Below are 110258 nucleotides of genomic sequence, written 5' to 3' on the forward strand. Positions count from 1 at the left end.
TGCCAAACTGCTCAGTATATCAGTCAGTTGAACCTCATGTTCTGTTGAATCAAAGAACTGCTGTTTGTTATTTATGTGTGGTTAGTATGTAAACCACAGATTCTGCATAGGATATTGCTTAACTGTACAAAGTAGAAAACATATTCAGCAAGCAATTATTGTAATATTGGAAAAAAAACTGTGCTTTATGCTGTGATCAGAAGTAGGTTGATGACTTGTGATGCTGAAAAGTCCCGTTGAATGCAACATTTTTAGCATTATACATTGCACTATTAGCAGCAAATGTGAGCTAAGGGATGGGAGCATTACATTGGTAATTGATTTTGTTTTATTCTCTTTATCCATCAGATTTAAACAAAATCACAAACCAGCAAAAATTAACAATAGTTGCATTGGCTTTATAGAATTTGACTGAAGGATTACAGATGTGATTTGTCAGTTCTTCAGAGAAATAATTGGGATGCTTTCCATTGTGCTATATTGAGCTGATCAACCTGTCAGAGGACCACTCACAAATCAATGGCTCATAAGTGGTTCACTCCAGCAAAATCTCAGTTACCCAACTCTGGTTGTACAGCATCTAGTTCAACTGTGTGAATTGGTGTATATATTTTAAAAACAAACTTGATTGAGTAAGCAGGCACAGTGAGGCAGCTCACTCTTTCACTTCTCTGGCATAGTTTTGTGTCAAATCCAGACTGATGGGAGGAAAGTCTTTTTTCTTGAGCTAGCTGCATCTATGTGAAATGGGTTTAGGGTATTCTTAACACTGTTCCTTTTGGGCATGAGTCAACAAAATAAAATTGCCCATAATGGGCAGTCCACTCAGAAGACTATAGCACAGATATATTTAAAAAAATCACACTGATTCTGAGGTTGTGATTACAGTGCCCAGCAATGTACTTTAGAGATAACTTTACTCCATATCTGGCAGTGCTATACCAGTTCTGGAAGTGCTTGATGCTGACTTGATGACAAGTGTTCCATTCTCCAGCAGTGATATCCCTCACCTTAATAAGCGCAAAAAAATTCCTTCCTTAGCCCTCCCTGCGTCCCCACACACCCACTCACCACACAATAAAGCAGTAGGAAGAATCTCTCATCCTGCTCCTCTAGGTAAAATGAGCTTGGTTAATTTCAATCCATTACTTAATGGTTGCAAAATCACAGTGCAAAACAGCTTGTTACTCATCTTTACTTTGTAATGTCACTCAGAGAAAAGCCACATAAATGGCTGCTGTGGGAAATGCAAACCAGAATGATGCAAATAGGATGTGTATTTCTGAGGTTGGGTTTAAGGTGCATGGTTGGGAGATAGTAGAGAGAGCTGTACAATATCTTCCCTGAGAGCGTTTCACTAATGTTACTGTGAGCTTGCTGCTAGGGAATATGAGTGTAGGTCCTCTCTCCCTACTTACTTTTTGACTTCTCTAAAAGTCTAGCTGCAATTGGGAAACTTGGCAGCGTGATGGAATCAGATCTGCATCAAACCTCTCTGAGCCATGCGTTCTTGACACTGCAGTGCGCTGCAAACCATCATGTGCCCAGCAGGCTTACTTTTAAATTGTTGTATACCAAATGGCACTGACAGGCTGAATGCTGTATAAATCAGTTTTGGTGCTGAGTCTTGTCCTGAGTACTGGTGATAATTTAATTACGAGAGCTCTCTGGCGTAAGTCACTCTTTTGTGGTACAGAATAGCCTACTTGAGATATTTTGAAGAATGGACCTTTGTATGTACCTGAGTCACTGGTGATACTGCCTTGCTTTGTTACTGAAGGGTCTGAAAACTGTCTGCTTTTTCTACAAAAACTGCCTTTATGGTGTAGCATCAGGGGAAAAGGAATGCTGCATGACCCAGCATCAATTGTGTAGAGATACAGGAGAGATTGTAGAAAGAAAGGAAGTTAAAGAGAGAGAGCAACACCAACCCCATTCCATTTTGGTTTCACACAATATTTGTAAGTGTGGATAATGCAAAGGTGTATTAAAAGTAGTACCTACAGTTCGAATTTCATTTTTTTTATACTAACCTGATCCAAACAATGCTGGAAGGAATAACCCCAGCCACTTTGTTGTTCACAAAATATAGACGTATTTTCCAAGTTGATCGCCAATGGCCTTATATCCAAGCAAGACTATCTTTCTGAGAAATCTTCAATTCATGGATATTAGCTTCTAATAGACTCTGCATCGGTCCATATTATCCTTGTCCACTAACTGGCATTCTAATTCTGAAGCTCTTACTCAAAACTTAGTTGAACAACCAAGCAATAATCAAAGTGTATATTTATGAAGAATGTTTGCATTGACACATCATTTTTCACACAAATTTCTGCTCAATTACAGCACTGTTGTATTATGAGGTGCCTGTGCTAGTGTGAATATGTATATTTCTCAAGTTTAATTTACTATATTCCACAATTTTGACAAGTAAAATTGACCAGGGTATTCTAGCTAATATAAACTAGGTAAGGGTTTACCACAAACCAATCAATGATATGAATTCAGTGACGCAACACACTGTGCAATATTAAGCCAATGCCAGCCCTTGGTAACTAGAAACAGGCATTAGGCTGGCAATGCAGAATTACTCCCAATTTAACTTTAAACACTGTTGGACAAATGCCTTCTGAATATTGCATGGATTGAAAAAAGTGCTTGCTTTTTTTTTTCAAACATTGAGACAGGGATAATGGGATTACCAAATGTTGCCTGTATTTTTTTTCTCCTTCACTCTCTCTCTTTGGCTAGAAGCTATTACAATAGCAAAAGCACAGTTATGCCCCATAGATGGAAAAGTAATGAGACAGTATATACTACAGAGCTTCTCTAGTAAATAGCAGTGAAGTGAGTTTTCCAACTTCTAAACATGCTAGCTAAGCACTTCACTTTCTTGTGTTGATTTTTGTGTTTACACATTTGTGTTGTAATTTGTAATATTGTCTTTGTTTTGCAGTTATATGGTTTTTCTCCTGATTTTGTATGAATACTATTGGCTCTATTTATTTTTATTTGGTTATGTATGTTCATTTGTATTTTTACATTTATAATGTGTTTCAAATAAAGTTTTTTTTCCCAGACCTTTGCCACAGTGAATGTTTGTTACAAAACTAAGGTGCCATCACTGATATTTGATGGATTTGCACACTGTGATATCAGTGTGTGACTTATTGGTGTGATCAAATGCAGGTCTACTTTCCCCCACTCCACTTAGTAGTGTGTCCTTCGTTCTTGAGGATGATGGTGCTAGCAATGAAGGGAGCATAAGATCATGGTAGATGGGTGCATTGATGACTCTGCAGGCTGATATGTGACAGACATTGAATACCAGGCCTCACGTAACATTGCTTCTGGGGGGGGTTCACTTGATCCATCCATCCATCTCTCGCACTTTGCCTCCACACTGCCATGGTACCTTGCCCAGTTCCGAGTCGTAGCCTCAGTTTTGTAGAAAGTCATCAAGCGGATGGTGGGCATTTATTCATGTGGAGGAAAAATTGGAAGGTGTGTTGTCAATGGGCAGCTCAAAAGCAGAATAGGTCAAAGCCTGAATGCAGGTTATCTGCTTGCCCTCTCTGGGCAATGTTTATAGACCACAGATGGGAATTAGCAGGACAACATAATTTATTTTTTAAAGTGTAAAACTAACAATTACAAATTTCTGATCTGCACTAGATAATCTCCGTTTTAGCATTATTGATCTTTCCCTTAAGTGGACCCCTGTCCCTTTACAATCGGAAATGCTCAATTAGGTCATACGATCTCATGACCCAGGGGCTTTAACAATGAAAACCTCTTGCTATGTGAATTGGATACTGTAATCTCATCTTCTGGAAAACTGACTGATACCAGGCCAATTTTCAACCAACGAACTGATTTATTTTACAAATAATATATGAATGAACAAAGTAATATTAACAGTGAATTTTAATTTATTTCATAATGTTCTTTGTAAAGTGGCAAATAACAAACCACGCAATGCTAACTGGGTTAATGGGCTGAAAAACATTTTTCTGAGCCATAATTTCTCAAACTGGAAGGCCCTAAGGTTAAGCAGGGAGTCCTCACTCTCTGACTCACCTCAGTACCAGATCTTGTAAGATTGTCTGTTTTCGACTTCCATTTTTAGCTGGACAGGAAGCAATAGGCTTGACCTGTGACTGTCCCCTAGCTCTGCATGTCAGGTATTGGCCAGGTGAGTGGCCAATCAATACTGCTACCTTGGATCAGAAATCTACCCTTCCCTGGAACCTACAAGGCCTGTTCAGACAGGTAGGCCCCTGTTGTGCTGATTGTAAAGAGACCATTCTAGCATATGTGTAAATGTATATTGGAATGACTTTAACAAACCTCCATTGTCTCAAGCTGATATGGTATGCAGGAAACACCATTTGTGCAACTGGTTTGTCTCGGTCAATCCTTTCTGTGCAAATTGTAATCCGCATTCCACAGCAGGATTTAACCTCTGCTGTGCTGAATTTAACTCGCTAGTGGTATCTTGATATAAATCACCCAAAGTTCATCCTAGATTAAATAATCAAAAATCCTGAAATATGACACTAACTTACAAAATAATTTGGAGTGTGCCTTATCCCATCATCTGAATAACGTAATTAGAAATTCAGTTGTATCAATATACAGGATTTTAGTAGGAGTGAATTCAACTGAACGCGTTTGGTTTGTGACTACCATTTTTTGAAAAACATTGGAAAAAGTAAATAAAACTGGACAATTTCTTTTTTTAAAAAAACTACATTGTAAGGATTTTTTTTTCTGTTTTTGCAGTTGAGTGCATCACTCACTTGTTCAAGAATCTCCATGTTTAACTTAGTTCTGAGTTCTATAGTAGGCAGCATCTAAAGTGATATTGTACACTTTATAGAGAGAAAAAAATCCCAATGTCATCACTCTAGAGCTAACATAATAAATGGATGATGGTCATAAATGGTCAATATCGTGGTTCTTTTTTTTAAAAAAATCAAATATATAATCTAAAGGATCAATGCTTCCTCATTCAACCAACTTAAAGTAAGGACAGTGTCCAAAAGGTTTGTTTTCTAGTGGAAGAACAAGAATGAAATAATGCTGCCACCAACTTGAGAAAAAGAACAGATTGTGCCACGATTGGAGCATATTTGAGATGGGGAAGATCCTGCAGTTCATGGGACTTAAGAGAGCTTAAAACTCCTGGAAGATATCATCAATTACTTTACCTGTTTGGTGACGGGCCAGTCGTAAGGTAAATGAACAGTAATACTACATCAAAGGTATGAAAGTAGGCAATTCTTTTATTTACCAGTGGAAATCTCCCAGTGTCCTAGCCAACATACCTTCTTCAAACAACACAGAAGAAAGATTAACTGGTAGTTCATTTGCTGTTTGTGGGATGGCTGTGCACAAATTGGTTGTTGCGTTTTCTTACAAAGATGACTCCATTTTGAACGAATCCATTGGCTGTAAAATGATTTGGAACATATTAAGGCTATATAAATACAAGTTCTTGTTTCAATTCATTGTGACATGAACCTTTTTAAATCCTCTTTTTGTACCAAACTGAGAGAAATATATAAATTTAACTAGAATCCCTGCATCTCTGTTCCCTTCCCACTATACCACAATACAGACAGGAGGCTACAAGCACTGTGTGAAGTTCATCCATCATGATTTTCATCACATTTCATGGTTTGAAGTTTTTGAAGAAAACTGAAACAGTCTTTGGAGCTTTTATTGTTTCAGAACTGTTTATTTTGTTACTATCCCTATTCTGCTGATTGATCCACCTTGCTTCTGTTATTTCGGAGTTTCAGCCTGAATCATGTGGTCTATGACATGTTAATTTTTTTTGCCAATTTAGAGCAATGGTGTACTTATCAGCAGTAAAAAGATTCCATGGTTTGCTCGGTGGCACACTATCCCCGTTACTTCATGCGTAAAGTCACATTTCGAGGAGGGAAGTAGACTTTTTGCATTAGGCACAAGTAAAAAAAAAAAGGTTTTGGAGAGTGCCTAAATTGCAACAGGCTCCATTCTGGAATTTGTGACAGTGAATTAAAATGGCCACTTCCTGCCTTCACAGTTCTGTCCTGGCTGCAGTTCAAATTGTACCATTTGCAACTGCACTTTCAAACTCCCAACTGCCTAGACTTGTCCAAATAAAGATTCAATGAGCTGCATTTTTATTTCCAGACCCACTAGAATATTCTATCAAAGAATAACAAAGTAATACAAAAGAAGATATTGGAGTGTAATTGCTACAATGTGCTTACTCTCATCAGATTACCATGTAGTGTTCAGTTAACGATATGGAAGTACCATACATATCAGGCACAATACTTACTCATATCCACCTTTTATGCCCTTGTTCTCAGCAAAAATCTTTACTGTCTCCCATCCTTTTCGTTCCCCATGGTATGACCCCCATCTTCGCTTCCTCAAGTGTTTGGGGTGCAGACTTGAGCGTACCTGGCACACAACTGGTTTAGAAATTCATCACCAGATCTGGCTGGGCCACATCGAGTGTTATTAGGCGTAACTCTCCTCTGCCAAAACTGCCCACTACTCCAGAATTACCCTAGAGAGCAAAGATAACCTCCTGGTTTCTTTTCTCCACTACCAACTATCTCATTAAACCCCTCTCCCCTCCTCCTTCATCCTTAACACCAAGAACACGTGCAAGGAGCTCACAGACTTCTTTCTCATTAACGTCATCATCATCCATTCAGCTGCCTCTACTACTTATCCCTTTTCCCTCGCCCATCAAGCTAAACCTCCCACCAGGCCTAGCCTAGTTTCTCACCCATGTCCCCTCACAGACTTTCTGAGCTCTCTTGCCCAGGAAACCCATTTCCTGCTCCCTTGACCCCATTCCCAGTAAACTACTGACCACCCAACTTCTCTTCCTGGACCCATGCTAGCTGACGTTGTAAATAGTTCCCTCTCCTTAGGCACTGTCCCCCTCCTTTTTAAAACCATCCTCATCACCCCTCTGTCTTTGCAAACTACTGGCGCATCTCCAATTTCCCTTTCCTCTTCAATGTCCTTGAGCAGGTTGTTGCCTCCCAAATCTATGCCCATCTTTCTAGCAAATCCATGTTTGAATTCCTCCAGTATTGTTACCACCCCGATACAGTCCTAATCAAAGTCACAAACGACATCCTATGTGACTGTGACCATGGTCCAGCAGAGTGGTTCTGCCCTTGCTTAGTTCCATTCTTATCAATCCAGTTGTAGCCAAAGCATCTCCAGTAAAGATTTCTCTTCCTGCCCCCATGCCATTCCCTCTGGCGTCCCCTATGGAACTATTCTTGGATCCACTCCTCTTCCTCATCTACGTGCTGCCCCTTGGCGACATCATCTGAAGACATGAGGTCGTGATTCAGAGGTAAAGTGGTGAAAAATGTTTTAGTCTTCAAAGTGGAAAATGCTGTTTATAATCGAGGGTTTTTAAAACTAAACATTTCTGACCATGAGAACAAAACTGGGAGTTCAGTAAAACATATGTCAAATTTTGAAATTAAAACAATGCTGTACCTTCATGGCTCTTTTTGATAGAATGAATTTTGGTGTAAAATCAAATTGGGCCAGAGACTTCAGTGGTAAATCAAGTATTGCCAATTACTGAATGCTGCCACACTGGCTATCAAATGTGACCATTGTCACAGACAAGTGTTGGGAGAAATAATAAATTTCTTGATATAAGTTTACCACAGTTTTGACGATTAAAGTAAGTTTTTAAGTGTTAGCTTTTCTTAATTTAACCCTCTGAACATTTCAAAATATGCGCACGCTTGACATAATATTACATAGAAATACATAGAATGTACAGCACAGAAACAGGCCATTTGGCCCAACTCGTCCATGCCGGTGTTTATGCTACACACAAGCCTCCTCCCACCCTACTTAATCTAACCCCATCAGCATATCCTTATATTCCTAGCGCTGGCGGCTGTGAAGGCCACCCCCTGCGTTGGCGTTGTAAAGGCCGATCTCTGCACTGGCAAATACGGAAAAAAAAAAATCTGTAATTCCTTGTTACAAAAGTTGTGATGGACTATTTATTGGATTCTGCCAGGCACAAGGTTAAAACTAAGATTCACTTAAGGAAAAATAGCACAGGCTTTTTGATAGTCAGATGATGGTCTGCCTGAATTCCATATCAGACATAGATTAGTAAATTGGAATTTCTGTACCAGATTGACTGGTCCATTGAGTTCAATGTGGATACTGATGGGTGTTAATTGGATTCTTGCTGAGCATTCAGGTAGGACAGGATACTTTGTTCACAGAAAGGGGTCAAGCCATTGAATTCAAATGAATTAATTAACATCCTAGCGATCTTTTAAAGAAACAGGTTTGAGTGCTAGCTATATTCAAGTGAAGACATGAATGATCTGGGAGCGTCAGGGCCATGATTCTTTGTCATCCCTTTGACGGGCAGCATCCAATTGTGGGTTTATATTTGGCCACTGGCACTTTGCTCAGTCGGGGTACAAGCCTAGTAAAAGGGCTCCACGACAGTGAGTAACCACATGAGAAACAGTGTTTCGAAGGTCAGTTTTAGGTTGGGGCTTAGCGCAGAACATGTGTCTTGTGTTCTGACATTTTGAGCAGATTAGCAAAAGTTTAAAATTCCTGTAAATGTACTGTTCATATTGAAAACTGTTCTTTTATAAATTTTACATTCAATGAATTAGCCTAGTGGTTTGTAGCCTGAGCCATAGTCTGGTAGTGTTTGTTCTTCCACCATCCGAAGTCAAGGAAATCACCTGGTGGCACATGATATATATTCCAGTATACCGCAGGACAGTTTTACATAGAATTATAGCATTCAAATAGGCCATTCAGCCTAACCACTGGTGTTTATACTTCACATGAGCTTTCTCCCACTCTAATTACTTCTTCCTACCTTGCCCCCCGTATCCCCCTATTCCCTTCTCCTTCATGTATGCATCAAGCCTCCCCCTTAAATGCATCAACGGTGTGTGCTTCGACCACTCCACGTGGCAGCGAGTTCCACATTCTCACCACCCAGTGTAAAGAAATGACTTATAAGTTCCTCATTTCATCTGTTAGTGGCCGTCCTATATTCATGCCACCTCACCAACAAGTAGAAACAGTTTCTCCACATCCCAACCTATTGAGCCCCTTCATAATTTTAAAGACCTTTATCAGGTCTCCTCTTAGTGTTCTCTTTTCCAGAGAAAAGAGCTCTAGCCTGTTCAATATCCCATTTCTGATATCATCCTTGTAATCTTTTCTGCACTTTCTCTAGTGCTTCAATATCCTTTTTGTACTATAGGGACCAGAACTGTGCACAGAATATTAAAATATGGTCAAACTAAGGTTCTATATAAATTTATCATTACCTCCCTGCTTTTGTATCCTATTCCTCTAAAAATGAACCCCATTACTTTGTACTCTTTATGGACTTGTGTTGCTACTTTTAATGATTTTATGTATCTATATTCCCAGATCTTTTTGCTCCTCTACTACATTTAGTTTCTTACTTTCCAAGGAATAAATGGCCTCCTTAATGCTCCTATCAAAATGAACCATCTCACATTTCACTACGTTGAGCTTCCTTTGCTATTTATCTGCCCACTCTGCAAGTCTGTTTATATCTTCCTGTATTTTGGCACAGTCCTCAACATTATTACTTATACCCCTAATTTGATATCATCTGCAGATTTCAATACCATACCTCCAATTTATGAGCCAAATCATTTATGTATATGCTGAACAGTGGTCCCAGCACAGATCCCTGCAGGACACCATTTCCCACTTTCTGCCAGTCCATGAAACTTCCTTTAACTCTTGCTCTCTGTTTTCTATTTTGTATGATGTGGAGATGCCGGTGATGGACTGGGGTGGACAAATGTAAGGAGTTGCACAACACCAGGTTATAGTCCAACAGCTTTATTTGAAATCACAAGCTTTCGGAGCTTTGCTCCTTCGTCAGGTGAAGTCCACTTCAAAGCTCCGAAAGCTTGTGATTTCAAATAAAGCCGTTGGACTATAACCTGGTGTTGTGCGACTCCTTCTGTTTTGTAGTTATCTTTCAATCCTTACTGCTACCTGTGCCCTGACTCCACATGCCCTGACCTTTGTCCTGAGTCTCTTATGTGGCACCTTATTGAAGAACTTCTGAAAGTCTGTGTACACCAATAAGGTTGCTTAAACATGGCCCTCCTTTTAGAAATCTATGCTGACTATTTTTGATGATATTCTCTGTCTATAGATGTTTTGTTATCTCATCTTTTAGCAAAGATTGTTTCCTACCATTGACATTAAGCTAACCAGTCTTTAGCTCCCTGGATTAGTTCTGTCTTTCTTTTGAAGATAGGAATTACATTTGCTGCCCCCCAGTCCTCTGGCACTATTCCTTTTTCTGTTGAATTCTATTGAATCCTTATGTATTTTGCATATACCTTTCTCTTTAGATTCAATTTTATCCTCTCCTCTTTACTTATCCATGGCACCCCATTGTTGGCTAGCTTGTTCTTATTTTTTAGTGGAATACATTTCTTCTGAACTCTATTGAGGCCTCCTTTAAATATTGCCCACTCTTGTTCTACTTCTTTGTCAATACTTTTCTCCTGTTTACCTTCCTTAACCGCATTCTCATTCCCTCGTAGTTGGCTTTTTCCCCCAATCTATTACTTTGGTCTTTGTACTATCTATTCTCTGTTTGACACCTGGGGGCTAATTTTAACCCCAAGGAGGGGTGGGTTGGGAACGGGTGGGAAGGTAAAAATGTAAAACCCAACCCCAACCCACCCACTTCCAGTTTTAGTGGAGGTGGATCGAGGGCCGGGCGACCAATCAGTTCTCAGGAGGGCGGGTCGGTCACTACAATCTTTTAAGAGGCTGCATGCCTCCATTTTAATACCTTTTTTATTTTTAACCCCTAGGGGCCGGGATTCCCGGGCTTTCTGATTCTTGCCACGTAAGAGGAGGTGAGAATCATAGAAAGAATCATAGAAGTTTACAACATGGAAACAGGCCCTTCGGCCCAACATGTCCATGTCGCCCAGTTTATACCACTAAGCTAGTCCCAGTTGCCTGCACTTGGCCCATATCCCTCTATACCCATCTTACCCATGTAACTGTCCAAATGCTTTTTAAAAGACAAAATTGTACCCGCCTCTACTACTGCCTCTGGCAGCTCGTTCCAGACACTCACCACCCTTTGAGTGAAAAAATTGCCCCTCTGGACCCTTTTGTATCTCTCCCCTATCACCTTAAATCTATGCCCCCTCGTTATAGACTCCCCTACCTTTGGGAAAAGATTTTGACTATCTACCTTATCTATGCCTCTCATTATTTTATAGATTTCTATAAGATCACCCCTAAACCTCCTACTCTCCAGGGAAAAAAGTCTCAGTCTATCCAATCTCTCCCTATAAGTCAAACCATCAAGTCCCGGTAGCATCCTAGTAAATCTTTTCTGCACTCTTTCTCGTTTAATAATATCCTTTCTATAATAGGGTGACCAGAACTGTACACAGTATTCCAAGTGTGGCCTTACTAATGTCTTGTACAACTTCAACAAGACATCCGAACTCCTGTATTCAATGTTCTGACCAATGAAACCAAGCATGCTGAATGCCTTCTTCACCACCCTATCCATCTGTGACTCCACTTTCAAGGAGCTATGAACCTGTACTCCTAGATCTCTTTGTTCTATAACTCTCCCCATTAACGGAGTAGGTCCTGGCCCGATTCGATCGACCAAAATGCATCACCTCACATTTATCTAAATTAAACTCCATCTGCCATTCATCGGCCCACTGGCCCAATTTATCAAGATCCCGTTGCAATCCTAGATAACCTTCTTCACTGTCCACAATGCCACCAATCTTGGTGTCATCTGCAAACTTACTAACCATGCCTCCTAAATTCTCATCCAAATCATTAATATAAATAACAAATAACAGCGGACCCAGCACCGATCCCTGAGGCACACCGCTGGTCACAGGCCTCCAGTTTGAAAAACAACCCTCTACAACCACCCTCTGTCTTCTGTCGTCAATCCAATTTTGTATCCAATTGGCTACCTCACCTTGGATCCCGTGAGATTTAACCTTATGTAACAACCTACCATGCGGTACCTTGTCAAAGGCTTTGCTAAAGTCCATGTAGACCACGTCTACTGCACAGCCCTCATCTATCTTCTTGGTTACCCCTTCAAAAAACTCAATCAAATTCGTGAGACATGATTTTCCACTCACAAAACCATGCTGACTGTTCCTAATCAGTCCCTGCCTCTCCAAATGCCTGTAGATCCTGTCTCTCAGAATACCCTCTAACAACTTACCCACTACAGATGTCAGGCTCACCGGTCTGTAGTTCCCAGGCTTTTCCCTGCCGCCCTTCTTAAACAAAGGCACAACATTTGCTACCCTCCAATCTTCAGGCACCTCACCTGTAGCTGTCGATGATTCAAATATCTCTGCTAGGGGACCCGCAATTTCCTCCCTAACTTCCCATAACGTCCTGGGATACATTTCATCAGGTCCTGGAGATTTATCTACCTTGATGCGCGTTAAGACTTCCAACACCTCCCTCTCTGTAATATGTACACTCCTCAAGACATCACTGTTTATTTTCCCAAGTTCCCTAACATCCATGCCTTTCTCAACCGTAAATACCGATGAGAAATATTCATTTAGGATCTCACCCATCTCTTGTGGTTCTGCACATAGATGACCTTGTTGATCCTTAAGAGGCCCTACTCTCTCCCTAGTTACTCTTTTGCCCTTTATGTATTTGTAGAAGCTCTTTGGATTCTCCTTTGCCTTATCTGCCAAAGCAATCTCATGTCCCCTTTTTGCCCTCCTGATTTCTCTCTTAACTCTACTCCGGCAATCTCTATACTCTTCAAGGGATCCACTTGATCCCAGCTGCCTATGCATGTCATATGCCTCCTTTTTTTTGACTAGGGCCACAATCTCCCGAGTCATCCAAGGTTCCCTACTTCTACCAGCCTTGCCCTTCACTTTATAAGGAATGTGCTTACCCTGAACCCTGGTTAACACACTTTTGAAAGCCTCCCACTTACCAGACGTCCCTTTGCCTGCCAACAGACTCTCCCAATCAACTTCTGAAAGTTCCTGTCTAATACCATCAAAATTGGCCTTTCCCCAATTTAGAATTTTAACTTTTGGGCCAGACCTATCATTCTCCATAGCTATCTTAAAACTAATGGAATTATGATCACTGGTCCCAAAGTGATCCCTCACTAACACTTCTGTCACCTGCCCTTCCTTATTTCCCAAGAGGAGGTCAAGTTTTGCCCCCTCTCTAGTCGGGCCATCCACATACTGAATGAGAAATTCCTCCTGAATACACTCAACAAATTTCTCTCCATCCAAGCCCCTAATGCTATGGCTGTCCCAGTCAATGTTGGGAAAGTTAAAGTCCCCTACTATTACCACCCTATTTTTCTTGCAGCTGTCTGTAATCTCCTTACGTATTTGCTCCTCAATTTCCCGTTGACTATTTGGGGGTCTGTAATACAACCCTATCAAAGTGATCTCTCCCTTTTTATTTTTCAGTTCTACCCATATAGACTCAGTGGGCAAACCCTCGGATATATCCCCTCTCACTACTGCCATGATGTTCTCCCTAATCAAGAACGCAACTCCCCCTCCTCTCTTACCTCCTGCTCTATCTTTCCTTTGGCATCTGTACCCTGGAACATTGAGCTGCCAGTCCTGCCCCTCCCTTAGCCATATTTCAGTAATAGCTATAACATCCCAGTCCCATGTACCCACCCATCCGTGCTGACCACCCCCACCCCCCTCCGATGTCCGACAGCCCCAATGTCCGACCCCTGATGTCCAACCCCCCCGCCTCTCCGATGTATGACTAACCTTCCCCCCGATGTCCGACCCCCGCCCCCGCAATTGGCCGACCCCCATTGTCTCCGCCTCCCCGATGTATGACCCTCCTAATGACCGACCTCCCCCCCACTGTCTCTGCCCCTGCCCAATATATGACCCCCCTGATAACTGACCACCCCTGATATATGACCCCCACCCCACCAATGACCGCTAACCCCCAATGTCTCCAACCCCCCTCCTCGATGACCGGCCCCTTCCACCGTGTCAGACTTACCTGCTGGCATCCACTCCCCAGCTGCTTTCCCGTCCGAAAGATAGCTAGCCTGTCAATCTGGTTGGTTGTTGCCGTACTTCCAGGTTTCCTGTCTGGAAATGCTCACCCCCGCTCTTTCCACGACTCGGAGTGAAAATCCAGACCCTGGTCTCACTAAATTTATCTAGATACTTGGCAGGTAATGGCACAATCTGGATCATGGGAGATGTGAGGCTTGCTTATGGGAATGGCCAGAGCTGCTGAACTATTGTTAGAATTAGGGGTATATACTAATCCTCTGACCATTCAAAACTCATGCTTTTCTTTAGCTCGTAATTGTTTACATTTTTAATTAATTTGATTTAAAAATGCAATTTCAGACTTCCAAAAGTAAGTGTTGTTGCTACTCCATCAACTCTATTCATTTGACCTCAGTAGAGGTCTTTGCCAAGTTAAGGTGGTACATTCTGCTCTTCGGGGTGCGGAGAAGTCAGTTTAACTAAAAGCTGACACTTGAGTCAGTCCCTTTTTTTTTAAGAAAGAAAGCTGCAATAGCTGGGGGCAGTCAGGCAGTGGGGGGCTGCAAAAAGGATGGAATTCAGGAGGGGGAAGTTAGAAACCTTGCTGTAAGTCAAGCAAGACAACTCACTGAATTGGGGTAGCCTAGCATATTCATTAGTTTTATATCATTACACAAAGATATGCATTGATTGAAATAAGTCAATCTGGTCATAACTGCAGTTCTGTATGATTGCCAGATGGGAAGGAAACCAGCTTAATGATACATACCAAGACACTTCTCCCCTAGTGTTCGCTTGAAAGAGATTGGAGAAATACACATGCGAAAGACACGATGTCGAGATCAGATCATATGGGGATGCCATTGTTGCATTCCCTGGGCTATGCTATTATACAGTAGATATAGGGTGGTATCAGTCGAAAAGTTAAAAGTTATCAAACATTTTAAATCTCATCATAGTCACCCATTATCATACGCAGTCATTGAGAATCTGATGTGCAAAAGAGAGTGAAAACTTCTCTTTAAAATAAACTTTAAAGTGGAAGAGTTTATGATATTTCCCTGAACATCACCGAACACGAACTACAGCTCCTTTTCTCCAAGGAATAGGTCAGAATATTTTGATTTTGACATTTCCACATTACAATGCAAAGATTTGGAAAAATCCTTGCATAAAAGTGTATCATTGTTGGAGGTGTGGTCTTTCAGATGAGATGTTAAACTGAAGCTCTTTCTGTCTGTTCAGGTGGACTTAAGCCGCCCGCTCCATTTGAAGAAAATTAGGGAGTTCTCATGGTGTCCTCGCTAACATTCTCCCTCTATCAAAAGAAAACGATCTGGTCATTCATTTAATTTGTTGTTAGTACACGAATTGAGTACTGTGTTTGGCTACATAACAGTGACTATGCTTCAAAAGTAATTAATTGGGTATGAAGCACTTTGGGACGTCTGAGGGTGTGATAAGGTACAAATAAATGTATGTTCAGTTTTTTATATTCGGATCCTTTTTGAAGATACAGTTCTTGAAATATGTCAGACCAAAGATTGGATAGAATAGATACTTGATTTGTGGTATCATCCAAATGGGAAAAATAACACTTTGGAAGCATTCCCAGTGAAGCTTATGCTGTTCAACTTTTCACTGGTTGGCTTGTTGAGTGGCAGCTGGTGTGAAACAGGGACAGCTGTCGTGTTGTGTGGCCTCGTATCCACTGGGAACTGAAATGTTTTCGAAAAGTTAAAAGTTATCAAACATTTTAAATCTCATCATTGTCACCCATTATCATACGCAGTCATTGAGAATCTGATGTGCAAAAAGAGAGTGAAAACTCTGCAATATGAACTTGACTGTGTCTCATAGCAATTCAGTGAATTTCATCCATGGAAGGATATGTCTGAATTAGACCCAAATACACACAAGTGCTGTGCATTAGGAAGTAATTTCAAGACTTGAGGAAGCTGATTACCAGTAAAGAGAAAGTGGGGAGCCCCACTGGAGTTATAGCTTGCAAATTAGAGAAGGTAGTTGAGATACTGGAAAGGCTAAAAATTGGTAAAGAGGAGTTGTTAGAAAGGCTGGCTGTACTTAAAGTAGATAAGTCACCCGGTCTGGGTGGGTGCATCCTAGGTTGCTGAGGGAAGTAAAGGTGGAAATTGCAGAGATGCTGGTTATAATCTTCAAATCCTCCTTAGATATGGGGGTGGTGCCAGAGGACTGGAGAACAGCAAATGTTACACCCTTGCTCAAAAAAGAATATAAGGATAAACCCGGCAACTACAGGCCAATCAGTTTAACCTCAGTGGTGGGGAAGCTTTTAGAAACGATAATCAGAGACAAAATTAATGGTCACTTGGACAAGTATGGATTAATAAAGGAAAGCCAGCATGGATTGGTTAAAGACAAATCGTGTTTAACTAACTTTATTGAGTTTTTTGATGAGGTAATTGAAAGGGCTGATGAGGACATTGCGGCTGATGTGGTGTAGATGGACTTTCAAAAGGCGATTGATAAGTGCCACATAATAGGCTTGTCAGCAAAATTGAAACCCATGAAATAAAATGGGCAGTGGCAGCATGGATATGAAATTGGCTAAGTAACAGGAAAGGTTTTTTTTTCGGACTGGAGGTCCACTGGGGTCAGTACCACTGCAGATGACACAAAACTTGGAAATGTAGTAAACAGTGAGGAGGATAGTAATAGACTTCAAGAGGACATAGACAGGCTGGTGGAATGGGCGGACACAAGGCAGATGAAATTTAACACAGAGAAGTGCGAAGTGATACATTTTGGCAGGAAGAACAAGGAGAGGCAATATAAACTAAACGGTACAATTCTAAAGGGGGTGCAGGAACAGGGAGACCAAGGGGTATATGAGCACAAATCTTTGAAGATGGCAGGACAGGTTGAGAAAGGGTGGTGGAAGCAGATTCAAAAGGAATATGATAAATACTTGAAGGGAAAAAAATTTACATCGCTATGGGGAAAGAGAGGGAATGGGACTAACTGTATTGTTCTTACAGAGCCAACACAGGCTCGATGGTCTGAATGGCCTCCTTCTGCTGTAACCATTCTATGATTCTATAAATCCAATACAGTAAGTACAAGCCACATAGCTTTTATGCATCAGTGTGGCAGTGAATTTTCTCTTATCCATAAACTTTCATATCACAGTCCATTCTTCTCCGCATGCCTTCAGGGTATCTTGAAATGGATATCCGAATCTTCCCATTTTGCCATTGAGTTGTGGCTCTCTGGGGAATTCCTTTTTTCGTTTCTCTTGACGTCCTTTCGAAAGCAAATTATATGATACGTATAGCTGCAATGCTAAAAGTAATTGCTTTCAAATGCCAGTGCATGCTCTGGTTATAGAAACCCACAATTGTCTAAATTCAGTTTAAACTGGAACAAAAAAATTCTGGGAGTGAAATTCGATTTTGGTGGCAATGCAAAGTGGACTTTAACCCATCGGGAGCCCCCTGCTATTTTCTACCAATTCGGCAGGAGCTGAGAATGAAATCTTACGGGTCTGAGTATCTGAATACTGCAAGAGATGATGCATTTACCCACGGACGTCAATGGAAAAGAAAATCAGGACGGGTGTATAAGGGGCTGCCATTTTGCAATGGTCTTTTTTGTACCAGAGTCAAAGTTAAATTTCACCCCTTCTGTGCCTAGAAATTAACATTTGTTTCTTAAAGTGGTAATCACATCAGCTATTTTGAAATCATATTTTGTTTTTTTTCTCTTTTCTCCGGTACCTCGTTCAAGTCACAGCCTAGACTTGAAGTGTTGGCAGATTATGCGACCAAAGTCAAGTCTAATCCCAGGGGTGATTGGATAGGCATCAGGAGCAGGAATGATGGCTGATTTCCCCCCCTCCCTGTGTAAGGTGCTGAGATCAATTGTAGCTGCCAGCTATTTTCCGCTAACTCAGCAGAAACTGAAAATCAAACCTTAAAGGTCTGAATTTCTCAATACTGTAAGAGATGGTGCATTTACGATGCAACTGCATATTCGTGGCATATTTGTACACAGGAATGAAACATTTCCTTTTGAGGTCAGCCTGAATCTGGGACAAAACTGTCTCCGGGCATACATGATGCATCTGTTTTGAAGACGATTTCTGGCCAAGGTAAGTGCGACCTGGAGCAGAATGTAGGACAATTGGAGAACAGTCAGGGATCCTAGAAAGTGCATACAGTTGAGTACTAATTAATACAAAGAAGAATTACTCAATCGTCCACCTTTGGAAATTGGATAATAAACCTTTATAATGAGAAAAGCCAATTTACTGAAACATCCTGGAGGATTAGTGCACTCTGTAATTTAAAGATAGACTTTGTAAACCTATTGTAACATTCATTAATCAGTTACTTGCAGGAGTCCTGCTATGTCTCAGAACCTTGATGGGGAAATAATTAATTTGCTATTACAGTACTAAATATATTTATAAACACTCTTGTGGGGTAGAAAATTGCAGGGCTATGGGGAAAGAACAGGGGAATGGGACTAATTGGATAGCTCTTTCAAAGAGCCGGCACAAGCACGATGGGCCGAATGGCCACCTGCGCTGTAAGATTCTATACTAAAAATGTCTAATCTTTACATTTTCAAAGTATGCATTACCAGGCATCTTGGGGATGTACAGGCAAATATATAACTTGGCTTCAAACTAAGGAATAGTTTGTGGAGGGTAATATTTACTTCTGAGATACAAGTACCAATCACCTGGGGAGTGGATTGTCCCTACAATTAAAGTGTGGAGCATCCCAGGTAGAGTCTAGTTTGTAGGAACTTCGTAATACCATAATGTAAATATAACACACTGAGAAGTGTATTGTGTGGGAGCTCTGCAGATTGCTCAGTAGAAAAATGCCCCGTCCCGTGTGGTACTGACCCATGCAAGAAGATCCCAGATTGAATTCCTCAGTCTGTGCTAAATTAGCAGACTTCAGCCAAGGTGGTAGTGGGTCTTTACAATTGTCCTCATTGCCCTTTGGACTAAGAGGAGGAAAAGCCAGGCAGGGTTCCTGTTCCTGATACGCTATCTGCTGAAAAATGCTCAGGCGAGGACAGTGTTGGGCACTGTGATGGATCCTGTGGTTGAATAGCCGGCCAAGATTCAGCATCGAGGCTCACACAGGAACAATGTCACTTGGACAAGGTATCGGAGAGAAGCTTGCACCTGTACAACTGTACCTAGTGTGAGTCAATGCCTTCAAGAGAGTGAGGATTTTTTTTTAAGTGAAGTATATTATGTGGTTGCCTATTGGCAAAATGACAAATGACCCAGACATTAAGAATCCACTAACAGATGAAATATCCCAGTGCTGTAGGCCTTTTCTATGAAAGACATGCTTCACATGCCATGTTCATACTGATGCTTCTGTCATCCACCTCTTGCCTCACTGTCCCTAGCAGCTGAGCCTGTTCCTGACTCATCATCTCGATTCCCCTGCGCCCCCCCCACTGCATTAAAAACACTGATGCTCTACACAGGCGAGGAGATTCTTTCCTTTGGCAGTCCAAGCTAGATCAGGAAAATCTGAAGAACTAGCTCTAAAATGTTCATCTAATAAAGTTGTTACTGTCATCTAAATTTCACATTCCTCACATGCCTTTTTCTACTGTTGTGCTAACAACTGCTTTCCACAGACTCACAAAGACGCTCCACCGCCCTATATACGAGCCTTCTTCACAAGATTAGTGCTAGGAGCTAGATATCGGTGGTCGCTTCTGTGTGTTTATATGTTAATTTGAATCTATATTTTCCCTTTCAAGTCTAGATAAGAGTTCAACTCTCGATGGCATGTACTGTTGACAATGAAAATTATTTTGGCTCATGAGCCCAGTGAGGTTCATCAGCTGCAGCACATACAGAGGAGTTTGCAAGGTTATGCACCATGCTGAGCCTGGTCCACTCTCATTGCTGTGGGAAGCTGCCTTCTCTCCCAATTAAGAAATAGATATATGTTGCAATTCATATAAAGTACAAGGATAAAATAATCTATCATCACAGACTGAGCACTTGGACAAGCATGAGCTGATCAAAGAGAGTCAGCATGGATTTGTGACAGGTAGATTATTAGCAAAAATGAGAGCGCGTGGAATTGGAGATAACCCTGTGATATGGGTCGGTAATTAGTTGGCAGATAGGAAACAGATAAGGATAAAGGGAACGTTCTCTGATTGGCAGGGTGTGACAAGTGGTGTTCCCCAGGGAGCTGAACTCAGGCCTCAGCTTTTCACCGTATATATAAATGACTTGGATGAAAGAATAGAGAATTGTGTATCCAAATTTGCAGATGACACAAAGTTAGGAGGCAAAGTAAGTTGTGTAGATGGAAGCAGGAAGTTACAATGGGACATAGACAGACTAAGTGAGTGGGTAAAACTATGGCAGACGGACTTCAATGTGGGGAAGTGTGAGGTCATTCACTTTGGACCTAAGAAAGACAAATCGTATTATTTTCTTAATGATGAGAGACTAGGAAGTGTGGAGGAGCAAAGGGATTTAGGTGTCCATGTACCCAAAACACTAAAAGCTGATGCATAGGTTCAAAAAATAATTAAAATGGCTAATGGAATCATAGAATCATAGAAGCCTACAACATGGAAACAGGCCCTTCGGCCCAACATGTCCATGTCGCCCAGTTTATACCACTCAGCTAGTGCCAATTGCCTGCACCTGGCCCATATCCCTCTATACCCATCTTACCCATGTAACTGTCCAAATGCTTTTTAAAAGACAAAATTGTACCCGCCTCTACTACTGCCCCTGGCAGCTCGTTCCAGACACTCACCACCCTCTGAGTGAAAAAACTGCCCCCCTGGACCCTTTTGTATCTCTCCGCTCTCACCTCAAATCTATGCCCCCCCGTTATAGACCCCCCTACCTTTGGGAAAAGGTTTTGACGATCTACCTTATCTATGCCCTTCATCATTCCATAGACTTCCACAAGATCACCCCCCAACCTCCTACTCTCCAGGGAAAGAAGTCTCAGTCTATCCAACCTCTCCCCATAAGTCAAACCATCAAGTCCCAGTAGCATCCTAGTAAATCTTTTCTGCACTCTTTCTAGTTTAATAATATTGGCCTTTATTTCAAGGGGGTTGGAATACAAAACTGAGGAAGTGATGCGTCAGTTGTGCAGAGCCTTGGTCAGACCCCATCTGGAGTACGTTCAGTTTTGGGCACTGAAATTCAGGAAGGCTACATTGGCTATGGAGGGGGTACAGTGCAGATTCACTAGAATGATACCAAGGCTTCGAGGGTTAAATTATGAGAGCAGGTTGCATAAACTTGGTTTGTATTCCCTGGAGTTTAGAAGGTTGAGGGGCGATCTAATCGAGGTGTTTAAAATGACAAAGGGATTCGATGGGGTGGATACAGAGAAATTATTTCCTCTGGTGGAGAAATCCAGAACAAGGGGGCATAATCTTGAAATTAGAGCGAGGCCATTCAGGAGTGAAACAGGAAGCACTTTTTCACACAAAGGGTAGTAGAAATTTGGAATACTCTCCCCTAAAAGCTGTGAATGTGGGTACATTGAAACTTTCAAGACTGAGATCGATAGATTTTTGTTGGGTAAGGGTATCAAGGGATGTGGAGCAAAGGTGGGTAAATGGAGTTGAGGTACAGATCAGCCATGATCTAATTGAATGGCGGAACAGGCTCGAGGGTCTGAATGCCCTGTTCCTGTTCCTATGTCTCTAAGGATGGAGCCTTATGGTTTCGGACACTAGATAATCCAGCTCACAACAACAAGTTAATTTAAAAATATTATAGACGGCACTGCAAAGATACAGACAGAGTATAGTTACCCAGCTCGGATAGCAGAATGACAGTGGCTTCGGAGCTCCCTTCTTCCTGGATCTGTTCTAATAGATGACTGCTACGCTACCTATATTTATGCCCCATATATTGACTACATTATGATCTATCCTGGCTCCAACCATAATCACAAGAACATCTGTGAATTGTTTTGACTATGACCACAAGGCTACTTTGTTACTTTATACATATACTGTTTAATTTGTTTTACTTCTTCGTACAAAGATCATCTGTTTACACATTCCATTTCTACATAATTGCATCAGACACGAGTAATGATGTTAGGTTGTTATAAGATACATGCACTCAGACATTACTCATTTTAATAATGGGTGGCAGTACAACAGCATACTGGCCAACCTAACAGAATCTCATCGGCCTACACAAGCACATGGAGCAAACTGTAAACACAAGCATATGGATCAAGTGCAATGGTGTCTTTCAGCAATCTACCTGCGGTTTAGAGCATCTGTCAATAATCTGTTATTGCTAACTAAACTTACTGTAATTTTTTTATGAAAGAAAGAACTTGCATTTATATGGTGCTTTTCACAATCTCAGGGTGCCCAAAGAGCTTTACAGCCAATGAATTACTTTTTGAAGTGTAGTCACTGTTGTAATGTAGGAAATATATTTTCTAGAAAGGTATTACGCTCATTTTCTGCTCTCCCTGTCCCTTTTTCCCCCCTCACACCACTGATGTTGTGTAACAAGATGTTCTTACAAGTGTGTAAAACCTTGAACTCTGAGCACAGCAGACAGCAAAACCTAAGGCAGGACAAACAGCTGTTCATTAATAATGTGCGGCTGGTACAACATTTAGTTCATTCTGTGGTAATTATTCAGATAATCTGGCGAATTACCCTATTTTATATTAATGCCATGAATTGCTTCAGAAGCATTGATGTTCTCAATACTATACAATTAATAGAACATCCTGGAACATCAAAAGTATGGAATTCCCACCTTACTATCTCCCCTTCCCTCTATAATCTGCAGGCTTTTAAAACTCAACCCTGGTGTCATCCAATCACTACTTATTCAGTTACCTCATTTTCACTTCTAGTCTTCCCAACCTTGGTGATGTCCTACATTATGGTTCTTGGCCTGTACTTAGTCTTCTCAATCAATTTTTAAAAAAATACAATCTCACAGCTCGAATGACAGTAAGTACAAACACTTAGACACTTGTTCCAGTATTTTGACTGGAATTCTATTGAGATGCTGTTACAATCCTCAAAAGGCTAAAACAAGATGGAACAATGAAAGGAGATAATGAGGCCTAACGTATTTATGCTTTCAGCTTTGCACCTGAAAATCAACACTGGCAACCTGCAAATTCCCAAAATCGTGTGTATCTGGGGATAATATCTGATGTAATCTGTAATGTTTTCTCCAATCTCCTGATTCGTACCGCTCACTCACTCTCAGATTATAAATATACACATAATACAACTCTCACGGATTTTCCGTGAGTCACACAGATTTGATATCCATCTCGCGGCCTCACTTAGATATGCTCCTAACTGACGGAGAAAACCTCGCTCGGTTCTGACCTCATGGGGCCTAAATTCCTCAAAGCCCCAAAGGGGACATGATTCCGGCCGCACGCAGAACGGAGAGGCTCAAGGGCCGAAGTAAATTTGTCCTCAAACAATAAATGTGACGTGCTGGGGGCACCAATCGGGCACACCGATGCAACTCGCCTGTCGAAGCCTTAAGAATTTTGGCTTACTCCGAGGCCCAGAGGTAAGTTTGGGAGAGGTGGGGGAAGGCAAATCGGGAGAGGGGTGAAGGTGGGCCGACGACGGCCTGCAGTTGTTTCGTGAAGCCAGGAGGAACACTCCTGCTCCTTCCAACTCCGCAAATAACAAAATTTGGAGCTTTTTTTTTGACTGGCCTGCAGCAGTCCCTTTAAGGATCGCTAGTGATCACACCAGCCAAAGCAAGGAAATTCTGGAAAGCTTGCTTGTCAGTAGTTAAGGGCTTAAAACATTTTAGGTTCCTTAGACAGAAAGGCACTAACCTTGAGACTCTGGGTGGAAATCCTTGTTTTGGTTACTCCTGTGATTCAGTATCGGGTAAATTAAACACACTAAGCGCAGAGCGGGAGTTGCTGGGAAGTGCAGCCATCCCTTGTGACGTGAAAAGTCATCAGAGTACATTTCAGAGTAACTTTGTGTGATATGCATCAGGCCCAGCGTTTAGCACTTTGTGTAGGTTTCCATACCGGGTAGCATAATAGCAAAATGAAAAAGTGTAATATTGCTCAGTATTCAATTTAATTTATTTGTCTGCCCAGTTGTATAATAGATCGACATCTTTCTGCAAAAACCTTAACTGCATTCTCAGTCCCATCAGCACTTTCCATTTCAGTGTTATCTGCTAAGTTAACAAGTTACAACTGACTTCTGCTTTCAAGTCATTTATGTAAAAAGAAAAAGAAAGACTTACGTTTATATAGCGTCTTTCACGACCTCAGGATGTCCCAAAGCGCTCTACAGCCAATGAAGTACTTTTGAAGTGTTGTCACTGTTGGAAACCCGGCAGCCAATTTGCACACAGCAAGCTCCCACAAACAGCAATGAGGTAAATGACCAGATAATCTGTTTTATAGATCAAGGAAGGCAGGTCATAAATTCAAGTCTGTCTTTTCTTTCTTTTATATTCATATCCCAATATCAATGCAGTAGAAAAGTTAGGTTTTGTATTATGTTTCCTAACGACACTAATTTCAATATTCTGGGGTGGGAGTGGGGGCGTGGGGGTTGATTTCCCAAGGGATGAAACATCTGTCACTCATTATTTCTTCTGGACTAATTTATTTTTCCTGATGTTAATTGAGTAGGTGGGTGAGGAGGTTTGAGAATTTTGACTCTGACCTAGGTTTTGAGATGGCATATGAGTAAAATACCAGTGTCCACTCAAGTGATATAATACTAATTTTGTGTCTCACTGTGGCTCACCAAAGACTGGATGTCAGACGAACAGGTTGAAAACACAGAGGGATCAAGAGATGTAGTGGAGAGGGAGAGCTGGGTGTCATCAGTGTACATGTGGAAGCTGACCCCATGTCTACAGATGATGTTGCCAAGGGCCTGCATGTAGATGAGGAAGGGGATGGTGGCCATTGGTAAATCCTTGGGGGACTCCAGAGGCAATGGTGAGGGGGCAGGAACAGAAGCCATTGCTGGAGATGCTCTGGCTATGGTCAGATAGATAAGAGTGCTACCAAATAAGGGCTGTCCCACTGAGCTGGACAACAGAGCAGAGGCGTTGGAGGAGGAGAATGATGTGATCGACCGTGGAAAAGGCTTAGGGAGGTTGGGGAGGTCGAGGAGGGTTGCAGTCACAGTTAGAGACGATGCCATTTGTGACTATGGTTAAGGAAGCAGGTGACATTGGTGGTGGCAGTTTGTCCAACCAAAGAATAGGGGATTTTAATAAGTTTTTAAAAAACTTACCCAAATACCCCTTTAAAACCAAGACAAAAATCCTTTGAACAATGTCATTGTCACTGTGTATGAATGTGTGAGTTGATATATGCTTGACTCTACCTGTAGTGCTACTGGTCGAATCCAGTGTTCCTCCGATGTCTGTATACTGTACAGCTTTTATATAAAAGACCAGTAATTTGTTCATATATTTGTGTGTCATATGTACCTACTACACAGCCACCATGCCTGGGCTGTAGCATTCCACAATATATTCTTCATGCTACTTTCATGACACTTCATATTATCACTAGGGTATAGAGAATACGCAACGAATCATTCTCCCTGACTTATACAACTCACACCTGATTAACATTTCAGGAGCCTGCTTTTATTCCCTCACATTCTAGTCTGTTGCGAAGGAGATTGTCGTTACTTTTAAAAAAATTAATTGTCCCTTAATCGATGACCCAGCGACTCAGTGAGGATGTTGCCTTTAACCGAGTTTCACCTTATTCATAGCACATTCTTGTTATTTGCCTGGTTAGCTAGCTGCGTAGAATGACTGACGACAGCTGCTCATTTAACAGCTCATTCCCTTAATTTAAACACACCGTTCCTTAGGCAGACAGCCTGGATGATGTGCTCCCCCACCCCCACCCCGGCAGCTCACTGCACCACACGCAGCTGTAACGTGTGCCCCTCCCACTAGGTTGTACTTAGCTCTTTGATCATTGCTGCCGCATCTCCTCAATAAGCCTGAGCTGCAGTAGACTGAGAGGCAGCAGCTCCTGAGTTCTCAGCTGAGCCACTTCCACTGCCCTCTCCCCACTTCCCAGAGGTGGACACTTGGAAATTACTGATTGGAATAAAAACATGGAAGTTAAGCACGACCGCCTTCCAGAGGAGCCCTACGGCCAGCTGAAATTGAAAACAGGACCGAGGGAGTCGTCTCAGAACCCTACTCGAGTAGGTGCTAACTTGTACAGTGCTGCCAAAAAGAAGGACTATACTGTTTCAGTGTATCTCAATAATAAGGCGAAAAGCGAGCATGTAAGCCATTTCTTTTTTTAAAAATATTTTTACTTTTTTTTGTTTTATAGCCAAAGGGGAGAATTTTCAAGGGTATTATAGTCGGGGGGGGGGGGAATTGAAGCATCAAAATGTTTATACTTTGATAAATAATTGATATGCTTTTGATGTGCATGATATGGAAGTACAGTAGATTACAGGAACAACAAATCTATATTTTACTGACTGCAAAGTTACAGAGGCTCTTTGATTTTTACTTGAAATGACACCTGAGTGTATTCAGGGAAGCAGAAAATTCTTGCATTAAAGTTACTTTTGAAATGTAACTTTTAACATTGGCCTCTTACTGCTGACTGACAGAAATAGGCTTCTGGTTGCTGTTGGACTCTGTAACGTAGCAGCAAATGTAAGTCAAGTGAAAGAGAATTTTCCTGGGTACGGTCAGTGCTTTAACTCCGAGTCCCACAAACATGGAGCAGCAATTCTCAGCCACTGTAATCCCTGCAAATTCCTAGAATGAGTGGAAAAAATGTGCAATAGTTGATGTTATAGACATTTTGGGTGAGGGTGGTTCAGATGACAATAAACTGAGGGAGTGAAATTTTTAGCCTGTAAATGTCAGGTCATCCCAAGTTGGTGAGAGTGCCATGTAAATCTACTCTGATGTGACGTGATAAAACATTGACCAGTGACATGTTTGGTGACTTACTTGAATATAAGTGTCCACTAATTACATCAGTAAATGGAAGAGACAGGCTTTGTTATCAAATATATAAGCAAAAGCATGGTTTTTCTCACTTGATAGACCATTCACTGGATCGTGACTCTCAATGAAAGTCAAGCCAGGTAGCATCTCCATACTTTGTCCAGTTACACTGAGTGAATATCCTGTTGCATTTGGCAGATCATCATCTCAACATATGAAACATAGAAAATAGAAACAGGAGTAGGCCATTCGGCCCTTCGAGCCTGCTCCGCCATTCAATATGATCATGGCTGATCCTCTATCTCAATACCATATTCCCGCTCTCCCTCCATTCCCCTTGATGCATTTTGTGTCTAGAAATCTATCTAGCTCCTTCTTAAATATATTCAGTGACTTGGCCTCCACAGCCTTCTGTGGTAGTGAACACATCCTACCAAGTAGTGCTGGTAGAACATGGATCTGTGCCTGTGATTTCCTCATGTAGACAGTTCCCACTTTTGTCCATGATATTTAGGGAATCTCTGGACAGATGTTTCCGACAGGGAGGGTTGAAAATCAGAGACGAGTCACCTTTGGTCACTTGTGTCCTCATCTGAGCAGCCAAGCCAAGCATCGACAGAGGGCACTGGAGCAGGTCACCTGTCTGAGGAGACATACAGAGAGAGGATAAAAAGAAAATAACAAAAACAACTTTCTAAAGCAAAAGAAAACTTTCCAAGGCACTTTACAGAGCTGTAAGGAGAAAAATGGACACTGAGCAAAAGGAGATATAAGGAGAGGTGACCAAAAGATTGGTCAAAGAGATGAGTTTTAAGGAGGAGTTGGAGGTGGAGAGGTGGCCACTAATGGTGGGGCAAAGGGAAGGGGGATACACCAGATGCAGAGGAATGGAGAGTTTGGGGGCTGGAGGAGGTTGCAGAGATAAGGAGGGGTGAGGCCATAGAGTGATTTAAACATGAGGATGAAAGTTTGAAATTTGAGACGTTGGAAGACTGAGAGCCAATGTGTGTCAGGGAGGACTGGGATGATGGGTGAGTCGAAGTTGATGTGAAATAGGAGAGAGGCAACATAGTTTTGGATGATTTGGTTCATGGAGGGTGGAGGATGTGATGCTGGCCATGAGAGTATTGGAATACTCAAGTCTATAGGTGACAATGGCAAGGATGAGGGTGTTGGAGGCAGATGGGCTGAGGTAGGAGCGGAGGCGAGTGATGTTACCCAAGTGGAAACAGATGGTCTTTGTTATGGAAAGGATATGAGGTCAGAAACTCAGCTTGGTTTCGAATGGTGTACTGGGATTGCGAACAGTCTCGTTCAGCCTAAGATAGTAGCCAAGGACGGCAGTGGAGTCATTGGCAAGGGTATGGAGTTTGTAGCGGAAGCTGAAAATGATGGCTTCAGTCTTCCCACTGTTTATCTGGAGGAAATTGCTGATCATCCAAGACTGAATGTTGGACAAAGAATGTGACAGCACAGAGGCCGTGGAGGAGTTGAGAGGTGCTGGAGAGGCAGAGCAGGGTGCCATCAGTGTGTATGTGAAAGCTGACCCCATGTTTGCGGATGATATCAACAAGGGAGAGCGTGTAAATAAGGAAGAGAAGGACCCAAGGATAGATCCTGGAGGTCTCGAGATGACGGGAATGGGAAAAGATGCCATTGCTGGAGATTCTTTGGCTACGATCAGATAGGCAAGAATGGAACCAAGCAAGGGTAGTCCCACTGAGCCAGACAATAGAGGACAGGTATTGGAGGAGATAGTGTGGTCAATCATGTCAAAGGCTGGAAAGGGGTCGAGGAGAATGAGGAGGGATAATGCACCACAACAACAACAACAACTCGCATTTATATAGCACCTTTAACATAATAAAATGTCCCAAGGCGCTTCACAGGAGTGTAATCAAACAAAATTTGACACCAAGCCACGTAAGGAGGTATTAGGACAGGTGACCAAAAGCTTGGTCAAAGAGGTCGGTTTTAAGGAGTGTCTTAAAGGAGGAGAGAGAGGTAGAGAGGTGGAGAGGTTTAGGGAGGGAATTCCAGAGCTTAGGGCCAAGGCAGCTGAAGGCACGGCCACCAATGGTGGAATGATTGAAATCAAGGATGAGCAAGAGGCAAGAATTGGAGGAGCACAGAGATCTCGGAGGGTTGTAGGGCTGGAGGAGATTACAGAGATAGGGAGGGGCGAGGCCATGGAGAGATTTGAAAACAAGGATGAGAATTTTAAAATCGAGGCGTTCCCGGACTGGGAGCCAATGTAGGTCAGCGAGCTCAGGGGTGATGGGAGAATGAGACTTGGTGCGAGTTAGGATACGGGCAGCTGAATTTTGGATGAGCTCAAGTTTATGGGGGGTGGAAGATGGGAGGCCAGCCAGGAGAGCATTGTAATAGTTCAGTCTGGAGGTAACAAAAGGCATGGATGAGGGTTTCAGCAGCGGACGAGCTGAGTCAGGGGTGGAGACGGGCGATGTTACAGAGATGGAAGTAGGCGGTCTTGGTGATGGAGCAGATATGTGGTCAGAAGCTCATTTCAGGGTCAAATAGGAGACCAAGGTTGCGAACGGTCATAGTTGTAGAAAATGTTGTTTGTACCTTTTGGTTCGGGCCATTTTGTGCTATTGCAGGGGTGGAAACTGATTCGGGGGATTCAAACAGGACGTTTCAGGAGAGATGGGCATGCATCTGGGAGGTGACAACATGTTCGAGCCCTTTGGAGAGGAAAAGGAGGTTGGAGATGTTTGCAAAAGGGTTTGTTTTTTAAGCAATGTGGTACTGACAGCAATTTTGAAAAGGGGGGGACAGTACCTGAGGAGAGGGAACCCTTTACAATGTTAGCTAGCATGGGAGCTAGAAAGGGAAGCTGGATGATCAGGAGTTTAATGGGAATGCGTATGAGGGAGCAGGTAGTATGTCTAATGGATGAGATGAGCTCAGAGATGGCACTGAGGAAGATGAGAGAGAAACTAAAAAAAAGATGGGGGTTGCGGGTTAGTGTTGGGGGAAAGTGAAGAGATTTGGCTTAGCGAGTAAAGAGAAGGGGTGGAAGCAACAGAGGCAGCTGAACACATGGCCTCTATCTTGATGACGAAGAAATCCATGAGCTCATTACAGTTGTTCATTGTGAGGGTGGAGAGGGTTTTAGGGAGGCCGATAGTAGTGGAAAATTTAATTTAAAAAAAACACAGGTAAAGTTAGTATTTCTGTTTGAAGCTCAAATCCACAGGCTTCATTTATTAGCAGCTTCAGGTCATGCAAAGCTGACAATGCACGTAGATAAAGAGCTTTCAGAAAAGCATATCTTTCCCAGCTTACTCGAGTGTCACAGTCATCAAATTTGAACACAAACAGGCATTTAAAAAGACAAATTAATGTGGTTATATTCTAGGAACAACTCATCCATTCTCAGTTTGTGGGATGGAACTCACCATGTTTATTGCCCAGGGTTTGCTGTGTACCATATTTGATTTGTACACTTATCTTGAGAGTTGAGAGCAGCCCAGTTCAAGCAGTAGTGTGGGCACATTGGTCTCTTTTTCATTCCCTTCTGTGTTGATAACACCCAGTGGAGCAGCCATAGTATTCAACAACTTGCATTTATACAGCTCTTTAACGTAGCAAACCATCCCAAGGCGCTTAACAGGAGTGTTATCTGACAAAATTTGACACTGAGCTACATAGAGACATTAGGACAGATGACCAAAGCTTCGTCAAAGAGAGAGGTTTTAAGGGGCATCTTAAAGGAGGAGAGAGGGGTTTAAGGAGGGAATTCCAGAGCATAGGGCCTAGGCAGCTGAAAGCATAGCCGCCAATGGAGGGACGAAGGAAGTTGGGGATGCCCAAGAGGCCAGAATTGGAGGAGTGCAGAGATCTCGGAGGATTGTAGGGCTGGAGGAGGTTACAGAGATAGGGAGGGGCGAGGCCATGGAGGGATTTGAACATAAGGATGAGGATTTTAAAATTAAAGTGTTGCTAGACCGGAAGCAATTCGTTGGTTATAAGTATATTGTTCTTCAGGAGACTTCCCATTGTAAGTCTTGCCATTTCAGTTGGAGAAGAATAAGCTGGATAGCGGCCTGCAAGGATGAGAAAAAGATGTCTCTTCTGGGAGGTAGATTTCCTCTGTGTGTTGTGTATAATAAAAGTGTAAAGCTGTTCATAAAGTACAGGGTCATGATCAGGTTACAGGTAGCACACAGAGGAAATCTACTTTGTTTGTATGTCACTGCTAGAGCACAAAAGCAATCATCTCCCCACTCCACCCATTTTCTCACCACCTCTTCTGTCCCACAATGCTGGTAGCTTTCTGTACCTCTGTCTAATGATCACCAGCAACTGCAGCCACCAATCCTAGACACACGGACACACAATCCAGAGAATGTGAGTTCAGATCCCACCTTGGCAGTTTGAGAATTTGAATTCAGTTAAAACAATTTGGAAGTAAGGAAAAAACTTGCATTTCTGTAGTGCCTTTCACGACTTAAGGATGTCCTTTTGCACCCAATGAAATACTTTTGAAGTGTGGTCTCTGTTGTAATATAGGGAAACGTGGCAGCCAAATGTGCGCACAGCATTGAGATCATGACCAGATAATCTATTTTAGTGTTGTTGGTTGAGGGATAAGTATTGGTCAGGACACCAGGGGAAACTCCACTGCTCTTCAAAATAGTGCTGTGGGATCTCTTATGTCCACCTGAGAGGACAGACGGAGCCTCAGTTCAACAGATCATCCGAAAGACGTCACCTCTGACAGTGCAGCACTCCCTCAGTGGAGTGTCAGCCTAGGTTATGCACTCGTCTCTGGAGTGGGAATTGACTCAGAGGTGAGAGTGCTGCCATTGAAACAAGGCTGACACTTTAAAGTAAAAGTATAAAACACTGGTATCAGTAAAAGTGACCATGAAACAGTCAGATTGTCATAAAAACCCAACTGTTCATTAGGGAAGAAAACCTGCTGTCCCGACCTGGTTTGGCCTATATGTAACCCCATTCCCACACTAATGTGGTTGACTACTAACTGCCCTCTGAAGTGGCCTAGCAAGCCACTCAGTTGTATCAAGCCGCTACAATTAAAGAAGAAGGCCCACCACCAACTTTTCAGAGGAACCAGAAATAGGCAATAAATGCCGGCCTTGCCAACGACACCCACATCCCGAGAAAGAAATTTTTGAAAACTTCCCCAGTGCCACAACTCCAAGATCAATCGTAGAGCTTTCATTACTACCTCAGCTGATAACAGATAACTCAAGCACAGACTGGGGATCAAACTTGGGACGTTCAAGATTGGTACGAGACTGTGCCAAACCGCGGTCTGTATTCACTCTGTGTTCCATCGAGGAGCAACTCAAAGTTATTTTTTTTATTGAGCTTAATTTACTCTGTGTGCTATTTTTAGCACAATGCTTAATATGTTTGTGTTAAATTCTTGTCTAAGCTATTTTAACAGAAGGGGATAACACATTTAAAATAAACTGGTACATGAATGCAGTAAAATAGTGCATTAACTAGTGTGCTAAAATCTCATCACAGGGAGGAATTTAACTCCTCAGAGGGAAGATTTTCACTGTCCACCATTTATAGGGAAACAATAAATGCATTTGTTATACACATGCATATTCACTATTGTAAATAGTGAGCAACGGAGCCCTTCCCTTGAAGTGTGTACTGTGGGAGTTACACTGAATCTCAGTCCTGTGAACTCTACGCCATTTCGTTCTCTATATAGTTTCTATTTTTCAGACTGTAACTATCTAAATCAGTTTTGACATGTCCTGTTCTATTATTAGAAAGAACAGTGTTCTTGGCAGGTAAAAGCTTACCCCATAAAAGCAACAAAACAATACAAAGTATAAAGATGGAGGTATGTTGTTCGCTGTGTAAATATGAACATTGATGTTCTAAAAGGCAGCATGAATGAGAGTGGGTGATAAATGACAAGAAGGAAGATGTCGATTTTTACATCACAAAGGACTCACTTCCCTAGATTCCTGTACTGTGCAGGTATTGGAGGATTATTTTGTCTGGAAGGAGGGGGCTCCTCGTATCTGCACATTCTCTTCCAATTAATGGGCACAAGAAGGTCTCTGGGGTAGCATGAACCCACCCATTTACACAACCCTGTTATTGTTTGCCAATGGAAGACTATAAATCTGGTTGGATTTAACCCCAAAATGCAAGAAACAAGTTTGTAAAATGTCTGGCAGTCTTTTTTTTTTAAAAATGGATTGAAGGATACCTCGGAACTCTAATACTCATGAGATGCAGTTCTTAAGGATCTCTCAACAAGGCTCCCTGTTCAAGACAGGCATCAAAATGGGTTGTGTAATGCAGGTTACACAATTGTTTGAAAAACAAAAGACAAAAAGAGTTTTTTTTAAAAAACTTGATCTTTCACCACTCGTCGTCAGAAGTGACCAAAAACCCAACTGTTAAGTGTTTAATAACAGCAAAAAGCAGGACTGCTAAACTGGAACAGGTTTAATAGATTACAAATGAACAAGAAAACCTTATTAAGCAGTTGATATCTGTCTCCTGGAGAATCATAAGGACATTGATCAGTATCTCCTGACTCTTTTTAATGAATGCATGAGCAAGGAAGGTTAGAGTTCAGAAAAAGAGAAACTAAAATGTGGCTGACTAAGATTTAATGGTACAATATTGATTATCGTGAATAGAAGCATTATGTAATTTGATTGCTTCAAATGTATACATGAGTTTTTTAATTAAAAAATAGGAACTGCAAAGGATTTTGATATATTTTTTATATATTTGATATATTTTAAGTTCCTCGCCGGCATTGCACAGTCTGTAGTCTGTTTTTTTTTTAAAAAGTCCGAAAGCAATCAACGAGGATGTTCAGTAACAGATAGAAGATGAGCTGTCAGGACAGCACATCACAAGATGGCCCATGAGTCAGTGATCACAGGGCAATGAATGAATGTGGAGGGAGGTGCCGTGCCACAGTCTGATTCAATTAGGATTGGTTCTTCCCTTTCTAATGAATATAATTTCTAATCAAGCATAGATTAATTGGCAGATCCCTATAATTGATACCTTTAGATGCTATATGAAATATAGTTGATATAATTGATTTTGCTTACATAGAAACAGTGACTACACGGCAAAAAGTAATTCATTGGCTATGAAGCACTTTGTGACTTCCAGAGGTCATGAAGGGTGCTATATAAATGCAGGTTCTTTCTTCCTATTAAGGAACCTTTAGAATTTGGCTAGTTTTACATACATTAAACTTAGTTTCTTCCAATATCTTACTATGGTGGTGCGAGATTGTATCAGTTTACATTTCAATGGCTGTTTTATTAGTACTCTCATGACTTTTAATGCATTTTGGTGGGAGGGGACAAATTGATAGGATATATTCCCTTTTTCTCATTTGAACAACACTCCCTGCTTTCATGCCAAAAGATGAAAATAGAAATGCTGTCACTGTTGTTCCTAGACTAAAGTAACATGATGAATATGGTGAGCCAAAGGCATGCAACAGAACAATAAATAAAGACTGGAATGAGGCGTCCTTCTCCTGCTCACTGAATCTTTGACGTGTTCTGCAATTAAATGTTCGCTTCTATACGAGTTGTCGTACTCTTGGTGCTACTCACCTGCTGCCCATACACAACGCTTGTATCAGAAGGGCGAGCATTTGGACTGATTTGCAATTGGGCCGCCTGAAATTAGATGCTTAAAAATCCAAAGTCTGTAACAGAAAAACGATTGACATGTTGTGGAGGGTCAGTGGGGACGTTCCTCTCAGAGGTCACGTGACAATGAACAGGTTACTCTTCCCCAATTCTTCCAGGAAAACATCGAAGGAGATGAAAGTTGGAGATACAAACGCACACCTCAAACGCAATTTTAACCTAACCTGCCCGTCAGGAAACGTCAGGATCGGGAGGAACGCTGGTTTTACACCCGGTCCGATTTTACTCACCATTGAAGTCAATTGGGTGGGGCGTAAAACCGGCGATCCACCCGATCCCGTGGGATTCCCGCCCGGCGGGATAGATTAAAATTACCCCCATAGATCCTAGAACACCACAGGGGACATTACCTTAAAATTAGAGCGAGGCCATTCAGGAGTGAAATCAGGAAGCACTTTTTCACGCAAATGGTAGAAATTTGGAACTCTTTCCCCCGAAATGCTGGGAGAGAATTGGAGCATTCAAGACTGAAATAGATGGATTTTTGTTAGGTAAGAGTATCAAGGAATATGGAGCAAAGCGGGGTTGGTAAATGGAGTTGAAGTGCAGATCAGCCATGATCTAATTGAACGGCAGAGCAGGCTTGAGGGGCAGAATGGCCTACACCTGTTCCTATGTAGAAATTAGAATTTGTCCACGAAACACAGAAAGTTAACACACAGGTACAGCAAGCAATTTGGAAGGCAAATGGCTTGTTGACCTTTATTGCAAGGGTGTTGGAGTACAAGGGTAAGGAAGTCCTGCTGCAACTGTACAAGGCTTTGGTGAGACCACACCTGGAGTACTGCGTACAGTTTTGGTCTCCTTACCTAAGGAAGGATATACTTGCTTTAGAGGCGGTGCAACAATGGTTCACTAAATTGATTCCTGGGATGAGAGGGTTGTCCTATGAGGAGAAATTGAGTAGAATGGACCTATACTCTCTGGAGTTTAGAAGAATGAGAGGTGATCTCAATGAAATTGGGCTTGACAGGGTAGATGTGGAGAGGCTGTTACCCCAGGCTGGAGAGTCTAGAACTAGGGGGCATAGTCTCAGAATATGGAGTAGGCGATTTAGGACTGAGAAGGAATTTCTTCACTCAAGTGGTGAATCTTTGGAATTCTCTACGCCAGAGGGCTGTGGATGCTCAGTCGTTGAGTATATTCAAGACTGAGATCGATAGATTTTTGGACTCTAAGGGAATGAAGGGATATGGGGATCGGGCGGGAAAGTGGAGTTGAGGTTGAAGATCAGCCATGATCTTATTGAATGGCGCAGCAGGCTCGAAGGGCTGTATGGCCTACTCCTGCTCCTATTTCTTATGTATCTTATGTAGAATTAATCCATACAAACCATGAAAGTAGATTGTTTTTCTCCTCCTCATTTTCCACCCTTCTCTCTTGAAGCTAATGACATACTGGCTACAATTCCACGGCTGCCAGCAGTCACTTGTTACATCACCCAGTAATCATTCTTAATATAGAACTCTCTCTCTCCCAACCTACAACGCCACTTCCATGCTGGGAAATTTTCATTTTATTAAGCGGCCGTGTGCCTGTGATTTCCTGCCATTTTCTTCTTGCGAGCACTGCTTCCCGCTGGAAGTGTAGACTCAGCTCTTGTATCTGAACCCAGATTTGAACGGAGCTTTACAGCTGAGCCCAGTTCTGCTGTTACCTGGTGCTTTATCCTGTCTCACCTGACACAGCCTCATTATTTTTAGCAGTGGACCCTGCATATTTATGAAGAGTGGGAGCTGTGATTTCCCCTCCCCCCCCCCCATCCATACCCTAGAGACAGAGAGGCCAACTGTAGCACCACTATTGCTGCCTAGGCTGATATCAGCTAACTCAGTGCAGACCAGCAATTGGATTTGGGACCTTGCTGGTCTGTATGGCTCAGTACCATGTTGGGCACTTACCACCACCCCCTCCCCCGAACCGTTGTGCTTGGTTCTTATGGTAGCTAAGGTGGAAGAATATTAGAAAACTGTGCGTCAAAGATTTGCCCTGTAGCAGATAGAAGCCTGCCATTTATGGCTGAAATGACCGTGGGAGGTTGAGTTCCTGCTTCAGGGACTGAGACTTCCATAAATGCCTCTTCACAAAATAGTATGAACAGCCATAAGAAAATAAGAAGGTATCTTCCTCCACATTTAACTACAGGTTATAGTCCAACTGTTTTATTTGAAAATCACAAGCTTTCGGAGGCTTTCTCCTTCATCAGGTGAGCGAGTGTGGGATTCCATGGAAAGTTACCGCATTTATAGTCAGAGAACAATACCTGGTGATTACAGATAATCTTTCCAACTGCCCGTTGTCAAGGCAATCAAAGTGTTCAGACAGAGTGGTGTTACCTACAGGACCACCGAATACACAAACGGCCAGAACAAAAGACAGACAGACAGAGAGAGAGAGAGAAACATCCGAAAGGAAGAGAAAGACAGAGAATGACCCGTTGTGTTAAAAACAGATAACTTTTTTTCGCTTGATAGCCAAGTTCCGCACCCATGAGGACGGCCTCAACCGGGATCTTGGATTCATGTCACGCTACACGTAACCCCACCAGCAAAAAAAAAGTTATCTGTTTTTAACACAACGGGTCATTGTCTGTCTTTCTCTTCCTTTCGGATGTTTCTCACTCTCTCTATGTCTGTCTTTTGTTCTGGCCGTTTGTGTATTCGGTGGTCCTGTAGGTAACATCACTCTGTCTGAACACTTTGATTGCCTTGACAACGGGCAGTTAGAAAGATTATCTGTAATCACCAGGTATTGTTCTCTGACTATCAATGCAGTAACCTTCCATGGAATCCCACACTCGCTCACCTGACGAAGGAGAAAGCCTCCGAAAGCTTGTGATTTTCAAATAAAACAGTTGGACTATAACCTGGTGTTGTAAGATTCCTTACATTTGTCAACCCCAGTCCATCACCGGCATCTCCACATCACATTTAACTAGAATTAACTTCCTATTGAATATGAATCACCTCAATAAAATATCCACTGTCTCTTCCAACCTCCAAAAGTATTGCATTGAAGACAATTAGCTTAAGTATAGACAGATGATTACAAAGCATCTTAGGCTGTTTACCTACGTTAAAGGTGCTATATAAATGCTTGTTGTTGTTACCCCTAGGAATGTGCTTGTTTTTGGGACTATGGAAACATGATCTGTGGAAAGCAACCATCCAGGACTCAATAGTGGCTATAAGAGGATCAATGTTCTTGTTTCACTTTGGGTTATTTATGGAGTGCTTTCCCTTGGGAGATTAAATAGATGGAGTAAATTGTACATGGCTTGTATAAGGAGCAGGTTTGAGGGGACAAACGGCCTTCTCTCACTTCTTGCTTTCTTATGATCTGCTACATTAACTTGACAGTAAACAACATTTCAGTTGTTCTTGAATTTGCTTTGACTGGATCAATATTCATATGCCTCCGTTTTGTTTTCTCCATGTTAGTCACAGCAGAAGTGCATTGTAGGCTTTGCCCTGGTGTGCTGTTTCGCCATCTCTGTTGCACTAATATTTTCAGCTGTGGACATTCCAGGCAGCAGCAGTGACACAGAAGACATTACAGAGGACAACTGCAATAGGAACTGCCGGTAAGAGGCAACAAGAGAATGAGTTTACTTGAGGCGTATGTATGTATATGTTTCCCCTTACTTTCCTCCTCTTATCTCCCCATCTCTCTTAAATGTCATCTTGTCAGCAAAATTGAACACCAAGGAATTAAAGGGGCAGTGGCAGCATGGAAACCAAATTGGCTAAGTGACAGGAAACAGAGAGCAGTGGTGAACGGTTGTTTTTCAGACTGGAGGAAGGTATGCAGTGGTGTTCCCCAGGGGTCGATACTAAGATCTGGAATGTGTTGCCTGAAAGGGTGGTGGAAGCAGATTCAATTGTGGCTTTCAAAAAGGAGTTGGATAAATACCTGAAGGGAAAAATTTGCAGGGCTACGGTGAAGGAATGGGACGATGGGACTAACTGGATTGCCCTCACAGAGTCGGCCCGGGCTCGATGGGCCGAATGACCTCCTCCTGTGCTGCAATCATTCTATGATTCTAAATGCGCAAAGTCACGTCACAAGATGGTTCCACACATCACATATAGTTCTACACATCCTGGCAGCCCTCCTGTACCTCATCCAAGTGGAATGCTTTTGGTTTATAGGATGTATCACAGTGGAGCCCAGTCCTGGAATCAATTATAATCATTAATTTAAAGGGACTTGTTAATCGATAATTGGTTACGTCGTACATGGCCTGAGGAAGGAACGAGCTTGATAGGCTCAATGGCTTTTTCTTCCATTTTATTTGTTGTGTGTGTATGTATGTACGTACATATGTATTATATATATATATTTATTTATATTTTATAAGATAGCAGCACTGTTTTAAGCTTCCTCTTGAGTGCTATCTGCCTTACCTACGCTTCATTCACAAAATCATGCACATATGTAAGATGCTACTGATGGCAGATTAGTTACAGAATAACGACGCAAGATGACAACTAGGTGGACGTCACACAGATGTCAAAGCAGCCAAGGGTTTGAGGATTTACATGTAGGATATGGGGGTGATGAAGACAGAAACATTAGCTTCTGTCAGATCACCAAAGAAAACTGTGCAGGGGTCATTTTGACTGTGCGATAGTGTACAACCTGCGATATCGGCTCGGCTACCTGTTAAACACCTCTCCTGATTTTGGTTTCCATGGAAGTCAATGGAAATAAAAATGGGGAGAGATATAAAACGGGCTGTCGACTTGCTTTCACCCGTTTTACACTATTGCACAAAGTCAAAATTACTCCCAAATTTATCTTTATCCATTCTTTAACTCTTCCATTCAATAACTTACACATCAATTGGAGAGGGAAATGTCATTGGTATATTACAAAGTAAATCATTTTCGAAAAGACCGCAGTTTATTTAAGAATGTTTTCAGCTCAAAGATTGGACTTGGTATAGCCTAGGTGCTGAAGCAACCGAGAGATTGGTTATCAATTGCTGATGAGTTCAAGGCTGAGAAGCCCAATACTGGAACTAGCCTGTTCCTTTCTGATTACACTGCAGGTCCACAGGCCATCCAGTATATGTGCTGCATGTGCCCAAAGAACCATCGTAACCGCCACTGATATCTGTGAGATTCTCTGTAGTTTTCAAGAAACTAGAAAAACTCTCTTCCTGTAGATACGGCAACTACACTCTGGAATATCAAGGGTATACGTGCCTCAAACCAGCCTCGGAGGGGCAGCTCCAAGCCCAGTGTGTGGTTCTTGATGCTGTTGACCCAAACCATTGTTGCTCCTTTCCCCATCACCGAGAGCAGTCTATAGCAATTCAGTATGAATACCGTCCATGGATGCTGCTACTAGTCTGCTTGCTGGACATGGGGGAGAAATTTCCCTCTGGAAGATCGTTCCCACTGGTGTAATTCAGGTGGCCATGGTCCAGGCAGTTTCCTGGAATGTGATCCTACCTGGTCTCCACTAGAATTCTGAGCCCGTAATTTTCCGTTTGGGAATAACACCCGAGTAAATGACTCTTGCACAAAAGCTTCATTTGAAAATTAAATCAACCATTAATAAATGTAAAAGTGAACACAGATGATTTATTGCTGTTTATGTGCTCTCATCTTGCCCATCTGCAATTGGCATAAAGAGAAACCAAATGCATATTTTTTTCATGGCTTTTTCCTGCTAGTTGTTTTATAGAATAATGCAGATTGAAGGAGCAGATACACACTGGCAGAAATGTGCCCAACTTCTAGCCCATCCTGCATGTCTGTAAATGACCATGCCTCATGCAGCTAGGTTGTGATATAATGCTTTTATGTGTGAAGTACTTTGAAGATATGAATGTGTCAAGACTTTCAACTGTAAGTTGCAGCTTGAATGTGTGCCCTGTTGGAGTATGGAAAAGCTGTAATGTGTAAGGGCTTAGCATGGACCAGTAGAAATTGGGCACTTTGTGGCATGCATATTTGTGCCAGGTACCTGGTAAACGGGATTGTTGGCAGCTTCCTTCAGGTGTGCCATCACTCTGGATCTGTTCCCAGGTCTTGTGGATGGCACACTCAGGGTTGAGTCTGTCAACGATAACTGGAGAGGGCATCCAGGGGTGTCATTTACTTCCAAAGCAAACTCTCTCTATAGTGACTGGGCTGTTCCATTGGTTGACCTACTCCATGTTCCAAATGTCCGAAACAGAGTCTCAATCCTCATCCTGATTTGGGCCAGCATAACCGTTACTTCAGCTTCCACAGATTTGAGGGCTCCATGTGCTGCAACTACCCTGTCTGCCTCTCTCTCCTCCTTTAAGACACTCCTCAAAACCTACCTCTTTGTTCAAGCTTTTGGTCACCTGTCCTAATATCTCCTTTTGTGGCTCTGTGTCAAATTTTGTTTGATTAAGCTCTTGTAAAGCACCTTGGGACGTTTTACTACTTTAAAGGCGCTATATAAATGCAAGTTGTTGTTGTTTCTGCCATTCTGTGCGAGCGTTCACCTCCAGCAACAATGCTGCTTCTGGAGATGCTAAGCAGCAAGCTGTTTCTCACCCCTGTGGTGGCCGAGCAGCTGCCAATCGCAAACTGCAACACTGCTTTGGGCCTTGCCTTAAATAATCCAGATGGAGTCCAGTCTGCCCTGCCCCACCTCACCATACTTTTGCCATCAATCATCTTGGACTGGAAAATCAAAGTTCATAATCTGCAGACTGATGGCTCCAAAAGACTTGGGTTCATGGTGCAGAATTATTCCTTATTAAGTAAATCTTCCTGCTGAGTGAACAGCACTAATGAATCTGACTGTAGTGCCTGCCAGATTATATTTACAGATTGGCAATGCATATGTGTAATGCAGTTATCCAAACAGGCATGAAATGTAGCCCGTGAAGTAATTTGCCAAGCCTGAGGCTATGAGCTTCCCCCATCCCCTGTGACTCTTGCAGATCATTAAAGAAAGAAAAGTGAGCTACCATTCACCATTGTTTTAAAAAGTGTATTGTAAACAATTTTACAACACCAAGTTATAGTCCAGCAATTTTATTTTAAATTCACAAGCTTTCGGAGGCTTCCTCCTTCCTCAGGTGAACGAAAGGAGGAAGGAGGAAGCCTCCGAAAGCTTGTGAATTTAAAATAAAATTGCTGGACTATAACTTGGTGTTGTAAAATTGTTTACAATTGTCAACCCCAGTCCATCACCGGCATCTCCACATCTTAAAAAGTGTAAGCAAAGTTCTTGGCCCCGATTTTACCCCGGGGCCAATTTTGGGTGGGAGAGCGGCAGTTTGAGTTAGAAACTCCAAAAATTAGCCCGGGGTATTTCAACTCCCAGGCCTCATTTTTAATCCCTGACTTTGGCGGGAAGTGGCGTAAAATGGCACATTTAGAGGCCGCCCGCCGACAGCAGTGCTGGGATCAGCTGCCAGGCTTCCCCCACGGAGTCCCGCTGTCAGAGAGGGGAGGAGAGATTATAACAGGAGAAGCCCGAAACCAGAAAGATCTTGTATTTATTTAGTGCCTTTCACGACCTCAGGGACTTCCCAAAGCACTTTACAGCCAATTAAGTACTTTTGAAGTGTAGCCACAGTTGTAATACAGGAAATGCGGCAGCAGGCCTCCCAGTGAAACTCACTGCCCCCTCCCCCTCAGACCTCCCAGTGAAACTCACCGCCCCCTCCCCCTCAGGCCTCCCAGTGAAACTCACCGCCCCCTCCCCCTCAGACCTCCCAGTGAAACTCACCGCCCCCTCCCCCTCAGACCACCCAGTGAAACTCACCGCCCCCTCCCCCTCAGACCTCCCAGTGAAACTCACCGCCCCCTCCCCCTCAGACCTCCCAGTGAAACTCACCGCCCCCTCCCCCTCAGACCTCCCAGTGAATCTCACTGCCCCGTCCCCCTCAGACCTCCCAGTGAAACCCACCGCCCCATCCCCCTCAGACCTCCCAGTGAAACTCACCGCCCCCTCCCCCTCAGACCTCCCAGTGAATCTCACTGCCCCGTCCCCCTCAGACCTCCCAGTGAAACTCACCGCTCCCTCCCCCTCAGACCTCCCAGTGAATCTCACTGCCCCGTCCCCCTCAGACCTCCCAGTGAAACTCACCGCGCCCTCCCCCTCAGACCTCCCAGTGAAACTCACCGCCCCCTCCCCCTCAGACCTCCCAGTGAATCTCACTGCCCCGTCCCCCTCAGACCTCCCAGTGAAACTCACCGCTCCCTCCCCCTCAGACCTCCCAGTGAATCTCACGGCCCCGTCCCCCTCAGACCTCCCAGTGAATCTCACGGCCCCGTCCCCCTCAGACCTCCCAGTGAAACCCACCGCCCCATCCCCCTCAGACCTCCCAGTGAAACTCACCGCCCCCTCCCCCTCAGACCTCCCAGTGAAACTCACCGCCCCCTCCCCCTCAGACCTCCCAGTGAAACTCACCGCCCCCTCCCCCTCAGACCTCCCAGTGAAACTCACCGCCCCCTCCCCCTCAGACCTCCCAGTGAAACTCACCGCCCCCTCCCCCTCAGACCTCCAGGTGAAACTCACCGCCCCCTCCCCCTCAGACCTCCAGGTGAAACTCACCGCCCCCTCCCCCTCAGACCTCCAGGTGAAACTCACCGCCCCCTCCCCCTCAGACCTCCAGGTGAAACTCACCGCCCCCTCCCCCGCAGACCTCCCAGTGAAACTCACCGCCCCCTCCCCCTCAGACCTCCCAGTGAAATTCACCGCCCCCTCCCCCTCAGAACTCCCAGTGAAACTCACCGCCCCCTCCCCCGCAGACCTCCCAGTGAAACTCACCGCCCCCTCCCCCTCAGACCTCCCAGTGAAACTCACCGCCCCCTCCCCCTCAGACCTCCCAGTGAAACTCACCGCCCCCTCCCCCTCAGACCTCCCAGTGAAACTCACCGCCCCCTCCCCCTCAGACCTCCCAGTGAAACTCACCGCCCCCTCCCCCTCAGACCTCCCAGTGAAACTCACTGCCCCCTCCCCCTCAGACCTCCAGGTGAAACTCACGGCCCCCTCCCCCTCAGACCTCCCAGTGAAACTCACTGCCCCCTCCCCCTCAGACCTCCCAGTGAAATTCACCGCCCCCTCCCCCTCAGAACTCCCAGTGAAACTCACTGCCCCCTCCCCCGCAGACCTCCCAGTGAAACTCACTGCCCCCTCCCCCGCAGACCTCCCAGTGAAACTCACCGCCCCCTCCCCCTCAGACCTCCCAGTGAAACTCACCGCCCCCTCCCCCTCAGACCTCCCAGTGAAACTCAGGGCCCCCTCCCCCTCAGACCTCCCAGTGAAACTCACTGCCCCCTCCCCCTCAGACCTCCCAGTGAAACTCACCGCCCCCTCCCCCTCAGACCTCCCAGTGAAACGCACCGCCCCCTCCCCCTCAGACCTCCCAGTGAAACTCACTGCCCCCTCCCGCTCAGACCTCCCAGTGAAACTCACCGCCCCCTCCCCCGCAGACCTCCCAGTGAAACTCACCGCCCCCTCCCCCTCAGACCTCCCAATGAAACTCACGGCCCCCTCCCCCTCAGACCTCCCAGTGAAACTCACCGCCCCTCCCCCTCAGACCTCCCAGTGAAACTCACTGCTCCCTCCCCCTCAGACCTCCCAGTGAAACTCACGGCCCCCTCCCCCTCAGACCTCCCAGTGAAACTCACCGCGCCCTCCCCCTCAGACCTCCCAGTGAAACTCACTGCCCCCTCCCCCTCAGACCATCCAGTGAAACTCACCGCGCCCTCCCCCTCAGACCTCCCAGTGAAACTCACTGCCCCCTCCCCCTCAGACCATCCAGTGAAACTCACCGCCCCCTCCCCCTCAGACCTCCCAGTGAAACTCACTGACCCCTCCCGCTCAGACCTCCCAGTGAAACTCACGGCCCCCTCCCCCTCAGACCTCCAGTGAAACTCACTGCCCCGTCCCCCTCAGACCATCCAGTGAAACTCACCGCCCCATCCCCCTCAGACCTCCCAGTGAAACTCACGGCCCCCTCCCCCTCAGACCTCCCAGTGAAACTCACCGCGCCCTCCCCCTCAGACCTCCCAGTGAAACTCACGGCCCCCTCCCCCTCAGACCTCCCAGTGAAACTCACGGCCCCCTCCCCCTCAGACCTCCCAGTGAAACTCACGGCCCCGTCCCCCTCAGACCATCCAGTGAAACTCACTGACCCCTCCCGCTCAGACCTCCAGTGAAACTCACCGCCCCCTCCCCCTCAGACTTCCCAGTGAAACTCACGGCCCCCTCCCCCTCAGACCTCCCAGTGAAACGCACCGCCCCCTCCCGCTCAGACCTCCCAGTGAAACTCACTGCCCCCTCCCCCTCAGACCTCCCAGTGAAACTCACCGCGCCCTCCCCCTCCGAACTCCCAGTGAAACTCACTGCCCCGTCCCCCTCAGACCTCCCAGTGAAACTCACGGCCCCCTCCCCCTCAGACCTCCCAGTGAAACTCACTGCCCCCTCCCGCTCAGACCTCCCAGTGAAACTCACTGCCCCGTCCCCCTCAGACTATCCAGTGAAACTCACGGCCCCCTCCCCCTCAGACCTCCCAGTGAAACTCACGGCCCCCTCCCCCTCAGACCTCCCAGTGAAACTCACCGCCCCCTCCCGCTCAGACCTCGCAGTGAAACTCACGGCCCCCTCCCCCTCAGACCTCCCAGTGAAACTCACTGCCCCCTCCCGCTCAGACCTCCCAGTGAAACTCACTGCCCCCTCCCCCTCAGACCTCCCAGTGAAACTCACTGCCCCCTCCCGCTCAGACCTCCCAGTTAAACTCACGGCCCCCCTCCCGCTCAGACCTCCCAGTGAAACTCACCGCCCCCTCCCCCTCAGACCTCCCAGTGAAACTCACCGCCCCCTCCCCCTCAGACCTCCCAGTGAAACTCACCGCCCCCTCCCCCTCAGACCTCCCAGTGAAACTCACTGCCCCCTCCCGCTCAGACCTCCCAGTGAAACTCACGGCCCCCTCCCCCTCCGACCTCCCAGTGAAACTCACCGCCCCCTCCCCCTCAGAACTCCCAGTGAAACTCACCGCCCCCTCCCCCTCAGACCATCCAGTGAAACTCACGGCCCCCTCCCCCTCAGACCTCCCAGTGAAACTCACCGCCCCCTCCCCCTCAGACCTCCCAGTGAAACTCACCGCCCCCCTCCCACTCAGACCTCCCAGTGAAACTCACCGCCCCCTCCCCCTCAGACCTCCCAGTGAAACTCACCGCCCCCTCCCCCTCAGACCTCCCAGTGAAACTCACGGCCCCCTCCCGCTCAGACCTCCCAGTGAAACTCACGGCCCCCCTCCCCCTCAGACCTCCCAGTGAAACTCACCGCCCCCTCCCCCTCAGACCTCCCAGTGAAACTCACGGCCCCCTCCCCCTCAGACCTCCCAGTGAAACTCACCGCCCCCTCCCCCTCAGACCTCCCAGTGAAACTCACCGCCCCATCCCCCTCAGACCATCCAGTGAAACTCACTGCCCCCCTCCCACTCAGACCTCCCAGTGAAACTCACCGCCCCCTCCCCCTCAGACCATCCAGTGAAACTCACTGCCCCCTCCCCCTCAGACCTCCCAGTGAAACTCACTGCCCCCTCCCCCTCAGACCTCCCAGTGAAACTCACCGCCCCCTCCCCCTCAGACCTCCCAGTGAAACTCACGGCCCCCTCCCCCTCAGACCTCCCAGTGAAACTCACTGCCCCCTCCCCCTCAGACCTCCCAGTGAAACTCACTGCCCCGTCCCCCTCAGACCTCCCAGTGAAACTCACGGCCCCCTCCCCCTCAGACCTCCCAGTGAAACTCACTGCCCCCCTCCCACTCAGACCTCCCAGTGAAACTCACCGCCCCCTCCCGCTCAGACCTCCCAGTGAAACTCACTGCCCCGTCCCCCTCAGACTATCCAGTGAAACTCACGGCCCCCTCCCGCTCAGACCTCCCAGTGAAACTCACTGCCCCGTCCCGCTCAGACGTCCCAGTGAAACTCACCGCCCCCTCCCCCTCAGACCTCCCAGTGAAACTCACGGCCCCCTCCCCCTCAGACCTCCCAGTGAAACTCACCGCCCCCTCCCCCTCAGACCTCCCAGTGAAACTCACGGCCCCCTCCCCCTCAGACCATCCAGTGAAACTCACTACCCCCTCCCCCTCAGACCTCCCAGTGAATCTCACGGCTCCCTCCCGCTCAGACCTCCCAGTGAAACTCACCGCCCCCTCCCCCTCAGACCTCCCAGTGAAACTCACGGCCCCCTCCCCCTCAGACCATCCAGTGAAACTCACTACCCCCTCCCCCTCAGACCTCCCAGTGAATCTCACGGCTCCCTCCCCCTCAGACCTCCCAGTGAATCTCACGGCTCCCTCCCGCTCAGACCTCCCAGTGAAACTCACGGCCCCCTCCCCCTCAGACCTCCCAGTGAAACTCACTGCCCCCTCCCGCTCAGACCTCCCAGTGAAACTCACTGCCCCCTCCCCCTCAGACCTCCCAGTGAAACTCACTGACCCCTCCCCCTCAGACCTCCCAATGAAACTCACGGCCCCCTCCCCCTCAGACCTCCCAGTGAATCTCACCGTCCCCTCCCCCTCAGACCTCCCAGTGAAACTCACCGCGCCCTCCCCCTCAGACCTCCCAGTGAAACTCACCGCCCCCTCCCCCTCAGACCTCCCAGTGAAACTCACTGCCCCCTCCCGCTCAGACCTCCCAGTGAAACTGACTGCCCCCTCCCCCTCAGACCTCCCAGTGAAACTCACCGCCCCCTCCCCCTCAGACCTCCCAGTGAAACTCACTGACCCCTCCCCCTCAGACCTCCCAGTGAAACTCACTGCCTCCTCCCGCTCAGACCTCCCAGTGAAACTCACCGCCCCCTCCCCCTCAGACCTCCCAGTGAAACTCACCGCCCCCTCCCGCTCAGACCATCCAGTGAAACTCACCGCCCCTCCCACTCAGACCTCCCAGTGAAACTCACCGCACCCTCCCCCTCAGACCTCCCAGTGAAACTCACTGACCCCTCCCCCTCAGACCTCCCAGTGAAACTCACTGCCCCGTCCCCCTCAGACCATCCAGTGAAACTCACTGCCCCCTCCCCCTCAGACCTCCCAGTGAAACTCACTGCCCCCTCCCCCTCAGACCATCCAGTGAAACTCACAGCTCCCTCCCGCTCAGACCTCCAGTGAAACTCACTGCCCCGTCCCCCTCAGACCATCCAGTGAAACTCACCGCCCCCTCCCCCTCAGACCTCCCAGTGAAACTCACGGCCCCCTCCCCCTCAGACCTCCCAGTGAAACTCACCGCCCCCTCCCCCTCAGACCTCCCAGTGAAACTCACTGCCCCCTCCCCCTCAGACCTCCCAGTGAAACTCACCGCCCCCTCCCCCTCAGACCTCCCAGTGAAACTCACTGCCCCGTCCCCCTCAGACCATCCAGTGAAACTCACCGCCCCCCTCCCACTCAGACCTCCCAGTGAAACTCACTGCCCCGTCCCCCTCAGACCTCCCAGTGAAACTCACGGCCCCCTCCCCCTCAGACCTCCCAGTGAAACTCACCGCCCCCTCCCCCTCAGACCTCCCAGTGAAACTCACTGCCCCGTCCCCCTCAGACCATCCAGTGAAACTCACCGCCCCCCTCCCCCTCAGACCTCCCAATGAAACTCACGGCCCCCTCCCCCTCAGACCTCCCAGTGAAACTCACCGCCCCCTCCCGCTCAGACCATCCAGTGAAACTCACTGCCCCCTCCCCCTCAGACCTCCCAGTGAAACTCACTGCCCCCTCCCCCTCAGACCTCCCAGTGAAACTCACCGCCCCCTCCCCCTCAGACCTCCCAGTGAAACTCACCGCCCCCTCCCCCTCAGACCTCCCAATGAAACTCACGGCCCCCTCCCCCTCAGACCTCCCAGTGAAACTCACCGCCCCCTCCCGCTCAGACCTCCCAATGAAACTCACGGCCCCCTCCCCCTCAGACCTCCCAATGAAACTCACGGCCCCCTCCCCCTCAGACCTCCCAATGAAACTCACAGCCCCCTCCCGCTCAGACCTCCCAGTGAAACTCACTGCCCCCTCCCGCTCAGACCTCCCAGTGAAACTCACCGCCCCCTCCCCCTCAGACCTCCCAGTGAAACTCACTGCCCCCTCCCCCTCAGACCTCCCAGTGAAACTCACGGCCCCCTCCCCCTCAGACCTCCCAGTGAAACTCACCGCGCCCTCTCCCTCAGACCTCCCAGTGAAACTCACTGCCCCCTCCCCCTCAGACCTCCCAGTGAATCTCACGGCCCCCCTCCCCCTCAGACCATCCAGTGAAACTCACCGCTCCCTCCCCCTCAGACCTCCCAGTGAAACTCACGGCCCCCTCCCCCTCAGACCTCCCAGTGAAACTCACTGCCCCCTCCCCCTCAGACCTCCCAGTGAAACTCACCGCCCCCTCCCCCTCAGACCTCCCAGTGAAACTCACGGCCCCCTCCCCCTCAGACCTCCCAGTGAAACTCACTGCCCCCTCCCCCTCAGACCTCCCAGTGAAACTCACTACCCCCTCCCGCTCAGACCTCCCAGTGAAACTCACTGCCCCCTCCCCCTCAGACCTCCCAGTGAAACTCACCGCCCCCTCCCCCTCAGACCTCCCAGTGAAACTCACGGCCCCCTCCCCCTCAGACCTCCCAGTGAAACTCACTGCCCCCTCCCCCTCAGACCTCCCAGTGAAACTCACTACCCCCTCCCGCTCAGACCTCCCAGTGAAACTCACCGCCCCGTCCCGCTCAGACCTCCCAGTGAATCTCACGGCCCCCTCCCGCTCAGACCTCCCAGTGAAACTCACCGCCCCCTCCCCCTCAGACCTCCCAGTGAAACTCACCGCCCCCTCCCGCTCAGACCTCCCAGTGAAACTCACCGCCCCCTCCCCCTCAGACCTCCCAGTGAAACTCACCGCCCCTCCCCCTCAGACCTCCCAGTGAAACTCACTGCCCCCTCCCGCTCAGACCATCCAGTGAAACTCACTGCCCCCTCCCGCTCAGACCATCCAGTGAAACTCACTGCCCCCTCCCACTCAGACCTCCCAGTGAAACTCACTGACCCCTCCCGCTCAGACCTCCCAATGAAACTCACGGCCCCCTCCCCCTCAGACCTCCCAATGAAACTCACGGCCCCCTCCCCCTCAGACCTCCCAATGAAACTCACAGCCCCCTCCCGCTCAGACCTCCCAGTGAAACTCACTGCCCCCTCCCGCTCAGACCTCCCAGTGAAACTGACTGCCCCCTCCCCCTCAGACCTCCCAGTGAAACTCACCGCCCCCTCCCCCTCAGACCTCCCAGTGAAACTCACTGCTCCCTCCCCCTCAGACCTCCCAGTGAAACTCACGGCCCCCTCCCCCTCAGACCTCCCAATGAAACTCACAGCCCCCTCCCGCTCAGACCATCCAGTGAAACTCACCGCCCCCTCCCCCTCAGACCTCCCAGTGAAACTCACCGCCCCCTCCCCCGCAGACCTCCCAGTGAAACTCACTGCCCCCTCCCCCTCAGACCTCCCAGTGAAACTCACGGCCCCCTCCCCCTCAGACCTCCCAGTGAAACTCACCGCGCCCTCTCCCTCAGACCTCCCAGTGAAACTCACTGCCCCCTCCCCCTCAGACCATCCAGTGAAACTCACCGCTCCCTCCCCCTCAGACCTCCCAGTGAAACTCACTGACCCCTCCCCCTCAGACCTCCCAGTGAAACTCTCTGACCCCTCCCGCTCAGACCTCCCAGTGAAACTCACGGCCCCCTCCCCCTCAGACCTCCCAGTGAAACTCACTGACCCCTCCCGCTCAGACCTCCCAGTGAATCTCACGGCCCCCTCCCGCTCAGACCTCCCAGTGAAACTCACCGCCCCTCCCCCTCAGACCTCCCAGTGAAACTCACTGCCCCCTCCCGCTCAGACCATCCAGTGAAACTCACTGCCCCCTCCCCCTCAGACCTCCCAGTGAAACTCACTGCCCCCTCCCCCTCAGACCTCCCAGTGAAACTCACTGCCCCCTCCCGCTCAGACCATCCAGTGAAACTCACTGCCCCCTCCCACTCAGACCTCCCAGTGAAACTCACTGACCCCTCCCGCTCAGACCATCCAGTGAAACTGACTGCCCCGTCCCGCTCAGACCTCCCAGTGAAACTCACGGCCCCCTCCCCCTCAGACCTCCCAGTGAAACTCACCGCCCCCTCCCCCTCAGACCTCCCAATGAAACTCACGGCCCCCTCCCCCTCAGACCTCCCAATGAAACTCACAGCCCCCTCCCGCTCAGACCTCCCAGTGAAACTCACTGCCCCCTCCCGCTCAGACCTCCCAGTGAAACTCTCAGCCCCTCCCCCTCAGACCTCCCAGTGAAACTCTCAGCCCCTCCCCCTCAGACCTCCCAGTGAAACTCACTGCCCCCTCCCGCTCAGACCTCCCAGTGAAACTCACTGCCCCCTCCCGCTCAGACCTCCCAGTGAAACTGACTGCCCCCTCCCCCTCAGACCTCCCAGTGAAACTCACTGCTCCCTCCCCCTCAGACCTCCCAGTGAAACTCACGGCCCCTCCCCCTCAGACCTCCCAGTTAAACTCACTGCTCCCTCCCCCTCAGACCTCCCAGTGAAACTCACCGCCCCTCCCCCTCAGACCTCCCAGTTAAACTCACCGCCCCCTCCCCCTCAGACCATCCAGTGAAACTCACGGCCCCCTCCCCCTCAGACCATCCAGTGAAACTCACCGCCCCTCCCCCGCAGACCTCCCAGTTAAACTCACCGCCCCCTCCCCCTCAGACCTCCCAGTGAAACTCACGGCCCCCTCCCCCTCAGACCATCCAGTGAAACTCACCGCGCCCTCCCCCTCAGACCTCCCAGTGAAACTCACGGCCCCCTCCCCCTCAGACCTCCCAGTTAAACTCACCGCCCCCTCCCCCTCAGACCTCCCAGTGAAACTCACGGCCCCCTCCCCCTCAGACCATCCAGTGAAACTCACCGCCCCTCCCCCGCAGACCTCCCAGTGAAACTCACCGCGCCCTCTCCCTCAGACCTCCCAGTGAAACTCACTGCCCCCTCCCGCTCAGACCATCCAGTGAAACTCACCGCCCCTCCCCCTCAGACCTCCCAGTGAAACTCACCGCGCCCTCTCCCTCAGACCTCCCAGTGAAACTCACTGCCCCGTCCCCCTCAGACCTCCCAGTGAAACTCACCGCCCCCTCCCGCTCAGACCTCCCAGTGAAACTCACGGCCCCCTCCCCCTCAGACCTCCCAGTGAAACTCACGGCCCCCTCCCCCTCAGACCTCCCAGTGAAACTCACCGCGCCCTCTCCCTCAGACCTCCCAGTGAAACTCACTGCCCCGTCCCCCTCAGACCTCCCAGTGAAACTCACGGCCCCCTCCCCCTCAGACCTCCCAGTGAAACTCACCGCGCCCTCTCCCTCAGACCATCCAGTGAAACTCACGGCCCCCTCCCCCTCAGACCTCCCAGTGAAACTCACGGCCCCCTCCCCCTCAGACCTCCCAGTGAAACTCACCGCGCCCTCTCCCTCAGACCTCCCAGTGAAACTCACGGCCCCCTCCCCCTCAAACCTCCCAGTGAAACTCACTGCCCCCTCCCCCTCAGACCTCCCAGTGAAACTCTCTGACCCCTCCCGCTCAGACCTCCAGTGAAACTCACTGCCCCGTCCCCCTCAGACCATCCAGTGAAACTCACCGCCCCCTCCCCCTCAGACCTCCCAGTGAAACTCACGGCCCCCTCCCCCTCAGACCTCCCAGTGAAACTCACTGCCCCCTCCCCCTCAGACCTCCCAGTGAAACTCACCGCCCCCTCCCCCTCAGACCTCCCAGTGAAACTCACCGCCCCCTCCCCCTCAGACCTCCCAGTGAAACTCACTACCCCCTACCGCTCAGACCTCCCAGTGAAACTCACCGCCCCTCCCCCTCAGACCTCCCAGTGAAACTCACTGCCCCCTCCCGCTCAGACCATCCAGTGAAACTCACTGCCCCCTCCCCCTCAGACCTCCCAGTGAAACTCACTGCCCCCTCCCCCTCAGACCATCCAGTGAAACTCACTGCCCCGTCCCGCTCAGACCTCCCAGTGAAACTCACTGCCCCCTCCCCCTCAGACCTCCCAGTGAAACTCACTGCCCCCTCCCCCTCAGACCTCCCAGTGAAACTCACTGCCCCCTCCCCCTCAGACCTCCCAGTGAAACTCACTGCCCCCTCCCCCTCAGACCTCCCAGTGAAACTCACTGCCCCCTCCCCCTCAGACCTCCCAGTGAAACTCACTGACCCCTCCCGCTCAGACCATCCAGTGAAACTCACTGCCCCCTCCCACTCAGACCATTGATTGAAAATTGCAGCCAGGTCCTGATGACATCATCGGGACCTGACGTACGTATGATTAAAAAGGACCCCACTGGCTTTGGGCGGGCGTCGTTGCCACCTGCTCAGAAGAGGAGGTTAAAATACAAACTTGTCAGCTCCCGGCGGCTCCAGAGCGGGTAAGTAACTTGGGCGATTGTAACATTCTGGTTTCTGCTGGGCGGGCAGGTTTAAAATCGCCCCCTCTCATCTTCTCGTTCCCATGGCGACACCACTCATTTTCTAAAACAGAAAGGTTTACATGCACTGAAGCATTTTTTTTGTCTGTACTACATGTCCCATTGGTGGACGGGTCGAGAAACAGAGGACACAGATTTGAGATGATTAGCAAAAGAACCAAAGGCAACATGAGGAAAAACTTTTTTATGCAGCGAGTAGTTATGGTCTGGAATGCGCTGCCTGAAAGGTGGTGGAAGCAGATTCGATCGTGACTTCCAGAAAAGAATGTGATAAGTACTTGAAGGGAAAAAATTTGCAGGGCTACAGGGAAAGAGCGGGGGAATGGGACTAACTGGATTGCTATTCCAAAGAGCTGACACGGGCTCAATGGGCTGAATGGCCTCCTTCTGTGCTGTAACCATTCTATGTCCTTGTTGAGATTCTAGCCCTCGCCTTCATCTTTTCACAAGAGAACAATTCTGTACAATACACGGCTTTTTTATTCAATATTTAATGCTCAATAATTTATGAATATATATATATGTCAGATACGCTTGTGTGTGACTCAGGGCAAGCTGTTTAACTATTAGAGATTGTGCATACTGTGCTGACTATATCTGTATTACTGAAAATTAAACTGGGAATGTGTTGAACTGTATTTTCTTCCAGTTCAAATGAAAGGAAACCAATTTTTTTTAAAAAAAAGATTCCTTGAGACTTATGACGAGATCCTGAAGTAATTTTGAGTTTCTCTTCAGGGTCCACCTTGTTGAAAACATTCCAGATGGGCTGAACTTTAGCGACAACGCTACTAAGCACATCTCGTTGTTCCAGGGCTGGATGGACTTGCTGGATGCAGCATTGCACAGTGTTGATATTGTCTCTTCCTACTGGGCTCTAAGAAACAGTAACCAGGACCAGAGCCATTCATTATCCCACTGGGTGAGTGACACAACAGGGTTAGCAATTAGGGGAAGATAATTGCAGCTAAAAAAAAATACTGCCCTCTGCAAATTGTACTCCCATAAATTGTAATGTGATCAACAAAGTCTGAATTCTGTGAGGTTAGTGGTTACCACAATATCAAAACATGACATTTTAAGAAAGGCTGTGCGTCTGAAAATAAAATTAGCTCATTAGGCTAGAACAAATGAGTCCTAGAACCAAAACTGACAGGCTCTAGCCTCACACATGCTTTTCAGCCTATAACCAGTCAAAATTGAGGACATTAAAACCTACTTCTGGGATCTAATTTTCCTTTCCAAAAGTGATACATTGACTATCAACTCATATTTTAAAGAATGTGGGCTAAAAATTGAACGCAATGGGTACAACAGAGGAGGCCTTATCTCATCTGACAATGCAGCACCTCTTCAGTACTGCACTGGAGTGTCAGCCTAGATTATGTGCTCAAGTCTCTGGAGTGGGGCTTGAACCCACGACCTTCTGACTCAGAGGCTTGCAAGTGTATCGGGGCAATACTTTGAAAATAACGACGTGGAAAATTGATGTTCTCTGAGTGTGGGCATTGATTTGTTAGCTGTTCAATGATTCCAGTAGCATCAGGTACAAGTTGGTGTGCACCTCCTCAGACCTCCAACAGGAGGTTGTATCCATCTGTTGTAAACAATTTTACAACACCAAGTTATAGTCCAGCAATTTTATTTTAAATTCACAAGCTTTCGGAGGCTACCTCCTTCCTCAGGTGAACGATGTGGAAATGAAATCCTCAAAATGAAGTCGCATTTATAATTCACAGAACAATGCTGGTGATAACAGACAGTTTTTTCAACTGCCCGTTGCCAAGGCAATCAGTGTGCAGACAGACAGGTGTTACCTGCCAGGTCTCAGAATATACAAATCACCAAAAAAAACAACAAACAAAAAAAAACAGAGATAGAGAGGTAGAAACATAGAAAAGACAGCAACTGACCCGTTATATTAAAAACAGATAACATTTGTTCGCTGGTGGGGTAACGTGTAGCGTGACATGAACCCAAGATCCCGGTTGAGGCCGTCCTCATGGGTGCGGAACTTGGCTATCAATTTCTGCTCTACGATTTTGCGTTGTCGTGTGTCTCGAAGGCCGCCTTGGAGTACGCTTACCCGAAGGTCGGTGGCTGAATGTCCTTGACTGCTGAAGTGTTCCCCGACTGGGAGGGAACCCTCCTGTTTGGCGATTGTTGCGCGGTGTCCGTTCATCCGTTGTCGCAGTGTCTGCATGGTCTCGCCAATGTACCATGCTCCGGGGCATCCTTTCCTGCAACGTATGAGGTAGACAACGTTGGCCGAGTCACAGGAGTATGAACCATGCACCTGGTGGGTGGTGTCCTCTCGTGTGATGGTGGTATCTGTGTCGATGATCTGGCATGTCTTGCAGAGGTTACCGCGGCAGGGTTGTGTGGTGTCGTGGACGCTGTTCTCTTGAAAGCTGGGTAATTTGCTGCGAACGATGGTCTGTTTGAGGTTGGGTGGCTGTTTAAAGGCGAGTAGTGGAGGTGTGGGGATGGCCATAGCGAGGTGTTCGTCGTCATTGATGACATGTTGAAGGCTGCGGAGAACATGGCGTAGTTTCTCCGCTCCGGGGAAGTACTGGACGACAAAGGGTACTCTGTTGGTTGCGTCCCGTGTTAGTCTCCTGAGGAGGTCTATGCGATTTTTTGCTGTGGCCCGTCGGAACTGTCGATCGATGAGTCGAGCGTCATATCCCGTTCTTACTAGGGCGTCTTTCAGCGTCTGTTGTAGGTCAACGTGTTTTTTCCAAAAGGATTTCATTATGTTTCCGCCCCTCCCCCCACCCCGCCCCCATCACTGGTACCACTGTAGGCCCTGTTTTTGTACACTGCCTTTTTCTGTGAAGCATTATTGGCAAGATCTATTAACCAAGACACTTTAAATACCACATCAGTTGTCCTGTACCCACACAGGGCGCTGTTACAATTTTGGGTTCCTTTGTAGCTGAACACCCTGATACTTTCTGTAAGTGAAACACATCCCTTACAATCTGAAATCTGCATCTTTTTGCTTTCTACGCTGTAGAGAGAGTTGACTCAAGAATTAACGATTATCCCACTGCAATACTGCTGCAGGGCTACAGAGCAGTTTCAACACTGCTATGCTCACACACTCCGAGATTAGAAAGGTCAAAAAACAAAATCAAATTTGCAAAATCAAGTACAGTTGTAAAGCATAAATTTTCTGACACAGTGAAGATGTTGTTATACCTGTTTTTAAAAAAAAAATAGCCCCTTCACTGTGAGAGGTTTAAACAATCATATTTGTGTCATTACTAAATGTGGGTTCCAATGATGATATTTGCAATACTTTAAACTGTCAGATTGAAAAATGTAAATACAGTGTGTAGTAAAGGCTACAACATTTGTAGTATCATTTCTGCAGTACCTTGAATGGCTAGCTTCAAGTCATGGTCCTTTGCCACAGCTTTCCATGGGGTTGGGTTTCTGAGGCAGTGTTGATATTCTCAGTGATCCACGTCCAGCATGCCTAGATCCAAATATGGTTAGTGCGCTTGGCTCCTGGTCAAAATGGCCATTTTATTTATCTCAGGCATTATCAAGAAGGACCGTGAAGCCTTGGTCAGAGAACTGGGTTTTGGAAGCTGGGAGCAGCCTTTGTATTCCCCTTCCTTTGCTGCACGGCTATGTTTATAGCCTGTTTGAAAGTACTGGCAATCAAGAAGCTCGTTAACTGCTTAAACAGTGTGAGAATGAGCGAAGTCAGATAGTGCACTGACTGTTTCTGCTGGGCAACATTATTGAATTTATCATAAGGCACAAATCCAACTGGAGGAAACCCAGATGCATCTGCCAGTTTGATGGACAGATGATCCTCACAAGTAGAAACAGGTCAACCTAAAAACTTATTTCAAAAGGAGAAAAATATGAAAATGTGGTAAACACGGGAAAATTGCACTACAACAAATAAAGCAACAACTTACATTTATAAAGCACCTTTAAATGTAGTAAAATGTCCCAAGGCGCTTCACAGGAGCGATTATCAAACAAAATTTGACATCTAGCCACGTAAGGAGATATTGGGACAGGTGACCAAAAGCTTGGTCAAAGAGGTAGGTTTTAAGGAGTATCTTAAAGGAGGAAAGGGAGGTAGAGAGGCAGAGAGGTTTAGGGAGGGAATTCCAGAGTTTAGGGCACAGACAGCTGAAAGCATGCTGCCAATGGTGGAGCGATGAAAATTGAGCATGTGCAAGAGGCCAGAATTGGAGGAGCGCAGAGATCTTGGAAGGTTGTATGGTTGGAGAAGGTTACAGAGATAGGGAGGGGTGAAGCCATGGAGAATATAGAAATGATACTGAAATATTTCTTGAGGTTTGGATAACCTTTTTTTACTATGAATTATCTTTACCAGGGTGAAAAGGTATTTGAGAAGCTGCTGGAGCTGCGAACTCGTAACATTGGGCTGAGAATACCGGTTAATAAATTCCAATTTGGGTCCCAAGAAACAAAAAATCTGAAAGCCAATGGTAAGTAGACATTTCATCCTAAGGCTCACATCACACTTTTATATTGTGGTTAGTCAAGTGGTTCTTCAGCTAGCAATTATTACTGCCCATCAATCATTGCTGCTCAAACTTGGTCTCCAGTAACTTGCCACTATATGGTGATTTTACAATCCTAGCTCCTTTGGGACTATCCCAGATCAGGCGTACTTCTCAGGCGTTCACTCTCAACCTAAGGCTGAGATGGCCAAATCCTAAAGACACTGAATGGGTCTGAAGGTCTGGTCCATCTCTCCCCAAGGGAAAGGGATCACCCGAGAATATTACCATCCTCCAGATAGCGTTTTTAGCAAGTTCCAGCCAGATTGTAATACCCCGGATATTGTGAGGGTCCGGGGGTTTCTCCTCAGTTATGTACCTCTTCACCAAAAGGGTGTATGGAGATGGAGTTCACAAGTTAGTGATACAGAAGACTATGTGAGACAATATACAGAAGACTTGTGCTCCAGAATTAGCTGCGCCTCTAGCCAAGCTGTTCCAGTACAGCTACAACACTGGCATCCACCCGACAATGTGAAAAATTGCCCAGGTATGTCCTGTCCACAAAAAGCAGGACAAATCCAATCCGGCCAATTACCGCCCCATCAGTCTACTCTCAATCATCAGCAAAGTGATGGAAGGTGTCGTCGACAGTGCTATCAAGCGGCACTTACTCACCAATAACCTGCTCACCGATGCTCACTTTGGGTTCCGCCAGGACCACTCGGCTCCAGACCTCATTACAGCCTTGGTCCAAACATGGACAAAAGAGCTGAATTCCAGAGGTGAGGTGAGAGTGACTGCCCTTGACATCAAGGCAGCATTTGACCGAGTGTGGCACCAAGGAGCCCAAGTAAAATTGAAGTCAATGGGAATCAGGGGGAAAACTCTCCAGTGGCTGGAGTCATACCTAGCACAAAGGAAGATGGTAGTGGTTGTTGGAGGCCAATCATCTCAGCCCCAGGGCATTGCTGCAGGAGTTCCTCAGGGCAGTGTCCTAGGCCCAACCATCTTCAGCTGCTTCATCAATGACCTTCCCTCCATCATAAGGTCAGAAATGGGGATGTTCGCTGATGACTGCACAGTGTTCAGTTCCATTCGCAACCCCTCAGATAATGAAGCAGTCCGAGCCTGCATGCAGCAAGACCTGGACAACATCCAGGCTTGGGCTCATAAGTGGCAAGTAACATTCGCGCCAGATAAGTGCCAGGCAATGACCATCTCCAACAAGAGAGAGTCTAACCACCTCCCCTTGACATTCAACGGCATTACCATCGCCGAATCCCCCACCATCAACATCCTGGGAGTCACCATTGACCAGAAACTTAACTGGACCAGCCATATAAATACCGTGGCTACGAGAGCAGGTCAGAGGCTGGGTATTCTGCAGCGAGTGACTCACCTCCTGACTCCCCAAAGCCTTTCCACCATCTACAAGGCACAAGTCAGGAGTGTGATGGAATACTCTCCACTTGCCTGGATGAGTGCAGCTCCAACAACACTCAAGAAGCTCGACACCATCCAAGATAAAGCAGCCCGCTTGATTGGCACCCCATCCACCACCCTAAACATTCACTCCCTTCACCACCGGCGCACTGTGGCTGCAGTGTGCACCATCCACAGGATGCACTGCAGCAACTCGCCAAGGCTTCTTCGACAGCACCTCCCAAACCCGCGACCTCTACCACCTAGAAGGACAAGGGCAGCAGGCGCATGGGAACAACACCACCTGCACGTTCCCCTCCAAGTCACACACCATCCCGACTTGGAAATATATCGCCGTTCCTTCATTGTCGCTGGGTCAAAATCCTGGAACTCCCTTCCTAACAGCACTGTGGGAGAACCGTCACCACACGGACTGCAGCGGTTCAAGAAGGCGGCTCACCACCACCTTCTCGAGGGCAATTAGGGATGGGCAATAAATGCCGGCCTTGCCAGCGACGCCCACATCCCGTGAACGAATAAAAAAAAAAATACAGAGGTTTATTGATGAAACAATTTGCAATCTACAGCTGGTGAGACCGGTCAATCGCAACATTAACAGTTTCTTAAAAAGGTAAAAATTATAATTCTTAAAAGTATTTAGGCAGGATATCCATCAATTATCAAGGTAGCTTTTACCTTAAATCCCCGAGTAGTAGAAGACTATAGAGTCGCCTTACTCTGACAGTCGAGAGACGCTTCAGCCCTTCGAAGCGAATCTAAAAATACTTGAGCTGAGCTCTGAGAATTTATACTATTTTCCCGATTACTTCATCTTGGCTGTGAGCATTCTTGTTGACAAGGCTCTTGCTGATTAACTTGGTTTCAATTCTTACTTATTAATATTAATCAAATTACATTTTAGCTGACCGCTGTTTTTTCTTCAGCCTATGTTCATTGTAAAGAGTTATTTCAAGTACTGGTTAAAGGTAGGTGCCCTTGAGTCAGATGCTGTTTTCAGCTTTTTGTTTATCTGTGTCCCATTGTGTAGGGTTAGCAAGGAATGCTCTAAGGTAGGCCCTCTTGACCATATCTGCTGTCTTCATCATGTGCTTATTTGTGTCCCATTGTGTAGGGTTTATCAACTACTTGTCAAAGGTATATCCCCTTGATGAAATGAATCATCCACGATTTAGCTGGCTGGTATTTTCAGCATTTTGCTTACTGCAAAGTATTTTCAAACGATTATTTAAAAATGTTAAAAGTTTATTAATGATTATTAAAAGTAGATACCCCTTGTTCCCAAATTCCTTCACAACTAGGCTAACACAATTCAAAAATAATTTCTAGGTTTGAAACCTACTGACTTGCTAAATCAGGAACATCTTTATACAGTCGTGTCATGGAAATGTTCATGTTTCCAATTTAGCTCACAGGTAGCTTTAAAGTTAAAGCACTTAAATTCTCAATTGCAGTTTGAATCCTAATTTCATTCTCAAATTTCCCCAATATGGTAACTTCGGCTGTGAGAGGAAGGGAAGCCTGGAACCTCTCAGTGGGTTAACTAAGATGTGGAGATGCCGGTGATGGACTGGGGTTGACAATTGTAAACAATTTTACAACACCAAGTTATAGTCCAGCAATTTTATTTTAAATTCACAAGCTTTCGGAGATTTTCTCCTTCCTCAGGTAAATGTTTCAAGATCTCCTTGAAGCCTACGCATTTATACATATTGAATAATACATGGTGTTTACAGACTGCCTCTGCAACTGCCCGTTGCCAAGGCAATCACCGTGTTCAGACAGAGAGGTGTCATCTGCAGAACCCCCGAATACACATTCAACAAAAAAACAAACAGGGAAAAAAAACAGAGAAAAAAAAAGAGAAAAAAAAACAGAGAGAGAGGCAGAAACATCCGGAAGGCAGAGAGAGCCAGCAAATGACCCATTATATTAAAAACAGATAACATTTGTTCGCTGGTGGGGTAACGTGTAGCGTGACATGAACCCAAGATCCCGGTTCAGGCCGTCCTCATGGGTGCGGAACTTGGCTATCAATTTCTGCTCGACGATTTTGCGTTGTCGTGTGTCTCGAAGGCCGCCTTGGAGTACGCTTACCCGAAGGTCGGTGGATGAATGTCCATGACTGCTGAAGTGTTCCCCGACTGGGAGGGAACCCTCCTGTTTGGCGATTGTTGCGCGGTGTCCGTTCATCCGTTGTCGCAGCGTCTGCATGGTCTCGCCAATGTACCATGCTCTGGGGCATCCTTTCCTGCAACGTATGAGGTAGACAACGTTGGCCGAGTCACAGGAGTATGAACCATGCACCTGGTGGGTGGTGTCATCTCGTGTGATGGTGGTATCTGTGTCGATGATCTGGCATGTCTTGCAGAGGTTACCGTGGCAGGGTTGTGTGGCGTCGTGGACGCTGTTCTCTTGAAAGCTGGGTAGTTTGCTGCGAACGATGGTCTGTTTGAGGTTGGGTGGCTGTTTAAAGGCGAGTAGTGGAGGTGTGGGGATGGCCATAGCGAGGTGTTTGTCCTCATTGATGACATGTTATTATTTCTTGATGACTTCAACATGTCATCAATGAGGACAAACACCTCGCTATGGCCATCCCCACACCTCCACTACTCGCCTTTAAACAGCCACCCAACCTCAAACAGACCATCGTTCGCAGCAAACTACCCAGCTTTCAAGAGAACAGCGTCCACGACGCCACACAACCCTGCCACGGTAACCTCTGCAAGACATGCCAGATCATCGACACAGATACCACCATCACACGAGATGACACCACCCACCAGGTGCATGGTTCATACTCCTGTGACTCGGCCAACGTTGTCTACCTCATACGTTGCAGGAAAGGATGCCCCAGAGCATGGTACATTGGCGAGACCATGCAGACGCTGCGACAACGGATGAACGGACACCGCGCAACAATCGCCAAACAGGAGGGTTCCCTCCCAGTCGGGGAACACTTCAGCAGTCATGGACATTCATCCACCGACCTTCGGGTAAGCGTACTCCAAGGCGGCCTTCGAGACACACGACAACGCAAAATCGTCGAGCAGAAATTGATAGCCAAGTTCCGCACCCATGAGGACGGCCTGAACCGGGATCTTGGGTTCATGTCACGCTACACGTTACCCCACCAGCGAACAAATGTTATCTGTTTTTAATATAATGGGTCATTTGCTGGCTCTCTCTGCCTTCCGGATGTTTCTGCCTCTCTCTCTGTTTTTTTTTCTCTTTTTTTTTCTCTGTTTTTTTTCCCTGTTTGTTTTTTTGTTGAATGTGTATTCGGGGGTTCTGCAGATGACACCTCTCTGTCTGAACACGGTGATTGCCTTGGCAACGGGCAGTTGCAGAGGCAGTCTGTAAACACCATGTATTATTCAATATGTATAAATGCGTAGGCTTCAAGGAGATCTTGAAACATTTACCTGAGGAAGGAGAAAATCTCTGAAAGCTTGTGAATTTAAAATAAAATTGCTGGACTATAACTTGGTGTTGTAAAATTGTTTACAATGGGTTAACTAAGGCATGGAATTGGTTGTATTTGCGGAGGTCTGTGGAATGAACCATTCCCTTCCTCTCCTGAAGAAGCAGGAATCTCTCTCTCTGGCCATCCCTTAGGGTCAAGGGTGACTTGATGGAAGATGCCAGTGCATGGATTCTTTTAACATAGGGTGGTCATTGCACACTCACCACCACACAGTCCTAGCCCAATGGCAGGGAAATCCAAGACAATTGGAGAGCAGACTCTGCTGTAGGACAGGGACAGTGTAGCACTTTACTGGAGTGTCAGCCTAGATTTTTGTGTTCAAGTCTCTGGAGTGGGACTTGAACCCACAACCTTCTGGCTCAGAGGCGAGTGTGCTACCCACTGAGCCATGGCTGACAGTGCAGAAGCAGGAATAGGATGGATATAAAGGACACCAGTGCTGAAGAGTTACATTTATATATAGATTTTTAATGGAAATGATACTGAAATATCTCTAAGCTTTTGAAAGCCTATTTCTTGACTACAAATAATAATAATTACCAAGGTGAAAAGGTTTTCAGAAGCTGTTGGAACTGATAACTTGTAACATTGGTTAACATTGTCAATGGGTGGAAAATATTGCCCAATTCCAACCAATATTCATTACCCCTACATAAAAGTTTAAGTTCCAACAAGAACTTAAATTACTAAACATCAAACACCATTCAGTTGTTACGGATTTATGTCCATTAGAGAAAAATAGAAAGAACTTGCAATTATACGGTGCCTTTCATGACCTCAGGCCGTCCCAAAGCACTTATAGCCAATGAAGTACTTTTGAAGTGTAGTCACCGTTGTAATGTAAGCAATGCAGCAACCTATTTGCGCACAGCAAGGTCCCACAGACAGCCATGAAATAATGTCCAGATAATCTGCTTTAGTGATGTTAGATGAGGGATAAATATTGTCTGGGAGAACTCCCCTACTCTTCTTTAAATATTGCCAAAGGATCTTTTATGTCCACCTGAGAGGGCAGACGGGGCTTTAGCTTAACATCTCATCCAAAAGACAGCACCTCCGACAGTGTAGCGCTCCCTCAGTACTGCACTGGAGTGTCAGCCTAGATTTAGTGCTCAAGTCTCCGGAATGGGACTTGAACCCACAACCTTCTGACTCAGATGCCAGAGTGCTGCCACAGCTGCCACAGAACTGGCTGAGCAAGTGAACAGACTGACCAGAATGCAATTTATTTGTAATCCTTCATAGACATAATTAAGTCCCCTTTTACCTCATCCTCAGGTAGATTTGTACTTTGGTTGTCAAAACTAAAGGACAGATGCAAGTGGACCTTGTCCTACACAAGCTCACACCTATCCCCATAATGTGAAATAACTCTGAGAATTAATTTGCATGCAGACAGGCACTTTCCTTGTCGTATTATTGATTGTGCCATCAAAGAGGCTGGCAAAATATTACCTGCTGACTTGGCGAAGACTTACTTGTGTTTCTCTGAAACTAAGGGTTGTAATTACTCTGGATTGGCAAGTAATTGCATTTCTAAGGTTTTCTTCATTTTGCCTTTGTTTTCTAACATTTTCACGGAGCGATGACAGCTGCTGTCGGGTTATTTTTTGGAAATACTTCCTGCTATTTCGTACCCAACACACACTGCATGCTAAGGCTAAGCACCATATATTTTATAGCCAGTTAATTAACTGTCAGCTTCCTATATTCATACATTTGATAAAAGCTTTGTGATAAATCCGATGTCTCTCTCTTTTCCTGTTAGGGACGTATTTAAGGGTCAGTGTCAGTGTCATTTAGGTCTTTGTTTTCTTCCTTCCTTCCTTTTCCACCCGTCTCTTTCTTCTGTTATGACTGTGTTAACCCCTTGTTGGACTACAGTTCCACCCACACTCAATGCCCTTCAATATGTAGACAGTGGGAGGTAGATTTTCGTCTATGCCACTTGGTGGGGAGAATTGCGCACCCCTTACAGAACTCGATGGATTTCCTTCCTTAATTTAAATAAGACTTGCATTTATATCGTGCCTTTCATGACCTCAGGATGTCCCAAAGCGCTTTACAGCCAATGAAGTACTTTGTCATTGTTGTAATGTAGGAAATGCGGCAACCAATTTGCACACAGCAAGCTCTCACAAACAGCAATGTGATAATAATGTAATTGTGGTGTTGGTTGAGGGATAACTGTTGCCCAGAACACTAGGGAGCACTCCCCTGCTCTTCCCACGTGCCATGCGATTTTTTTTATGTGCACCTGAGGCCTCGGATTTAACGTCTCATCCAAGAGATAGCACCTCTGACAGTGCAGCACTCCTTCAGTGCTGTGCTGGAGTATCAGCCTAGATTTTCTGCTCAAGTCCCTGGAGGGAGACTTGAACCCACAACCTTCTGACTCAGAGGCAAGAACACTACCCACTGAGCCACAGCTGACACCAAATGGAAGGAGAATCAGTCACATTCTGCTCCCGGCCAGATTTACCTCTCTGTGCTCTGCCTATGATGTGGAGATGCCGGTGATGGACTGGGGTTGACAATTGTAAACAATTTTACAACACCAAGTTATAGTCCAGCAATTTTATTTTAAATTCACAAGCTTTCGGAGACTTCCTCCTTCCTCAGGTAAATGCTCTGCCTAGGTGATGCTAACACCCAGCTGGTGAAGATGAAAATCTACCCCAATCTTGACGGGCTCTTTGCCCATAGTGGGTATCATGGCCGAGCCCAATCCCATCTTCCCCTGACATTTACACGTGCAGACCTCCTGCAAAGGTCAGTAGATCGCGATGAGGAAGTGAGAGAACCTTGACCAAATTTCTCCTCCCCAACAACAACTTGCATTTATATAGCGCCTTTAACGTAGTAAGCCGTCACAGGGGCGTTATCAAACAAAATTTGACACTGAGCCACATAAGAAGGTATTAGGACAGGTGACCAAAAGCTTGGCCAAAGAGGTTGGTTTTAAAGAGGAGGGAGAGGTAGAGAGGCAAAGAGGTTTAGGGAGGGGATTCCAGACCTTAGGGCCCAGGCAGCTGGAGGCATGGCCGCCAATGGTGGAGCGATTAAAATCAGGGATGCGCAGGAGGCAAGAATTGGAGCAGCGCAGAGGTGATAGAGGGTTGTAGGGCTGGAGGAGTTTACAGAAATAGGGAGGGGCGAGGCCATGGAGGGATTTGAAAACCAGGATGAGAATTTTAAAATTCTGCTGTTCCTGGACTGGGAGCCAGTGTAGGTCAGCGAGCTCAGGGGTGACGGGAGAACGGGATTTGGTGCGAGTTAGGATACGGGCAGCAGAGTTTCGGATGAGCTCATGTTTATGGAGGGTGGAAGATGGGAGGCCAGCCAGGAGAGCATTGGAATAGTCGAGTCTAGAGGTAACAAAGGCATGGATGAGGATTTCAGCAGCAGATGAGCTCAGCCAGGGGCGGAGATGGGCGATGTTATAGAGGTGGAAGTAGGCGGTCTTGGTGATGGAGCGGATATGTGGTCGGAAGCTCATCTCAGGGTCAAATTGGACGCCAAGGTTGCGAGCGGTCTGGTTCAGCCTCAGATAGTGGCCAGGGAGAGGGATGGAGTTGGTGGCTATGGAACGGAGTTTGCGGTGGAGACCAAAGACAGTGGCTTCAGTCTTCCCAATACTTAGTTGCAGAAAATTTTTGCTCATTCAGTACTGGATTTGGGACAGGCAGTGTGTCAAATGAGAGAGGTGGTGGTGAGGTGGAGCTGGGTATCGTCAGCGTTCATGTGGAATCTGACAAGAGCCATGAAAGCCAATTGTAAGGTCTGGCTCTGAGATTACTTCATTCATAACAGACTAAGGATTGAACTGGGGATCTCTTTGTTCTGTATGATTCAGCTACCAGCTGTAATGATGTTTTCTTATTTGGAGCACACGCAGTCCGTTCTTTAAGAACCATTGGTTAGGCTGCTGACTGCTCGGGTACAAATGGGCAGAGCGTGCGTGGCACACCCCTGCCCATTTGTAGCGGACAATTGCAAACGGGTTCCTGCAACTGGCATGGGTCCTTGTTTTTAACCAACGTCACTAAAAATAACAGATTATCTGGTCATTATCTTTTGGCTGTTTGTGGAATCCTGCTGTGTGCTAATTAGCTGCGGCATTTCCTACATTACAACAGTGACTACACTTCAAAAGTACTTCAATGGCTGTAAAGTGCTTTGGGACATCCTGAGGTCATGAAAGTCGCTATATAAATGCAAGTTCTTTCTTTCTTTTCATATTTTAGTAGCTTTATGCTTGAAACTGGCAGGCAGTCTGTTCACCCATTTACAAGAATTCTCAAACTTCCTGTATTTCCTTTTGATTGCCTGCCATAAATGATAAACACATCAACAGCTTCATCAATATTCATGCTAAGGAATGATGGCACTCTTAAGTCTCTTTTCTCTCCAAAACCTGCAGCTGGTTCATAATTCACTCACTCTACTTACATTCGCAGTTCTGTGCTGGGTTTCAGTTAGGAGTTGTATTTGCTTAGATGATGTTAACCCTTGAGCAATCATTTCAGTCAACGATTTTTAGCATTTCTGATGCCAATCGTTTGCATAGACATTTTTGCCCATTTAATTCCTAACAGGCCCCCTTTGTCGGCCATAGCAACATTGGAGATCAGGGACGAAGGAGGCATCCTTTGCACCCAGCATTGCCATGGCACAAATGATGGAAAATACTTCAAATGATCTCTTGCACAGCATTACAGCACACCTGCCCATAAATGAGTGGACATAATGGGCCAGATGTTGCTGTGAGTGGCGAATGAACGGTGCCAGCCATTCGCTAGACTCGCACTTGCCCATAGACTTTGCACGGCAAGTTCCTGTAAATTCGAGCTCCATTCAGCCCGGTGCCCTCTACAGGGCATCTGGGACCTGTGTGAACAGGGCAAGCAACTGTGTGTCTCTTTAACCAATCAGATTGAAGCATCATTAATGAGCAGCGCAAGGACTGAAGCAGGAAGTGTAAGTTCAAATAGTGAATCCAATGTCAAATCAGGTACAGTAAGCGAAATAAAGATTGGATTAAAAGACAGATAAGTCAGAAAGAAAAAAAAAATTATTTACTTTTTTTTTAAGTCCAACAATAATTAAAAGCCGAAGGAATGAGAGTCCACACTTGTAAAAGTTAATTTCAGTGCCAAAGAGGTTGTTTGGCAGTAATTAAAAGGGTCGTTAGAAGGGAGCTTAGACTGGAATGGACAAGCCCTAACTCCTTTTTGGCGAGTTTAGTCTGTATCTATGGAACTATGGTAAGTGCAGGAACTTCATGCCGTTCAATACATTTGAATGGGAGGCCAGCTGGCCAAATGCCATTTTCGCGCGGCTTTTAGAGAAGCATTGCACCTTGGACAGCAACTTCCCGATTTCCGCGTTTAACTGCGCATGTGCGATCACCGGGAGTTACTGTAACATTGCGCTGCTAGCCTCACTGTTATTTTTACAGCAAAATCTGACCCATTGTGCATCCCCTGTCACCTCAAGTGGGAAATACCAGAAGCAATGGGGATGATTGGGAAATTTGTGGCCTTAAAGGGACACAATTCCATATAATACATTGCGCCTGACATCATAACATCCATGTCCCTATAACATAGTGTAACATCCAATTTGCCTTGAATAATGCCACAGATTTTGCATTAGTCTGTGCAAAAGTTTAGAGAGTATCATCACACTTCAGATGTCACCCTTCAGCTGTGATGGTTCAAAGTGTCAAAAATATAGAATTTCATATTTTCTTTTCTGACCTGGAGTCAGAAATTTAAAAGCACCTTCCAATTTGCAAATTTCCTTCACAGTTAAGCTCTGACTGACCTCAGGTTTTGTTCACTTACAGCAATTGGACTTTGTGGCCTTAAAGGGATGGGCCATCTTAAATACATCTCCACCTTAACAGCAGAATAATACATTGTGCGTTAGGTCGTGTCCCTGTCTTTATAAAACAGTGTGTCATCCAACAATGAGCTAGGTTTTAATTCTATAAACCTGCAGGACTGACGTGAGATTTTTTTTGAACACATGCCCATATGATACGTATTTTTACTCCTATGAATGCACAATTTTAAAAAAAATGTTATGCGATAATATTTATAACTTACTCTGTCATCAAATCCACAACCTTCTGACTCAGATGTGAGAGATCTTCATAATTTTTCCTTTATGTTTCACTGTACAGCTTAAAGACGTTGCTAAGTAGCAACTAATGACTAGTTTTTGACTGTTTAACATCCAGGTGCACTGGTGAAATACATCAACATGACTCCCATTATTGGTGGCAAGCTTCATTCTTCTTTTTGGGTGGTGGACAAGAAACACATTTACATTGGCAGTGCCCACATGGACTGGCGTTCTCTGACTCAGGTAATTTATACCCAACAGGCTTACACAATGATAATGGCATACTTTTTAAAGCTTGATACTTGTAAGTCTTTTGAATGTTTTCAACGTCCCATAGAGAACTAATAATGCTCAAGCTCGCAGTTCTAGTCAGTGGATGGTACATCAGTATTGAATGAGAGATTTTGGACAAAGCGCGCTCAATGAACAATGCAAGCTGATGCAATGCTCTGGTGTGGAAGAGACAAGTGTTGGTGAATGACTGGAAAGGAAAATAATGTGTTGACACACCTGGCTTCATGTGAAAGATTAAACTGTAAATTGAATTGTCTCAGGTTGGCACACCTGACCTATTGTAGAGAAATAAGGCTGTCGGTTCCTGCAGTTGAACAAGTGGGTACAAAGTTCATGCTGGCATGAATTACGTTTGTGTTTGAAAAGTCGCATGTCCGCTGAGACAGGTTCAGTACAGTCAAAGCGCTTCGATCAAAATTGAAATATGCAATATAATAGAGGGCAAGGTCTTAGAATATTACTGGAGAGATGTGCAGTACTGGTGCAGCTCACTATTACAAAGAGCAGAATTATCTCAGGACTACACATTAGAGGCAGTATTTTTCTGTTACACACGACCATAACTATTTGTGACATGAACACAATTGAAATATGTTCCATTTGTACTGGGGAATGAAAATGCAATATTCCCTACATCACCAACTGTCATTTTCAATAAGATGTGAATTAGGTGGCAGCAGAAAAAACAGGTCTGGTTTTATGTTAAGGTCACCAAATTTTGCTTTGTATACTGACAGAAAAATTGGATGAAAACACTGTTATTTGTTAAGGGTGCCACTCTCTTGAACCTTGGACAGAATTATTCTTGCATTGGAAAAAAAAAAGTCTGACGCTTTTACAGTCTGACTGGAGACAAGAGTCCAATACAGGTCGTTGGTCGCGAATTATTGAAACCAGTGCTCCAAGATAAGTAGAGTTCTCCGCCGACTTCTGTAAAGCAATGAGCTAGGTTATGCTCTTGGCAAATGGTATCTGGATCCCATTAGCTGTAAATCCAGTCAGCTACAAAACTGGTAATCATATTGTCCTTCTGGTAACTGCCGTATAATATTTCAAATACCCAGATGGCAGGGTTCTGATCGGTTCAATTTTATAACTAAGTACTGCCAGTAAGGAGAGGGTCAGAAGCCTGCTGGAGTGATAAATGGAGTTAGAGCTCCAGCACTTCTTGTGCCTCTCTCTCGGTGCCATTTGAATGCACGGCTGGAATCCTTCCAGCACAGCACAGGACAGGACTGCAGCCTGGTCCAAAAATATCAAAGGAAATTGCTGCAAAATTCACAGAGCACTCATTGGGAAAATCGCTAACTTCTTCACCTGGGCACTCTGATTAGTTAGACACGTGGGTCTAGAGGTAAATGCCTGCTATGCAACGCTTGACCCTCCCTTCTGATCTTGGGCTGTAAAATGACACATAACAGATGGCCAGGTAGCATCAGGAAGCAATCCTTTATCTTCAAGCACTACCTCCAGCAGGGACTACATGTACTTCACAGGTTCTTCTCTGGCAGACAAATAAAATATATTGGGGGATATTTTGAGCTGGGTGTTAATGTCAACAAAGAAGCAATTGTGATTAAAGCAGTGATAAATACATCCTCAATTGGTCAAAGTCTAAAACGGATGTAAAGATAGTAAGAAAAAAAGTGGGCAAAAAACAACTGTTAAGGGTTTAAGAATCATGCTGTTTTGCTCAATGCGTTGAAATGAAAAGTGCACTGTTGACTTCCATTCAGAATGGGAGTAAGCCATAAGAAAGAAGGCCGAGATTTCGATCTATGCTCACACAGCCAGAGGTGAATTGCACAGTGTATTTTCCCGCTGTACTGAATGGGTGCACTGGCCTTTTGGGGCATTCCAAACATTAGCCAGCTGACCCTTGCCCCCCCCCCTCCCCCATTTGAGGAGCAAGCCATGGAGCTGTTGGGGAGGCACTCTGCTCAAGTAATGAGAGATGGCAAGATTGATGGGACCGTGCAGACATCAGGTTAGTGGGTGAGCACTTTCAGAGTCGCCATGGCATGCTTGTGAAGCAGCACACATCCAAAGCTTCCACACCCTGCTCCATCTCCTTATTCCCAAGGGGGTTATTCCCAACCTTTCTTAGCTTATGCCTTCCTTCCCCCCCGATCCATCAGAATAATGGGAATGGGTGGGAACAGAGGATGATGAAAAGGAGGAAGATAATGATGAGGAGGAGCAGGAGGGAAGAAAATTCTTCCTCGTGGACTATGACAATAGGGGTGATGTTGAAGACAGGGTGACACCGAAGTCCCAGGAGCAAGATTCTGTGCCGTGATCCTCTGCCACAAGCCTCATGATCTCACGCCTTCTGTCACTTACTTCTTCACTCCCACACACCAGCTCAGTTACTTTCAGCCGATGCAAGTTCCATAGGGCTAGTAAGGATGTGGCACCAGGTGATTCACAGAGCACAAGGAAGTTGGAGGAGTGGGTGAGAATGTGCCACCTTTCCAGCAGAGGCTGAGGAGAAGGCTGCCCATGCCCTTGTCATCGGGGGATCCAGATCTCACAAGCATTCACCTGAAAAGAAGGATGTTTGAGGAATATCATGCAGGCTCTGAGGTCGGTCTCTGAGGATGTGAAGCAAATGACAAACCGTGACTGCAGCGCTTATTTGCAGGAACATCAGGGAAGCCTTCTCTTCATTGACCACATCAATGGAGCATGCGGAAGCTTCATTGGAACCTGCAACAGCCTCCTCCTAAGAGGCGGTAAGAGACCAATCGGTGACTTCTCCTCCATTGGAAGCATGGACTGCAGCTCCAGTGTCAGTAAGGGATAGATTGGAACGGTGCCCTTCTTGCTGGCATTCAGACCCTGGAGGCCAAGGTGTAGCCTGCTGCCTCTTGGAGTTTCCGGGATTAGACCAGCTGGACCACCGATCACAGATCAGGGGACACAGATCCAGGCCCCAGTGGCAATCTGCATTAAGCTGCTGTTTCTCAGGATAGCAGCAGCAGCCAGACTCTGGCCTTCCCCCTCAGAGCACCACACAAATGTCACATAGAAGGCGACACTAGGCTGCCCTGACACAAACTCCAGCGAGGCAGTCGGCAGAGGCTCCCCCACAGGAGCAAACTGCCACAAGAGGAGGCCCACCTCAGTCTATTGAGCCTTTTGCCCAACAGGAGCAGCCAACCGCCTCTTGTGATGCTGGGTCCCAGGTTGCCTCAAGGAGAAACAGTAGAATAGAAGGCAGGAAGGCATGTGTAGATACTCAGGAGAAGCACGGGGTGGAGAAAGAGTACATTGGCTTATGGACACTTTAGAGTTAATTGTATATTGTGTTTTGCTCTGTTTTTCAAGGAGAACTTTCCACTTTTACAAATATTGATGCCCCCCTAGTTTATACAATAATACTGCAGCACTTTTTATACAAAAAAAAATCCACAAAAGGATTTATTGCTGATATTACATGTGTTTTAAAAGTTCCATTTCATACACAAGTTGAATATCAGTCCTGACCATGGCCATGGGACTGGCTGTGTGTCTGTCGAATTGCTCCTGGAATCCCTGGCCTCAGGTGGCCCCTCTTTTGTACTCTGGATCCTGCCCTCATTTACATATTCATGTCACGTGTGATTGGGATTGTCTCATTTCACAAATTTATAAAAATGTTGCTCCACCCATAAATCTTTGACAAGCGCTTTTGGCGAAGATGTTCATTTGTAGGAATTCCAGTGCTATAATTGCAAGGGCAGGGTTTACATTATGAAATCTTTGCACTTGGCAATGTATTCGGGATCCACTGGTTTACGGCTCTCTTTATTTGTAATGGAAGAAGTTGAACATTTATTGTGTTGATGTAGCATTAAATCATCTGCCCCGAGTGACCCTCCTTTATACTTTGGGTTCTACTTTTGTTTAGAAATTAGTTCTTGGGATCGTACATTGTACATGTATGTGTGTGTGTTGTTAATATATATTTAACTTTTGTGACACCCATAAATTTTCAGAAGTATATTTTCCAAAGATTATTGTTCCTGGTGGTGCTGGGAAATAATTGTTATGAGATTTACATTATGAAATGTTAACATGTATTCATGATTCATTGGTTTAATGCTTTCATTATTCACAATAGGAAAAAGTCATAAATTAGGTTTTGTGGTAAATTTGTTTTACAAACATCTTTCACAGTATTTCTTTTAAAATCTGGTCTGACAATGTCTAAATTCTGTCCAAGGAGGACTATAGTAATCGTGAATGATTGCAAAAAGTTGAATGTACTTTGGATCCATCCATTGATAACTCTTTAAAACTGTGCAATTATCGCATTTCATACAGTGCTGGACGTAGGCCCAACAGACATAAAATCAGCCAACAAACCTGATCTTTGGCAAAAAAATAGGCAGAAATTGGGTCGAGAATTTCCTGACACCGGCAGTATTGGATCAACAACAATATGTTATCAATCAAAGCCTATTATGTTTAAAGACCGCCAATTGTTGTAAACATTTGTTACTGGAATCTGGCATGTCTTACGACACTGATACATTAAACAAGCCTGTGATTAACTACTGTAAATTACAACACAATGATTGATGGGGTGGAAGATCACCAGTAAAACCTGATGTATCATCAGACGCTGTCAGTGGTCACAATTTGAAAAAACCCCATCGTAAAAGGAAGAACACACAATTATATGACACTTTTAATGACATCAAGATGTCCCAAAGTGCTCTACAGCCATTGAAGTACTTTTTGAAGTGTAGTTGCTGTTGTAAGGTAGGAAATGTGGCAGCCAACAGCAAGGTCCCACAAACAGCAATGAATAAATGACGAATCATCTGTTTTAGGTGTTGGTTGAGGGATAATTATTGGCCAGAACACTGGAAGAACTCCCCTGATATCCTTTGAATAGTGCAGTGGGATCTTTTATGTCCACCTGAGAGGGCAGACAGGGCCTCAGTTTATCGCCTCATCTGAAAGATGCTATTTCCATTAATGCAACACTACATTGATACTGCACCTCAATGCCAGCCTAGATTATGTGCTCAAATCTCTTATGACTCAGAGATGAGAGTGCTACCACTGAACCAGGGCTAATACCTAGCACTCTCAGGAGAAGCTAGAGGCAGTAACATCAAGTTCAGAGAGGTGTTTGATGCAGGATTATGGAAATCCATATGTGCCCATAGTTCCCCGCAATGTCATGCCAAATACATATCCTTGCAAACTACTGCCCCATCTCCAACCTTCCTTTCCTCTCCAAAGTCCTTGAGTGTGTTGTCGTCTCCCAAATCCGTGCCCATCTTTCCAGCAATTCCATGTTTGAATCCCTCCAATCAGGTTTCTGCCCCTGCCACAGTACTGAAACGGCCATTATCAAGGTCACAAATGACATCCTATGTGACTGTGGTGCACTATCCCTTCTCATCCTTCTCGACCTGGCTGCAGCCTTTGAAACGGTTGACCACACCATCCTCCTCCTATGCCTCTCCTCCGTCGTCCAGCTGTGTGGGACTGCGCTCGCCTGGTTCCGTTCTTATCTATCCAGTCATAGCCAGAATGGCTTCTCTTCCCGCTCCCGCACTGTTACCTCTGGTGTCTCCCAAGGATCTATCCTTGGCCCCCTCCTATTTCTCATCTACATGCTGCCCCTCGGCAAAATCATCCGAGAACACAACGACTGGTTCCACATATACGCTGACGACACCCAGCTCTACCTCGCCACCACCTCCCTCGGCCCCTCCACTGTCTCTGATTTGTCACATTGCTTATCTGACATCCAGTACTGGATGAGCAAAAATTTCCTCCAACTAAATGTTGGGAAGACTGAAGCCATTGTCTTCGATCCCCGCCACAAACTCTATTCCATAGCCACCAACTCCATCCCTCTCCCTGGCTACTTCTGAGGCTGAACCAGACCGTTCGCAACCGTGGCGTCCTATTTGACCCTGAGATGAGCTTCCGACCCCATATGCGCTCCATCACCAAGACTGCCTACTTACACCTCTGTAACATCATGCGTCTCTGCCCCTGGCTCAGCTTATCTGCTGCTGAAATCCTCATCCATGCCTCTGCTACCTCTAGACTTGACTATTCCATTGCTCTCCTGGTTGGCCTCGCATCTTCCATCCTCCATAAACTTGAACTCATCTAAAACTCTGCTGCCCGAATCCTAACTCGCACCAAGTCCTGTTCACCCAGCACCCCTGTGCTCGCTGACCTACATTGGCTCCCGGTCTGGGAATGCCCCAATTTTAAAATTCTATCCTTGTGTTCGAATCCCTCCATGGCCTCGCCCCTCCCTATCTCTAATCTCTAACCTCCTCCAACCCTACAACCATCCAAGATCTCTGCACTCCTCCAATTCTTACCTCTTGCACATCCCCAATTTGATTCGCTCCACCATTGGCGGCCTTGCCTGCAGCTGCCTAGGCCATAAGCTCTGGAATTCCCTCTCTAAATCTCTCTGCCTTTCTACCTCTCTCTCCTCCTTTAAGACGCTCCTTAAAACCTACCTCTTTGACCAAGCTTTTGGTCACCTGTCCTAATATCTCCTTATGTGGCTTGGTGTCGAATTTTGTTTGATAATCGCTTCTGTGAAGCGCCTTGGGACGTTTTACCACATTAAAGGCACTATATAAATGCAAGTTGTTGTTATAATTTTCTTTTTCCATTTCCTGCCTGGTAGCCGGCAAAATTGACGGGCTGGCCAGCTGCCAGGTGGGAAAACCAGCAGCAAGAGGACGCAGTTTTGGGATGGTTCCCAGCAATTGGGAGGGAGGGAGAGATCAGGGCTTGGTATCGGGGAGTGGGGGTGGGGCAGCTTTATCCAACACCTTTTCCAACTGGAAATAGGCTTGACTGAGATTTCTGTGAGCAGTGTCTGTTAAGAACTGAAATCTATGTCTTTTAATCTCTGCTATTGAGGTAGCATAGCTTGGGTCTAACAGTTGACCCCAATGTAGTTCAGTTCTTACTGGACAGCATGTAGGATGTGCAGTGTGTCTCCAATCAATCCAAATAGCAGAAGATATCACAATTCTGAACCAGACTGCCCACTGAATGGATTTATTTACAATTAAGAATGATTCTTAGAACCAAAAATTTTAAACAGCGCAGTACCTGAATAGGAAAACTACCCTATATTTAAAAAAAATATTTATTCTTGGGATGCGATTGATACTGGCAAGGCAGTATTTATTACCCATCCCCGGTTGCCCTGACGACATTAATAGTCAATCACATATAGTCACATAGACTAGACCAGAGATGGCAGGTTGCCTTCCCTGAAGGATATTAGAGAATCATTTATGATAAAATGGCAGCTTTCACGGTTACCTGCTGCCAGCCCACAAATTACCAGATCTTGTTTTGGGTTTGATTTCAAAGAAGGCCACGGTGGGATAATAAACTACAACATTACAATGGCTGTAAAGCGCTTTGGGACGTCCTGAGGTCGTGAAAGGCGCTGTATAAATGCAAGTCTTTCTTTTAAACTCGTGTGGGGGTGATTTTTAACTGCTTGCCACCCCCTAAAAAGTGGGTGGCTGGCAGTTGAAAATTGGGCTGTCCCGTTGATGCCCATGGCCTGTCTGATGCAATTTTCACGTGGGCCTATAAGACGGGTGAGTAGCCCACCCACCTGTTTCAGGTGACCACCTGGGAGCCTGCTTAAATATTTAAGTTGGAAGCCTACTGCAATTGTCAGACCGTAATTGCAATTCTCAGGTAGAAGTGGGTAGAGCATGGGCTGCGTACACTCCACTCCTCCTGGGCCCACACAAAAAAACCCCAGCCTGCTACAGGCCCATGTGAGCCCTCCCAGCCCCCAAGATCACCTCCCCCAACATTATTTTCCCACCTTCCTACAACTGATGTGCTGCGGCAGGTGCCCGTTTGGCGCTGGCAGCCTTTAAATGAGGCCTGAATGGGAAAACGTTTGGGCCTTCGGTTCGCTGGCTTTGGGTGAGCGTTCCGGCTGCCTCGCCGACTTCACGCTTGTTCCAGGTGGAAGTCAAAGATCATCCCCATTATCACTGGGTTGCTAGTCCAGCAGCATAACCACTGGGCTACCCTACATTGACTGGGACCCAAAGTCTGAACGAGTGCCATAACCCTTATAATGTACAGTATAATAACAATTTGCATTTATATAGCGCCTTTAACCTAGTAAAAACATCCCAAGGCGCTTCACAGGAACATTACCATACAAAAATTGACACCGAGCCACAAAAGGAGATGTTCGGACAGGTGACCAAAAACGTGGTCAAAGAGGTAGGCTTTAAGGAGTGTCTTAAAGGAGGAGAGGCGGAGGGGTTTGGTGCAAGTTAGGTTACAGGCAGCAGAGTTTTAGATGAGCTCAAGTTTACAGAGGGTGAAAGGTGGGATGCCGACCAGGAGAGCATTGGAATAGTCCACATCTACATCAACGTACCTTTATCTTACCTAATTCATCATCAGAACGAATCTGCTGCTCCTTGCAGTGCAATCGTCTCCAGTTTTCTATTTTGAAAATACGTGACTTGCTTTTAAAATATATTTAGTATGAGCCTACCGATATTAAAATTCTGCATTTATCACAGGCTGTTTAAGGAAGATCAGCCTTTCAGTTACTGCGATTCTTCAGACAAACCCATTAACACAAAAGGAGCTTTTTTTTTATTTTCAAAAAAAGAAATGTAATGAAATGAGATTAAAATAAAGTTTAATCTTTCATTTTTATTTAAGCCACAGATGCCTGAAGAGAGTTTCTGGCCCATATCCAATTATATTCCAAGATCATTAATAATCCATTGCCTGTCAGTGTTTACCATGGATATGTACTGTGGTTTTATTGCTTTGTATTCTCTTGTAATACATTCTGTGCAAAACATTGGCCAGTCATACAACCAAGTATTTCATTTTCCCTTAAGTGTGTTTTTGGTGCAATTTTTGGTGCAATTTTGTGCCTCAAGCACTGCCAGGTCCAATATTGCACAGGCCGGAGGCTCTCCCATCTCAGAAGTATCTTTCCATTTCACTTGAGATATTCAGCTGGTAAAGTGCATGGACTTGTCTTCTTAGCTGTTGTAGCACATGTCATAGGAGAACATGATCGATATTTCCCATTTGCTGCTTCGCCTTGAACAGAATCCACTTCAATTCCACAGATGAAAGAACTCGGTGTCATTATGTACAACTGCAGCTGCCTTGCTCTGGACCTGCACAAGGTGTTCTCTGTGTACTGGCAGCTGGAATACAGAGACTCGGTGCCCGAAATCTGGTCGAAGAAACTATTTGGTTTCTCCAGTGAGCATTCCCCTCTCAAGTTACAGCTGAACGAGACTGAGGCTGAGGTCTACCTGTCTGTGAGTAAAGTTTGATTTTGATGTGGTGGGGTTGTCAGAGAGGCGAGAACGCAGCAGATTTACACTTTTGTGAAACCACTCGTTAAACCCGGAAATAAGTGTTAAGCACTGAGTGCAGCCGTTTAGTGATGGTACTCGGGTTTTCGTGTTGGCTCTCGCATGCTGGCTTCATCATAGACTAGAATCATAGAAAGGTTGCAGCACCTCCTATTTGCTCACCATGTGGCGTGGCACTGAACTATACAGACCAAGGAAATACCAAGTTTCATCCCTGCTCTATCCTGAATTAGCCGATTGCAGTTGTGGGGTCAGGGGTGCGCTAGCTATTGGAGAAACATCCCAAGCGCTCCCGTTCATGGGTCCCGGGGGCCCCCACACCCTCGACAGCTCTGCCCAAACAGTTTCCTGAAGTTTTTTTGGATTTTAAATATGTTACTGTTAACTTTTTGAATAATTCTTTCAAAGAGCCAGCACGGGGCACAATGGGCCGAATGGCCTCTTTAGGATTCTATGAATTATGGGGGGAGTCATTTCTTTGAAGTGACTTTTTTTTTAAAGTTGAGGAAAGTATTAAACTGAAAGGTATCGGTATTATAATGTGAATTATTTTTGCATCATCGCAACCAAGTCCTTTATAGGTCAAACCAAAACCAAATTTGCATTGCTTCTGATTTTTGTGATCCTCGCTGCACCCACAGTCTTCATGAGGCAGAGAGCTCTGATTAGTCTCATTGTTTTCTGCTTTTTGATGCAATGGCCCCCCTTCCCCCCCCCCCCCCCCCACCCCATGCATTGACACCCCAATTTTACATGACAATTCCTGAACCCTTCCAGGAAGCCAGTCCGCCATTGGTAAGGGAGGGTGAGTGGTCGTGGTACAATTGGCCTCTGTGTCTCCAAACAAGGTGATGGGGGGAGTGGGGGAGGAGGGGAAGGAAGAGAGGGGGGAGGGAAATCACCCAGGGTTTCTGCTGAAAAGTGTGTGTAAGAGTAAGATTGGGCTCAACACTGACACTCACTGTCCAAGCTCGCACATGAAAAATGACCATTGGGATGAGGTACCAGAAGGATTCTGATGCCCTGAGAGTTGTATCACCAGGTGAAACCCCACCTTCACGAGATGATAAGCTCATTCAGATCTTTTAATGCAAAATTTTACAAAATTTTAGCTGCCATTCCCCCTTCACCCTTCTCCCTTGCCACCATAGTTGGGAAGGAGAGGCAAGAATTTATCAGACACAAACAATACATGCCTAGCCTAGTTAATAGAAAATGTCTTCAAAGCAGACTTGATAAGAAATCTTCCGGTTAGTCCTTCTTTGCCCTATATTTCCCCAAGTTTCTCAATGCCAAAAATGTCAAATTTATTCCAGTTGTTGTTTTTGCTATGCATTTAAGCTGTCTGCTGATTATCCATGATGTGGAGATGCCGGTGATGGACTGGGGTTGACAAATGTAAGGAATCTTACAACACCAGGTTATAGTCCAACTGTTTTATTTGAAAATCAAATTATCCAAATACTGTGACCGTCATCTTTTAAAGGCAAAAATTTTAAAACAAGACCTCTATCTTTTCCTTTTCTGGATTTACTCTGTGTGGGGGCAGTAGATTGTTATTACTACTTGAGACCATTCATTGTGCATTTATATTGCATCTTTAGCATTGTTGTAACAGTCAGAGAGGCAACATTGGCAGTATAACTCTTCAGCCCAGTCTGGGGTAATAACTCCAAAAGTCTCAAATCAGGTTTAAAAGGTCCCTTGGACTTGCACAGAGTTACTTTTAATGTTTTGAGAGTGTGAATGCTCTTGGCCAAATCTCAATGCCGTTAAAATGTAATGAGCAGGAGCTCAGCTCCACACGTGTATTTGAGAGATCGCTCCTGGCTGGGAGAATTTAAATTGGAGCCAGGCAGTATAAACAGGGCTTTCCAGCATTTTCTGTTTTTATTTCAGATTTCCAGCATCTGCAATATTTTGCTTGTGTTTTAGTATAAACAGGGTGTTGCCTGGCTGAATCCTGTAGGCCTTAGACAGATAGTTGCAGTATAGATTAATCTCAGTCACAATCTCTAATTTAGAGTCTGTGGATGAACTCTGAACAGGCAAATTGCCCATGATTCCAGTAGGCAAGGCAAAGTTGTCATTTGTCGGCAGGAGCAATGACCTGGTAACATGGAACAACACAAAGTTGATAACATAGAGCAGAGCCTTGGAGATTGCCGCAAATTGGAATTAGCAACATAGGGAAAATGACAGCACCGTACTTGTACTTAAGGCTGGGACTGCGGCCGAGACCCACAAAGATGAGTTTTTTTTAAATAGGACCGTACAAAGGCTGGCAGATTCGGTTTGGGACAGGGAGGCCTGGAACCCCACCTCCGGTTGGCCACTTATGCTGCTCTATGAGACCCCAGATGTGCCCCCAAGCAGAAAATGCCTGTTTTTCACAGCCCTGCCCCCTGATTTCCCAAACTTTGGTGTGGTCGGAGGCGGTAGCTGTGGGCGGGTGTATCCCAGTACTTACGTCGGGACGTGTCCGCCTGGGCTTTTTTGGGTGCGGTTTTTCTCCCCTCAAGGTGTTGAGTTCCATAGGCACTGCCATTCTTATGCCATTAATGATGGAATCTAGTCAGTGAGTGTCAGCACGCTATTTGACTTTGGGTGACGTCACCTTACCTGATGTTTACACACGCATGTTTTCCAACAGAGGTCGTTGACCATAAGCAGAAATAGGAATGCTGGGTGACTTCTTTTCTCCTCTCTCTAGCTCAGGGAAGCTGAGGACAATTGCAGCACCATTTACTGCTGCTCCTCCTAACTCAGCACAGACCAGCTATTGAACATGGGACCTTCCTCCCTGCTCTTGTACAGCTCACTGCCACACTGCACAAGTACACTTACTCATATGGTTGTTGGGTACTTAAAGGTTGCAGCAGTCTTGGACATGAGGAGTTGTGGGTTAGCGTAGCCTAGAAGCAGAACGGTTGAATACATATGAGAAGGTAAGCGTTGCCATAGTCAACACACAGGTCGTCCACTAGAGCCATCCTTCCACGCGCATGTTACCTGTAGCTCAGGTAAAGGACGTGAGCCACATGGGTGCACTAGAACTCTAGAACTGTTACTATTCAGAGATAAGGATCTGTTTTGCCTAGGGAGAGCTCTGAGTACATGGCCAACTAGCTTTGGGCAGTGTTGGGAAAAGTGAAAGGAACCTGGAGCAAATGGCTACAAGAGATTGGCGTTCTGATGTAACCTTACTTTACACCTGCTAATTCACATATTTTCTTTCTCGATAGACTTCTCCTGCACTTTTATGCCCCTATGGCCGCACCAAAGATATTGATGCTGTTCTCAGGGTTATTGCCAATGCTCAGAGGTTTATATACGTAGCTGTCATGGATTTTCTGCCTCTTATCAACCGCACTAATGTTCAGAGGTTAGTAAGTCTTGCTCACTATCAGCGCTAATTTAGACATTTTACAGTTAGAAATGTGCAATTTATTTTTGGAGATCTCACGTCCTCTATGGGGTTACATTGGCTCTGCAAATACCTCTGTAGGCAAATACATTGCCCGTACCGGTACTGAGCCGTACAGACCAGTTTGATTCCAAGTCGGAGTTGAAGTACTGCAATTGGCATCAATGCCAATCTGGAATAGGGAAGGCAAATCTCAACCAGCATCCTTCCCCCTGATCTCCCTTGTTTGAAAGTGTGACTGTTTGGACGTCAGGATTGGACTTGACTGTGGTGGTTAAGTAGCCTGTTGTTGCTCACACATGAAGGGATGGACACTTGAGTGATATACGGGGCAGCCAGTATCCTGCAACCGTACCCCAGGGGAAGGAGAATAAATACAATTTACTTTACAAACCTAACTGCAGTGAATCTAATACTAATGTACTGTACAGTTTGGAGTCTCTTTATTTAATATGCACCAGCCACCGTTTAGAAACCTGGCAGCATGACCCTAGATCCCCTTTGTATCGCAGGCACAACAAATCAATGCAGTTTACTGTGCTTAGCTCTAAAATTACACAGCTACTTGAGTGTGCTCTAGGATGCTGTAAACAGATTCATTCTGATTATGAAGGCAGTACACAGAAAACCAAGAGAAATACTTAAAAGCCTGATTCCTCAATGATAAAGAACTACGTTAGTTAGAACACTACTTGCAGAGATAATATCCAGTTTTGGAGATAATTTTGATATGGTTGGAATCTTTGATCAGTCCACATCTCTAACGTACCATATTAGTTATTTTCAAAGTCTGTTTTTATATTTCACACTGAGCGAATGCCGAGACCTAGTAGCCACTTAGCTGTGCCAATGATAATGTATTAACCGTAGGTACAGGGTCACAGGTCATTGTGTTGTAATCAGCCAGCTGTCCTGGAAAACTGACATTCTTCTCTTATATTAGAAAGCAATTGTTATTGTATGGAGTATTTTCTAAATTGTTTTCCTGTATGGTTTGATTCTCATTGATAACAGAGTTTGATTATCGCTTTTAATTTGCCTGTATTTCACCAGAAAGTATAGGGATGGGAAATTGATCAACATTGCTGTAAATCTTGTTACATTTTTTATGAGTAACCTAAGAACAATGATGCCTCCTTCTACCAAAACATTGATGTTATTAGCTACAGCATAACAAATGATTGTAGAACAGGTTTGATGGACCAAATGGCCTATTTACATTCTATTCTTGTGTCCTTGTTAAACTTATTTTACCTATGCAGACAAATTTGATTAATTAGAAAACACACATTCCCTCTTCACTCAAAAAAGTAAATCTTAAAATCATAGAGAGGCTACAACACGGAAGGAGGCCATTCGGCGCATCGAGTCCATGCCAGCTCTATGCAAAAGCAATCCAGCTAGTCCCGTAGCCCTGCAAATTTCTTCCTTTAAAGTACTTATCCAGTTCCCTTTTGAAGGCCACGTTTGAATCTGCCTCCACCATCCCCTCGGGCAGCGCATTCCAGATCATAACCACTCGCTGTGTAAAAAAGTTTTTCCTCATGTCACCTTTGGTTTTTTTGCCAATCACCTTAAATCTACGTCCTCTGGTTCTTGACCCTTCCGCCAATGGGAACAGTTTCTCTCTATCTACTCTGTCTAGACCCTTCATGATTTTAAATACCTCTATCAAATCTCCTCTCATTCTTCTCTGTCCCAAGGAGAACAACCCCAGCTTCTCCAGTCTATCCATGCAACTAAAATCCCTCATCCCTGGAATCATTCTAGTAAATGTTTTCTGCACCCTTTCTAAGGCCTTCATATTTTTCCTGAAGTGCGGTGCCCAGAACTGGACACAATACTCCAGTTGTGGTCGAACCAGTGTTTTATAAAGGTTCATCATAACTTCCTTGCTTTTGCACTCTATGCCTCTATTTATAAAGCCCAGGATCCCGTCTGCTTTTTTAACCGTTTTCTCAACCTGCCCTGCGACCTTCAACGATTTGTGCCCATATACCCCCAGATCTCTCTGTTCCTGTACCCCTTTAAGAATTGTGCCCTTTAGTTTATATTGCCTCTCCTCGTTCTTCCTACTGAAATGTATCTCTGTGTAGCTCACATAGTATGATTCCTTTTCCCTTAGCGATACTTTATAATTGCATATGTAAATTAAATCAATTCACGAAGATCAAAAATATAAGCACGATCAATAGGGAACTTGGACAGGATGAATTTGTTCCACTTGTCAATCAATACCAGTGTGTACCCATTGGGAGCCAGTTGAGGTCTGAAGAAAAGCCCCTGTCAATAAAGGCTGCCAATTTTCAAATTTTATTTCTTCTATAAATCCCTCTATAAAGGTTTGGTATAGATTTAACGGTGACAAATACGCATGGTAAAAAGTTAATCATCCCACGTCCCAGGAAGTCATAATTAGTTTGTACAAAGCACTGGTCCAGCCCGCCCCACTTGAGTATTGTGGACAGCTGTAGTCATCGTCCCACTCACTGGTAGTGACACCTCAGCCTGAAGGGAGCAAAAGAATGGCAATTGCTTGGATAAGTGGGTTTGGGTAACTGAGGGATGAGGAAAAATTACACAAATATTTACACGGGGTGGGGGGGGAAAGAAAGGTGGCTTAGATGTGATCTTATTGAACTACTGAAGATCTTAAACTGCCTAAAGGGAAAAGTTTACAGGGCAATGGGAAAATTGCAGGGGAGTGGGACAAATTGGATAGCTCTTTCAAAGAGCTGGCACAGGCACGCTGGGCCAAATGGCCTCCTTCTGTGGTATAAGATTCTATGAACTGGATCCCAGCGAGATGTTCAGTATTGACACAAGCTGAGGGAACATCAAGCTTAAGCGAGAAAAGGAAAATGCACAGTTAGCAGGGAGGATTTAAACTCCCTCTGTCCGGCAGAAACCGGGAGTTAACGGAAGTTAAAAGTGAAGCAGTCCACTTACCACCATTTTACTGGCCCACGACTATCTTGAAACGGGCGGATGAGGCACCTACCTGACTCAAGCGGGAGCCTCATGCATTTATGATGATCGGCGTCCTGTTACATAGATACAATCCTGAACATCAAGGGAATGGAAAATGCAAACCTGAAATATTACCTTAAATTACACTGTGGGAGTGGAACAAGCAGGTTTAAACCAGTAAAAGGTAACTTTAGGACTGAAAGCAAGAAGTTCTTCTTCACACAATGAATGTGTGGAATAAACTTCCAGATAGAGTAGTGGAAGCAAAACCCTGGAAGCAATGCTACCATGGGAAGGCTTTACGATCTTCTGGCTACATAAATGAAGATGAGCTGAATGGCCTTCCTCCTCCAGAGTTAGCTTGTGTCTTTGTGATATCCCTAGACCAATCTAGAGCATTCAGGGACATATTTGTTTTATATATTTGAAAGTTTAATCATATTAGATCTACAATATTCTTGTCACTGTTAAATGAGGAGAATGCTGTACTGTATTGATTTATATGTTAATTAAGCTGTATTTTTTTACGCGACTCTAATTGCCTCTTGCATTGTTAATAAACCATTTTCAAGAAAAACCTAGGGCTGGATTTTAACACTGAGTGGGTTTCTGGCTGGAAACCTCTCCAGCGAGTTAACTTCCCGCCCACCAGAGGCAGCAGGAGGCCGCGGTGATGTTAATCGCCGGCCCTTATTTAAATGCTGCTGCATCACTTCCTGCCTGTTCCGGTTGGGAAGAGGGTGCAGAGCAGCTGCCGACGGGGAAAAATTGGGTCACCCACCGACTTCCAGGTAAATGCCTAGGAGGGGGTTTTGATAGGGTCTCGAGGGCAATTAGGGATGGGCAATAAATGCCGGCCTCGCCAGCGGTGCCCACATCCCGTGAACGAATAAAGAAAAAAAAAGTCCGGGGCCGGGGAAGCCTTGACTTTCCTTGTTGGGCCCAGAGGAGCACTCCTACTCCTCCTGGCCCCACGATGGAAATTTGTGGACTTAATGGGGGGGGGGCCTCTCCGTCCTGTGGCTCAGTGGGTAGCGCTCTCATAGGAACATTCAGCCCCTCAAGCTTATTCTGCCATTCAATTAGGTCACAGCTGATCTGTATCTCTACTTCATTTACCCGCCTTGATCCTATATCCCTTAATACCCCTGCCTTGTCTCTGAGTCAGAAGGTTGTGGGTTTAAGCTCTACTCCAGGGTCTTGAACACAAAATCTAGGCCGACACTCCAATGCAGTACTGAGGGTGTGCTGCACTGTCTTTCGGATGTGAAAGATCCCATGGCGCTATTTCGAAGAAGGGCAGGGGAGTTCTCCCCGGTGTCCTGGCCAATATTTATCACTCAACCAACATCACTAAAACATTATCACATTGCTGTTTGTGGGACCTTGCTGTGCCCAAATTGGCTGCTGTGTTTCCTACATTCCTACAGTGACTACATTTCAAAAGTACTTCATTGGCTGGATGTCCTGAGATCGTGAAAGGCACTATATATAAGTACAAGTGCTTTCTTTCTTCTTCCTTACCGATTATGATAGCGGCTTTAGAAATTATTATTGGCATTGGCTAATAGATGCAATATGTTGCAGCCCTTCGACTAAACCTTTAAAGGTGTATATATAATACATATATGACATTCTGTTTAGATTCTCCATCTCTAGAGCTCTTTATTGGTATATTTTTTTAAACATTTTATTCTGTTTTATCTTAGCTATTGGTCATTTATTCTTAAATCCCGGGCAGGGGGAGCACACACAGCCTGATGTGCCTATTCATCTTGATAAATTGGCTATAAAAGCAAGTGACCTTTCAGCCCTCACAAGCAGTTGGAGTGAAGGTTCAGATAATCCAGGCAATTACTTGATTTACTTTCATTTCATTTTCTGGGCAGTGGAGCCAATCAGTCTGAATGTCAGCCCTCATCAATGCACTGACAGTTTCAGTACAAAGGGTAAAAGTCTAACACAATTTAACCCTTCTGTCCCCTCTTCTCCACCGCACCCCCCTCCACCCCAGAAAGAAAAACAAATGAAAGCTGATACTGGAATCTGAACCCCACATCAAGCAAAATATGGAAAGGGGCGAGTTTGTAACAAGGTTGTGCACAATGTCGATTGCACTGTTATGTGGTGGGCACTCTCGGGGCTGGAACTGAGGCTGTGACAAAGAATAAATAGACATCTGGCATCCTTCCAGTGTGTTGTGGATGTTTTATCATTCAGAGAATTGGGTGAAGGATTAGGGCCCAAAGACAGGACAACACTTTGGGGGCAAGAAGAGTGCAAGAGATGAAACAACTGAAGCAGTCGATGCTGGATAGTGAAGGTGTCAGTATAATCAGACAAATAAAATGTTAGCCAGTTTGTTATGTAAAGAAAGAACGAATTTGCATCTATATAGTGACTTTCACAACCTCAGTGCATCCCAAAGTGCTTTACAGCCAATTAAGTACTATTGAAATGTGGTCACTGTTGTAGGAAACGCAGCAGCCAATTTGCACACAGCAAGGTCCCACAAACAGCAATGCGATAATGACCAGAAAATCTGTTTCAGTGATGTTGGCTGAGGGATAAATATTAACCAGGACATCCGGGAGATCTCCCCTGCTCTTCTTTGAAATAGTGCCATGGGATCTTTTACATCCACCTGAGAGGGCAGATGGGGCCTCGATTTAACGTCCCTTTCGAAAGACATGGAGGCAGTAAGTGACGGTACTCTATAACAATGGAGTGCTTTAACACAGAGGTCAAGAAAATCACAATTTACTGCTCAGCAAAGATGAAAAGTGGAGAATTACTGTGCGAGACATTAACATAATGATGTTAACATGTTCATATAAAATTACTTTGTTTGCTATTTTAACAGGGGTATCAGTTAAAATAAATGGGTCACTGTCTGTATTAAAATAGTTGACAACATAATGTCATATGAACATGTTAGATGTTCATCCACTAATATCACACACAGAAAATTCTAGGCTATTAAAAATATAGCAACAAATGAACATACTCATGGAGTAGCACATTGCCATTCTGCTTGGTTAGTCTTGCAGACTGGCTTTCAAAAGCCAGCCATCGGCTTGATCAGCATTCTTGGCCGTGGTCAAAGTGGTACTGGCAGCAGCACTGACATTATAACAACGACCACACTTCAAAAAGTACTTCATTAGCTGTAAAGTGCTTTAGGGCGTCCTGTGGTCATGAAAGGCGCTATATAAATGCAAGTTCTTTCTTTTCAGCTGCTCATTCTGCCTCTGTAATTCTGAGCAGATCCACTAACAATATGAATAATCATCCTCGTGTTCTCTAATCCCTAAAATCCTCTTTATAATTAAATGCCATGTCCTCCAAACATATCTAACCCATTAATTGCCTCTTGGAACGTGAATATCGTAAATGTAAATATAGTTGAAAGACCTTTGTTAATGAGGAGGTTTCCTTGAGCACTGATGGAATCCTGATGCGCAACGGAGACTTGTTAAGTAGATAAGGAATAATTCTATTTCAGATGGATAAAATAAATATTGTCATCTCCGTTACCATTAGGAAATTTGTAGTAGAATTGATGTTCCAATTTCAGTAGCAGAGCTGGTTGCAGTTTGCAATCCCATTAAACCCAATCCCTTACATGTTGGCCACATACCTTCACCTTGCTCCCTTCTATCTCTTTCCCGAGAAGCGAGACGTGTAATGATGTCGGCTGAGGCTAAGAACCGAGACCTCCAGAGTTAATGGACGGAATAACCGTTCCACTCGGGGAAAGCAATAATTGTGTTATGTTGCAGGTACTGGCCTCTGATAGATGATGGGCTGCGGGAAGCTCTCTTTCTACGGAACGTGAAGGTGCGTCTGTTAGTCAGCTGCTGGAAGGACACCTACGCGCCAATGCTCAACTTTCTGTGGTCTCTCAAAACGTTCTGCAGTGAGCCCATCAACTGCAACTTTGACGTGGTGAGTGCAGTTGACGGTGCCAGTTCATGTGGGGATTGTCAGTCACAGGATCGACCATGCTCTGAAAAAAAACTTATCTGAACAAAAAATGTAGGATGGTTTTTGTGGCTCATAAAACATTCCATGTGAAGGAATAGATCCGCTTTGGTCAAGTTTGCCCGTCAGGGCCAATATCAAGCACTCTCTAGGTCAGCCATGACAGGGCAGCTAAAGGGCAAAGTTCCCTTTTATTTTACCCCAACATTATGCCCCAATCCCAATGTTGGAAGAGCACCTCCTACTGGACCAGTGAGAGTTTTTCCACTTCCTACCACAGTCCAGACTGAGAGAGATTGCCAGTCTTGTTTCAATTAATGTCAAATTAAGGACTGTTTTGTGCCATAAGAATAACAACAACAACTTGCACTTATATAGCACCTTTAACGTAGTAAAAACGTCCTAAGGCGCTTCACAGGAGCATTATCAAACAAAATTTGACACCGAGCCACAAAGAGATATTAGGACAGGTGACCAAAAGCTTGGTCAAAGAGGTAGGTTTTAAGGAGCGACTTAAAGGAAGAGAGAGGGGTAGAGAAGCAGAGAGGTTTAGGGAGGGAATTCCAGAGCTTAGGGCCTAGGCCGCTGAAGGCACGGCCACCAATGGTGGAGCGAAAGGACATCAGGATGCACAAGAAGCCGCAGACATCTCGGAGGGTTGTAAGGCTGGAGAAGGTTACAGAGATAGGGAGGGGTGAGGCCATGCAGGGATTTGAACACGATGACAATTTTAAATTTGAGGCGTTGGGAGACTGGGAGCCAATGTAGGTCAGGGAGCACAAGGGTGATGGGTGAATGGGATTTGGTGCCAATTAAGATATAGGTAGCAGAGTTTTGGATGAGCTGAAGTTGATTGAGGGTGGGGGATGGGAGGCTAGGCAGGAGAGCATTGGAATAGTCAAGTCTGGAGGTGACAAAGGCATGGATGAGGGTTTTCAGCAGCATATGGGTTGAAGAAGGAGCAGAGACAGGTGATGTTATTATATAACAGCAACTTAATTTTGATTGGGGTGTGGGAAGGAGGAACTACATTTCTTGGCATATTAAATGTCTACACACACAGATTTATTGTCAGGATTTTAGTAAAATGTAACGATGGGTTCATACTATAAGCATTTGAAATGTGAAAAACACCCAGTCCTGATGTTCTCCTGTCGAATGAGAACATTTTGATCATCATGTGGTGAAGGCACATCTCTGTGGTAGCAGAGTCCAATGGGCATTTGCTAAAGACATGGAGCCAAGCTTACGAACCCTTGCATATCCTAGGGGCACTTTGCGAGTGGGATCACAGTCTCCCTCCCTGCCTCCTCAGTATCATCATCGCATGCTAGTGGAGGACCAACTTCCCTACAGTACAGAATGACACAGAAAACACCCTCTTAACGTACAATTCTCTACTGTGCGAAAGCTTCATGTTGTGCATGCACATAGGATGGCAACAAGGGAGGAGATTGTATCTTGTTTAAGCCTGTCTGGCCAGTACTTACATATAGTGATCGGAGCTGCAGTTCAATGGACCATGTTGTAGTTTGCACATTAAGCGAACGTATGTCAGACCTCATTCCCCAATACTTCTGACAACCAAGCATCTCTTGGTGGGGGAGGGGGGAAATCTCTTATAGTGGTGAGAACCCCCTACAGCGTATTCAGAATTTATTTCAAGTTTTAATTTAGGAAGCAACTGAAGTGCCACTGTTTGTTGATGAGTGATTGATTCTGTAGGAGACATATAATGAAATGTTACTGTGATTAATTGACTGAACATATTAAAATTAATTTATTTCCATCTGCTATATTATGTGGAAATGTAGTTTTGATTTTCTACTCGTGGAAGAAGTAATGAGATAGATTTTTGTCTGTTCCGCCTGGGTGTGAATTATTTCCTGGGTGGAGCACAGGTAGGAAAATTGGGTAGAAAGAATTGCACACAAGTAACACAGCCGCCAGATTTTCCTTCCATTAAAGACAGAAAGAACTTGCATTTATATAGCGCCTTTCACAACCTAAGGACATCCCAAAACACTTAACAGCCAATTAAATACTTTTGAAGTGTATTCACTGCTGTAATTTAAACAAAGGGATAATCGGGCAGGATTTGTTATGAGTGTGTAATCCGCCCAGCTTGATTTCCCATTCTGCGAACCACCCAGGCAAGGTTTTACGCCCAGGTGGTACAGACGAAAATCTAACCCAATGGGGGGTCATTTTAATTTTTATTGCCGGGTGATAGCGAATCGGCAGCCTGCTTTGCACTTCGCCCAATTTTCCTTAAAGTCAATGGAAAAGAAACTCGTGCATAGTGTAAAACGGGGAGTGGGGAAGAATAACTAACTAATTGAGACCTACATAGATCAGGAGATCCCATCTCTTAATGGTGTGGCATGTAATGTGGCTGCAGGGCCAGGTACCCATTACACTAGATGGACTTAAAAGACAGGAGGCATTGAGTGGAAAGGATTACCAACAAACAGATGGTGGTGAGGGATCTGCCAACCAAGGGACCAGGTATAGTGGGAATTCTCCACTAAAGGAATGGGAAGGAGGGTAAGGGAATGTGTAGAAGACCTAATGCAAACTGAGTTTGATAGTGGAAAGAGGTACACCCACTCCCCCCCCCCACCCCCCAAGCATTGTGAGCTGTTATACAGTCATGGAAGTTACATGCAGAGATGTACATAGGAATTGCTAGACGGAAAAAGACCAAGATCCATCTAGTTCACCTTCTACCATGCTGGTAATAGTATGATAGAGTGATAATGGAGTTGTTGACTAATCATGCCAATCAATCTCTATCAATTAGTCTACAACAGAGCCAGATATGACAAGGGAAACCCCAGTGGTGGAGAGCTTTGGGAACTATAGGTCCAAAGTCACCTGTTCCTCCCAAGCATGCTACACTTACAATTTGCCATGTCTCAAATTACTCATGTACTGTATCCCAAGAGATTACTTTCTGAAAGAAATCTATCTAATTTGCATTTGAATGAATCCACACCATCTGCTTCCACCATCTTCCCAGGGAGCCTGTTCCATAGATTGATCACTCGCTCACTGAAATAATGTTTTCTCAGATTAGTTTTTGTAGCTAGAAAAATAAATGTCACCTTGCACTTGCTCCCACCACCATTAAGAGATTCTGGGTTTACTATTTGAATTGGAGCTGTACACACTAACACTGCACGTACCTGATTTAATATTTAATACCCATCCTACAACTAAACTAATTTTGGAAGTGAGGTGAATTTACATTAAAAGTTTCCCAACATGGCCCCATCATGAAAGTAAACCCTCCCATGATGTCATGACGTGAAGTGCTTAAAAAAGCCTGGGGCGTTTTGCATTTCATGTTATCATCTGTTGGCAACGTCATGACGTAATTATGTCGTGTGTTTGCAGTGTCCGATCGGTCATGGCTCCACTTCATGTGCGTAAACCCCGGAACACATTTCGCCTCAATTCAAAGCGAGACCGGTGACCGAACTGCGATATTAATACAGGAGCGCGCTGCTCTCCATAGACCCAGTCGGTAAATTCAAAAAACTTATAGTCTCCAAAATTTAGAATAAAAGATTGCTTTTTAAATTCAGTGTGTTTTTGTTTTCAATAATTGTCAATTGGCTACTTTGAGAAAGTTAAATACATGTAGTGGGCTATTCAGAACTCTATTAAAATAAATTGGAAACCTCAAACTGAGAGTTTAAAAATGGCATTTTGCCAGGACAGTAAACCACTAAACTGAGCTTACTGCTGCATGTTCAGTAGTACAGGCACCTGTCAGTAAATGTAGGGCACTAATTCAATTGAGGGACTAACTGATGACTATAAACCACTCTCATAATTGATGACATCATGTACTCCTTGACTAAATTGCTCGCATGTAATTTTCTTAATGGTATTTATTATATAGAGAAAAATGGAATATTGTGCAGTGATTGCAGGGCTGCAATTGAGGGATTCGGATGATCTCATAAACTCTCATTAAAAAGTCTCATAAGTGTCAGCCATGGCTCACTGGTAATGTTCTTGTCTTTGGGTCGGAAGGTTGCAGTTTCAAGTCCCACTCCAAAGACTTGAGCATGTGATCTAGACTGACACTGCAGTGCAGTACTGAGGGAGTGCTGCACTGTCGGAGGTATTGCCTTTCATATGAAACATTAAACCGAGGCCCTGTCTGCCCTCTCAGGTGGATGTACAAGATCCTGTGGAACTATTCGAAGAAAAGCAGGGGAGTCCTGGCCAATATATATCCCTCAACCAACATCACTTTTAAAAAAAACATTATCTGGTCAATATCTCATTGCTGTTTGTGGGATCTTGCTGTGTGCAAATTGGCTACTTCGCTTCCTTACATTACAACAGTGTAATGTAAGGAAGATTCCTTACAACAGTGACTACACTTCAAAAGTACTTCCCCTTCTCTCTCCCTCTCTCTCTGTTTCTCTCTCTCTCTCCCTCTCTATCTGTCTCTCTGTCTCTCAAAAATCAGCTAAGTCAGTCGGCACAGACTGGGGATTGAACCTGGGACCTTGCTAATTACATTGTGTAGATTTAATTACAGTATCCGCTGACTTTTACTTCCTGGGAATCAGCTGTTAATTATGGCTAGATAAACAGCCACTGGCTGCAATCAGGGCAGCTCAATTTTTCTCAGGAAGCCTCAAACAGGTGTTAGCACCCCCTCCCCACCTATTTCCATATGCAAAGGGACTAATGCCTGTTTTAGGCACAAGCCCTGGATGGCTCTTTTTCTGCCTTCACCAATATGGCGGGCAACACATTTCCAGCATATAATGCCCGCGGGCTCCCCGCCCGCCATATTGAATACTTAGGCGGCCGTTTTGTGCCCAAAAAACTGAAAATTGAAATGAGTGAGAAATAAATTCAAAACAGATATCGGGAAAATTGTCTTCATTTTGAGTGGGATGAATGGCAGGAGGAGAATTTCTACGGGGTTCTCCCGACCTCCTGCTGTAACTTCAGTGGAACCATGAACACGGCCATTTGTTGCCATTTACACCGTTTCTCCAGGGGTTCTGCCGATCTCCAGTGAAGATATGGTGGGAGATCGGGAGAATCCCCACGGAAGCTCCAGCCACAGGAATGGTCTACCAGGCAAGTAGTAGAGGGAAAAAAACATCAGAGCATTAGAGACAGATTTGAATAGTGATGAAGTTCGGGTAGGAGAGAGATGAAGTTTTGAAGGATCAAATGGCTTTTTCTTGACCATGACTTTTCTTATGACAGAAAAAGTGGAATCATTTTTCTATATACTTGGGCATTGTACAACAACATTTAAATAGCCTAATTTATTCTGTGGGAATCAACTGCACAGCCAAGCGATAGTTCAGTAAAGTGAATAATAAACATTTGTGAATTCTTCGTTGGCCTTCAGTGTCACCTACTGTAATGCAGCATTTTTTATAATGTTATTATGGAACTTTTCAAGGAGACCTGATAAACGGGGCATTTTGTTGGTGACGGTGCCTTACTGGTATTCCGGCAGACTGAGTATCTTAACTTTCTTTCTTAATTGAAGCAATTTTATGTTCAAAGTTGTGTTGATTGTCCTTTCAAGGTTTCGTTCTATGCTTATCTCTTACAGAAATATTTTGTAATTCCTGCTTCTGAAGGGAAAGAGGTCATGTTTTCCAATGTTAATCGCAACAAATACATGGTGACAGACAAAGCAGCATACATCAGTAAGTGACCAATTATATATTTACTGTGGGTCTGCAGATAGGACAGATTGGGCTTCAAAAGCAAGAATGGGGCATGGAAAGAAACTGTATCTACACAACCAAGCAAAGTTATCGGGCAACGACAGAGGAGAGCTGCCTCCATGGGCTCATGTTTAGAGATGCATCATGTACTGTAAGGAGATCTGCAGACAACCTCCACCATAGGTGTGGGACTGTCAGTAGCAGTGAAGGCCAGTTCCCCCCTCTGCCTTCTTCCAGGCTAGCATCTATAATATCAGACAATTTGCAGACCACAAATATATAAAGCAGGTGACTGACTCCCTTTCAAAACCACTGACATTACCTCCCCCTAGCTCAAATAACCCACCCTTGTGACTAATACAATTTTTGTGGTTCCCCCAGGGTCAAACGGTAACATATTTAGCCTTGCTATAGTTGTCTCCAGCTGCACTCTCTCATTACGGCCTTTACTATTTAAATCTCATAAATAGCTTGATCATGCTCCAGCCTGTCTGAGTGGAATAGGGTATTGCGTGTTACTAAAAAGCGCAGTGAGTCCATTAATAATATTTCAGCAAGGTTCAACATTAATCATCCAATCAGTGTTAATCAGATTTAGCAACTCTGGATCAATAAGGAATGCATTTAAATGTCTGTACGTAAGAGACAGAGTTCGAGAGACAACACTGACTAGGAGAGAGATGTCTACAGAAAAGAGAAGCTGTGCATGAAAGTTTGTAGTCAGCGTTCTGTGTAGACTTTCTGGTTCGATGTGGAACATTGAGATGCTGTTTTGGCAGCTCTTCTGTTTCTGGTACAGACAAGGGGGCTTGTCTGAAGCACTGAGAACACTTGTACGACTCCAGTCTTATTCTTGTACTGGACTGACAGTTCTGTCAAACTGCAGAGGGTGGAACCTGGCACTAACCGTCTGTTCTCATTAAGGAAAATCGGGATGGGATTGGGCTGTAATCCAAGAGTAAGAGATGTGCTGCCAAACAGGTCGACAACATTCAATCACTGGGTGGGTGTAAGCTTTGTAAAACACAGGAGTTGCTAAGGGTAAAAGGTGCTGCCAACCATTCTTAAGGATTCCCATTTCCCTACCAACTTTTCCAGCTCCCTTTGCCACTTTCTTTCTTGGTGCAGCACAGCCTGTACGTGATTACCAAGCGAAGGAACTGAAAGTTCATTGTGAGAAATCATAGAATTGTACAGCGCAGAAGTGGCCATTCGGCCCATTGCACCTGTGTCAGCTCTCTGAAAGAGCTATCCACTTACTCCCGATCCCATGACCTTTTCCCATAACCTTTTACATTTTTCTTTTTCACATATTTATCCACTTTATTTCCCTTTTAAAAGCTATTCTAGATTTTGCTTCCACCACTATTTTTGGTAGGGTATTCCATGTTCTAACAACCCTCCGCCTAAAACAATTCTCCTAACCTTTCCCTTTGTCTTTTGGTGATGATCTTAAACGTATGCCCTCTAGTTACTGACTCACTGGCCACAGGATAGTTTTCCCAATTTACTCGTCAAAACCCCTCATTATTTTTGAACACCTTTACAGAGACTCCTCTTAACCTTCTCTGTTCCAATGAAAAGAGCCCCCGTTTCTCTAGTCTCTGCTCATAATTAAAGCCTCTCACTGCCGAGATCATCTACGTGAATCTCTGCTGTGCCCTATCCATAAAGTAAGATACCCAAAACTGGATGCATAAGGGGAAATTTTCCTGGGTCCCCACCCAGTCACACTGGATAGGCTGGGTGTGGTGAATATGGAAAAATTGGATGGGATAGAGGGCACACCAGTAAAGGAATCTGCACAATTATTCCTTCCTTTTTAAATTAATGGAGGAAAATCCGGTGATCTTCTTTATAGACGTGCGCTCCAACCTGCCCAATTTTCCAAGCTTCCAGTGCACCAGGATGTAGACTCAGGAAAATCGCCCCTAATATTCTAATTGCGGCCTTACTGGTGAATTGTCCAGGTTTAGCATTAACAAGATGTTTGCAAACTCTATATTAGAAATAGGTGGGAGCCATTGTAGACTGATTTTATACAGGCACCCGTTTCATTCAGACTCCAGGAGACTGGCAACTGTGAGCCAGCTGGTGGCATTTATGCTGCTGAATCCGGCTTTCTTATTCCAGCGGTAGACTCGTAGACCCATGGAAAAAACTTAATCTGCGAGGCTGCCATCAAGAGAAGGGAGCCCTGATTTAACAGCACCCAATTCTACCTACAGAATCATAGAATGGTTACAGCACAGAAGGGGAGATTCCGCCCACATTCGGCCCGTCAAGCCCGTGCCGGCTCTCTGCAAGAACAATGCAGCTAGTCCCACTCCCGTGCCCTTTCCCCGTATCCCTGCAAATTTTTTCCCTTCAAGTATTTATCCAGTTCCCTTTTGAAGGCCATGATTGAATCTGCCTCCACCATCCTCTCAGGCAGTGCATTCCAGACCCTAACTACTCGCTGTGTAAAAAAGATTTTCCTCATGTCACCTTTGGTTCTTTTGCCAATCACCTTAAATCCATGCCCTCTGGTTCTTGACCCCCTCCGCCAATGGGAACAGTTTCTCTCTATCTACCCTGTCTGGACCCCTCATGATTTTGAACACCTCGAATCAAATCTCCTCTCAACTTTCTCTGCTGTAAGGAGAACAACCCCAGCTTCTCCAGTCTATCCACGTAACTCATCTCTGGAACCATTCTAGTAAATCTTTTCTGCACCTTCTCTAAGGTCTTCACATCCTTCCTAAAGTGCGGTGCCCAGAATTGGACACAATACTCCAGATGTGGCCGAACCAGTGTTTTATAAAGATTCACCATAACCTCCTTGCTTTTTGTACTCTATGCCTCTATTTATAAAGCCCAGGATCCCGTATGCTTTTTTTTAAACTGCTTTCTCAACCTGCGCTGCCACTTTCAACGATCTGTGCACATGTACCCCCAGGTCTCCCTGTTCCTGCACCCCATTTAGAATTGTACCCTTTAGCTTATATTGCCTCTCCTCGTTCTTCCTACCAAAATGTATCACTTTGCACTTCTTTGCATTAAATTTCATCTGCCACATGTCCGCCCATTCCACCAGACTGTCTATGTCCTCTTGAAGTTTATTACTATCCTCCTCACTGTTTACTACACTTCCAAGTTTTGTGTCATCTGCAAATTTTGAAATTGTGCCCTGAACACCAAAGTCCAAGTTATTAATATGTATCAAAAAAAGCAGTGGTCCTAGTACCGACCCGAGGACAACCACTCTATACCTTCCTCCTGTCCGAAAAACAACCGTTCACCACTACTCTCTGTTTCCTGTCACTTAGCCAATTTCATATCCATGCTGCCACTGCCCCTTTTATTCCAAGGGCTTCAACTTTGCTGACAAGCCTATTATGCAACACTTTATCAAATGCCTTTTGGAAGTCTATCTACACCACATCAACTGCATTGCCCTCATCATCCCTCCCTGTTACCTCACCAAAAAACTCAATCATGTTAGTTAAACACGATTTGCCTTTAACAAATCCGTGCTGGCTTTCCTTAATTAATCCCCACTTGTCCAAGTGACTGTTAATTTTGTCCCGGATTATTGTTTCTAAAAGCTTCCCCACCACTGAGGTTAAACTGACTGGTCTGTAGTTGCTGGGTTTATCCTTAAACCCTTTTTTGAACAAGGGCATAACATTTGCAATTCTCCAGTCCTCTGGCATCTCCCAGATGGTGAAGATGAAAACTTGCCCGACATAATTTTTATCTTAACTACGTTATCATTCTGGATGTCAAAATCATAGGTTCCTAAAATTACCAATCCAGTGATCTGTCTTGCATTTTTAACATACCTTGGGGTGGATCATGTGTTCTACTCAAATATTCAAAGAGGTATGAATAAAAGTGATGGATTAGAGCAAACTGTCACGCTGCCTTCCAGTGGTAGAAAATTGATACGGTGCCTTGTTTGATGTCCAACTGGAAGTGGTTCTGCAATGTAAATAGAGCATCAATTGCTTGATGCAACCTGCCAGATGACTCATGGAACCCTTGTAATTACACAGCAAAACTTACTGGCATAAACAATGATGCAATCAGAGTAAAACAAGCCCTGTTTACTGAGGAACACCTTTCAATGTCTCATTCAAGGATTTCAAATATTGTTCACCCATTAAACCATTCAACTGACACAACTGTGAGCTAATAAGGATTAATTCCAGTAGTTAAAGTACTTTTTGATTGATCCACCTCAGCAGCTCCAATTTGTCAGCATCGACTGGGTAGATCTGGCATTGAAAACTTAAACAGGAGCCAACAAATGCATCCAGAGAACCGTTCATTTGAAATGGATGATTCTTTATTATAACATCATTCAAGCATAACCAAGACAATGGACATTGCCTAAGGACTTATGGTTCAATCACTCTCTTGCCTAGCAGTCGATGAACATTCTTTCAGCTTGTTCCTTCTGTTGCAGAGGGAAAACTTCGATACTTGATAACTTGGGGGTAGTTTTAAAGGTATCTGTAAAATAACATGGGGGTAGGCAGATTTTTAATGGGCCAGGAGGAGCACAGTGGAACCACAAAGAATTTCTAGAAAGCACCTGTGGCTAAATAGGAACAACATAAGAACAGGAGGAGGCCATTCAGCCCTTCGAGCCTGTTCCAAATGGGGCCATTCCTTCGATAAAAATGGTAAGCCGTTTGATAGGTTGGTTAGCTTTGAGGGCACAATGCTGAATGCACCCATTATCGTGCTAAGCTTTGCATAATGAAAGATTAGGGAAACAAAAGTCCTGGCCACAGGCAAAAACCAAATCTAAATGGGAATTAATACATTTATTGGAAGTGGACCATCGGCGTTTTTACGGTGCTGTGCTGGTTCGGAAGAGGGGCCCTGTACCGGTCCGCCAGCACTGATCACGCCCATTTACACTGCCACCCAGTGCCATTCTCCATCAAATTCTGGTCAGAAGCAGAGCTAGTGAATCTAATGGCAGGTCCAAAGGGCCTGTGGAAAAGTGGGCCTTTCACTGCCACAAGTTAAGTCGCCCCACTAAACGCCACAAGTTAAGTCGCCCCACTAAATGCAGCAGGAGTACCAGGGTTTGATGTCAGCGGGGTGTAAAACTGGCGTTCTACCCAATCGCGTGCGTTTCCCGCCTGGCGGGTTAGGTTAAAATTACCCCCCAAGGTTTCTGAATATTATCCTTTGCATGGCAGTCTGCTACTGACCATCCACAGAATCTCTCTTTGGCCTGCCTCCGATGGTTTCAAATTGACTGCTCAATTATAACAAGACAGGCTGAGAAATACTTTATACAACTATAAAAAAAAATTGACCGGGACAAAGGAAATTTAAATGTAGAATCATAGAATCTTACAGCACAGAAAGAGACCTTTCGGCCCATCGTGCCTGTGCCAGCTCTTTGAAAAAGCTATCCAATTAGTCCCACTCCCCTGCTCTTTCCCCACAGTCCTGCAATTTTCTTCTCTTCAAATATTTTAAATTCAAATTTACACTCGGGAAACCTGACACCGAGCTCCAGGGGTATCTGAGAACACTACTTCCATTTAGGTCATTTTTATTTTTTGAAAATTGCTAAAAAAGGAAGAAATGTTGGCTTTTATTTCTAGGGGGATGGAGTATAAAAGCAGGGAATTCATGCTACAACTGTACAGGGTGCTGGTGAGACCACACCTGGAGTACTGCGTACAGTTCTGCTGCCCTTATTTAAGGAAGGACATACTTGCATTGGAGGCAGTTCAGAGAAAGTTCACTAGGTTGATTCCGGGTATGGAAGGGTTGTCTTATGAGGAAAGATTGAACAGGTTGGGTCTATACTCATTGGAATTTAGAAGAATGAGAGGAGATCTTATTGAAACATACAAGATTCTGAGGCGACTCGATGGAGTAGATGCTGAGAGGTTGTTACCCCTCATGGGGGAATCTAAAACTAGGGGGCATAGTCTCAGAATAAGGGGTCGCCCGTTTAAGACAGAAATGAGGAGGAATTTCTTCTCCCAGAGGGTCGTGAATCTTTGGAATTCTTTACCCCAAAAAGCTGTGGAGGCCGAGTCATTGAATACATTCAAGGCTGAGTTAGACAAATTTTTGATCAGCAAGGGAGTCAAAGGATATGGGGAAAAGGTGGGAAAGTGGAGTTAAGGGAAAAGTCAGATCAGCCATGATCTCATTATATGGCGGAGCAGGCTCAAGGAGCCGAATGGCCTACTCCTGCTCCTATCTCTTATGGTCTTATAAATAAAGAACTTGTGTTTATCTAACACCGTTCATGCCCTCAGGACATCCCAAAATGCTTGATAGCCAATTGATTACGTGCAATTATGTAGGCAAACACGGCAGCCAATGTACAGACAGCAAAGTCCCACAAACAGCAATGAGATTAATGACCAATTAATCTGCTTTGGTAATGTTGGCCAGGTCACTGGGAGAACTCGCCTGCCTATCTTCAAATAGTACCATGGGATTTTTTATACACATCTGAACAGACAGACAGGGCCTCAATTTAATGTCTTGTCTGAAAGACAGCACCTCCGACCGTGCAGCGTTCCCTCACAACTGCACTGAATTATCAGCCTAGATTATGTGATCAAGCCCTGCAGTGGGATCTGAATCCATAACCTTCTGATCCAGAGGCAGGCGTGCTACCAACTGAGCCAAGCCAAGTGTTAAAATAGAGGCCAGCTGTAGTGCAGCTATTCGATAGGGGATGGTATATACCCACACTGTGGTCAGGAAGATGGTGGCAATGTACTCTCACATTTTGTAATGAGTTGTGGTGCACTCACCTTGCTGTTCATGAGGAGTCCCTGGTGTATACTCCCTTTCGTCAGAATGCAACGGCAGCCAGAGGTGTAGGCTTGTGTTTTTTCATTTCGGAATTGCTATGTGCTTCTAGTAGTGAATCCGACACTGCAGTGAATGCCTTGAGATGCACTACCATTATTAGGTGCTTTTATACTGATGCTGGGGCACCAGGGGAGCAGCGATCAAGCAGAGACCTGTGATCTCCAAGCATTGCCCTCCCTGTTCCAATTGACCAGTGTGATTGCTTGACGTCTCGGAAAGAGGTGTTTTCTGCTGCCTCTGACCCCAGAAAGAAAAGATTCAAGAAACTAAACAAAATGCTGAGCTGAGAGTGGTGCGGGGAAGAGTGTTCCTTGCTGGAGTCAGGAGGGCTCCTGAAGGTTATTGGGAACGGGTGGGGACTAAAATTTGCATACCAGGAATGCTTAAGTAATGAGAGGGCCAGATTTAAAAGGAATGGAAAACTGGTCTTGGCCTCTCAAGGCTTTCTGACACTTTTTTCAGGGATGATATTTTGAATCGGATTTTTTTTGAGGTAGCTCAGTCTTTTCTGATTGGCTCAAATTTTATTTTCCATAAAAGGCAACCAACCAATCAGCATGCTTCGTAATGTAAGGGCCTCAGATTCTTCCCCACAATCTATGAATGTGTTGGACTGGTGCCAGTGCAAAAACTGTTAATTATATATTTCAATTTTGCCATGTTAAAAATGATATTTCTTGAAAGCCGTTATAAGATTGTTCTGCCAGAGAATAATTTAGGTGATAGATGGCTACTGGCTGCCTATTTCACATTACTCATTCAAGTCAGCTACATTGAAAGTGGCAAAAAGCATTCTCACTTCCAAGAAACTTCAATTGTTTGAATGACTGAATGGTGAAATATCACAGCACGAAAGAGTATAGAGCCATCTATCATAATCAAATACAGGATTTTAATAAATATTTCAAGTACTCTTTTGCATTTTTAACCTTCATCAAGAGACTTTTTTCCAAACCATTTGCTGTTCTGATTTCATCAATGTCATTTAGATACAGGAACATTCTGGAACGTTCTTTTGTGCCAACTTTAATTTGTTGTGATTAAAATTTTGATAGTGACTTTTATTCCCCTTTTCAAATTTTACACTTCCTTAATTTAATGTTTTTCTACAAGTGATGAAGTACCATTTTATAAAAGATGCTGAAATCATTTATAAAAATGGAGAGAGTTCAGTGTTTAAACTTTTATGTACTGACAGCTCTTTTGGCTTCAACCAGGATCTGCCAGAATAATTGTCAGTACTTTCTGCATATTGCACAGTAGAATCAGAACCTATAATATATTCGTTAACTTATAATGAGGTTGGCAGATTCCTGATCCCACCATAGTTCTGATCCAACAACTGAATGAACCAAACAATTTCCCTTTCATCCTCATTAGGCAAATTTCCAAATACAAAACGTCTTTCCATTCTGCAGAATTCTAGCAAACTGAACCAATTCCCACTCACCCTTACTCTATAGAATTAACAGCATTCCATCACCCTAACCACTCTCTCCTTGTGCAGAATTACACGTACCAAACTGTTCACATTTGCTTCCAATGTACAAAATTCCTAATCCAGTGTAAATAATAAAAAAACCTGTTTGAAGCATAAAATGATTGTGAGCCCTAAAATCCACTCCTGCCCTTGCTGGAGTACCAGGGTCAGGGTGGAGTCAGCTCATTAGTTATGGCCTCGACAATAGTCCATGTCAGTATGGGCACATCTTTTGGGTACCTGCTTTTAGGGTCTGCTGGGAGTGGGGGGCTGCTGGTTCCCCCCCACCCCACCTCCGAAAGTGCGGGCTTCCCAGATAATAAGCCCACTTTATAGCAGTGCCAATTAAAACATGTCCTTACTGCATTTTCAGGATCTTTCAGGTCATGTCCCTGGTCTGGAGACCCCGCTGGGCCCCACATCAGCCACTACAGTGACTTGTATGCTAGGTTCTTTCCCGGAGAGGAGGCAGGAACCAATGGAATTGTGGTGCGGAAAATCCTTCCCTCCAGCTCCACCTCCTCCTATGCCACGGACAATGAAGGGGCAGATGAAAGTTCCGGACACCCCAGGCCCCATCGGAAGCTGCCAGCGGTAAAACATCTGGGCGGAGACTTGGTGTTTTCAGGTCCCGCCTCAATCTGCTACCCCTTACACCTCACTCCTGGCCAGTCCAGGCTGGGAGTCTGCCTCGGGCATGAAAGGAATCCGGGCCCACTGTCATTAATGTTCCCTATATTAAATAGAGACGAATTTTACCTAGAGACTTTCAACATATTTCAACATACTTAATCCAGTCCAAAGAAAGAATAACCTGGACTTATTCAATACCTTATCATGCCACTGAAATGTCTCAAAGTGCTTTTCACATTGATTTGCTTTTGGATGTAGTTATATCGTTACGTAGGTCAACAGTATTGTTGTTCTTTAGACAGTGGTGCTAATATTAACCGAGGGTTCCTCTTCCTCTGGGGAGAGCTGCTGATCCCGATGACCCTGGGCCTCAACTCACAGCTCACTCGCTGTAGCATGTTGCCAGTATTGGGATTCAGCCATTTTACCTCTTGTAGAAACATAGGAACAGGAGGAGATCATTCAGCCCCTCGAGCCTGCACTGCCATTCAATTAGATCATGGCTGATCTGTATCTTAACTCCCATCTACCCGCCTTGGTTCTATAACTCTTAATACCCTTGCCTAACAAAAATCTATCAATCTCAGTTTTGACATTTTCAATTGACCCCCAGCCTCAACAGCTTTTTGGGGGGGAGAGAGTTCCATATTTCCACTACCCTTTGTGTGAAGAAGTGCTTTCTGACATCACCGGCTTTCTGACTAAACGGCCTAGCTCCAATTTTAAGGTTATGCCCCCTTGTTCTGGACTCTGCTACCAGAGCAAATAATTTCTCTATCTCCCTTGCTGCAGGGCTTATAGACCTTGACGAATATTTAGTGCAAAACACTGGCCTAATCTCAATCACGGCAGATCAGTTTTTGTTTAGATGGAGTTGGTGAAGGAAGAATTAAGTGGATTGTGCTACAACTCTGTGAAAATTGCCTATTTGGATGTGGAGTTGAGAGATTTCTCAATCCAAATTCGCAGCTAAAAGCCATGCTTTCATAAGGATTCAACTGTATTATTGTATTTCATTAAAAATAATGTAATCTTGATCTGTTATTGATATTTGGACAGAATTACAAAGAATCTACAGCACAGAAACAGGCCAGTCGGCCCAACTGGTCTATGCTGGCATTTAGGCTCCGCATGAGCTGCCTCCCACCCTCTTCATCCAACCCTATCTGCATATCCTTCTACTCCTTCCTCCTTCATGTGTTTATCTAGCTTCCCCTTAAATGCATCAGTGCTATTCACCTCAACTATCACATGTGGTAGCGAGTTCCGCATTCTAATCACTCTATGGGTAAAGAAGTTTCTCATGAATTCCCTATTGGATTTATTAGTGGCTATCTTATATTGGTGGCCCATGTTTTAGTCTCCTCCACATTGCTACTGCGGTCTTTAGATGGTTGAAAGCATTCGAAGCAAATAGCACGCTGCTCCTCTCCAGAGGATTTTTTGGTTTGCTCCGCAGTAGAGTCAGTTTACTGATATAACGTTGGGTTCAGCTGATTAGTTTTCTGTGAAACATGGGCTGCACTTTATCAGGTATATTACATTCTCGGAGTGCAGCACATTAGTCGGTTATCAGTTACTGAAGATCTATGACACTTGGAGCCCATCTGTTGAAGTCATTGTACTGATAATTATACTGTTTAATAATAAACAAAAATGACAAAAGTATTTGATCATCTTGGCAGTTAGACCTTCAGGCACACATGCATGACACCATAAATGATCAAGTATAATATGCTTCCATGTATAATACACACTCTATACTTTTGTCTTTTGAATTGGTAAAATATGCTATTTGGCCAGGAGCCCTGGCAAAGGTTTTGGTGCAGCAGACAAGCCTAAAGGTAGTTCATTATACTGAGGTATGCGGCAATAAGTGAACATACAACTTTGGCAAGGATCTGTTCAATTTAATTCACACATGCCACTTCAGGTAGTTTAATAAAGGCAGGCTTCACTGCTCCTGATTCGCTTGCCAATCCCCTTTCATAACCTTTGTGTCACCTTGAAATCTCTTATCCAGAGAGAAGCTCCAACTTCCTTAACCTTTTCTCATAACTCAGATTCCTGGTACCTACAATTAGGGTTGCCACTAATCTAGTTTTGGACTGAACAGTCCAGTTATTACGTGGGTCTTCCCAATGGCCAGTTTTAGCAAGTTTGCAGTGAGGTTGCCACCAGACGTACAAGATCCATGTATTGAGAGATGCACTAGGATTTCACTATGATCATCCATCATTCGGGTGAGACATTAAACCATGACCCTGCCTGCCTTCTCAGGTGGACGTAAAAGCTCCCATGGCACTATTTCGAAGAAGAGCAGGGGAGTTCTACCCAGTGACCTGGCCAATATTTATCCTTCAGCCAATACCACTAAAACAGATTATCTGGTCATTATCACATTGCTGTTGGTGGGATCTTGCTGTGCGCAAATTGGCAGTAGCCGAATTTCCTTAATTACAATAGTGACTACACGGCAAAAGTACTTAATTGGCTGTAAAGCGCTTTGGGATGTCCTAAGGTCGTGAAAGGCGCTATATAAATGCAAGTCCTTTCCTTTCTGATCAGTGTAAAAGTAGCTTAAGTCATAAATTGTAACATTCTATTACTGCAAAAATCACCGTAAGTAAAGCCCAGATCCCACCTCACTGTCTCACCCTTGTTCGCCTTTAGGCTTGGCTAAGTACACTGAATTGGTGAATGGGGTTATTAATTGGGACTTTTCCTGTGCTACTTTTCAGGTACCTCTGACTGGGTTGGGGACGACTTTGTGCAAAACACAGGTGTGAGCCTGGTCATTAAGCACAAACAGAGCAGGAGCGGGAAGAACCAGGCGGCAGTTCACGAGGAGCTAAAAGCAGTGTTTGAGAGAGACTGGAATTCCAAATATGCCAAAAGTTTAGAAATAAATATGTTTCCAGAATGCTTGAAACTTAAAACATATCAACACAAACTATCTTAATTTAATCTGGATGAAGCAATACCATTTTTTTGAGGGGGTGGGGGGGTGGGAGAGATATGAGGTAATCACGCGTACTGGAAGTTTTCACTTTAGATCTGGGTTAAGGATAAGCCTCTTATCTGATCCACTATAAAAATAACCAACGCCATCAGTATTCAAGTGATAATATAAAACAAGCAATCTTTCAATGGTCTTATATTGGTCAAGTATCCACTCCACCATTGACCCTACGGTAGGTTAGATAACTCAGCAGAGGTCACACGGGGGTCATTGCTCTATAACATGTGACCACAGAAGCAGCTAAAAAGGCTGCACGTGTGAACTGAGCAGTCAAAGTTAAATGAGTTGAAATCTCACTGAGCGACTGTTAGCAGCAGTCTACATACTGGTACAGGATTCCTCTGTCTGTTATTTTAACTGAGACATTTGTTTTAAATTTGTTAAAGACTGCGTTATTAACATTAAGTTATAGTCCAGCAATTTTATTTTAAATTCACAAGCTTTCGGAGGCTTCCTCCTTCCTCAGGTGAACGTTGTTGGAAATGAAATCCTCGAAATGAAATCGCATTTATAAATCACAGAACATTGTTCTGTGATTTATAAATGCGATTTCATTTCGAGGATTTCATTTCCAACAACGTTCACCTGAGGAAGGAGGAAGCCTCCGAAAGCTTGTGAATTTAAAATAAAATTGCTGGACTATAAACTTGGTGTTGTAAAATTGTTTACAATTATCAATTATCAACCCCAGTCCATCACCGGCATCTCCACATCATTATTAACATTACACAGCACAATTTCAACCCAAATGGAGCCACATCGAAGCTCTGTGTGAGGGTAACTGCCCCCTCTGTGTATTTTTCTCCACTGGTGTCTATGGCCATGATGGTGGATTGGCAACTGGCCTTCACCCATTTTGTGCTGGTTGCTGAATAGAATAGCACTCCAATTACTATCTAAATAGAATAGCACTCCGATTACTATCTAAATAGAATAGCACTCCGATTACTATCTAAATAGAATAGCACTCCGATTACTATCTAAATAGAATAGCACTCCGATTACTATCTAAATAGAATAGCACTCCGATTACTATCTAAATAGAATAGCACTCCGATTACTATCTAAATAGAATAGCACTCCGATTACTATCTAAATAGAATAGCACTCCGATTACTATCTAAATAGAATAGCACTCCGATTACTATCTGCTAAATAGAATAGCACTCCGATTACTATCTAAATAGAATAGCACTCCGATTACTATCTGCTGAATAGAATAGCACTCCAATTACTATCTGTTGAATAGAATAGTACTCCAATTACTATCTGTTGAATAGAATAGCACTCCAATTACTATCTGTTGAATAGAATAGTACTCCAATTACTATCCGTTGAATAGAATAGCACTCCAATTACTATCTGTTGAATAGAATAGTACTCCAATTACTATCTGTTGAATAGAATAGCACTCCAATTATTATCTGTTGAATAGAATAGTACTCCAATTACTATCTGTTGAATAGAATAGCACTCCAATTATTATCTGTTGAATAGAATAGTACTCCAATTACTATCTGTTGAATAGAATAGCACTCCAATTACTATCTGTTGAATAGAATAGTACTCCAATTACTATCTGTTGAATAGAATAGTACTCCAATTACTATCTGTTGAATAGAATAGTACTCCAATTACTATCTGTTGAATAGAATAGCACTCCAATTACTATCTGTTGAATAGAATAGTACTCCAATTACTATCTGTTGAATAGAATAGTACTCCAATTACTATCTGTTGAATAGAATAGCACTCCAATTACTATCTGTTGAATAGAATAGCACTCCAATTACTATCTGTTGAATAGAATAGCACTCCAATTACTATCTGCTAAATAGAATAGCACTCCAATTACTATCTGCTAAATAGAATAGCACTCCAATTACTATCTGCTAAATAGAATAGCACTCCAATTACTATCTGCTTAATAGAATAGCACTCCAATTACTATCTGCTAAATAGAATAGCACTCCAATTACTATCTGCTAAATAGAATAGCACTCCGGTTACAATCTGTTGAATAGAATAGCACTCCAATTACTATCTGCTAAATAGAATAGCACTCCAATTACTATCTGCTAAATAGAATAGCACTCCAATTACTATCTGCTAAATAGAATAGCACTCCAATTTCTATCTGCTAAATAGAATAGCACTCCAATTACTATCTGCTAAATAGAATAGCACTCCAGTTACTATCTGTTGAATAGAATAGCACTCCAATTACTATCTGCTAAATAGAATAGCACTCCAATTACTATCTGCTAAATAGAATAGCACTCTGATTACTATCTAAATAGAATAGCACTCCGATTACTATCTAAATAGAATAGCACTCCGATTACTATCTAAATAGAATAGCACTCCGATTACTATCTAAATAGAATAGCACTCCGATTACTATCTAAATAGAATAGCACTCCGATTACTATCTGCTAAATAGAATAGCACTCCGATTACTATCTAAATAGAATAGCACTCCGATTACTATCTAAATAGAATAGCACTCCGATTACTATCTAAATAGAATAGCACTCCGATTACTATCTAAATAGAATAGCACTCCGATTACTATCTAAATAGAAGAGCACTCCGATTACTATCTAAATAGAATAGCACTCCGATTACTATCTAAATAGAATAGCACTCCGATTACTATCTAAATAGAATAGCACTCCGATTACTATCTAAATAGAATAGCACTCCGATTACTATCTGCTGAATAGAATAGCACTCCAATTACTATCTGTTGAATAGAATAGCACTCCAATTACTATCTGTTGAATAGATTAGTACTCCAATTACTATCTGTTGAATAGAATAGCACTCCAATTACTGTGTTGAATAGAATAGTACTCCAATTACTATCTGTTGAATAGAATAGTACTCCAATTACTATCTGTTGAATAGAATAGTACTCCAATTACTATCTGTTGAATAGAATAGCACTCCAATTACTATCTGTTGAATAGAATAGTACTCCAATTACTATCTGTTGAATAGAATAGCACTCCAATTACTATCTGTTGAATAGAATAGTACTCCAATTACTATCTGTTGAATAGAATAGCACTCCAATTACTATCTGCTAAATAGAATAGCACTCCAATTACTATCTGCTAAATAGAATAGCACTCCAATTACTATCTGCTAAATAGAATAGCACTCCAATTACTATCTGCTAAATAGAATAGCACTCCAATTATTATCTGCTAAATAGAATAGCACTCCAATTACTATCTGTTGAATAGAATAGCACTCCAATTACTATCTGCTAAATAGAATAGCACTCCAATTACTATCTGCTAAATAGAATAGCACTCCAATTACTATCTAAGTAGAATAGCACTCCAATAACTTGAATAGTACTCCAATTACTATCTGCTAAATAGAATAGTACTCCTATCACAATGCACATTATTAACCCATTTTCTAATGCACACAAGTTCATAGCACATGACAATCTGTAATTCAGCACTAAATTGGCATTAGATTGGCAGTCTGTCAACGAGGCTATAAGTATGGTTGGTGCAGTCACCCAAATGCAGCAGGGAATCTCTTTTGAAGCTGTTAGTTAATGCACATTGTTGCCTATGGGGAAACTGAGCTTTTCTCTGAATCTAATACTACTCATA

At 44.9% G+C, this 110258-nt stretch overlaps 2 protein-coding genes across 9 annotated transcripts in view; both read left to right on the plus strand.

The window, feature by feature from the left end:
* cep170aa (centrosomal protein 170Aa) overlaps positions 1–3077 on the plus strand; it is a 116719-nt gene extending 113642 nt beyond the window's left edge. For all 6 annotated transcript variants that reach the window (XM_067988662.1, XM_067988656.1, XM_067988660.1 and 3 more), the window contains one exon: positions 1–3077. This exon is cut by the window's left edge and continues 618 nt beyond it. The gene's annotated coding sequence lies outside the window, so the exon portion shown is untranslated.
* Positions 3078–26095: 23018 nt separating this feature from the next.
* On the plus strand, positions 26096–106580 carry pld5 (phospholipase D family member 5). 3 transcript variants are annotated; one of them, XM_067988663.1, is made up of 10 exons: positions 26096–26441; positions 38279–38421; positions 54045–54228; positions 57673–57787; positions 68980–69107; positions 78281–78478; positions 81781–81920; positions 88715–88880; positions 94522–94618; positions 106343–106580. In XM_067988663.1, the coding sequence occupies exons 1-10, from the start codon at positions 26265–26267 to the stop codon at positions 106561–106563; spliced, it is 1569 nt and encodes a 522-aa protein (XP_067844764.1). In that variant the 5' UTR covers positions 26096–26264; the 3' UTR covers positions 106564–106580. The 3 variants fall into 3 exon arrangements, with proteins under 3 accessions (XP_067844764.1, XP_067844766.1, XP_067844765.1); XM_067988664.1 differs by having other exon boundaries at positions 26097–26357; XM_067988665.1 differs by lacking the exon at positions 78281–78478.
* Positions 106581–110258: the final 3678 nt, after the last annotated feature.

Source organism: Heptranchias perlo, chromosome 8 (genome assembly GCF_035084215.1).
Source record: "Heptranchias perlo isolate sHepPer1 chromosome 8, sHepPer1.hap1, whole genome shotgun sequence".
Classification (NCBI taxonomy): Eukaryota; Metazoa; Chordata; class Chondrichthyes; order Hexanchiformes; family Hexanchidae; genus Heptranchias; species Heptranchias perlo.

Excerpts from the sequence above, each read along its gene's own strand:
- pld5 (XM_067988663.1), top strand. The coding sequence starts at position 26,265 with ATGGAAGTTAAGCACGACCGCCTTCCAGAGGAGCCCTACGGCCAGCTG. Across the intron at positions 26,442-38,278 it reads ATAAGGCGAAAAGCGAGCAT|TCACAGCAGAAGTGCATTGT; the intron begins GTAAGCCATTTC and ends TCTCCATGTTAG. Across the intron at positions 69,108-78,280 it reads ACTGGCGTTCTCTGACTCAG|ATGAAAGAACTCGGTGTCAT; the intron begins GTAATTTATACC and ends TCAATTCCACAG.